Below are 133,705 nucleotides of genomic sequence, written 5' to 3' on the forward strand. Positions count from 1 at the left end.
TCAGAGAGTGTCAGAGAGTGTCAGAGAGTGATAGTGAGTGTCAGAGAGTGTCAGAGTGTGTCAAAGAGTGACAAAGAGTGAGATAGAGTGTCTGAGAGTGTCAGAGAGTGATAGTGAGTGTCAGAGAGTGTCAGAGAGTGATAGAGAGTGATAGTGAGTGTCTGAGAGTGTCAGAGAGTGTCAGAGAGTGATAGTGAGTGTCAGAGAGTGTCAGAGAGTGATAGAGAGTGACAGTGAGTGTCTGAGAGTGTCAGAGAGTGTCAGAGAGTGATAGTGAGTGTCTGAGAGTGTCAGAGAGTGATAGTGAGTGTCAGAGAGTGTCAGAGAGTGATAGTGAGTGTCAGAGAGTGTCAGAGTGTGTCAAAGAGTGATAAAGAGTGAGAGAGAGTGATAGAGAGAGTCTGAGAGTGTCAGAGATTGTCAGAGTGTGTCAGAGAGTTTCAGAGAGTGATAGGGAGTGATAGAGAGTGTCAGAGAGTGTCAGAGAGTGGTTGTGAGTGTCTGGGAGTGATAGTAAGTGTCAGAGAGTGATAGTGATTGTCAGAGAGTGTCAGAGAGTGATAGTGAGTGTCAGAGAGTGTCAGAATGTGTAAAAGAGTGATAAAGAGTGAGAGAGAGTGTCTGAGAGTGTCAGAGAGTGATAGTGAGTGTCAGAGAGTGTCAGAGAGTGTCAGAGAGTGATAGTGAGTGTCAGAGAGTGTCAGAGAGTGATAGTGAGTGTCAGAGAGTGTCAGAGTGTGTCAAAGAGTGATAAAGAGTGAGAGAGAGTGATAGAGAGTGTCTGAGAGTGTCAGAGAGTGTCAGAGCGTGTCAGAGAGTTTCAGAGAGTGATAGGCAGTGATAGAGAGTGTCAGAGAGTGTCAGTGAGTGGTAGTGAGTGTCTGAGAGTGTCAGAGAGTGATAGTGAGTGTCAGAGAGTGTCAGAGAGTGTCAGAGAGTGATAGTGAGTGTCAGAGAGTGTCAGAGAGTGATCGAGTGTGATAGAGAGTGTCAGAGAGTGTCACTGAGTGTCAGAGAGTGTCAGAGAGTGATGGAGAGTGTCAGAGAGTGATACAGATTTTCAGAGAGTGACAGAGAGTGATACAGAATGATAGAGAGTGTCACAGAGTGTTAGAGAGTGAGAGAGTGTCTGAGACTGCCTGCAAGAATCTTAGTGTGTCAGAGACTGTCAGAGTGTGTCAGAGAGTGATAGAGAGTGTCAGAGAGTGTCAGAGATTGTTAGAGTGTGACAGAGAGTGATAGAGAGTGTCAGAGAGTGTCAGAGAGTGTCAGAGTGTGTCAGAGAGTGATAGAGAATGATAGAGAGTGTCACAGAGTGTCAGAGAGTGAGAGAGTGTCTGCGAGTGTCTGCAAGAGTCTTAGTGTGTCAGAGACTGCCAGAGTGTGTCAGAGAGTGACAGAGAGTGATAGAGATTGTCTGAGAGTGTCAGAGAGTGTTAGAGTGTGTCAGAGAGTGTCAGAGAGTGTTAGAGTGTGTCAGAGAGTGATAGTGTCAGAGATTGTCTGAGAGTGTCTGAGAGTGTCAGAGAGTGTCAGAGAGTGATTCGTGTGTTTGAGAGTGTCAGAGGGTGTCAGAGAGTGTCAGAGAGCGATAGAGAGTGTCTGAGAGAGTCTGAGATTGTCAGAGATTGTCAGAGTGTGTCAGAGTATGTCAGAGAGTGTCAGAGAGTGATAGAGTGTCAGAGAGTGTCAGAGATTGTCAGACACTGATAGAAAGTGTCAGAGATTGTCTGAGAGTGTCAGAGAGTGTCAGAGAGTGATAATAAGTGATAGAGAGTGTTTGAGAGTGTCAGAGATTGTCAGAGTGTGTCAGAGAGTGATAGAGAGTGATAGAGAGTGATAGAGAGTGTCTGAGACTGTCAGAAACTGACCGAGTGTGTCAGAGTGTGTCTGAGAGTGTCAGATAGTGTCAGAGAGTGATAGAGAGTTTCAGAGAGTGTCAGAGTGTCTGAGAGAGTCAGAGAGTGTCAGAGTGTGTCAAAGAGTGATAAAGAGTGAGAGAGAGTGATAGAGAGTGATAGAGAGTGTCTGAGGGTGTCAGAGAGTGTCAGAGTGAGTCAGAGAGTTTCAGAGAGTGATAGGCAGTGATAGAGTGAGTCAGAGAGTGTCAGAGAGTGGTAGTGAGTGTCTGAGAGTGTCAGAGAGTGATAGTGAGTGTCTGAGAGTGCCAGAGAGTGATAGTGAGTGTCTGAGAGTGTCAGAGAGTGATAGTGAGTGTCTGAGAGTGTCAGAGAGTGATAGTGAGTGTCTGAGAGTGTCAGAGAGTGTCAGAGAGTGATAGTGAGTGTCAGAGAGTGTTAGTGAGTGTCAGAGAATGTCAGAGAGTGATAGTGAGTGTCTGGGAGTGTCAGAGAGTGATAGAGAGTGATAGTGAGTGTCAGAGAGTGTCAGAGAGTGTCAGAGAGTGATAGTGAGTGTCTGAGAGTGTCAGTGAGTGATAGTGAGTGTCAGAGAATGTCAGAGAGTGATAGTGAGTGTCTGGGAGTGTCAGAGAGTGATAGAGAGTGATAGTGAGTGTCTGAGAATGTCAGAGAGTGATAGTGAGTGTCTGAGAGTGTCTGAGAGTGTCAGAGAGCGATAGTGAGTGTCAGAGAGTGTCAGAGAGTGATAGAGAGTGATAGTGAGTGTCAGAGAATGTCAGAGAGTGATAGTGAGTGTCTGGGAGTGTCTGAGTGTGTCAGAGAGTGACAGTGAGTGTCTGAGTGTGTCAGAGAGTGTCAGAGAGTGATAGTGAGTGTCTGAGAGTGTCTGAGAGTGTCAGAGAGTGTCAGAGAGTGATAGTGAGTGTCAGAGAGTGTCAGAGAGTGTCAGAGAGTGATAGTGAGTGTCAGAGAGTGTCAGAGAGTGATAGAGAGTGATAGTGAGTGTCTGAGAGTGTCAGAGAGTGTCAGAGAGTGATAGTGAGTGTCAGAGAGTGTCAGAGAGTGTTAGAGAGTGATAGTGAGTGTCTGATAGTGTCTGAGAGTGTCTGAGAGTGTCTGCGAGTGTCAGAGAGTGATAGTGAGTGTCAGAGAGTGTTAGTGAGTGTCAGAGAATGTCAGAGAGTGATAGTGAGTGTCAGAGAGTGTCAGAGAGTGATAGTGAGTGTCAGAGAGTGTCAGAGAGTGATAGAGAGTGATAGTGAGTGTCTGAGAGTGTCAGAGAGTGTCAGAGAGTGATAGTGAGTGTCAGAGAGTGTTAGAGAGTGATAGTGAGTGTCTGATAGTGTCTGAGAGTGTCTGAGAGTGTCTGCGAGTGTCAGAGAGTGATAGTGAGTGTCAGAGAGTGTTAGTGAGTGTCAGAGAATGTCAGAGAGTGATAGTGAGTGTCTGGGAGTGTCAGAGAGTGATAGTGAGTGTCAGAGAGTGTCAGAGAGTGATAGTGAGTGTCTGAGAGTGTCAGTGAGTGATAGTGAGTGTCAGAGAAAGTCAGAGAGTGATAGTGAGTGTCTGGGAGTGTCAGAGAGTGATAGAGAGTGATAGTGAGTGTCTGAGAATGTCAGAGAGTGATAGTGAGTGTCTGAGAGTGTCTGGGAGTGTCAGAGAGCGATAGTGAGTGTCAGAGAGTGTCAGAGAGTGATAGAGAGTGATAGTGAGTGTCAGAGAATGTCAGAGAGTGATAGTGAGTGTCTGGGAGTGTCTAAGTGTGTCAGAGAGTGACAGTGAGTGTCTGAGTGTGTCAGAGAGTGTCAGAGAGTGATAGTGAGTGTCTGAGAGTGTCTGAGAGTGTCTGAGAGTGTCTGAGAGTGTCAGAGAGTGATAGTGAGTGTCAGAGAGTGTCAGAGAGTGATAGAGAGTGATAGTGAGTGTCTGAGAGTGTCAGAGAGTGTCAGAGAGTGATAGTGAGTGTCTGAGAGTGTCTGAGAGTGTCTGAGAGTGTCAGAGAGTGATAGTGAGTGTCAGAGAGTGTCAGAGAGTGATAGAGAGTGATAGTGAGTGTCTGAGAGTGTCAGAGAGTGATAGTGAGTGTCTGAGAGTGCCTGAGAGTGTCAGAGAGTGATAGTGAGTGTCAGAGAGTGTCAGAGAGTGATAGAGAGTGATAGTGAGTGTCAGAGAGTGATAGTGAGAGTCAGAGAGTGTCAGAGAGTGATAGAGAGTGATAGTGAGTGTCAGAGAGTGTCAGAGAGTGATAGAGAGTGATAGTGAGTGTCTGAGAGTGTCAGAGAGTGTCAGAGAGTGATAGTGAGTGTCTGAGAGTGCCTGAGAGTGTCAGAGAGTGATAGTGAGTGTCAGAGAGTGTCAGAGAGTGTCAGAGAGTGATAGTGAGTGTCTGATAGTGTCTGAGAGTGTCTGAGAGTGTCTGCGAGTGTCAGAGAGTGATAGTGAGTGTCAGAGAGTGTTAGTGAGTGTCAGAGAATGTCAGAGAGTGATAGTGAGTGTCTGGGAGTGTCAGAGAGTGATAGTGAGTGTCAGAGAGTGTCAGAGAGTGTCAGAGAGTGATAGTGAGTGTCTGAGAGTGTCAGTGAGTGATAGTGAGTGTCAGAGAATGTCAGAGAGTGATTGTGAGTGTCTGGGAGTGTCAGAGAGTGATAGAGAGTGATAGTGAGTGTCTGAGAATGTCAGAGAGTGATAGTGAGTGTCTGAGAGTGTCTGAGAGTGTCAGAGAGCGATAGTGAGTGTCAGAGAGTGTCAGAGAGTGATAGAGAGTGATAGTGAGTGTCAGAGAATGTCAGAGAGTGATAGTGAGTGTCTGGGAGTGTCTGAGTGTGTCAGAGAGTGACAGTGAGTGTCTGAGTGTGTCAGAGAGTGTCAGAGAGTGATAGTGAGTGTCTGAGAGTGTCTGAGAGTGTCTGAGAGTGTCTGAGAGTGTCAGAGAGTGATAGTGAGTGTCAGAGAGTGTCAGAGAGTGATAGAGAGTGATAGTGAGTGTCTGAGAGTGTCAGAGAGTGTCAGAGAGTGATAGTGAGTGTCTGAGAGTGTCTGAGAGTGTCTGAGAGTGTCAGAGAGTGATAGTGAGTGTCAGAGAGTGTCAGAGAGTGATAGAGAGTGATAGTGAGTGTCTGAGAGTGTCAGAGAGTGATAGTGAGTGTCTGAGAGTGCCTGAGAGTGTCAGAGAGTGATAGTGAGTGTCAGAGAGTGTCAGAGAGTGATAGAGAGTGATAGTGAGTGTCAGAGAGTGATAGTGAGTGTCAGAGAGTGTCAGAGAATGATAGAGAGTGATAGTGAGTGTCTGAGAGTGTCAGAGAGTGTCAGAGAGTGATAGTGAGTGTCTGAGAGTGTCTGAGAGTGTCTGAGAGTGTCAGAGAGTGATAGTGAGTGTCAGAGAGTGTCAGAGAGTGATAGAGAGTGATAGTGAGTGTCTGAGAGTGTCAGAGAGTGATAGTGAGTGTCTGAGAGTGCCTGAGAGTGTCAGAGAGTGATAGTGAGTGTCAGAGAGTGTCAGAGAGTGATAGAGAGTGATAGTGAGTGTCTGAGAGTGTCAGAGAGTGTCAGAGAGTGATAGTGAGTGTCTGAGAGTGCCTGCGAGTGTCAGAGAGTGATAGTGAGTGTCAGAGAGTGTCAGAGAGTGATAGAGAGTGATAGTGAGTGTCTGAGAGTGTCAGAGAGTGTCAGAGAGTGATAGTGAGTGTCTGAGAGTGCCTGAGAGTGTCAGAGAGTGATAGTGAGTGTCAGAGAGTGTCAGAGAGTGTCAGAGAGTGATAGTGAGTGTCTGAGAGTGTCTGAGAGTGTCTGAGAGTGTCAGAGAGTGATAGTGAGTGTCAGAGAGTGTCAGAGAGTGATAGAGAGTGATAGTGAGTGTCTGAGAGTGTCAGAGAGTGTCAGAGAGTGATAGTGAGTGTCTGAGAGTGCCTGAGAGTGTCAGAGAGTGATAGTGAGTGTCAGACAGTGTCAGAGAGTGATAGAGAGTGATAGTGCGTGTCTGAGAGTGTCAGAGAGTGTCAGAGAGTGATAGTGAGTGTCTGAGAGTGCCTGAGAGTGTCAGAGAGTGATAGTGAGTGTCAGAGAGTGTCAGAGAGTGATAGTCAGTGTCAGAGATTGTCAGAGAGTGTCAGAGAGTGATAGTGAGTGTCTGAGAGTGTCTGAGAGTGTCAGAGAGTGATAGTGAGTGTCAGAGAGTGTCAGAGAGTGATAGTCAGTGTCAGAGAGTGTCAGAGAGTGTCAGAGAGTGATAGTGAGTGTCTGAGAGTGCCTGAGAATGTCAGAGAGTGATAGTGAGTGTCAGAGAGTGTCAGAGAGTGATAGTCAGTGTCAGAGAGTGTCAGAGAGTGATAGTGAGTGTCAGAGAGTGTCAGAGAGTGATAGAGAGTGTCTGAGAGTGTCAGAGAGTGATGGTGAGTGTCTGAGAGTGTCTGAGAGTGTCAGAGAGTGATAGTGAGTGTCAGAGAGTGTCAGATTGATAGAGAGTGATAGTGAGTGTCTGAGAGTGTCAGAGAGTGTCAGAGAGTGATAGTGAGTGTCTGAGAGTGTCAGAGAGTGATAGTGAGTGTCAGAGAGTGTCAGAGTGTGTCAAAGAGTGATAAAGAGTGAGAGAGAGTGATAGAGAGTGTCTGAGAGTGTCAGAGTGTGTCAGAGAGTTTCAGAGAGTGATAGGCAGTGATAGAGAGTGTCAGAGAGTGTCAGAGAGTGATAGTGAGTGTCAGAGAGTGTCAGAGAGTGTCAGAGATTGATAGTGAGTGTCAGAGAGTGTCAGAGTGTGTCAAAGAGTGATAAAGAGTGAGAGAGAGTGTCTGAGAGTGTCAGAGAGTGATAGTGAGTGTCAGAGAGTGTCAGAGTGATAGAGAGTGATAGTGAGTGTCTGAGAGTGTCAGAGTGATAGAGAGTGATAGTGAGTGTCTGAGAGTGTCAGAGAGTGACAGTGAGTGTCTGAGTGTGTCAGAGAGTGTCAGAGAGTGATAGTGAGTGTCTGATAGTGTCTGAGAGTGTCTGAGAGTGTCTGCGAGTGTCAGAGAGTGATAGTGAGTGTCAGAGAGTGTTAGTGAGTGTCAGAGAATGTCAGAGAGTGATAGTGAGTGTCTGGGAGTGTCAGAGAGTGATAGTGAGTGTCAGAGAGTGTCAGAGAGTGTCAGAGAGTGATAGTGAGTGTCTGAGAGTGTCAGTGAGTGATAGTGAGTGTCAGAGAATGTCAGAGAGTGATTGTGAGTGTCTGGGAGTGTCAGAGAGTGATAGAGAGTGATAGTGAGTGTCTGAGAATGTCAGAGAGTGATAGTGAGTGTCTGAGAGTGTCTGAGAGTGTCAGAGAGCGATAGTGAGTGTCAGAGAGTGTCAGAGAGTGATAGAGAGTGATAGTGAGTGTCAGAGAATGTCAGAGAGTGATAGTGAGTGTCTGGGAGTGTCTGAGTGTGTCAGAGAGTGACAGTGAGTGTCTGAGTGTGTCAGAGAGTGTCAGAGAGTGATAGTGAGTGTCTGAGAGTGTCTGAGAGTGTCTGAGAGTGTCTGAGAGTGTCAGAGAGTGATAGTGAGTGTCAGAGAGTGTCAGAGAGTGATAGAGAGTGATAGTGAGTGTCTGAGAGTGTCAGAGAGTGTCAGAGAGTGATAGTGAGTGTCTGAGAGTGTCTGAGAGTGTCTGAGAGTGTCAGAGAGTGATAGTGAGTGTCAGAGAGTGTCAGAGAGTGATAGAGAGTGATAGTGAGTGTCTGAGAGTGTCAGAGAGTGATAGTGAGTGTCTGAGAGTGCCTGAGAGTGTCAGAGAGTGATAGTGAGTGTCAGAGAGTGTCAGAGAGTGATAGAGAGTGATAGTGAGTGTCAGAGAGTGATAGTGAGTGTCAGAGAGTGTCAGAGAATGATAGAGAGTGATAGTGAGTGTCTGAGAGTGTCAGAGAGTGTCAGAGAGTGATAGTGAGTGTCTGAGAGTGTCTGAGAGTGTCTGAGAGTGTCAGAGAGTGATAGTGAGTGTCAGAGAGTGTCAGAGAGTGATAGAGAGTGATAGTGAGTGTCTGAGAGTGTCAGAGAGTGATAGTGAGTGTCTGAGAGTGCCTGAGAGTGTCAGAGAGTGATAGTGAGTGTCAGAGAGTGTCAGAGAGTGATAGAGAGTGATAGTGAGTGTCTGAGAGTGTCAGAGAGTGTCAGAGAGTGATAGTGAGTGTCTGAGAGTGCCTGCGAGTGTCAGAGAGTGATAGTGAGTGTCAGAGAGTGTCAGAGAGTGATAGAGAGTGATAGTGAGTGTCTGAGAGTGTCAGAGAGTGTCAGAGAGTGATAGTGAGTGTCTGAGAGTGCCTGAGAGTGTCAGAGAGTGATAGTGAGTGTCAGAGAGTGTCAGAGAGTGTCAGAGAGTGATAGTGAGTGTCTGAGAGTGTCTGAGAGTGTCTGAGAGTGTCAGAGAGTGATAGTGAGTGTCAGAGAGTGTCAGAGAGTGATAGAGAGTGATAGTGAGTGTCTGAGAGTGTCAGAGAGTGTCAGAGAGTGATAGTGAGTGTCTGAGAGTGCCTGAGAGTGTCAGAGAGTGATAGTGAGTGTCAGACAGTGTCAGAGAGTGATAGAGAGTGATAGTGCGTGTCTGAGAGTGTCAGAGAGTGTCAGAGAGTGATAGTGAGTGTCTGAGAGTGCCTGAGAGTGTCAGAGAGTGATAGTGAGTGTCAGAGAGTGTCAGAGAGTGATAGTCAGTGTCAGAGATTGTCAGAGAGTGTCAGAGAGTGATAGTGAGTGTCTGAGAGTGTCTGAGAGTGTCAGAGAGTGATAGTGAGTGTCAGAGAGTGTCAGAGAGTGATAGTCAGTGTCAGAGAGTGTCAGAGAGTGTCAGAGAGTGATAGTGAGTGTCTGAGAGTGCCTGAGAATGTCAGAGAGTGATAGTGAGTGTCAGAGAGTGTCAGAGAGTGATAGTCAGTGTCAGAGAGTGTCAGAGAGTGATAGTGAGTGTCAGAGAGTGTCAGAGAGTGATAGAGAGTGTCTGAGAGTGTCAGAGAGTGATGGTGAGTGTCTGAGAGTGTCTGAGAGTGTCAGAGAGTGATAGTGAGTGTCAGAGAGTGTCAGATTGATAGAGAGTGATAGTGAGTGTCTGAGAGTGTCAGAGTGATAGAGAGTGATAGTGAGTGTCTGAGAGTGTCAGAGAGTGTCAGAGAGTGATAGTGAGTGTCTGAGAGTGTCAGAGAGTGATAGTGAGTGTCAGAGAGTGTCAGAGTGTGTCAAAGAGTGATAAAGAGTGAGAGAGAGTGATAGAGAGTGTCTGAGAGTGTCAGAGTGTGTCAGAGAGTTTCAGAGAGTGATAGGCAGTGATAGAGAGTGTCAGAGAGTGTCAGAGAGTGATAGTGAGTGTCAGAGAGTGTCAGAGAGTGTCAGAGATTGATAGTGAGTGTCAGAGAGTGTCAGAGTGTGTCAAAGAGTGATAAAGAGTGAGAGAGAGTGTCTGAGAGTGTCAGAGAGTGATAGTGAGTGTCAGAGAGTGTCAGAGTGATAGAGAGTGATAGTGAGTGTCTGAGAGTGTCAGAGTGATAGAGAGTGATAGTGAGTGTCTGAGAGTGTCAGAGAGTGTCAGAGAGTGATAGTGAGTGTCAGAGAGTGTCAGAGTGATAGAGAGTGATAGTGAGTGTCAGAGAGTGTCAGAGAGTGATAGTGAGTGTCAGAGAGTGTCAGAGTGTGTCAAAGAGTGATAAAGAGTGAGAGAGAGTGATAGAGAGTGTCTGAGAGTGTCAGAGAGTGTCAGAGTGTGTCAGAGAGTTTCAGAGAGTGATAGGCAGTGATAGAGAGTGTCAGAGAGTGTCAGAGAGTGGTAGTGAGTGTCTGAGTGTGTCAGAGAGTGATAGTGAGTGTCTGAGATTGTCAGAGAGTGATAGTGAGTGTCTGAGAGTTTCAGAGAGTGATAAGCAGTGATAGAGAGTGTCAGAGAGTGTCAGAGGGTGGTAGTGAGTGTCTGAGTGTGTCAGAGAGTGATAGTGAGTGTCTGAGAGTGTCAGAGAGTGATAGTGAGTGTCTGAGAGTGTCAGAGTGTGTCAAAGAGTGATAAAGAGTGTCAGAGAGTGATAGTGAGTGTCTGAGAGTGTCAGAGAGTGTCAGAGAGTGATAGTGAGTGTCAGAGAGTGTCAGAATGTGTCAAAGAGTGATAAAGAGTGAGAGAGAGTGTCTGAGAGTGTCAGAGAGTGATAGTGAGTGTCAGAGAGTGTCAGAGAGTGATAGTGAGTGTCAGAGAGTGTCAGAGTGTGTCAAAGAGTGATAAAGAGTGAGAGAGAGTGATAGAGAGTGTCTGAGAGTGTCAGAGAGTGTCAGAGTGTGTCAGAGAGTTTCAGAGAGTGATAGGCAGTGATAGAGAGTGTCAGAGAGTGTCAGAGAGTGATAGTGAGTGTCAGAGAGTGTCAGAGAGTGTCAGAGAGTGTCAGAGAGTGTCAGAGAGTGATAGTGAGTGTCAGAGAGTGTCAGAGTGTGTCAAAGAGTGATAAAGAGTGAGATAGAGTGTCTGAGAGTGTCAGAGAGTGATAGTGAGTGTCAGAGAGTGTCAGAGAGTGTCAGAGAGTGATAGTGAGTGTCAGAGAGTGTCAGAGTGTGTCAAAGAGTGATAAAGAGTGAGAGAGAGTGATAGAGAGTGTCTGAGAGTGTCAGAGTGTGTCAGAGAGTTTCAGAGAGTGATAGGCAGTGATAGAGAGTGTCAGAGAGTGTCAGAGAGTGATAGTGAGTGTCAGAGAGTGTCAGAGAGTGTCAGAGAGTGATAGTGAGTGTCAGAGAGTGTCAGAGTGTGTCAAAGAGTGACAAAGAGTGAGATAGAGTGTCTGAGAGTGTCAGAGAGTGATAGTGAGTGTCAGAGAGTGTCAGAGAGTGATAGAGAGTGATAGTGAGTGTCTGAGAGTGTCAGAGAGTGTCAGAGAGTGATAGTGAGTGTCAGAGAGTGTCAGAGAGTGATAGAGAGTGACAGTGAGTGTCTGAGAGTGTCAGAGAGTGTCAGAGAGTGATAGTGAGTGTCTGAGAGTGTCAGAGAGTGATAGTGAGTGTCAGAGAGTGTCAGAGAGTGATAGTGAGTGTCAGAGAGTGTCAGAGTGTGTCAAAGAGTGATAAAGAGTGAGAGAGAGTGATAGAGAGTGTCTGAGAGTGTCAGAGATTGTCAGAGTGTGTCAGAGAGTTTCAGAGAGTGATAGGGAGTGATAGAGAGTGTCAGAGAGTGTCAGAGAGTGGTTGTGAGTGTCTGGGAGTGATAGTAAGTGTCAGAGAGTGATAGTGATTGTCAGAGAGTGTCAGAGAGTGATAGTGAGTGTCAGAGAGTGTCAGAATGTGTAAAAGAGTGATAAAGAGTGAGAGAGAGTGTCTGAGAGTGTCAGAGAGTGATAGTGAGTGTCAGAGAGTGTCAGAGAGTGTCAGAGAGTGATAGTGAGTGTCAGAGAGTGTCAGAGAGTGATAGTGAGTGTCAGAGAGTGTCAGAGTGTGTCAAAGAGTGATAAAGAGTGAGAGAGAGTGATAGAGAGTGTCTGAGAGTGTCAGAGAGTGTCAGAGCGTGTCAGAGAGTTTCAGAGAGTGATAGGCAGTGATAGAGAGTGTCAGAGAGTGTCAGTGAGTGGTAGTGAGTGTCTGAGAGTGTCAGAGAGTGATAGTGAGTGTCAGAGAGTGTCAGAGAGTGTCAGAGAGTGATAGTGAGTGTCAGAGAGTGTCAGAGAGTGATAGTGAGTGTCAGAGAGTGTCAGAGTGTGTCAAAGTGTGAGAGAGAGTGATAGAGAGTGTCTGAGAGTGATAGAGAGTGTCTGAGAGTGTCAGAGAGTGTCAGAGTGTGTCAGAGAGTTTCAGAGAGTGATAGGCAGTGATAGAGAGTGTCAGAGAGTGTCAGAGAGTGGTAGTGAGTGTCTGAGAGTGTCAGAGAGTGATAGTGAGTGTCTGAGAGTGTCAGAGAGTGATAGTGAGTGTCTGAGAGTGTCAGAGAGTGATAGTGAGTGTCTGAGAGTGTCAGAGAGTGTCAGAGAGTGTCAGAGAGTGATAGTGAGTGTCAGAGAGTGTCAGAGAGTGGTAGTGAGTGTCTGAGAGTGTCAGAGAGTGATAGTGAGTGTCTGAGAGTGTCAGAGAGTGATAGTGAGTGTCTGAGAGTGTCAGAGAGTGATAGTGAGTGTCTGAGAGTGTCAGAGAGTGTCAGAGAGTGATAGTGAGTGTCAGAGAGTGTCAGAATGTGTCAAAGAGTGAAAAAGAGTGAGAGAGAGTGTCTGAGAGTGTCAGAGAGTGATAGTGAGTGTCAGAGAGTGTCAGAGAGTGATAGAGAGTGATAGTGAGTGTCTGAGAGTGTCAGAGAGTGTCAGAGAGTGATAGTGAGTGTCAGAGAGTGTCAGAGAGTGATAGTGAGTGTCAGAGAGTGTCAGAGAGTGATAGTGAGTGTCAGAGAATGTCAGAGTGTGTCAAATAGTGATAAAGAGTGAGAGAGAGTGATAGAGAGTGTCTGAGAGTGTCAGAGAGTGTCAGAGTGTGTCAGAGAGTTTCAGAGAGTGATAGGCAGTGATAGAGAGTGTCAGAGAGTGGTAGTGAGTGTCTGAGAGTGTCAGAGAGTGATAGTGAGTGTCTGAGAGTGTCAGAGAGTGATAGTGAGTGTCTGAGAGTGTCAGAGAGTGATAGTGAGTGTCTGAGAGTGTCTGAGAGTGTCAGAGAGTGATAGTGAGTGTCAGAGAGTGATAGTGAGTGTCTGAGAGTGTCAGAGAGTGATAGTGAGTGTCTGAGAGTGTCAGAGAGTGATAGTGAGTGTCTGAGAGTGTCTGAGAGTGTCAGAGAGTGATAGTGAGTGTCAGAGAGTGATAGTGAGTGTCTGAGAGTGTCAGAGAGTGATAGTGAGTGTCTGAGAGTGTCAGAGAGTGATAGTGAGTGTCTGAGAGTGTCAGAGAGTGATAGTGAGTGTCTGAGAGTGTCAGAGAGTGATAGTGAGTGTCTGAGAGTGTCAGAGAGTGTCAGAGAGTGTCAGAGAGTGATAGTGAGTGTCAGAGAGTGTCAGAGAGTGGTAGTGAGTGTCTGAGAGTGTCAGAGAGTGATAGTGAGTGTCTGAGAGTGTCAGAGAGTGATAGTGAGTGTCTGAGAGTGTCAGAGAGTGATAGTGAGTGTCTGAGAGTGTCAGAGAGTGTCAGAGAGTGATAGTGAGTGTCAGAGAGTGTCAGAATGTGTCAAAGAGTGAAAAAGAGTGAGAGAGAGTGTCTGAGAGTGTCAGAGAGTGATAGTGAGTGTCAGAGAGTGTCAGAGAGTGATAGAGAGTGATAGTGAGTGTCTGAGAGTGTCAGAGAGTGTCAGAGAGTGATAGTGAGTGTCAGAGAGTGTCAGAGAGTGATAGTGAGTGTCAGAGAGTGTCAGAGAGTGATAGTGAGTGTCAGAGAATGTCAGAGTGTGTCAAATAGTGATAAAGAGTGAGAGAGAGTGATAGAGAGTGTCTGAGAGTGTCAGAGAGTGTCAGAGTGTGTCAGAGAGTTTCAGAGAGTGATAGGCAGTGATAGAGAGTGTCAGAGAGTGGTAGTGAGTGTCTGAGAGTGTCAGAGAGTGATAGTGAGTGTCTGAGAGTGTCAGAGAGTGATAGTGAGTGTCTGAGAGTGTCAGAGAGTGATAGTGAGTGTCTGAGAGTGTCTGAGAGTGTCAGAGAGTGATAGTGAGTGTCAGAGAGTGATAGTGAGTGTCTGAGAGTGTCAGAGAGTGATAGTGAGTGTCTGAGAGTGTCTGAGAGTGTCAGAGAGTGATAGTGAGTGTCAGAGAGTGATAGTGAGTGTCAGAGAGTGTCAGAGAGTGATAGTGAGTGTCTGAGAGTGTCAGAGAGTGATAGTGAGTGTCTGAGAGTGATAGTGAGTGTCTGAGAGTGTCAGAGAGTGATAGTGAGTGTCTGAGAGTGTCAGAGAGTGATAGTGAGTGTCTGAGAGTGTCAGAGAGTGATAGTGAGTGTCTGAGAGTGTCAGAGAGTGTCAGAGAGTGATAGTGAGTGTCAGAGAGTGATAGTGAGTGTCAGAGAGTGTCAGAGAGTGTCAGAGAGTGATAGTGAGTGTCAGAGAGTGTCAGAGAGTGATAGTGAGTGTCAGAGAGTGTCAGAGTGTGTCAAAGTGTGAGAGAGAGTGATAGAGAGTGTCTGAGAGTGATAGAGAGTGTCTGAGAGTGTCAGAGAGTGTCAGAGTGTGTCAGAGAGTTTCAGAGAGTGATAGGCAGTGATAGAGAGTGTCAGAGAGTGTCAGAGAGTGGTAGAGAGTGTCTGAGAGTGTCAGAGAGTGATAGTGAGTGTCAGAGAGTGATAGAGAGTGATAGTGAGTGTCTGAGTGTGTCAGAGAGTGTCAGAGAGTGATAGTGAGTGTCAGAGAGTGTCAGAGAGTGATAGTGAGTGTCAGAGTGTGTCAGAGAGTGATAGTGAGTGTCTGAGAGTGTCTGAGAGTGTCTGAGAGTGTCAGAGAGTGATAGTGAGTGTCAGAGAGTGTCAGAGAGTGATAGAGAGTGATAGTGAGTGTCTGAGTGTGTCAGAGAGTGTCAGAGAGTGATAGTGAGTGTCAGAGAGTGATAGTGAGTGTCAGAGAGTGTCAGAGAGTGATAGTGAGTGTCTGAGAGTGTCTGAGAGTGTCAGAGAATGTCAGAGAGTGATAGTGAGTGTCAGAGAGTGCCAGAGAGTGATAGAGAGTGATAGTGAGTGTCTGAGTGTGTCAGAGAGTGTCAGAGAGTGATAGTGAGTGTCAGAGAGTGTCAGAGAGTGATAGTGAGTGTCAGAGAGTGTCAGAGAGTGATAGAGAGTGATAGTGAGTGTCTGAGTGTGTCAGAGAGTGTCAGAGAGTGATAGTGAGTGTCAGAGAGTGTCAGAGAGTGATAGTGAGTGTCAGAGAGTGTCAGAGAGTGATAGTGAGTGTCTGAGAGTGTCTGAGAGTGTCTGAGAATGTCAGAAAGTGATAGTGAGTGCAGAGAGTGTCAGAGAGTGATAGAGAGTGATAGTGAGTGTCTGAGTGTGTCAGAGAGTGTCAGAGAGTGATAGTGACTGTCAGAGAGTGTCAGAGAGTGATAGTGAGTGTCTGAGAGTGTCAGAGAGTGTCAGAGAGTGATAGTGAGTGTCAGAGAGTGTCAGAGAGTGATAGTGACTGTCAGAGAGTGATAGTGAGTGTCAGAGAGTGTCAGGGAGTGATAGTGAGTGTCTGAGAGTGTCTGAGAGTGTCTGAGAGTGTCTGAGAGTGTCAGAGAGTGATAGTGAGTGTCAGAGAGTGTCAGAGAGTGATAGAGAGTGATAGTGAGTGTCTGAGTGTGTCAGAGAGTGTCAAAGAGTGATAGCGAGTGTCAGAGAGTGTCAGAGAGTGATAGTGAGTGTCAGAGAGTGTCAGAGAGTGATAGTGAGTGTCTGAGAGTGTCTGAGAGTGTCTGAGAGTGTCAGAGAGTGATAGTGAGTGTCAGAGAGTGTCAGAGAGTGATAGAGAGTGATAGTGAGTGTCTGAGTGTGTCAGAGAGTGTCAGAGAGTGTCAGAGAGTGATAGTGAGTGTCAGAGAGTGTCAGAGAGTGTCAGAGAGTGATAGTGAGTGTCTGAGTGTGTCAGAGAGTGTCAGAGAGTGATAGTGAGTGTCTGAGAGTGTCAGAGAGTGATAGTGAGTGTCAGAGAGTGTCAGAGAGTGATAGAGAGTGATAGTGAGTGTCTGAGTGTGTCAGAGAGTGTCAGAGAGTGATAGTGAGTGTCAGAGAGTGTCAGAGAGTGATAGTGAGTGTCAGAGAGTGTCAGAGAGTGATAGTGAGTGTCTGAGAGTGTCTGAGAGTGTCTGAGAGTGTCAGAGAGTGATAGTGAGTGTCAGAGAGTGTCAGAGAGTGATAGAGAGTGATAGTGAGTGTCTGAGTGTGTCAGAGAGTGTCAGAGAGTGATAGTGAGTGTCAGAGAGTGTCAGAGAGTGATAGTGAGTGTCTGAGAGTGTCTGAGAGTGTCAGAGAGTGATAGTGAGTGTCAGAGAGTGTCAGAGAGTGATAGAGAGTGATATTGAGTGTCTGAGAGTGTCAGAGAGTGTCAGAGAGTGATAGTGAGTGTCAGAGAGTGTCAGAGAGTGATAGTGAGTGTCAGAGAGTGATAGTGAGTGTCAGAGAGTGATAGTGAGTGTCAGAGAGTGTCAAAGAGTGAAAAAGAGTGAGAGAGAGTGATAGTGAGTGTCTGAGAGTGTCAGAGAGTGTCAGAGAGTGTCAGAGAGTGATAGTGAGTGTCAGAGAGTGTCAGAGAGTGATAGTGAGTGTCAGAGAGTGTCAGAGAGTGATAGTGAATGTCAGAGTGTGTCAAATAGTGATAAAGAGTGAGAGAGTCTGATAGAGAGTGTCTGAGAGTGTCAGAGAGTGTCAGAGTGTGTCAGAGAGTTTCAGAGAGTGATAGGCAGTGATAGAGAGTGTCAGAGAGTGGTAGTGAGTGTCTGAGAGTGTCAGAGAGTGATAGTGAGTGTCTGAGAGTGTCGGAGAGTGATAGTGAGTGTCTGAGAGTGTCAGAGAGTGATAGTGAGTGTCTGAGAGTGTCAGAGAGTGATAGTGAGTGTCTGAGAGTGTCGGAGAGTGATAGTGAGTGTCTGAGAGTGTCAGAGAGTGATAGTGAGTGTCTGAGAGTGTCTGAGAGTGTCAGAGAGTGATAGTGAGTGTCAGAGAGTGATAGTGAGTGTCTGAGAGTGTCAGAGAGTGATAGTGAGTGTCTGAGAGTGTCAGAGAGTGATAGTGAGTGTCTGAGAGTGTCAGAGAGTTTCAGAGAGTGATAGTGAGTGTCTGAGAGTGTCAGAGAGTGATAGTGAGTGTCAGAGAGTGTCAGAGAGTGTCAAAGAGTGATAGTGAGTGTCAGAGAGTGATAGTGAGTGTCAGAGAATGTCAGAGAGTGATAGTGAGTGTCTGGGAGTGTCAGAGAGTGATAGAGAGTGATAGTGAGTGTCTGAGAGTGTCAGAGAGTGTCAGAGAGTGATAGTGAGTGTCTGAGAGTGTCAGTGAGTGATAGTGAGTGTCAGAGAATGTCAGAGAGTGATAGTGAGTGTCTGGGAGTGTCAGAGAGTGATAGAGAGTGATAGTGAGTGTCTGAGAGTGTCAGAGAGTGTCAGAGAGTGATAGTGAGTGTCTGAGAGTGTCTGAGATTGTCAGAGAGTGATAGTGAGTGTCAGAGAATGTCAGAGAGTGATAGTGAGTGTCTGAGAGTGTCAGAGAGTGTCAGAGAGTGATAGTGAGTTTCTGAGAGTGTCTGAGAGTGTCAGAGAGTGATAGAGAGTGATAGTGAGTGTCAGAGAATGTCAGAGAGTGATAGTGAGTGTCTGGGAGTGTCAGAGAGTGATAGAGAGTGATAGTGAGTGTCTGAGAGTGTCAGAGAGTGTCAGAGAGTGATAGTGAGTGTCTGAGTGTGTCTGAGAGTGTCAGAGAGTGTCAGAGAGTGATAGTGAGTGTCAGAGAGTGTCAGAGAGTGATAGTGAGTGTCTGAGAGTGTCAGAGAGTGATAGTGAGTTTCTGAGAGTGTCTGAGAGTGTCAGAGAGTGATAGTGAGTGTCAGAGAGTGTCAGAGAGTGTCAGAGAGTGATAGTGAGTGTCAGAGAGTGTCAGAGAGTGATAGAGAGTGATAGTGAGTGTCAGAGAATGTCAGAGAGTGATAGTGAGTGTCTGGGAGTGTCAGAGAGTGATAGAGAGTGATAGTGAGTGTCTGAGAGTATCAGAGAGTGATAGTGAGTGTCTGAGAGTGTCTGAGAGTGTCAGAGAGTGATAGTGAGTGTCAGAGAGTGTCAGAGAGTGATAGTGAGTGTCAGAGAGTGTCTGAGAGTGATAGAGAGTGATAGTGAGTGTCAGAGAATGTCAGAGAGTGATAGTGAGTGTCTGGGAGTGTCAGAGAGTGATAGAGAGTGATAGTGAGTGTCTGAGAGTGTCAGAGAGTGATAGTGAGTGTCAGAGAGTGATAGTGAGTGTCAGAGAGTGTCAGAGAGTGATAGTGAGTGTCAGAGAGTGTCTGAGAGTGATAGAGAGTGATAGTGAGTGTCAGAGAATGTCAGAGAGTGATAGTGAGTGTCTGGGAGAGTCAGAGAGTGATAGAGAGTGATAGTGAGTGGCTGAGAGTGTCAGAGAGTGTCAGAGAGTGATAGTGAGTGTCTGAGAGTGTCTGAGAGTGTCAGAGAGTGATAGTGAGTGTCAGAGAGTGTCAGAGAGTGTCAGAGAGTGATAGTGTGTGTCAGAGAGTGTCAGAGAGTGATAGAGAGTGATAGTGAGTGTCTGAGAGTGTCAGAGAGTGTCAGAGAGTGATAGTGAGTGTCTGAGAGTGTCAGAGAGTGTCAGAGAGTGATAGTGAGTGTCAGAGAGTGTCAGAGAGTGTCAGAGAGTGATAGTGAGTGTCAGAGAGTGTCAGAGAGTGATAGAGAGTGATAGTGTGGGTCAGAGAATGTCAGAGAGTGATAGTGAGTGTCTGGGAGTGTCAGAGAGTGATAGAGAGTGATAGTGAGTGTCTGAGAGTGTCAGAGAGTGATAGTGAGTGTCAGAGAGTGTCAGAGAGTGATAGAAAGTGATAGTGAGTGTCTGAGAGTGTCTGAGAGTGTCAGAGAGTGATAGTGAGTGTCAGAGAGTGTCAGAGAGTGTCAGAGAGTGATAGTGAGTGTCAGAGAGTGTCAGAGAGTGATAGAGAGTGATAGTGAGTGTCAGAGAATGTCAGAGAGTGATAGTGAGTGTCTGGGAGAGTCAGAGAGTGATAGAGATTGATAGTGAGTGTCAGAGAGTGATCGTGAGTGTCAGAGAGTGTCAGAGAGTGTCAGAGAGTGATAGTGAGTGTCAGAGAGTGTCAGAGAGTGATAGAGAGTGATAGTGAGTGTCAGAGAATGTCAGAGAGCGATAGTGAGTGTCAGAGAGTGTCAGAGAGTGATAGTGAGTGTCAGAGAGTGTCAGAGAGTGATAGAGAGTGATAGTGAGTGTCTGAGAGTGTCAGAGAGTGTCAGAGAGTGATAGTGAGTGTCTGAGAGTGTCTGAGAGTGTCAGAGAGTGATAGTGAGTGTCAGAGAGTGTCAGAGAGTGATAGTGAGTGTCTGAGAGTGTCAGAGAGTGATAGAGAGTGATAGTGAGTGTCAGAGAATGTTAGAGATTGATAGTGAGTGTCTGGGAGTCTCAGAGAGTGTCAGAGAGTGATAGTGAGTGTCAGAGAGTGTCAGAGAGTGATAGTGAGTGTCTGAGAGTGTCTGAGAGTGATAGAGAGTGATAGTGAGTGTCTAAATGTGTCAGAGAGTGTCAGAGAGTGATAGTGAGTGTCTGAGAGTGTCAGAGAGTGTCAGAGAGTGATAGTGAGTGTCAGAGAGTGTCAGAGAGTGATAGTGAGTGTCAGAGAGTGTCAGAGAGTGATAGAGAGTGATAGTGAGTGTCAGAGAATGTCAGAGAGTGATAGTGAGTGTCTGGGAGTCTCAGAGAGTGTCAGAGAGTGATAGTGAGTGTCAGAGAGTGTCAGAGAGTGATAGTGAGTGTCTGAGAGTGTCTGAGAGTGATAGAGAGTGATAGTGAGTGTCTAAGTGTGTCAGAGAGTGTCAGAGAGTGATAGTGAGTGTCTGAGAGTGTCAGAGAGTGTCAGAGAGTGATAGTGAGTGTCTGAGAGTGTCAGAGCGTGTCAGAGAGTGATTGTGAGTGTCAGAGAGTGTCAGAGAATGTCAGAGAGTGATTGTGAGTGTAAGAGAGTGTCAGAGAGTGTCAGAGAGTGATTGTGAGTGTCAGAGAGTGTCAGAGAATGTCAGAGAGTGATAGTGAGTGTCTGGGAGTGTCAGAGAGTGATAGAGAGTGATAGTGAGTGTCTGAGAGTGTCAGAGAGTGTCAGAGAGTGATTGTGAGTGTCAGAGAGTGTCAGAGAGTGTCAGAGAGTGATAGTGAGTGTCTGAGAGTGCCAGAGTGTGTCAGAGAGTGATTGTGAGTGTCAGAGAGTGTCAGAGAATGATAGAGAGTGATAGTGAGTGTCAGAGAATGTCAGAGAGTGATAGTGAGTGTCTGGGAGTGTCAGAGAGTGATAGAGAGTGATCGTGAGTGTCTGAGAGTGTCAGAGAGTGTCAGAGAGTGATAGTGAGTGTCTGAGAGTGCCAGAGTGTGTCAGAGAGTGATTGTGAGTGTCAGAGAGTGTCAGAGAATGATAGAGAGTGATAGTGAGTGTCAGAGAATGTCAGAGAGTGATAGTGAGTGTCTGGGAGTGTCAGAGAGTGATAGAGAGTGATAGTGAGTGTCTGAGAGTGTCAGAGAGTGATAGTGAGTGTCAGAGAGTGTCAGAGAGTGATAGAGAGTGATAGTGAGTGTCTGAGAGTGTCAGAGAGTGATAGTGAGTGTCAGAGAGTGTCAGAGAGTGATAGAAAGTGATAGTGAGTGTCTGAGAGTGTCTGAGAGTGTCAGAGAGTGATAGTGAGTGTCAGAGAGTGTCAGAGAGTGTCAGAGAGTGATAGTGAGTGTCAGAGAGTGTCAGAGAGTGATAGAGAGTGATCGTGAGTGTCAGAGAATGTCAGAGAGTGATAGTGAGTGTCTGGGAGTGTCAGAGAGTGATAGAGAGTGATAGTGAGTTTCAGAGAGTGTCAGAGAGTGTCAGAGAGTGATAGTGAGTGTCAGAGAGTGTCAGAGAGTGATAGAGAGTGATAGTGAGTGTCAGAGAATGTCAGAGAGTGATAGTGAGTGTCTGAGAGTGTCAGAGAGTGATAGTGAGTGTCAGAGAGTGTCAGAGAGTGATAGAAAGTGATAGTGAGTGTCTGAGAGTGTCTGAGAGTGTCAGAGAGTGATAGTGAGTGTCAGAGAGTGTCAGAGAGTGTCAGAGAGTGATAGTGAGTGTCAGATAGTGTCAGAGAGTGATAGAGAGTGATAGTGAGTGTCAGAGAATGTCAGAGAGTGATAGTGAGTGTCTGGGAGTGTCAGAGAGTGATAGAGACTGATAGTGTCTGTCAGAGAGTGATAGTGAGTGTCAGAGAGTGTCAGAGAGTGTCAGAGAGTGATAGTGAGTGTCAGAGAGTGTCAGAGAGTGATAGAGAGTGATAGTGAGTGTCAGAGAATGTCAGAGAGTGATAGTGAGTGTCAGAGAGTGTCAGAGAGTGATAGTGAGTGTCAGAGAGTGTCAGAGAGTGATAGAGAGTGATAGTGAGTGTCTGAGAGTGTCAGAGAGTGTCAGAGAGTGATTGTGAGTGTCTGAGAGTGTCTGAGAGTGTCAGAGAGTGATAGTGAGTGTCTGGGAGTGTCAGAGAGTGATAGAGAGTGATAGTGAGTGTCTGAGAGTGTCAGAGAGTGTCAGAGAGTGATAGTGAGTGTCTGAGAGTGTCTGAGAGTGTCAGAGAGTGATAGTGAGTGTCTGGGAGTGTCAGAGAGTGATAGAGAGTGATAGTGAGTGTCTGAGAGTGTCAGAGAGTGATAGTGAGTGTCTGAGCGTGTCTGAGAGTGTCAGAGAGTGATAGTGAGTGTCAGAGAGTGTCAGAGAGTGATAGAGAGTGATAGTGAGTGTCTGAGAGTGTCAGAGAGTGCCAGAGAGTGATAGTGAGTGTCTGAGAGTGTCTGGGAGTGTCAGAGAGTGATAGTGAGTGTCAGAGAGTGATAGTGAGTGTCAGAGAGTGTCAGAGAATGTCAGAGAGTGATAGTGAGTGTCTGGGAGTGTCAGAGAGTGATAGAGAGTGATAGTGAGTGTCTGAGAGTGTCAGAGAGTGTCAGAGAGTGATAGTGAGTGTCTGAGAGTGTCTGAGAGTGTCAGAGAGTGATAGTGAGTGTCTGGGAGTGTCAGAGAGTGATAGAGAGTGATAGTGAGTGTCTGAGAGTGTCAGAGAGTGATAGTGAGTGTCTGAGCGTGTCTGAGAGTGTCAGAGAGTGATAGTGAGTGTCAGAGAGTGTCAGAGAGTGATAGAGAGTGATAGTGAGTGTCTGAGAGTGTCAGAGAGTGCCAGAGAGTGATAGTGAGTGTCTGAGAGTGTCTGAGAGTGTCAGAGAGTGATAGTTAGTGTCAGAGAGTGATAGTGAGTGTCAGAGAGTGTCAGAGAGTGTCAGAGAGTGATAGTGAGTGTCTGAGAGTGTCTGAGAGTGTCAGAGAGTGATAGTGAGTGTCAGAGCGTGTCAGAGAGTGATAGTGAGTGGCTGAGAGTGTCTGAGAGTGTCAGAGAGTGATAGTGAGTGTCAGAGAGTGTCAGAGAGTGATAGAGAGTGATAGTGAGTGTCTGAGAGTGTCAGAGAGTGTCAGAGAGTGATAGTGAGTGTCTGAGAGTGTCTGGGAGTGTCAGAGAGTGATAGTGAGTGTCAGAGAGTGATAGTGAGTGTCAGAGAGTGTCAGAGAGTGATAGTGAGTGTCTGAGAGTGTCAGAGAGTGATAGTGAGTGTCAGAGAGTGTCAGAGAGTGATAGTGAGTGTCAGAGAGTGTCAGAGAGTGATAGAGAGTGATAGTGAGTGTCTGAGAGTGTCAGAGAGTGTCAGAGAGTGATAGTGAGTGTCTGAGAGTGTCTGAGAGTGTCAGAGAGTGATAGTGAGTGTCAGAGAGTGTCAGAGAGTGATAGTGAGTGTCAGAGAGTGTCAGAGAGTGTTAGAGAGTGATAGTGAGTGTCAGAGAATGTCAGAGAGTGATAGTGAGTGTCTGGGAGTGTCAGAGAGTGTCAGAGAGTGATAGTGAGTGTCAGAGAGTGTCAGAGAGTGATAGTGAGTGTCTGAGAGTGTCTGAGAGTGTCTGAGAGTGTTAGAGAGTGATAGTGAGTGTCTAAGTGTGTCAGAGAGTGTCAGAGAGTGATAGTGAGTGTCTGAGAGTGTCAGAGAGTGTCAGAGAGTGATAGTGAGTGTCTGAGAGTGTCAGAGCGTGTCAGAGAGTGATTGTGAGTGTCAGAGAGTGTCAGAGAATGTCAGAGAGTGATTGTGAGTGTAAGAGAGTGTCAGAGAGTGTCAGAGAGTGATTGTGAGTGTCAGAGAGTGTCAGAGAATGTCAGAGAGTGATAGTGAGTGTCTGGGAGTGTCAGAGAGTGATAGAGAGTGATAGTGAGTGTCTGAGAGTGTCAGAGAGTGTCAGAGAGTGATAGTGAGTGTCTGAGAGTGTCAGAGCGTGTCAGAGAGTGATTGTGAGTGTCAGAGAGTGTCAGAGCGTGTCAGAGAGTGATTGTGAGTGTCAGAGAGTGTCAGAGAATGTCAGAGAGTGATTGTGAGTGTAAGAGAGTGTCAGAGAATGTCAGAGAGTGATAGTGAGTGTCTGGGAGTGTCAGAGAGTGATAGAGAGTGATAGTGAGTGTCTGAGAGTGTCAGAGAGTGTCAGAGAGTGATTGTGAGTGTCAGAGAGTGTCAGAGAATGTCAGAGAGTGATAGTGAGTGTCTGGGAGTGTCAGAGAGTGATAGAGAGTGATAGTGAGTGTCTGAGAGTGTCAGAGAGTGTCAGAGAGTGATAGTGAGTGTCTGAGAGTGTCTGAGAGTGTCAGAGAGTGATAGTGAGTGTCTGGGAGTGTCAGAGAGTGATAGAGAGTGATAGTGAGTGTCTGAGAGTGTCAGAGAGTGATAGTGAGTGTCTGAGCGTGTCTGAGAGTGTCAGAGAGTGATAGTGAGTGTCAGAGAGTGTCAGAGAGTGATAGAGAGTGATAGTGAGTGTCTGAGAGTGTCAGAGAGTGCCAGAGGGTGATAGTGAGTGTCTGAGAGTGTCTGGGAGTGTCAGAGCGTGATAGTTAGTGTCAGAGAGTGATAGTGAGTGTCAGAGAGTGTCAGAGAGTGATAGTGAGTGTCTGAGAGTGTCTGAGAGTGTCTGAGAGTGTCAGAGAGTGATAGTGAGTGTCGGAGCGTGTCAGAGAGTGATAGTGAGTGGCTGAGAGTGTCTGAGAGTGTCAGAGAGTGATAGTGAGTGTCAGAGAGTGTCAGAGAGTGATAGAGAGTGATAGTGAGTGTCTGAGAGTGTCAGAGAGTGTCAGAGAGTGATAGTGAGTGTCTGAGAGTGTCTGGGAGTGTCAGAGAGTGATAGTGAGTGTCAGAGAGTGATAGTGAGTGTCAGAGAGTGTCAGAGAGTGATAGTGAGTGTCTGAGAGTGTCAGAGAGTGATAGTGAGTGTCAGAGAGTGTCAGAGAGTGATAGTGAGTGGCTGAGAGTGTCTGAGAGTGTCAGAGAGTGACAGTGAGTGTCAGAGAGTTTCAGAGAGTGTCAGAGAGTGATAGTGAGTGTCAGAGAGTGATAGTGAGTGTCAGAGCGTGTCAGAGAGTGATAGTGAGTGGCTGAGAGTGTCTGAGAGTGTCAGAGAGTGATAGTGAGTGTCAGAGAGTGTCAGAGAGTGATAGAGAGTGATAGTGAGTGTCTGAGAGTGTCAGAGAGTGTCAGAGAGTGATAGTGAGTGTCTGAGAGTGTCTGGGAGTGTCAGAGAGTGATAGTGAGTGTCAGAGAGTGATAGTGAGTGTCAGAGAGTGTCAGAGAGTGATAGTGAGTGTCTGAGAGTGTCAGAGAGTGATAGTGAGTGTCAGAGAGTGTCAGAGAGTGATAGTGAGTGGCTGAGAGTGTCTGAGAGTGTCAGAGAGTGACAGTGAGTGTCAGAGAGTTTCAGAGAGTGATAGAGAGTGATAGTGAGTGTCTGAGAGTGTCAGAGAGTGTCAGAGAGTGACAGTGAGTTTCTGAGAGTTTCTGGGAGTGTCAGAGAGTGATAGTGAGTGTCAGAGAGTGTCAGAGAGTGTCAGAGAGTGAGAGTGAGTGTCTGAGAGTGTCTGAGAGTGTCAGAGAGTGATAGTGAGTGTCAGAGAGTGTCAGAGAGTGATGGAGAGTGATAGTGAGTATCTGAGTGTGTCAGAGAGTGTCAGAGAGTGATAGTGAGTGTCAGAGAGAGTCAGAGAGTGATAGTGAGTGTCAGAGAGTGTCAGAGAGTGATGGAGAGTGATAGTGAGTGTCAGAGAGTGTCAGAGAGTGTTAGTGAGTGTCAGAGAGTGTCAGAGAGTGATGGAGAGTGATAGTGAGTGTCCGAGTGTGTCAGAGAGTGTCAGAGAGTGATAGTGAGTGTCTGAGAGTGTCAGAGAGTGTCAGAGAGTGATAGTGAGTGTCAGAGAGTGTCAGAGAGTGTCAGAGGGTGATAATGAGTGTCTGAGAGTGTCTGAGAGTGTCAGAGAGTGATAGTGAGTGTCAGAGAGTGTCAGAGAGTGATAGTGAGTGTCAGAGAGTGATAGTGAGTGTCTGAGAGTGTCTGAGAGTGTCAGAGAGTGATAGTGAGTGTCAGAGAGTGTCTGAGAGTGTCTGAGAGTGTCAGAGCGTGATAGTGAGTGTCAGAGAGTGTCAGAGAGTGATAGAGAGTGATAGTGAGTGTCTAAGTGTGTCAGAGATTGTCAGAGAGTGATAGTGAGTGTCTGAGAGTGTCAGAGAGTGTCAGAGAGTGATAGTGAGTGTCTGAGAGTGTCAGAGCGTGTCAGAGAGTGATTGGGAGTGTCAGAGAGTGTCAGAGAATGTCAGAGAGTGATTGTGAGTGTCAGAGAGTGTCAGAGAGTGTCAGAGAGTGATTGTGAGTGTCAGAGAGTGTCAGAGAATGTCAGAGAGTGATAGTGAGTGTCTGGGAGTGTCAGAGAGTGATAGAGAGTGATAGTGAGTGTCTGAGAGTGTCAGAGAGTGTCAGAGAGTGATTGTGAGTGTCAGAGAGTGTCAGAGAGTGTCAGATAGTGATTGTGAGTGTCAGAGAGTGTCAGAGAATGTCAGAGAGTGATAGTGAGTGTCAGAGAGTGTCAGAGAGTGTCAGAGAGTGATAGTGAGTGTCTGAGAGTGCCAGAGTGCGTCAGAGAGTGATTGTGTGTGTCAGAGAGTGTCAGAGAATGTCAGAGAGTGATAGTGAGTGTCTGGGAGTGTCAGAGAGTGATAGAGAGTGATAGTGAGTGTCTGAGAGTGTCAGAGAGTGTCAGAGAGTGATAGTGAGTGTCAGAGAGTGTCAGAGAGTGTCAGAGAGTGATAGTGAGTGTCTGAGAGTGCCAGAGTGCGTCAGAGAGTGATTGTGTGTGTCAGAGAGTGTCAGAGAATGTCAGAGAGTGATAGTGAGTGTCTGGGAGTGTCAGAGAGTGATAGAGAGTGATAGTGAGTGTCTGAGAGTGTCAGAGAGTGTCAGAGAGTGATAGTGAGTGTCTGATAGTGTCTGAGAGTGTCAGAGAGTGATAGAGAGTGATAGTGAGTGTCTGAGAGTGTCAGAGAGTGATAGTGAGTGTCAGAGAGTGTCAGAGAGTGATAGAGAGTGATATTGAGTGTCTGAGAGTGTCTGAGAGTGTTAGAGAGTGATAGTGAGTGTCAGAGAGTGTCAGAGAGTGATAGAGAGTGATAGTGAGTGTCTGAGAGTGTCAGAGAGTGTCAGAGAGTGATAGTGAGTGTCTGAGAGTGTCTGGGAGTGTCAGAGAGTGATAGTGAGTGTCAGAGAGTGATAGTGAGTGTCAGAGAGTGTCAGAGAGTGTCAGAGAGTGATAGTGAGTGTCTGAGAGTGTCTGAGAGTGTCAGAGAGTGATAGTGAGTGTCAGAGAGTGTCTGAGAGTGATAGTGAGTGGCTGAGAGTGTCTGAGAGTGTCAGAGAGTGATAGTGAGTGTCAGAGAGTGTCAGAGAGTGATAGAGAGTGATAGTGAGTGTCAGAGAGTGTCAGAGAGTGATAGAGAGTGATAGTGAGTGTCTGAGAGTGTCAGAGAGTGATAGTGAGTGTCTGAGCGTGTCTGAGAGTGTCAGAGAGTGATAGTGAGTGTCAGAGAGTGTCAGAGAGTGATAGAGAGTGATAGTGAGTGTCTGAGAGTGTCTGGAGTGTCAGAGAGTGATAGTGAGTGTCAGAGAGTGATAGTGAGTGTCAGAGAGTGTCAGAGAGTGTCAGAGAGTGATAGTGAGTGTCTGAGAGTGTCTGAGAGTGTCAGAGAGTGATAGTGAGTGTCAGAGAGTGTCAGAGAGTGATAGTGAGTGGCTGAGAGTGTCTGAGAGTGTCAGAGAGTGATAGTGAGTGTCAGAGAGTGTCAGAGAGTGATAGAGAGTGATAGTGAGTGTCAGAGAGTGTCAGAGAGTGATAGAGAGTAATAGTGAGTGTCTGAGAGTGTCTGAGAGTGTCTGAGAGTGTCAGAGAGTGATAGTGAGTGTCAGAGAGTGTCAGAGAGTGATAGTGAGTGGCTGAGAGTGTCTGAGAGTGTCAGAGAGTGATAGTGAGTGTCAGAGAGTGTCAGAGAGTGATAGAGAGTGATAGTGAGTGTCAGAGAGTGTCAGAGAGTGATAGAGAGTGATAGTGAGTGTCTGAGAGTGTCAGAGAGTGATAGTGAGTGTCTGAGCGTGTCTGAGAGTGTCAGAGAGTGATAGTGAGTGTCAGAGAGTGTCAGAGAGTGATAGAGAGTGATAGTGAGTGTCTGAGAGTGTCTGGGAGTGTCAGAGAGTGATAGTGAGTGTCAGAGAGTGATAGTGAGTGTCAGAGAGTGTCAGAGAGTGTCAGAGAGTGATAGTGAGTGTCTGAGAGTGTCTGAGAGTGTCAGAGAGTGATAGTGAGTGTCAGAGAGTGTCAGAGAGTGATAGTGAGTGGCTGAGATTGTCTGAGAGTGTCAGAGAGTGATAGTGAGTGTCAGAGAGTGTCAGAGAGTGATAGAGAGTGATAGTGAGTGTCAGAGAGTGTCAGAGAGTGATAGAGTGTAATAGTGAGTGTCTGAAAGTGTCTGAGAGTGTCTGAGAGTGTCAGAGAGTGATAGTGAGTGTCAGAGAGTGTCAGAGAGTGATAGTGAGTGGCTGAGAGTGTCTGAGAGTGTCAGAGAGTGATAGTGAGTGTCAGAGAGTGTCAGAGAGTGATAGAGAGTGATAGTGAGTGTCAGAGAGTGTCAGAGAGTGATAGAGAGTAATAGTGAGTGTCTGAGAGTGTCAGAGAGTGATAGTGAGTGTCTGGGAGTGTCAGAGAGTGATAGTGAGTGATAGTGAGTGTCTGAGAGTGTCAGAGAGTGATAGTGAGTGTCAGAGAGTGTCAGAGAGTGATAGAGAGTGATAGTGAGTGTCAGAGAGTGTCAGAGAGTGATAGAGAGTAATAGTGAGTGTCTGAGAGTGTCTGAGAGTGTCTGAGAGTGTCAGAGAGTGATAGTGAGTGTCAGAGAGTGTCAGAGAGTGATAGTGAGTGGCTGAGAGTGTCTGAGAGTGTCAGAGAGTGATAGTGAGTGTCAGAGAGTGTCAGAGAGTGATAGAGAGTGATAGTGAGTGTCAGAGAGTGTCAGAGAGTGATAGAGAGTAATAGTGAGAGTCTGAGAGTGTCAGAGAGTGATAGTGAGTGTCTGGGAGTGTCAGAGAGTGATAGAGAGTGATAGTGAGTGTCTGAGAGTGTCAGAGAGTGATAGTGAGCGTCTGAGCGTGTCTGAGAGTGTCAGAGAGTGATAGTGAGTGTCAGAGAGTGTCAGAGAGTGATAGTGAGTGATAGTGAGTGACTGAGAGTTGCAGAGAGTGTCAGAGAGTGATAGTGAGTGTCTGAGAGTGTCTGGGATTGTCAGAGAGTGATAGTGAGTGTCAGAGAGTGATAGTGAGTGTCAGAGAGTGTCAGAGAGTGTCAGAGAGTGATAGTGAGTGTCTGAGAGTGTCAGAGAGTGATAGTGAGTGTCAGAGAGGGTCAGAGAGTGATAGTGAGTGGCTGAGAGTGTCTGAGAGTGTCAGAGACTGATAGTGAGTGTCAGAGAGTGTCAGAGAGTGATAGAGAGTGATAGTGAGTGTCAGAGAGTGTCAGAGAGTGATAGAGAGTAATAGTGAGTGTCTGAGAGTGTCAGAGAGTGATAGTGAGTGTCAGAGAGTGTCAGAGAGTGATAGAGAGTGATAGTGAGTGTCAGAGAGTGTCAGAGAGTGATAGTGAGTGTCAGAGAGTGTCAGAGAGTGATAGAGAGTGATAGTGAGTGTCAGAGAGTGTCAGAGAGTGATAGAGAGTAATAGTGAGTGTCTGAGAGTGTCAGAGAGTGATAGTGAGTGTCTGGGAGTGTCAGAGAGTGATAGAGAGTGATAGTGAGTGTCTGAGAGTGTCAGAGAGTGATAGAGAGTGATAGTGAGTGTCTGAGAGTGTCAGAGAGTGATAGTGAGTGTCTGAGCGTGTCTGAGAGTGTCAGAGAGTGATAGTGAGTGTCAGAGAGTGTCAGAGAGTGATAGAGAGTGATAGTGAGTGTCTGAGAGTGTCTGGGAGTGTCAGAGAGTGATAGTGAGTGTCAGAGAGTGATAGTGAGTGTCAGAGAGTGTCAGAGAGTGTCAGAGAGTGATAGTGAGTGTCTGAGAGTGTCTGAGAGTGTCAGAGAGTGATAGTGAGTGTCAGAGAGTGATAGTGAGTGGCTGAGAGTGTCTGAGAGTGTCAGAGAGTGATAGTGAGTGTCAGAGAGTGTCAGAGAGTGATAGAGAGTGATAGTGAGTGTCAGAGAGTGTCAGAGAGTGATAGAGAGTAATAGTGAGTGTCAGAGAGTGTCAGAGAGTGATAGTGAGTGTCTGAGAGTGTCTGAGAGTGTCAGAGAGTGATAGTGAGTGTCTGAGAGTGTCTGAGAGTGTCAGAGAGTGATAGAGAGTGATAGTGAGTGTCTGAGAGTGTCAGAGAGTGATAGTGAGTGTCTGAGCGTGTCTGAGAGTGTCAGAGAGTGATAGTGAGTGTCAGAGAGTGTCAGAGAGTGATAGAGAGTGATAGTGAGTGTCTGAGAGTGTCAGAGAGTGTCAGAGAGTGATAGTGAGTGTCTGAGAGTGTCTGGGAGTGTCAGAGAGTGATAGTGAGTGTCAGAGAGTGATAGTGAGTGTCAGAGAGTGTCAGAGAGTGTCAGAGAGTGTCAGAGAGTGATAGTGAGTGTCTGAGCGTGTCTGAGAGTGTCAGAGAGTGATAGTGAGTGTCAGAGAGTGTCTGAGAGTTATAGTGAGTGGCTGAGAGTGTCTGAGAGTGTCAGAGAGTGACAGTGAGTGTCAGAGAGTGTCAGAGAGTGATAGAGAGTGATAGTGAGTGTCAGAGAGTGTCAGAGAGTGATAGAGAGTAATAGTGAGTGTCTGAGAGTGTCAGAGAGTGATAGTGAGTGTCTGGGAGTGTCAGAGAGTGATAGAGAGTGATAGTGAGTGTCTGAGAGTTTCAGAGAGTGTCAGAGAGTGATAGTGAGTGTCAGAGAGTGTCAGAATGTGTCAAAGAGTGAAAAAGAGTGAGAGAGAGTGTCTGAGAGTGTCAGAGAGTGATAGTGAGTGTCAGAGAGTGTCAGAGAGTGATAGAGAGTGATAGTGAGTGTCTGAGAGTGTCAGAGAGTGTCAGAGAGTGTCAGAGAGTGATAGTGAGTGTCAGAGAGTGTCAGAGAGTGATAGTGAGTGTCAGAGAGTGTCAGAGAGTGATAGTGAGTGTCAGAGAATGTCAGAGTGTGTCAAATAGTGATAAAGAGTGAGAGAGAGTGATAGAGAGTGTCTGAGAGTGTCAGAGAGTGTCAGAGTGTGTCAGAGAGTTTCAGAGAGTGATAGGCAGTGATAGAGAGTGTCAGAGAGTGATAGTGAGTGTCTGAGAGTGTCTGAGAGTGTCAGAGAGTGATAGAGAGTGATAGTGAGTGTCTGAGAGTGTCAGAGAGTGATAGTGAGTGTCTGAGCGTGTCTGAGAGTGTCAGAGAGTGATAGTGAGTGTCAGAGAGTGTCAGAGAGTGATAGAGAGTGATAGTGAGTGTCTGAGAGTGTCAGAGAGTGTCAGAGAGTGATAGTGAGTGTCTGAGAGTGTCTGGGAGTGTCAGAGAGTGATAGTGAGTGTCAGAGAGTGATAGTGAGTGTCAGAGAGTGTCAGAGAGTGTCAGAGAGTGTCAGAGAGTGATAGTGAGTGTCTGAGCGTGTCTGAGAGTGTCAAAGAGTGATAGTGAGTGTCAGAGAGTGTCTGAGAGTGATAGTGAGTGGCTGAGAGTGTCTGAGAGTGTCAGAGAGTGACAGTGAGTGTCAGAGAGTGTCAGAGAGTGATAGAGAGTGATAGTGAGTGTCAGAGAGTGTCAGAGAGTGATAGAGAGTAATAGTGAGTGTCTGAGAGTGTCAGAGAGTGATAGTGAGTGTCTGGGAGTGTCAGAGAGTGATAGAGAGTGATAGTGAGTGTCTGAGAGTTTCAGAGAGTGTCAGAGAGTGATAGTGAGTGTCAGAGAGTGTCAGAATGTGTCAAAGAGTGAAAAAGAGTGAGAGAGAGTGTCTGAGAGTGTCAGAGAGTGATAGTGAGTGTCAGAGAGTGTCAGAGAGTGATAGAGAGTGATAGTGAGTGTCTGAGAGTGTCAGAGAGTGTCAGAGAGTGTCAGAGAGTGATAGTGAGTGTCAGAGAGTGTCAGAGAGTGATAGTGAGTGTCAGAGAGTGTCAGAGAGTGATAGTGAGTGTCAGAGAATGTCAGAGTGTGTCAAATAGTGATAAAGAGTGAGAGAGAGTGATAGAGAGTGTCTGAGAGTGTCAGAGAGTGTCAGAGTGTGTCAGAGAGTTTCAGAGAGTGATAGGCAGTGATAGAGAGTGTCAGAGAGTGGTAGTGAGTGTCTGAGAGTGTCAGAGAGTGATAGTGAGTGTCTGAGAGTGTCAGAGAGTGATAGTGAGTGTCTGAGAGTGTCAGAGAGTGATAGTGAGTGTCTGAGAGTGTCTGAGAGTGTCAGAGAGTGATAGTGAGTGTCAGAGAGTGATAGTGAGTGTCTGAGAGTGTCAGAGAGTGATAGTGGGTGTCTGAGAGTGTCAGAGAGTGATAGTGAGTGTCTGAGAGTGTCAGAGAGTGTCAGAGAGTGATAGTGAGTGTCTGAGAGTGTCAGACAGTGATAGTGAGTGTCTGAGAGTGTCAGAGAGTGATAGTGAGTGTCTGAGAGTGTCTGAGGGTGTCAGAGAGTGATAGTGAGTGTCAGAGAGTGATAGTGAGTGTCTGAGAGTGTCAGAGAGTGATAGTGAGTGTCTGAGAGTGTCAGAGAGTGATAGTGAGTGTCTGAGAGTGTCAGTGAGTGTCAGAGAGTGATAGTGAGTGTCTGAGAGTGTCAGAGAGTGATAGTGAGTGTCTGAGAGTGTCAGAGAGTGATAGTGAGTGTCTGAGAGTGTCTGAGAGTGTCAGAGAGTGATAGTGAGTGTCAGAGAGTGATAGTGAGTGTCTGAGAGTGTCAGAGAGTGATAGTGAGTGTCTGAGAGTGTCAGAGAGTGATAGTGAGTGTCTGAGAGTGTCAGAGAGTGTCAGAGAGTGATAGTGAGTGTCTGAGAGTGTCAGAGAGTGATAGTGAGTGTCTGAGAGTGTCAGAGAGTGATAGTGAGTGTCTGAGAGTGTCTGAGAGTGTCAGAGAGTGATAGTGAGTGTCAGAGAGTGATAGTGAGTGTCTGAGAGTGTCAGAGAGTGATAGTGAGTGTCTGAGAGTGTCAGAGAGTGATAGTGAGTGTCTGAGAGTGTCAGAGAGTGTCAGAGAGTGATAGTGAGTGTCTGAGAGTGTCAGAGAGTGATAGTGAGTGTCTGAGAGTGTCAGAGAGTGATAGTGAGTGTCTGAGAGTGTCAGAGAGTGATAGTGAGTGTCTGAGAGTGTCAGAGAGTGTCAGAGAGTGATAGTGAGTGTCTGAGAGTGTCAGAGAGTGATAGTGAGTGTCTGAGAGTGTCAGAGAGTGATAGTGAGTGTCTGAGAGTGTCAGAGAGTGATAGTGAGTGTCAGAGAGTGATAGTGAGTGTCTGAGAGTGTCAGAGAGTGATAGTGAGTGTCTGAGAGTGTCAGAGAGTGATAGTGAGTGTCTGAGAGTGTCAGAGAGTGTCAGAGAGTGATAGTGAGTGTCTGAGAGTGTCAGAGAGTGATAGTGAGTGTCTGAGAGTGTCAGAGAGTGATAGTGAGTGTCTGAGAGTGTCAGAGAGTGATAGTGAGTGTCTGAGAGTGTCAGAGAGTGTCAGAGAGTGATAGTGAGTGTCTGAGAGTGTCAGAGAGTGATAGTGAGTGTCTGAGAGTGTCAGAGAGTGATAGTGAGTGTCTGAGAGTGTCAGAGAGTGATAGTGAGTGTCAGAGAGTGATAGTGAGTGTCTGAGAGTGTCAGAGAGTGATAGTGAGTGTCTGAGAGTGTCAGAGAGTGATAGTGAGTGTCTGAGAGTGTCAGAGAGTGTCAGAGAGTGATAGTGAGTGTCTGAGAGTGTCAGAGAGTGATAGTGAGTGTCTGAGAGTGTCAGAGAGTGATAGTGAGTGTCTGAGAGTGTCTGAGAGTGTCAGAGAGTGATAGTGAGTGTCAGAGAGTGATAGTGAGTGTCTGAGAGTGTCAGAGAGTGATAGTGAGTGTCTGAGAGTGTCAGAGAGTGATAGTGAGTGTCTGAGAGTGTCAGAGAGTGTCAGAGAGTGATAGTGAGTGTCTGAGAGTGTCAGAGAGTGATAGTGAGTGTCTGAGAGTGTCAGAGAGTGATAGTGAGTGTCTGAGAGTGTCAGAGAGTGTCAGAGAGTGATAGTGAGTGTCAGAGAGTGTCAGAATGTGTCAAAGAGTGAAAAAGAGTGAGAGAGAGTGTCTGAGAGTGTCAGAGAGTGATAGTGAGTGTCAGAGAGTGTCAGAGAGTGATAGAGAGTGATAGTGAGTGTCTGAGAGTGTCTGAGAGTGTCAGAGAGTGATAGTGAGTGTCAGAGAGTGTCAGAGAGTGATAGTGAGTGTCAGAGAGTGTCAGAGAGTGATAGTGAGTGTCAGAGAATGTCAGAGTGTGTCAAATAGTGATAAAGAGTGAGAGAGAGTGATAGAGAGTGTCTGAGAGTGTCAGAGAGTGTCAGAGTGTGTCAGAGAGTTTCAGAGAGTGATAGGCAGTGATAGAGAGTGTCAGAGAGTGGTAGTGAGTGTCTGAGAGTGTCAGAGAGTGATAGTGAGTGTCTGAGAGTGATAGAGAGTGATAGTGAGTGTCTGAGAGTGTCTGAGAGTGTCAGAGAGTGATAGTGAGTGTCAGAGAGTGTCAGAGAGTGATAGTGAGTGTCAGAGAGTGTCAGAGAGTGATAGTGAGTGTCAGAGAATGTCAGAGTGTGTCAAATAGTGATAAAGAGTGAGAGAGAGTGATAGAGAGTGTCTGAGAGTGTCAGAGAGTGTCAGAGTGTGTCAGAGAGTTTCAGAGAGTGATAGGCAGTGATAGAGAGTGTCAGAGAGTGGTAGTGAGTGTCTGAGAGTGTCAGAGAGTGATAGTGAGTGTCTGAGAGTGTCAGAGAGTGATAGTGAGTGTCTGAGAGTGTCAGAGAGTGATAGTGAGTGTCTGAGAGTGTCTGAGAGTGTCAGAGAGTCATAGTGAGTGTCAGAGAGTGATAGTGAGTGTCTGAGAGTGTCAGAGAGTGATAGTGAGTGTCTGAGAGTGTCAGAGAGTGATAGTGAGTGTCTGAGAGCGTCAGAGAGTTTCAGAGAGTGATAGTGAGTGTCTGAGAGTGTCAGAGAGTGATAGTGAGTGTCAGAGAGTGTCAAAGAGTGATAGTGAGTGTCAGAGAGTGATAGTGAGTGTCAGAGAATGTCAGAGAGTGATAGTGAGTGTCTGGGAGTGTCAGAGAGTGATAGAGAGTGATAGTGAGTGTCTGAGAGTGTCAGAGAGTGTCAGAGAGTGATAGTGAGTGTCTGAGAGTGTCAGTGAGTGATAGTGAGTGTCTGAGAATGTCAGAGAGTGATAGTGAGTGTCTGGGAGTGTCAGAGAGTGATAGAGAGTGATAGTGAGTGTCTGAGAGTGTCAGAGAGTGTCAGAGAGTGATAGTGAGTGTCTGAGAGTGTCTGAGATTGTCAGAGAGTGATAGTGAGTGTCAGAGAATGTCAGAGAGTGATAGTGAGTGTCTGAGAGTGTCAGAGAGTGTCAGAGAGTGATAGTGAGTTTCTGAGAGTGTCTGAGAGTGTCAGAGAGTGATAGAGAGTGATAGTGAGTGTCAGAGAATGTCAGAGAGTGATAGTGAGTGTCTGGGAGTGTCAGAGAGTGATAGAGAGTGATAGTGATTGTCTGAGAGTGTCAGAGAGTGTCAGAGAGTGATAGTGAGTGTCTGAGTGTGTCTGAGAGTGTCAGAGAGTGTCAGAGAGTGATAGTGAGTGTCAGAGAGTGTCAGAGAGTGATAGTGACTGTCTGAGAGTGTCAGAGAGTGATAGTGAGTTTCTGAGAGTGTCTGAGAGTGTCAGAGAGTGATAGTGAGTGTCAGAGAGTGTCAGAGAGTGTCAGAGAGTGATAGTGAGTGTCAGAGAGTGTCAGAGAGTGATAGAGAGTGATAGTGAGTGTCAGAGAATGTCAGAGAGTGATAGTGAGTGTCTGGGAGTGTCAGAGAGTGATAGAGAGTGATAGTGAGTGTCTGAGAGTATCAGAGAGTGATAGTGAGTGTCTGAGAGTGTCTGAGAGTGTCAGAGAGTGATAGTGAGTGTCAGAGAGTGTCAGAGAGTGATAGTGAGTGTCAGAGAGTGTCTGAGAGTGATAGAGAGTGATAGTGAGTGTCAGAGAATGTCAGAGAGTGATAGTGAGTGTCTGGGAGTGTCAGAGAGTGATAGAGAGTGATAGTGAGTGTCTGAGAGTGTCAGAGAGTGATAGTGAGTGTCAGAGAGTGATAGTGAGTGTCAGAGAGTGTCAGAGAGTGATAGTGAGTGTCAGAGAGTGTCTGAGAGTGATAGAGAGTGATAGTGAGTGTCAGAGAATGTCAGAGAGTGATAGTGAGTGTCTGGGAGTGTCAGAGAGTGATAGAGAGTGATAGTGAGTGTCTGAGAGTGTCAGAGAGTGTCAGAGAGTGATAGTGAGTGTCTGAGAGTGTCTGAGAGTGTCAGAGAGTGATAGTGAGTGTCAGAGAGTGTCAGAGAGTGATAGAGAGTGATAGTGAGTGTCTGAGAGTGTCAGAGAGTGTCAGAGAGTGATAGTGAGTGTCTGAGAGTGTCAGAGAGTTTCAGAGAGTGATAGTGAGTGTCTGAGAGTGTCTGAGAGTGTCAGAGAGTGATAGTGAGTGTCAGAGAGTGATAGTGAGTGTCTGAGAGTGTCAGAGAGTGATAGTGAGTGTCTGAGAGTGTCTGAGAGTGTCTGAGAGTGTCAGAGAGTGATAGTGAGTGTCAGAGAGTGTCAGAGAGTGATAGAGAGTGATAGTGAGTGTCTGAGAGTGTCAGAGAGTGTCAGAGAGTGATAGTGAGTGTCTGAGAGTGTCAGAGAGTTTCAGAGAGTGATAGTGAGTGTCTGAGAGTGTCTGAGAGTGTCAGAGAGTGATAGTGAGTGTCAGAGAGTGATAGTGAGTGTCTGAGAGTGTCAGAGAGTGATAGTGAGTGTCTGAGAGTGTCAGAGAGTGATAGTGAGTGTCTGAGAGTGTCAGAGAGTTTCAGAGAGTGATAGTGAGTGTCTGAGAGTGTCAGAGAGTGATAGTGAGTGTCAGAGAGTGTCAGAGAGTGTCAAAGAGTGATAGTGAGTGTCAGAGAGTGATAGTGAGTGTCAGAGAATGTCAGAGAGTGATAGTGAGTGTCTGGGAGTGTCAGAGAGTGATAGAGAGTGATAGTGAGTGTCTGAGAGTGTCAGAGAGTGTCAGAGAGTGATAGTGAGTGTCTGAGAGTGTCAGTGAGTGATAGTGAGTGTCAGAGAATGTCAGAGAGTGATAGTGAGTGTCTGGGAGTGTCAGAGAGTGATAGAGAGTGATAGTGAGTGTCTGAGAGTGTCAGAGAGTGTCAGAGAGTGATAGTGAGTGTCTGAGAGTGTCTGAGATTGTCAGAGAGTGATAGTGAGTGTCAGAGAATGTCAGAGAGTGATAGTGAGTGTCAGAGAATGTCAGAGAGTGATAGAGAGTGATAGTGAGTGTCTGAGAGTGTCAGAGAGTGATAGTGAGTGTCAGAGAGTGATAGTGAGTGTCAGAGAGTGTCAGAGAGTGATAGTGAGTGTCAGAGAGTGTCTGAGAGTGATAGAGAGTGATAGTGAGTGTCAGAGAATGTCAGAGAGTGATAGTGAGTGTCTGGGAGTGTCAGAGAGTGATAGAGAGTGATAGTGAGTGTCTGAGAGTGTCAGAGAGTGTCAGAGAGTGATAGTGAGTGTCTGAGAGTGTCTGAGAGTGTCAGAGAGTGATAGTGAGTGTCAGAGAGTGTCAGAGAGTGATAGAGAGTGATAGTGAGTGTCTGAGAGTGTCAGAGAGTGTCAGAGAGTGATAGTGAGTGTCTGAGAGTGTCAGAGAGTTTCATAGAGTGATAGTGAGTGTCTGAGAGTGTCTGAGAGTGTCAGAGAGTGATAGTGAGTGTCAGAGAGTGATAGTGAGTGTCTGAGAGTGTCAGAGAGTGATAGTGAGTGTCTGAGAGTGTCAGAGAGTGATAGTGAGTGTCTGAGAGTGTCAGAGAGTTTCAGAGAGTGATAGTGAGTGTCTGAGAGTGTCAGAGAGTGATAGTGAGTGTCAGAGAGTGTCAGAGAGTGTCAAAGAGTGATAGTGAGTGTCAGAGAGTGATAGTGAGTGTCAGAGAATGTCAGAGAGTGATAGTGAGTGTCTGGGAGTGTCAGAGAGTGATAGAGAGTGATAGTGAGTGTCTGAGAGTGTCAGAGAGTGTCAGAGAGTGATAGTGAGTGTCTGAGAGTGTCAGTGAGTGATAGTGAGTGTCAGAGAATGTCAGAGAGTGATAGTGAGTGTCTGGGAGTGTCAGAGAGTGATAGAGAGTGATAGTGAGTGTCTGAGAGTGTCAGAGAGTGTCAGAGAGTGATAGTGAGTGTCTGAGAGTGTCTGAGATTGTCAGAGAGTGATAGTGAGTGTCAGAGAATGTCAGAGAGTGATAGTGAGTGTCTGAGAGTGTCAGAGAGTGTCAGAGAGTGATAGTGAGTTTCTGAGAGTGTCTGAGAGTGTCAGAGAGTGATAGAGAGTGATAGTGAGTGTCAGAGAATGTCAGAGAGTGATAGTGAGTGTCTGGGAGTGTCAGAGAGTGATAGAGAGTGATAGTGAGTGTCTGAGAGTGTCAGAGAGTGTCAGAGAGTGATAGTGAGTGTCTGAGTGTGTCTGAGAGTGTCAGAGAGTGTCAGAGAGTGATAGTGAGTGTCAGAGAGTGTCAGAGAGTGATAGTGACTGTCTGAGAGTGTCAGAGAGTGATAGTGAGTTTCTGAGAGTGTCTGAGAGTGTCAGAGAGTGATAGTGAGTGTCAGAGAGTGTCAGAGAGTGTCAGAGAGTGATAGTGAGTGTCAGAGAGTGTCAGAGAGTGATAGAGAGTGTCTGGGAGTGTCAGAGAGTGATAGAGAGTGATAGTGAGTGTCTGAGAGTGTCAGAGAGTGTCAGAGAGTGATAGTGAGTGTCTGAGTGTGTCTGAGAGTGTCAGAGAGTGTCAGAGAGTGATAGAGAGTGATAGTGAGTGTCAGAGAATGTCAGAGAGTGATAGTGAGTGTCTGGGAGTGTCAGAGAGTGATAGAGAGTGATAGTGAGTGTCTGAGAGTGTCAGAGAGTGTCAGAGAGTGATAGTGAGTGTCTGAGTGTGTCTGAGAGTGTCAGAGAGTGTCAGAGAGCGATAGTGAGTGTCAGAGAGTGTCAGAGAGTGATAGTGACTGTCTGAGAGTGTCAGAGAGTGATAGTGAGTTTCTGAGAGTGTCTGAGAGTGTCAGAGAGTGATAGTGAGTGTCAGAGAGTGTCAGAGAGTGTCAGAGAGTGATAGTGAGTGTCACAGAGTGTCAGAGAGTGATAGAGAGTGATAGTGAGTGTCAGAGAATGTCAGAGAGTGATAGTGAGTGTCTGGGAGTGTCAGAGAGTGATAGAGAGTGATAGTGAGTGTCTGAGAGTATCAGAGAGTGATAGTGAGTGTCTGAGAGTGTCTGAGAGTGTCAGAGAGTGATAGTGAGTGTCAGAGAGTGTCAGAGAGTGATAGTGAGTGTCAGAGAGTGTCTGAGAGTGATAGAGAGTGATAGTGAGTGTCAGAGAATGTCAGGGAGTGATAGTGAGTGTCTGGGAGTGTCAGAGAGTGATAGAGAGTGATAGTGAGTGTCTGAGAGTGTCAGAGAGTGATAGTGAGTGTCAGAGAGTGATAGTGAGTGTCAGAGAGTGTCAGAGAGTGATAGTGAGTGTCAGAGAGTGTCTGAGAGTGATAGAGAGTGATAGTGAGTGTCAGAGAATGTCAGAGAGTGATAGTGAGTGTCTGGGAGTGTCAGAGAGTGATAGAGAGTGATAGTGAGTGTCTGAGAGTGTCAGAGAGTGTCAGAGAGTGATAGTGAGTGTCTGAGAGTGTCTGAGAGTGTCAGAGAGTGATAGTGAGTGTCAGAGAGTGTCAGAGAGTGATAGAGAGTGATAGTGAGTGTCTGAGAGTGTCAGAGAGTGTCAGAGAGTGATAGTGAGTGTCAGAGAGTGTCTGAGAGTGATAGAGAGTGATAGTGAGTGTCAGAGAATGTCAGAGAGTGATAGTGAGTGTCTGGGAGTGTCAGAGAGTGATAGAGAGTGATAGTGAGTGTATGAGAGTGTCAGAGAGTGATAGTGAGTGTCAGAGAGTGATAGTGAGTGTCAGAGAGTGTCAGAGAGTGATAGTGAGTGTCAGAGAGTGTCTGAGAGTGATAGAGAGTGATAGTGAGTGTCAGAGAATGTCAGAGAGTGATAGTGAGTGTCTGGGAGTGTCAGAGAGTGATAGAGAGTGATAGTGAGTGTCTGAGAGTGTCAGAGAGTGATAGAGAGTGATAGTGAGTGTCTGAGAGTGTCTGAGAGTGTCAGAGAGTGATAGTGAGTGTCAGAGAGTGTCAGAGAGTGATAGAGAGTGATAGTGAGTGTCTGAGAGTGTCAGAGAGTGTCAGAGAGTGATAGTGAGTGTCTGAGAGTGTCAGAGAGTGTCAGAGAGTGATAGTGAGTGTCAGAGAGTGTCAGAGTGTGTCAGAGAGTGATAGTGAATGTCAGAGAGTGTCAGAGAGTGATAGAGAGTGATAGTGAGGGTCAGAGAATGTCAGAGAGTGATAGAGAGTGTCTGGGAGTGTCAGAGAGTGATAGAGAGTGATAGTGAGTGTCTGAGAGTGTCAGAGAGTGATAGTGAGTGTCAGAGAGTGTCAGAGAGTGATAGAAAGTGATAGTGAGTGTCTGAGAGTGTCTGAGAGTGTCAGAGAGTGATAGTGAGTGTCAGAGAGTGTCAGAGAGTGTCAGAGAGTGATAGTGAGTGTCAGAGAGTGTCAGAGAGTGATAGAGAGTGATAGTGAGTGTCAGAGAGTGATAGTGAGTGTCTGGGAGTGTCAGAGAGTGATAGAGAGTGATAGTGAGTGTCAGAGAGTGATCGTGAGTGTCAGAGAGTGTCAGAGAGTGTCAGAGAGTGATAGTGAGTGTCAGAGAGTGTCAGAGAGTGATAGAGAGTGATAGTGAGTGTCAGAGAATGTCAGAGAGTGATAGTGAGTGTCAGAGAGTGTCAGAGAGTGATAGTGAGTGTCAGAGAGTGTCAGAGAGTGTCAGAGAGTGATAGTGAGTGTCTGAGAGTGTCAGAGAGTGATAGAAAGTGATAGTGAGTGTCTGAGAGTGTCTGAGAGTGTCAGAGAGTGATAGTGAGTGTCAGAGAGTGTCAGAGAGTGTCAGAGAGTGATAGTGAGTGTCAGAGAGTGTTAGAGAGTGATAGAGAGTGATAGTGAGTGTCAGAGAGTGATAGTGAGTGTCTGGGAGTGTCAGAGAGTGATAGAGAGTGATAGTGAGTGTCAGAGAGTGATCGTGAGTGTCAGAGAGTGTCAGAGAGTGTCAGAGAGTGATAGTGAGTGTCAGAGAGTGTCTGAGAGTGATAGTGAGTGGCTGAGAGTGTCTGAGAGTGTCAGAGAGTGACAGTGAGTGTCAGAGAGTGTCAGAGAGTGATAGAGAGTGATAGTGAGTGTCAGAGAGTGTCAGAGAGTGATAGAGAGTAATAGTGAGTGTCTGAGAGTGTCAGTGAGTGATAGTGAGTGTCAGAGAATGTCAGAGAGTGATAGTGAGTGTCTGGGAGTGTCAGAGAGTGATAGAGAGTGATAGTGAGTGTCTGAGAGTGTCAGAGAGTGTCAGAGAGTGATAGTGAGTGTCTGAGAGTGTCTGAGATTGTCAGAGAGTGATAGTGAGTGTCAGAGAATGTCAGAGAGTGATAGTGAGTGTCTGAGAGTGTCAGAGAGTGTCAGAGAGTGATAGTGAGTTTCTGAGAGTGTCTGAGAGTGTCAGAGAGTGATAGAGAGTGATAGTGAGTGTCAGAGAATGTCAGAGAGTGATAGTGAGTGTCTGGGAGTGTCAGAGAGTGATAGAGAGTGATAGTGAGTGTCTGAGAGTGTCAGAGAGTGTCAGAGAGTGATAGTGAGTGTCTGAGTGTGTCTGAGAGTGTCAGAGAGTGTCAGAGAGTGATAGTGAGTGTCAGAGAGTGTCAGAGAGTGATAGTGACTGTCTGAGAGTGTCAGAGAGTGATAGTGAGTTTCTGAGAGTGTCTGAGAGTGTCAGAGAGTGATAGTGAGTGTCAGAGAGTGTCAGAGAGTGTCAGAGAGTGATAGTGAGTGTCAGAGAGTGTCAGAGAGTGATAGAGAGTGATAGTGAGTGTCATAGAATGTCAGAGAGTGATAGTGAGTGTCTGGGAGTGTCAGAGAGTGATAGAGAGTGATAGTGAGTGTCTGAGAGTATCAGAGAGTGATAGTGAGTGTCTGAGAGTGTCTGAGAGTGTCAGAGAGTGATAGTGAGTGTCAGAGAGTGTCAGAGAGTGATAGTGAGTGTCAGAGAGTGTCTGAGAGTGATAGAGAGTGATAGTGAGTGTCAGAGAATGTCAGAGAGTGATAGTGAGTGTCTGGGAGTGTCAGAGAGTGATAGAGAGTGATAGTGAGTGTATGAGAGTGTCAGAGAGTGATAGTGAGTGTCAGAGAGTGATAGTGAGTGTCAGAGAGTGTCAGAGAGTGATAGTGAGTGTCAGAGAGTGTCTGAGAGTGATAGAGAGTGATAGTGAGTGTCAGAGAATGTCAGAGAGTGATAGTGAGTGTCTGGGAGTGTCAGAGAGTGATAGAGAGTGATAGTGAGTGTCTGAGAGTGTCAGAGAGTGTCAGAGAGTGATAGTGAGTGTCTGAGAGTGTCTGAGAGTGTCAGAGAGTGATAGTGAGTGTCAGAGAGTGTCAGAGAGTGATAGAGAGTGATAGTGAGTGTCTGAGAGTGTCAGAGAGTGTCAGAGAGTGATAGTGAGTGTCTGAGAGTGTCAGAGAGTGTCAGAGAGTGATAGTGAGTGTCAGAGAGTGTCAGAGAGTGTCAGAGAGTGATAGTGAATGTCAGAGAGTGTCAGAGAGTGATAGAGAGTGATAGTGAGGGTCAGAGAATGTCAGAGAGTGATAGAGAGTGTCTGGGAGTGTCAGAGAGTGATAGAGAGTGATAGTGAGTGTCTGAGAGTGTCAGAGAGTGATAGTGAGTGTCAGAGAGTGTCAGAGAGTGATAGAAAGTGATAGTGAGTGTCTGAGAGTGTCTGAGAGTGTCAGAGAGTGATAGTGAGTGTCAGAGAGTGTCAGAGAGTGTCAGAGAGTGATAGTGAGTGTCAGAGAGTGTCAGAGAGTGATAGAGAGTGATAGTGAGTGTCAGAGAGTGATAGTGAGTGTCTGGGAGTGTCAGAGAGTGATAGAGAGTGATAGTGAGTGTCAGAGAGTGATCGTGAGTGTCAGAGAGTGTCAGAGAGTGTCAGAGAGTGATAGTGAGTGTCAGAGAGTGTCAGAGAGTGATAGAGAGTGATAGTGAGTGTCAGAGAATGTCAGAGAGTGATAGTGAGTGTCAGAGATTGTCAGAGAGTGATAGTGAGTGTCAGAGAGTGTCAGAGAGTGTCAGAGAGTGATAGTGAGTGTCTGAGAGTGTCAGAGAGTGATAGAAAGTGATAGTGAGTGTCTGAGAGTGTCTGAGAGTGTCAGAGAGTGATAGTGAGTGTCAGAGAGTGTCAGAGAGTGTCAGAGAGTGATAGTGAGTGTCAGAGAGTGTTAGAGAGTGATAGAGAGTGATAGTGAGTGTCAGAGAGTGATAGTGAGTGTCTGGGAGTGTCAGAGAGTGATAGAGAGTGATAGTGAGTGTCAGAGAGTGATCGTGAGTGTCAGAGAGTGTCAGAGAGTGTCAGAGAGTGATAGTGAGTGTCAGAGAGTGTCTGAGAGTGATAGTGAGTGGCTGAGAGTGTCTGAGAGTGTCAGAGAGTGACAGTGAGTGTCAGAGAGTGTCAGAGAGTGATAGAGAGTGATAGTGACTGTCAGAGAGTGTCAGAGAGTGATAGAGAGTAATAGTGAGTGTCTGAGAGTGTCAGAGAGTGATAGTGAGTGTCTGGGAGTGTCAGAGAGTGATATAGAGTGATAGTGAGTGTCTGAGAGTGTCAGAGAGTGTCAGAGAGTGATAGTGAGTGTCAGAGAGTGTCAGAATGTGTCAAAGAGTGAAAAAGAGTGAGAGAGAGTGTCTGAGAGTGTCAGAGAGTGAGAGTGAGTGTCAGAGAGTGTCAGAGAGTGATAGAGAGTGATAGTGAGTGTCTGAGAGTGTCAGAGAGTGTCAGAGAGTGTCAGAGAGTGATAGTGAGTGTCAGAGAGTGTCAGAGAGTGATAGTGAGTGTCAGAGAGTGTCAGAGAGTGATAGTGAGTGTCAGAGAATGTCAGAGTGTGTCAAATAGTGATAAAGAGTGAGAGAGAGTGATAGAGAGTGTCTGAGAGTGTCAGAGAGTGTCAGAGTGTGTCAGAGAGTTTCAGAGAGTGATAGGCAGTGATAGAGAGTGTCAGAGAGTGGTAGTGAGTGTCTGAGAGTGTCAGAGAGTGATAGTGAGTGTCTGAGAGTGTCAGAGAGTGATAGTGAGTGTCTGAGAGTGTCAGAGAGTGATAGTGAGTGTCTGAGAGTGTCTGAGAGTGTCAGAGAGTGATAGTGAGTGTCAGAGAGTGATAGTGAGTGTCTGAGAGTGTCTGAGAGTGTCAGAGAGTGATAGTGAGTGTCAGAGAGTGATAGTGAGTGTCTGAGAGTGTCAGAGAGTGATAGTGAGTGTCTGAGAGTGTCAGAGAGTGATAGTGAGTGTCTGAGAGTGTCAGAGAGTGTCAGAGAGTGATAGTGAGTGTCTGAGAGTGTCAGAGAGTGATAGTGAGTGTCTGAGAGTGTCTGAGAGTGTCAGAGAGTGATAGTGAGTGTCAGAGAGTGATAGTGAGTGTCTGAGAGTGTCAGAGAGTGATAGTGAGTGTCTGAGAGTGTCAGAGAGTGATAGTGAGTGTCTGAGAGTGTCAGAGAGTGTCAGAGAGTGATAGTGAGTGTCTGAGAGTGTCAGAGAGTGATAGTGAGTGTCTGAGAGTGTCAGAGAGTGATAGTGAGTGTCTGAGAGTGTCAGAGAGTGTCAGAGAGTGATAGTGAGTGTCAGAGAGTGTCAGAATGTGTCAAAGAGTGAAAAAGAGTGAGAGAGAGTGTCTGAGAGTGTCAGAGAGTGATAGTGAGTGTCAGAGAGTGTCAGAGAGTGATAGAGAGTGATAGTGAGTGTCTGAGAGTGTCAGAGAGTGTCAGAGAGTGTCAGAGAGTGATAGTGAGTGTCAGAGAGTGTCAGAGAGTGATAGTGAGTGTCAGAGAGTGTCAGAGAGTGATAGTGAGTGTCAGAGAATGTCAGAGTGTGTCAAATAGTGATAAAGAGTGAGAGAGAGTGATAGAGAGTGTCTGAGAGTGTCAGAGAGTGTCAGAGTGTGTCAGAGAGTTTCAGAGAGTGATAGGCAGTGATAGAGAGTGTCAGAGAGTGGTAGTGAGTGTCTGAGAGTGTCAGAGAGTGATAGTGAGTGTCTGAGAGTGTCAGAGAGTGATAGTGAGTGTCTGAGAGTGTCAGAGAGTGATAGTGAGTGTCTGAGAGTGTCTGAGAGTGTCAGAGAGTGATAGTGAGTGTCAGAGAGTGATAGTGAGTGTCTGAGAGTGTCAGAGAGTGATAGTGAGTGTCTGAGAGTGTCAGAGAGTGATAGTGAGTGTCTGAGAGCGTCAGAGAGTTTCAGAGAGTGATAGTGAGTGTCTGAGAGTGTCAGAGAGTGATAGTGAGTGTCAGAGAGTGTCAGAGAGTGTCAAAGAGTGATAGTGAGTGTCAGAGAGTGATAGTGAGTGTCAGAGAATGTCAGAGAGTGATAGTGAGTGTCTGGGAGTGTCAGAGAGTGATAGAGAGTGATAGTGAGTGTCTGAGAGTGTCAGAGAGTGTCAGAGAGTGATAGTGAGTGTCTGAGAGTGTCAGTGAGTGATAGTGAGTGTCAGAGAATGTCAGAGAGTGATAGTGAGTGTCTGGGAGTGTCAGAGAGTGATAGAGAGTGATAGTGAGTGTCTGAGAGTGTCAGAGAGTGTCAGAGAGTGATAGTGAGTGTCTGAGAGTGTCTGAGATTGTCAGAGAGTGATAGTGAGTGTCAGAGAATGTCAGAGAGTGATAGTGAGTGTCTGAGAGTGTCAGAGAGTGTCAGAGAGTGATAGTGAGTTTCTGAGAGTGTCTGAGAGTGTCAGAGAGTGATAGAGAGTGATAGTGAGTGTCAGAGAATGTCAGAGAGTGATAGTGAGTGTCTGGGAGTGTCAGAGAGTGATAGAGAGTGATAGTGAGTGTCTGAGAGTGTCAGAGAGTGTCAGAGAGTGATATTGAGTGTCTGAGTGTGTCTGAGAGTGTCAGAGAGTGTCAGAGAGTGATAGTGAGTGTCAGAGAGTGTCAGAGAGTGATAGTGACTGTCTGAGATGTGTCAGAGAGTGATAGTGACTTTCTGAGAGTGTCTGAGAGTGTCAGAGAGTGATAGTGAGTGTCAGAGAGTGTCAGAGAGTGTCAGAGAGTGATAGTGAGTGTCAGAGAGTGTCAGAGAGTGATAGAGAGTGATAGTGAGTGTCAGAGAATGTCAGAGAGTGATAGTGAGTGTCTGGGAGTGTCAGAGAGTGATAGAGAGTGATAGTGAGTGTCTGAGAGTATCAGAGAGTGATAGTGAGTGTCTGAGAGTGTCTGAGAGTGTCAGAGAGTGATAGTGAGTGTCAGAGAGTGTCAGAGAGTGATAGTGAGTGTCAGAGAGTGTCTGAGAGTGATAGAGAGTGATAGTGAGTGTCAGAGAATGTCAGAGAGTGATAGTGAGTGTCTGGGAGTGTCAGAGAGTGATAGAGAGTGATAGTGAGTGTCTGAGAGTGTCAGAGAGTGATAGTGAGTGTCAGAGAGTGATAGTGAGTGTCAGAGAGTGTCAGAGAGTGATAGTGAGTGTCAGAGAGTGTCTGAGAGTGATAGAGAGTGATAGTGAGTGTCAGAGAATGTCAGAGAGTGATAGTGAGTGTCTGGGAGTGTCAGAGAGTGATAGAGAGTGATAGTGAGTGTCTGAGAGTGTCAGTGAGTGTCAGAGAGTGATAGTGAGTGTCTGAGAGTGTCTGAGAGTGTCAGAGAGTGATAGTGAGTGTCAGAGAGTGTCAGAGAGTGATAGAGAGTGATAGTGAGTGTCTGAGAGTGTCAGAGAGTGTCAGAGAGTGATAGTGAGTGTCTGAGAGTGTCAGAGAGTGTCAGAGAGTGATAGTGAGTGTCTGAGAGTGTCTGAGAGTGTCAGAGAGTGATAGTGAGTGTCAGAGAGTGATAGTGAGTGTCTGAGAGTGTCAGAGAGTGATAGTGAGTGTCTGAGAGTGTCAGAGAGTGATAGTGAGTGTCTGAGAGTGTCAGAGAGTTTCAGAGAGTGATAGTGAGTGTCTGAGAGTGTCAGAGAGTGATAGTGAGTGTCAGAGAGTGTCAGAGAGTGTCAGAGAGTGATAGTGAGTGTCAGAGAGTGATAGTGAGTGTCAGAGAATGTCAGAGAGTGATAGTGAGTGTCTGGGAGTGTCAGAGAGTGATAGAGAGTGATAGTGAGTGTCTGAGAGTGTCAGAGAGTGTCAGAGAGTGATAGTGAGTGTCTGAGAGTGTCAGTGAGTGATAGTGAGTGTCAGAGAATGTCAGAGAGTGATAGTGAGTGTCTGGGATTGTCAGAGAGTGATAGAGAGTGATAGTGAGTGTCTGAGAGTGTCAGAGAGTGTCAGAGAGTGATAGTGAGTGTCTGAGAGTGTCTGAGATTGTCAGAGAGTGATAGTGAGTGTCAGAGAATGTCAGAGAGTGATAGTGAGTGTCTGAGAGTGTCAGAGAGTGTCAGAGAGTGATAGTGAGTTTCTGAGAGTGTCTGAGAGTGTCAGAGAGTGATAGAGAGTGATAGTGAGTGTCAGAGAATGTCAGAGAGTGATAGTGAGTGTCTGGGAGTGTCAGAGAGTGATAGAGAGTGATAGTGAGTGTCTGAGAGTGTCAGAGAGTGTCAGAGAGTGATAGTGAGTGTCTGAGTGTGTCTGAGAGTGTCAGAGAGTGTCAGAGAGTGATAGTGAGTGTCAGAGAGTGTCAGAGAGTGATAGTGACTCTCTGAGAGTGTCAGAGAGTGATAGTGAGTTTCTGAGAGTGTCTGAGAGTGTCAGAGAGTGATAGTGAGTGTCAGAGAGTGTCAGAGAGTGTCAGAGAGTGATAGTGAGTGTCAGAGAGTGTCAGAGAGTGATAGAGAGTGATAGTGAGTGCCAGAGAATGTCAGAGAGTGATAGTGAGTGTCTGGGAGTGTCAGAGAGTGATAGAGAGTGATAGTGAGTGTCTGAGAGTATCAGAGAGTGATAGTGAGTGTCTGAGAGTGTCTGAGAGTGTCAGAGAGTGATAGTGAGTGTCAGAGAGTGTCAGAGAGTGATAGTGAGTGTCAGAGAGTGTCTGAGAGTGATAGAGAGTGATAGTGAGTGTCAGAGAATGTCAGAGAGTGATAGTGAGTGTCTGGGAGTGTCAGAGAGTGATAGAGAGTGATAGTGAGTGTCAGAGAGTGTCAGAGAGTGTCAGAGAGTGATAGTGAGTGTCTGAGAGTGTCTGAGAGTGTCAGAGAGTGATAGTGAGTGTCAGAGAGTGTCAGAGAGTGATAGAGAGTGATAGTGAGTGGCTGAGAGTGTCAGAGAGTGTCAGAGAGTGATAGTGAGTGTCTGAGAGTGTCAGAGAGTGTCAGAGAGTGATAGTGAGTGTCAGAGAGTGTCAGAGAGTGTCAGAGAGTGATAGTGAGTGTCAGAGAGTGTCAGAGAGTGATAGAGAGTGATAGTGAGGGTCAGAGAATGTCAGAGAGTGATAGTGAGTGTCTGGGAGTGTCAGAGAGTGATAGAGAGTGATAGTGAGTGTCTGAGAGTGTCAGAGAGTGATAGTGAGTGTCAGAGAGTGTCAGAGAGTGATAGAAAGTGATAGTGAGTGTCAGAGAGTGTCAGAGAGTGTCAGAGAGTGATAGTGAGTGTCAGAGAGTGTCAGAGAGTGATAGAGAGTGATAGTGAGGGTCAGAGAATGTCAGAGAGTGATAGTGAGTGTCTGGGAGTGTCAGAGAGTGATAGAGAGTGATAGTGAGTGTCTGAGAGTGTCAGAGAGTGATAGTGAGTGTCAGAGAGTGTCAGAGAGTGATAGAAAGTGATAGTGAGTGTCTGAGAGTGTCTGAGAGTGTCAGAGAGTGATAGTGAGTGTCAGAGAGTGTCAGAGAGTGTCAGAGAGTGATAGTGAGTGTCAGAGAGTGTCAGAGAGTGATAGAGAGTGATAGTGAGTGTCAGAGAGTGATAGTGAGTGTCTGGGAGTGTCAGAGAGTGATAGAGAGTGATAGTGAGTGTCAGAGAGTGATCGTGAGTGTCAGAGAGTGTCAGAGAGTGATAGTGAGTGTCAGAGAGTGTCAGAGAGTGATAGAGAGTGATAGTGAGTGTCAGAGAATGTCAGAGAGTGATAGTGAGTGTCAGAGAGTGTCAGAGAGTGATAGTGAGTGTCAGAGAGTGTCAGAGAGTGATAGAGAGTGATAGTGAGTGTCAGAGAGTGTCAGAGAGTGATAGTGAGTGTCAGAGAGTGTCAGAGAGTGATAGAGAGTGATAGTGAGTGTCTGAGAGTGTCAGAGAGTGTCAGAGAGTGATAGTGAGTGTCTGAGAGTGTCTGAGAGTGTCAGAGAGTGATAGTGAGTGTCAGAGAGTGTCAGAGAGTGATAGTGAGTGTCAGAGAGTGTCAGAGAGTGATAGAGAGTGATAGTGAGTGTCAGAGAATGTCAGAGAGTGATAGTGAGTGTCTGGGAGTCTCAGAGAGTGTCAGAGAGTGATAGTAAGTGTCAGAGAGTGTCAGATAGTGATAGTGAGTGTCTGAGAGTGTCTGAGAGTGATAGAGAGTGATAGTGAGTGTCTAAGTGTGTCAGAGAGTGTCAGAGAGTGATAGTGAGTGTCTGAGAGTGTCAGAGAGTGTCAGAGAGTGATAGTGAGTGTCTGAGAGTGTCAGAGCGTGTCAGAGAGTGATTGTGAGTGTAAGAGAGTGTCAGAGAGTGTCAGAGAGTGATTGTGAGTGTCAGAGAGTGTCAGAGAATGTCAGAGAGTGATAGTGAGTGTCTGGGAGTGTCAGAGAGTGATAGAGAGTGATAGTGAGTGTCTGAGAGTGTCAGAGAGTGTCAGAGAGTGATTGTGAGTGTCAGAGAGTGTCAGAGAGTGTCAGAGAGTGATAGTGAGTGTCTGAGAGTGCCAGAGTGTGTCAGAGATTGATTGTGAGTGTCAGAGAGTGTCAGAGAATGATAGAGAGTGATAGTGAGTGTCAGAGAATGTCAGAGAGTGATAGTGAGTGTCTGGGAGTGTCAGAGAGTGATAGAGAGTGATAGTGAGTGTCTGAGAGTATCAGAGAGTGATAGTGAGTGTCTGAGAGTGTCTGAGAGTGTCAGAGAGTGATAGTGAGTGTCAGAGAGTGTCAGAGAGTGATAGTGAGTGTCAGAGAGTGTCTGAGAGTGATAGAGAGTGATAGTGAGTGTCAGAGAATGTCAGAGAGTGATAGTGAGTGTCTGGGAGTGTCAGAGAGTGATAGAGAGTGATAGTGAGTGTCTGAGAGTGTCAGAGAGTGATAGTGAGTGTCAGAGAGTGATAGTGAGTGTCAGAGAGTGTCAGAGAGTGATAGTGAGTGTCAGAGAGTGTCTGAGAGTGATAGAGAGTGATAGTGAGTGTCAGAGAATGTCAGAGAGTGATAGTGAGTGTCTGGGAGTGTCAGAGAGTGATAGAGAGTGATAGTGAGTGTCTGAGAGTGTCAGTGAGTGTCAGAGAGTGATAGTGAGTGTCTGAGAGTGTCTGAGAGTGTCAGAGAGTGATAGTGAGTGTCAGAGAGTGTCAGAGAGTGATAGAGAGTGATAGTGAGTGTCTGAGAGTGTCAGAGAGTGTCAGAGAGTGATAGTGAGTGTCTGAGAGTGTCAGAGAGTGTCAGAGAGTGATAGTGAGTGTCTGAGAGTGTCTGAGAGTGTCAGAGAGTGATAGTGAGTGTCAGAGAGTGATAGTGAGTGTCTGAGAGTGTCAGAGAGTGATAGTGAGTGTCTGAGAGTGTCAGAGAGTGATAGTGAGTGTCTGAGAGTGTCAGAGAGTTTCAGAGAGTGATAGTGAGTGTCTGAGAGTGTCAGAGAGTGATAGTGAGTGTCAGAGAGTGTCAGAGAGTATCAAAGAGTGATAGTGAGTGTCAGAGAGTGATAGTGAGTGTCAGAGAATGTCAGAGAGTGATAGTGAGTGTCTGGGAGTGTCAGAGAGTGATAGAGAGTGATAGTGAGTGTCTGAGAGTGTCAGAGAGTGTCAGAGAGTGATAGTGAGTGTCTGAGAGTGTCAGTGAGTGATAGTGAGTGTCAGAGAATGTCAGAGAGTGATAGTGAGTGTCTGGGATTGTCAGAGAGTGATAGAGAGTGATAGTGAGTGTCTGAGAGTGTCAGAGAGTGTCAGAGAGTGATAGTGAGTGTCTGAGAGTGTCTGAGATTGTCAGAGAGTGATAGTGAGTGTCAGAGAATGTCAGAGAGTGATAGTGAGTGTCTGAGAGTGTCAGAGAGTGTCAGAGAGTGATAGTGAGTTTCTGAGAGTGTCTGAGAGTGTCAGAGAGTGATAGAGAGTGATAGTGAGTGTCAGAGAATGTCAGAGAGTGATAGTGAGTGTCTGGGAGTGTCAGAGAGTGATAGAGAGTGATAGTGAGTGTCTGAGAGTGTCAGAGAGTGTCAGAGAGTGATAGTGAGTGTCTGAGTGTGTCTGAGAGTGTCAGAGAGTGTCAGAGAGTGATAGTGAGTGTCAGAGAGTGTCAGAGAGTGATAGTGACTCTCTGAGAGTGTCAGAGAGTGATAGTGAGTTTCTGAGAGTGTCTGAGAGTGTCAGAGAGTGATAGTGAGTGTCAGAGAGTGTCAGAGAGTGTCAGAGAGTGATAGTGAGTGTCAGAGAGTGTCAGAGAGTGATAGAGAGTGATAGTGAGTGCCAGAGAATGTCAGAGAGTGATAGTGAGTGTCTGGGAGTGTCAGAGAGTGATAGAGAGTGATAGTGAGTGTCTGAGAGTATCAGAGAGTGATAGTGAGTGTCTGAGAGTGTCTGAGAGTGTCAGAGAGTGATAGTGAGTGTCAGAGAGTGTCAGAGAGTGATAGTGAGTGTCAGAGAGTGTCTGAGAGTGATAGAGAGTGATAGTGAGTGTCAGAGAATGTCAGAGAGTGATAGTGAGTGTCTGGGAGTGTCAGAGAGTGATAGAGAGTGATAGTGAGTGTCTGAGAGTGTCAGAGAGTGTCAGAGAGTGATAGTGAGTGTCTGAGAGTGTCTGAGAGTGTCAGAGAGTGATAGTGAGTGTCAGAGAGTGTCAGAGAGTGATAGAGAGTGATAGTGAGTGGCTGAGAGTGTCAGAGAGTGTCAGAGAGTGATAGTGAGTGTCTGAGAGTGTCAGAGAGTGTCAGAGAGTGATAGTGAGTGTCAGAGAGTGTCAGAGAGTGTCAGAGAGTGATAGTGAGTGTCAGAGAGTGTCAGAGAGTGATAGAGAGTGATAGTGAGGGTCAGAGAATGTCAGAGAGTGATAGTGAGTGTCTGGGAGTGTCAGAGAGTGATAGAGAGTGATAGTGAGTGTCTGAGAGTGTCAGAGAGTGATAGTGAGTGTCAGAGAGTGTCAGAGAGTGATAGAAAGTGATAGTGAGTGTCTGAGAGTGTCTGAGAGTGTCAGAGAGTGATAGTGAGTGTCAGAGAGTGTCAGAGAGTGTCAGAGAGTGATAGTGAGTGTCAGAGAGTGTCAGAGAGTGATAGAGAGTGATAGTGAGTGTCAGAGAGTGATAGTGAGTGTCTGGGAGTGTCAGAGAGTGATAGAGAGTGATAGTGAGTGTCAGAGAGTGATCGTGAGTGTCAGAGAGTGTCAGAGAGTGATAGTGAGTGTCAGAGAGTGTCAGAGAGTGATAGAGAGTGATAGTGAGTGTCAGAGAATGTCAGAGAGTGATAGTGAGTGTCAGAGAGTGTCAGAGAGTGATAGTGAGTGTCAGAGAGTGTCAGAGAGTGATAGAGAGTGATAGTGAGTGTCAGAGAGTGTCAGAGAGTGATAGTGAGTGTCAGAGAGTGTCAGAGAATGTCAGAGAGTGATAGTGAGTGTCTGGGAGTGTCAGAGAGTGATAGAGAGTGATAGTGAGTGTCTGAGAGTGTCAGAGAGTGTCAGAGAGTGATTGTGAGTGTCAGAGAGTGTCAGAGAGTGTCAGAGAGTGATAGTGAGTGTCTGAGAGTGCCAGAGTGTGTCAGAGATTGATTGTGAGTGTCAGAGAGTGTCAGAGAATGATAGAGAGTGATAGTGAGTGTCAGAGAATGTCAGAGAGTGATAGTGAGTGTCTGGGAGTGTCAGAGAGTGATAGTGAGTGTCTGAGAGTATCAGAGAGTGATAGTGAGTGTCTGAGAGTGTCTGAGAGTGTCAGAGAGTGATAGTGAGTGTCAGAGAGTGTCAGAGAGTGATAGTGAGTGTCAGAGAGTGTCTGAGAGTGATAGAGAGTGATAGTGAGTGTCAGAGAATGTCAGAGAGTGATAGTGAGTGTCTGGGAGTGTCAGAGAGTGATAGAGAGTGATAGTGAGTGTCTGAGAGTGTCAGAGAGTGATAGTGAGTGTCAGAGAGTGATAGTGAGTGTCATAGATTGTCAGAGAGTGATAGTGAGTGTCAGAGAGTGTCTGAGAGTGATAGAGAGTGATAGTGAGTGTCAGAGAATGTCAGAGAGTGATAGTGAGTGTCTGGGAGAGTCAGAGAGTGATAGAGAGTGATAGTGAGTGTCTGAGAGTGTCAGTGAGTGTCAGAGAGTGATAGTGAGTGTCTGAGAGTGTCTGAGAGTGTCAGAGAGTGATAGTGAGTGTCAGAGAGTGTCAGAGAGTGATAGAGAGTGATAGTGAGTGTCTGAGAGTGTCAGAGAGTGTCAGAGAGTGATAGTGAGTGTCTGAGAGTGTCAGAGAGTGTCAGAGAGTGATAGTGAGTGTCTGAGAGTGTCTGAGAGTGTCAGAGAGTGATAGTGAGTGTCAGAGAGTGATAGTGAGTGTCTGAGAGTGTCAGAGAGTGATAGTGAGTGTCTGAGAGTGTCAGAGAGTGATAGTGAGTGTCAGAGAGTGATAGTGAGTGTCTGAGAGTGTCAGAGAGTGATAGTGAGTGTCTGAGAGTGTCAGAGAGTGATAGTGAGTGTCTGAGAGTGTCAGAGAGTTTCAGAGAGTGATAGTGAGTGTCTGAGAGTGTCAGAGAGTGATAGTGAGTGTCAGAGAGTGTCAGAGAGTGTCAAAGAGTGATAGTGAGTGTCAGAGAGTGATAGTGAGTGTCAGAGAATGTCAGAGAGTGATAGTGAGTGTCTGGGAGTGTCAGAGAGTGATAGAGAGTGATAGTGAGTGTCTGAGAGTGTCAGAGAGTGTCAGAGAGTGATAGTGAGTGTCTGAGAGTGTCAGTGAGTGATAGTGAGTGTCAGAGAATGTCAGAGAGTGATAGTGAGTGTCTGGGATTGTCAGAGAGTGATAGAGAGTGATAGTGAGTGTCTGAGAGTGTCAGAGAGTGTCAGAGAGTGATAGTGAGTGTCTGAGAGTGTCTGAGATTGTCAGAGAGTGATAGTGAGTGTCAGAGAATGTCAGAGAGTGATAGTGAGTGTCTGAGAGTGTCAGAGAGTGTCAGAGAGTGATAGTGAGTTTCTGAGAGTGTCTGAGAGTGTCAGAGAGTGATAGAGAGTGATAGTGAGTGTCAGAGAATGTCAGAGAGTGATAGTGAGTGTCTGGGAGTGTCAGAGAGTGATAGAGAGTGATAGTGAGTGTCTGAGAGTGTCAGAGAGTGTCAGAGAGTGATAGTGAGTGTCTGAGTGTGTCTGAGAGTGTCAGAGAGTGTCAGAGAGTGATAGTGAGTGTCAGAGAGTGTCAGAGAGTGATAGTGACTCTCTGAGAGTGTCAGAGAGTGATAGTGAGTTTCTGAGAGTGTCTGAGAGTGTCAGAGAGTGATAGTGAGTGTCAGAGAGTGTCAGAGAGTGTCAGAGAGTGATAGTGAGTGTCAGAGAGTGTCAGAGAGTGATAGAGAGTGATAGTGAGTGCCAGAGAATGTCAGAGAGTGATAGTGAGTGTCTGGGAGTGTCAGAGAGTGATAGAGAGTGATAGTGAGTGTCTGAGAGTATCAGAGAGTGATAGTGAGTGTCTGAGAGTGTCTGAGAGTGTCAGAGAGTGATAGTGAGTGTCAGAGAGTGTCAGAGAGTGATAGTGAGTGTCAGAGAGTGTCTGAGAGTGATAGAGAGTGATAGTGAGTGTCAGAGAATGTCAGAGAGTGATAGTGAGTGTCTGGGAGTGTCAGAGAGTGATAGAGAGTGATAGTGAGTGTCTGAGAGTGTCAGAGAGTGTCAGAGAGTGATAGTGAGTGTCTGAGAGTGTCTGAGAGTGTCAGAGAGTGATAGTGAGTGTCAGAGAGTGTCAGAGAGTGATAGAGAGTGATAGTGAGTGGCTGAGAGTGTCAGAGAGTGTCAGAGAGTGATAGTGAGTGTCAGAGAGTGTCAGAGAGTGTCAGAGAGTGATAGTGAGTGTCAGAGAGTGTCAGAGAGTGATAGAGAGTGATAGTGAGTGGCTGAGAGTGTCAGAGAGTGTCAGAGAGTGATAGTGAGTGTCTGAGAGTGTCAGAGAGTGTCAGAGAGTGATAGTGAGTGTCAGAGAGTGTCAGAGAGTGTCAGAGAGTGATAGTGAGTGTCAGAGAGTGTCAGAGAGTGATAGAGAGTGATAGTGAGGGTCAGAGAGTGATAGTGAGTGTCTGGGAGTGTCAGAGAGTGATAGAGAGTGATAGTGAGTGTCAGAGAGTGATCGTGAGTGTCAGAGAGTGTCAGAGAGTGATAGTGAGTGTCAGAGAGTGTCAGAGAGTGATAGAGAGTGATAGTGAGTGTCAGAGAATGTCAGAGAGTGATAGTGAGTGTCAGAGAGTGTCAGAGAGTGATAGTGAGTGTCAGAGAGTGTCAGAGAGTGATAGAGAGTGATAGTGAGTGTCAGAGAGTGTCAGAGAGTGATAGTGAGTGTCAGAGAGTGTCAGAGAGTGATAGAGAGTGATAGTGAGTGTCTGAGAGTGTCAGAGAGTGTCAGAGAGTGATAGTGAGTGTCTGAGAGTGTCTGAGAGTGTCAGAGAGTGATAGTGAGTGTCAGAGAGTGTCAGAGAGTGATAGTGAGTGTCAGAGAGTGTCAGAGAGTGATAGAGAGTGATAGTGAGTGTCAGAGAATGTCAGAGAGTGATAGTGAGTGTCTGGGAGTCTCAGAGAGTGTCAGAGAGTGATAGTAAGTGTCAGAGAGTGTCAGATAGTGATAGTGAGTGTCTGAGAGTGTCTGAGAGTGATAGAGAGTGATAGTGAGTGTCTAAGTGTGTCAGAGAGTGTCAGAGAGTGATAGTGAGTGTCTGAGAGTGTCAGAGAGTGTCAGAGAGTGATAGTGAGTGTCTGAGAGTGTCAGAGCGTGTCAGAGAGTGATTGTGAGTGTAAGAGAGTGTCAGAGAGTGTCAGAGAGTGATTGTGAGTGTCAGAGAGTGTCAGAGAATGTCAGAGAGTGATAGTGAGTGTCTGGGAGTGTCAGAGAGTGATAGAGAGTGATAGTGAGTGTCTGAGAGTGTCAGAGAGTGTCAGAGAGTGATTGTGAGTGTCAGAGAGTGTCAGAGAGTGTCAGAGAGTGATAGTGAGTGTCTGAGAGTGCCAGAGTGTGTCAGAGAGTGATTGTGAGTGTCAGAGAGTGTCAGAGAATGATAGAGAGTGATAGTGAGTGTCAGAGAATGTCAGAGAGTGATAGTGAGTGTCTGGGAGTGTCAGAGAGTGATAGAGAGTGATAGTGAGTGTCTGAGAGTGTCAGAGAGTGATAGTGAGTGTCAGAGAGTGTCAGAGAGTGATAGAGAGTGATAGTGAGTGTCTGAGAGTGTCAGAGAGTGATAGTGAGTGTCAGAGAGTGTCAGAGAGTGATAGAAAGTGATAGTGAGTGTCTGAGAGTGTCAGAGAGTGATAGTGAGTGTCAGAGAGTGTCAGAGAGTGTCAGAGAGTGTCAGAGAGTGATAGAGAGTGATAGTGAGTGTCTGGGAGTGTCAGAGAGTGATAGAGAGTGATAGTGAGTGTCAGAGAGTGTCAGAGAGTGTCAGAGAGTGATAGTGAGTGTCAGAGAGTGTCAGAGAGTGATGGAGAGTGATATTGAGTGTCAGAGAATGTCAGAGAGTGATAGTGAGTGTCTGAGAGTGTCAGAGAGTGATAGTGAGTGTCAGAGAGTGATAGAGAGTGATAGTGAGTGTCTGAGAGTGTCAGAGAGTGATAGTGAGTGTCAGAGAGTGTCAGAGAGTGATAGAAAGTGATAGTGAGTGTCTGAGAGTGTCTGAGAGTGTCAGAGAGTGATAGTGAGTGTCAGAGAGTGTCAGAGAGTGTCAGAGAGTGATAGTGAGTGTCAGAGAGTGTCAGAGAGTGATAGAGAGTGATAGTGAGTGTCAGAGAATGTCAGAGAGTGATAGTGAGTGTCTGGGAGTGTCAGAGAGTGATAGAGAGTGATAGTGAGTGTCAGAGAGTGTCAGAGAGTGTCAGAGAGTGATAGTGAGTGTCAGAGAGTGTCAGAGAGTGATAGAGAGTGATAGTGAGTGTCAGAGAATGTCAGAGAGTGATAGTGAGTGTCTGAGAGTGTCAGAGAGTGATAGTGAGTGTCAGAGAGTGATAGAGAGTGATAGTGAGTGTCTGAGAGTGTCAGAGAGTGATAGTGAGTGTCAGAGAGTGTCAGAGAGTGATAGAAAGTGATAGTGAGTGTCTGAGAGTGTCTGAGAGTGTCAGAGAGTGATAGTGAGTGTCAGAGAGTGTCAGAGAGTGTCAGAGAGTGATAGTGAGTGTCAGAGAGTGTCAGAGAGTGATAGAGAGTGATAGTGAGTGTCAGAGAATGTCAGAGAGTGATAGTGAGTGTCTGGGAGTGTCAGAGAGTGATAGAGAGTGATAGTGAGTGTCAGAGAGTGTCAGAGAGTGTCAGAGAGTGATAGTGAGTGTCAGAGAGTGTCAGAGAGTGATAGAGAGTGATAGTGAGTGTCAGAGAATGTCAGAGAGTGATAGTGAGTGTCTGAGAGTGTCAGAGAGTGATAGTGAGTGTCAGAGAGTGTCAGAGAGTGATAGAAAGTGATAGTGAGTGTCTGAGAGTGTCTGAGAGTGTCAGAGAGTGATAGTGAGTGTCAGAGAGTGTCAGAGAGTGTCAGAGAGTGATAGTGAATGTCAGAGAGTGTCAGAGAGTGATAGAGAGTGATAGTGAGTGTCAGAGAATGTCAGTGAGTGATAGTGAGTGTCTGGGAGTGTCAGAGAGTGATAGTGAGTGACTGAGAGTGTCTGAGAGTGTCAGAGAGTGATAGTGAGTGTCAGAGAGTGTCAGAGAGTGATAGTGAGTGTCAGAGAGTGTCTGAGAGTGATAGAGAGTGATAGTGAGTGTCAGAGAATGTCAGAGAGTGATAGTGAGTGTCTGGGAGTGTCAGAGAGTGATAGAGAGTGATAGTGAGTGTCTGAGAGTGTCAGAGAGTGTCAGAGAGTGATAGTGAGTGTCTGAGAGTGTCTGAGAGTGTCAGAGAGTGATAGTGAGTGTCAGAGAGTGTCAGAGAGTGTCAGAGAGTGATAGTGAGTGTCAGAGAGTGTCAGAGAGTGATAGAGAGTGATAGTGAGTGTCAGAGAATGTCAGAGAGTGATAGTGAGTGTCTGGGAGTGTCAGAGAGTGATAGAGAGTGATAGTGAGTGTCAGAGAGTGTCAGAGAGTGTCAGAGAGTGATAGTGAGTGTCAGAGAGTGTCAGAGAGTGATGGAGAGTGATATTGAGTGTCAGAGAATGTCAGAGAGTGATAGTGAGTGTCTGAGAGTGTCAGAGAGTGATAGTGAGTGTCAGAGAGTGATAGAGAGTGATAGTGAGTGTCTGAGAGTGTCAGAGAGTGATAGTGAGTGTCAGAGAGTGTCAGAGAGTGATAGAAAGTGATAGTGAGTGTCTGAGAGTGTCTGAGAGTGTCAGAGAGTGATAGTGAGTGTCAGAGAGTGTCAGAGAGTGTCAGAGAGTGATAGTGAGTGTCAGAGAGTGTCAGAGAGTGATAGAGAGTGATAGTGAGTGTCAGAGAATGTCAGAGAGTGATAGTGAGTGTCTGGGAGTGTCAGAGAGTGATAGAGAGTGATAGTGAGTGTCAGAGAGTGTCAGAGAGTGTCAGAGAGTGATAGTGAGTGTCAGAGAGTGTCAGAGAGTGATAGAGAGTGATAGTGAGTGTCAGAGAATGTCAGAGAGTGATAGTGAGTGTCTGAGAGTGTCAGAGAGTGATAGTGAGTGTCAGAGAGTGTCAGAGAGTGATAGAAAGTGATAGTGAGTGTCTGAGAGTGTCAGAGAGTGATAGTGAGTGTCAGAGAGTGTCAGAGAGTGATAGTGAATGTCAGAGAGTGTCAGAGAGTGATAGAGAGTGATAGTGAGTGTCAGAGAATGTCAGTGAGTGATAGTGAGTGTCTGGGAGTGTCAGAGAGTGATAGAGAGTGATAGTGAGTGTCAGAGAGTGATAGTGAGTGTCAGAGAGTGTCAGAGAGTGTCAGAGAGTGATAGTGAGTGTCAGAGAGTGTCAGAGAGTGATAGAGAGTGATAGTGAGTGTCAGAGAATGTCAGAGAGTGATAGTGAGTGTCAGAGAGTGTCAGAGAGTGATAGTGAGTGTCAGAGAGTGTCAGAGAGTGATAGAGAGTGATAGTGAGTGTCTGAGAGTGTCAGAGAGTGTCAGAGAGTGATTGTGAGTGTCTGAGAGTGTCTGAGAGTGTGAGAGAGTGATAGTGAGTGTCAGAGAGTGTCAGAGAGTGATAGTGAGTGTCAGAGAGTGTCAGAGAGTGATAGAGAGTGATAGTGAGTGTCAGAGAGTGTCAGAGAGTGATAGTGAGTGTCAGAGAGTGTCAGAGAGTGTCAGAGAGTGATAGTGAGTGTCAGAGAGTGTCAGAGAGTGATAGAGAGTGATAGTGAGTGTCAGAGAATGTCAGAGAGTGATAGTGAGTGTCTGGGAGTGTCAGAGAGTGATAGAGAGTGATAGTGAGTGTCAGAGAGTGTCAGAGAGTGTCAGAGAGTGATAGTGAGTGTCAGAGAGTGTCAGAGAGTGATAGAGAGTGATAGTGAGTGTCAGAGAATGTCAGAGAGTGATAGTGAGTGTCTGAGAGTGTCAGAGAGTGATAGTGAGTGTCAGAGAGTGTCAGAGAGTGATAGAAAGTGATAGTGAGTGTCTGAGAGTGTCAGAGAGTGATAGTGAGTGTCAGAGAGTGTCAGAGAGTGATAGTGAATGTCAGAGAGTGTCAGAGAGTGATAGAGAGTGATAGTGAGTGTCAGAGAATGTCAGTGAGTGATAGTGAGTGTCTGGGAGTGTCAGAGAGTGATAGAGAGTGATAGTGAGTGTCAGAGAGTGATAGTGAGTGTCAGAGAGTGTCAGAGAGTGTCAGAGAGTGATAGTGAGTGTCAGAGAGTGTCAGAGAGTGATAGAGAGTGATAGTGAGTGTCAGAGAATGTCAGAGAGTGATAGTGAGTGTCAGAGAGTGTCAGAGAGTGATAGTGAGTGTCAGAGAGTGTCAGAGAGTGATAGAGAGTGATAGTGAGTGTCTGAGAGTGTCAGAGAGTGTCAGAGAGTGATTGTGAGTGTCTGAGAGTGTCTGAGAGTGTGAGAGAGTGATAGTGAGTGTCAGAGAGTGTCAGAGAGTGATAGTGAGTGTCAGAGAGTGTCAGAGAGTGATAGAGAGTGATAGTGAGTGTCAGAGAATGTCAGAGAGTGATAGTGAGTGTCTGGGAGTGTCAGAGAGTGTCAGAGAGTGATAGTGAGTGTCAGAGAGTGTCAGAGAGTGTCAGAGAGTGATAGTGAGTGTCTGAGAGTGTCTGAGAGTGATAGAGAGTGATAGTGAGTGTCTAAGTGTGTCAGAGAGTGTCAGAGAGTGATAGTGAGTGTCTGAGAGTGTCAGAGAGTGTCAGAGAGTGATAGTGAGTGTCTGAGAGTGTCAGAGCGTGTCAGAGAGTGATTGTGAGTGTCAGAGAGTGTCAGAGAATGTCAGAGAGTGATTGTGAGTGTAAGAGAGTGTCAGAGAGTGTCAGAGAGTGATAGTGAGTGTCAGAGAGTGTCAGAGAATGTCAGAGAGTGATAGTGAGTGTCTGGGAGTGTCAGAGAGTGATAGAGAGTGATAGTGAGTGTCTGAGAGTGTCAGAGAGTGTCAGAGAGTGATTGTGAGTGTCAGAGAGTGTCAGAGAGTGTCAGAGAGTGATAGTGAGTGTCAGAGAGTGTCAGAGAATGTCAGAGAGTGATAGTGAGTGTCAGAGAGTGCCAGAGTGCGTCAGAGAGTGATTGTGAGTGTCAGAGAGTGTCAGAGAATGTCAGAGAGTGATAGTGAGTGTCTGGGAGTGTCAGAGAGTGATAGAGAGTGATAGTGAGTGTCTGAGAGTGTCAGAGAGTGTCAGAGAGTGATAGTGAGTGTCTGAGAGTGTCTGAGAGTGTCAGAGAGTGATAGTGAGTGTCTGGGAGTGTCTGAGAGTGATAGAGAGTGATAGTGAGTGTCTGAGAGTGTCAGAGAGTGATAGTGAGTGTCTGAGCGTGTCTGAGAGTGTCAGAGAGTGATAGTGAGTGTCAGAGAGTGTCAGAGAGTGATAGTGAGTGTCAGAGAGTGTCTGAGAGTGATAGAGAGTGATAGTGAGTGTCAGAGAATGTCAGAGAGTGATAGTGAGTGTCTGGGAGTGTCAGAGAGTGATAGAGAGTGTCAGAGAGTGTCAGAGAGTGATAGAGAGTGATAGTGAGTGTCTGAGAGTGTCAGAGAGTGCCAGAGAGTGATAGTGAGTGTCTGAGAGTGTCTGGGAGTGTCAGAGAGTGATAGTTAGTGTCAGAGACTGATAGTGAGTGTCAGAGAGTGTCAGAGAGTGATAGTGAGTGTCTGAGAGTGTCTGAGAGTGTCTGAGAGTGTCAGAGAGTGATAGTGAGTGTCAGAGCGTGTCAGAGAGTGATAGTGAGTGGCTGAGAGTGTCTGAGAGTGTCAGAGAGTGATAGTGAGTGTCAGAGAGTGTCAGAGAGTGATAGAGAGTGATAGTGAGTGTCTGAGAGTGTCAGAGAGTGTCAGAGAGTGATAGTGAGTGTCTGAGATTGTCTGGGAGTGTCAGAGAGTGATAGTGAGTGTCAGAGAGTGATAGTGAGTGTCAGAGAGTGTCAGAGAGTGATAGTGAGTGTCTGAGAGTGTCAGAGAGTGATAGTGAGTGTCAGAGAGTGTCAGAGAGTGATAGTGAGTGTCTGAGAGTGTCTGAGAGTGTCAGAGAGTGATAGTGAGTGTCAGAGAGTTTCAGAGAGTGATAGAGAGTGATAGTGAGTGTCTGAGTGTGGCAGAGAGTGTCAGAGAGTGACAGTGAGTTTCTGAGAGTTTCTGGGAGTTTCAGAGAGTGATAGTGAGTGTCAGAGAGTGTCAGAGAGTGTCAGAGAGTGATAGTGAGTGTCTGAGAGTGTCTGAGAGTGTCAGAGAGTGATAGTGAGTGTCAGAGAGTGTCAGAGAGTGATGGAGAGTGATAGTGAGTGTCTGAGTGTGTCAGAGAGTGTCAGAGAGTGATAGTGAGTGTCAGAGAGAGTCAGAGAGTGATAGTGAGTGTCAGAGAGTGTCAGAGAGTGATGGAGAGTGATAGTGAGTGTCAGAGAGTGTCAGAGAGTGATAGTGAGTGTCAGAGAGTGTCAGAGAGTGTCAGAGAGTGATAGTGAGTGTCAGAGAGTGTCAGAGAGTGATGGAGAGTGATAGTGAGTGTCTGAGTGTGTCAGAGAGTGTCAGAGAGTGATAGTGAGTGTCAGAGAGAGTCAGAGAGTGATAGTGAGTGTCAGAGAGTGTCAGAGAGTGATGGAGAGTGATAGTGAGTGTCAGAGAGTGTCAGAGAGTGATAGTGAGTGTCAGAGAGTGTCAGAGAGTGATGGAGAGTGATAGTGAGTGTCTGAGTGTGTCAGAGAGTGTCAGAGAGTGATAGTGAGTGTCTGAGAGTGTCAGAGAGTGTCAGAGAGTGATAGTGAGTGTCAGAGAGTGTCAGAGAGTGTCAGAGAGTGATAATGAGTGTCAGAGAGTGTCTGAGAGTGTCAGAGAGTGATAGTGAGTGTCAGAGAGTGTCAGAGAGTGATAGTGAGTGTCAGAGAGTGATAGTGAGTGTCTGAGAGTGTCTGAGAGTGTCAGAGAGTGATAGTGAGTGTCAGAGAGTGTCTGAGAGTGTCTGAGAGTGTCAGAGCGTGATAGTGAGTGTCAGAGAGTGTCAGAGAGTGATAGAGAGTGATAGTGAGTGTCTAAGTGTGTCAGAGATTGTCAGAGAGTGATAGTGAGTGTCTGAGTGTGTCAGAGAGTGTCAGAGAGTGATAGTGAGTGTCTGAGAGTGTCAGAGCGTGTCAGAGAGTGATTGTGAGTGTCAGAGAGTGTCAGAGAATGTCAGAGAGTGATTGTGAGTGTCAGAGAGTGTCAGAGAGTGTCAGAGAGTGATTGTGAGTGTCAGAGAGTGTCAGAGAATGTCAGAGAGTGATAGTGAGTGTCTGGGAGTGTCAGAGAGTGATAGAGAGTGATAGTGAGTGTCTGAGAGTGTCAGAGAGTGTCAGAGAGTGATTGTGAGTGTCAGAGAGTGTCAGAGAGTGTCAGATAGTGATTGTGAATGTCAGAGAGTGTCAGAGAATGTCAGAGAGTGATAGTGAGTGTCAGAGAGTGTCAGAGAGTGTCAGAGAGTGATAGTGAGTGTCTGAGAGTGCCAGAGTGCGTCAGAGAGTGATTGTGTGTGTCAGAGAGTGTCAGAGAATGTCAGAGAGTGATAGTGAGTGTCTGGGAGTGTCAGAGAGTGATAGAGAGTGATAGTGAGTGTCTGAGAGTGTCAGAGAGTGTCAGAGAGTGATAGTGAGTGTCAGAGAGTGTCAGAGAGTTTCAGAGAGTGATAGTGAGTGTCTGAGAGTGCCAGAGTGCGTCAGAGAGTGATTGTGTGTGTCAGAGAGTGTCAGAGAATGTCAGAGAGTGATAGTGAGTGTCTGGGAGTGTCAGAGAGTGATAGAGAGTGATAGTGAGTGTCTGAGAGTGTCAGAGAGTGTCAGAGAGTGATAGTGAGTGTCTGAGAGTGTCTGAGAGTGTCAGAGAGTGATAGAGAGTGATAGTGAGTGTCTGAGAGTGTCAGAGAGTGATAGTGAGTGTCTGAGCGTGTCTGAGAGTGTCAGAGAGTGATAGTGAGTGTCAGAGAGTGTCAGAGAGTGATAGAGAGTGATAGTGAGTGTCTGAGAGTGTCAGAGAGTGTCAGAGAGTGATAGTGAGTGTCTGAGAGTGTCTGGGAGTGTCAGAGAGTGATAGTGAGTGTCAGAGAGTGATAGTGAGTGTCAGAGAGTGTCAGAGAGTGTCAGAGAGTGATAGTGAGTGTCTGAGAGTGTCTGAGAGTGTCAGAGAGTGATAGTGAGTGTCAGAGAGTGTCTGAGAGTGATAGAGAGTGATAGTGAGTGTCAGAGAGTGTCAGAGAGTGATAGAGAGTGATAGTGAGTGTCTGAGAGTGTCAGAGAGTGATAGTGAGTGTCTGAGCGTGTCTGAGAGTGTCAGAGAGTGATAGTGAGTGTCAGAGAGTGTCAGAGAGTGATAGAGAGTGATGGTGAGTGTCTGAGAGTGTCTGGGAGTGTCAGAGTGTGATAGTGAGTGTCAGAGAGTGATAGTGAGTGTCAGAGAGTGTCAGAGAGTGTCAGAGAGTGATAGTGAGTGTCTGAGAGTGTCTGAGAGTGTCAGAGAGTGATAGTGAGTGTCAGAGAGTGTCAGAGAGTGATAGTGAGTGGCTGAGAGTGTCTGAGAGTGTCAGAGAGTGATAGTGAGTGTCAGAGAGTGTCAGAGAGTGATAGAGAGTGATAGTGAGTGTCAGAGAGTGTCAGAGAGTGATAGAGAGTAATAGTGAGTGTCTGAGAGTGTCTGAGAGTGTCTGAGAGTGTCAGAGAGTGATAGTGAGTGTCAGAGAGTGTCAGAGAGTGATAGTGAGTGGCTGAGAGTGTCTGAGAGTGTCAGAGAGTGATAGTGAGTGTCAGAGAGTGTCAGAGAGTGATAGAGAGTGATAGTGAGTGTCAGAGAGTGTCAGAGAGTGATAGAGAGTAATAGTGAGTGTCTGAGAGTGTCAGAGAGTGATAGTGAGTGTCTGGGAGTGTCAGAGAGTGATAGTGAGTGATAGTGAGTGTCTGAGAGTGTCAGAGAGTGATAGTGAGTGTCAGAGAGTGTCAGAGAGTGATAGAGAGTGATAGTGAGTGTCAGAGAGTGTCAGAGAGTGATAGAGAGTAATAGTGAGTGTCTGAGAGTGTCTGAGAGTGTCTGAGAGTGTCAGAGAGTGATAGTGAGTGTCAGAGAGTGTCAGAGAGTGATAGTGAGTGGCTGAGAGTGTCTGAGAGTGTCAGAGAGTGATAGTGAGTGTCAGAGAGTGTCAGAGAGTGATAGAGAGTGATAGTGAGTGTCAGAGAGTGTCAGAGAGTGTCAGAGAGTGATAGTGAGTGTCAGAGAGTGTCAGAGAGTGATAGAGAGTGATAGTGAGTGTCAGAGAGTGTCAGAGAGTGATAGAGAGTAATAGTGAGTGTCTGAGAGTGTCAGAGAGTGATAGTGAGTGTCTGGGAGTGTCAGAGAGTGATAGAGAGTGATAGTGAGTGTCAGAGAGTGTCAGAGAGTGATAGTGAGTGATAGTGAGTGTCTGAGAGTGTCAGAGAGTGTCAGAGAGTGATAGTGAGTGTCTGAGAGTGTCTGGGATTGTCAGAGAGTGATAGTGAGTGTCAGAGAGTGATAGTGAGTGTCAGAGAGTGTCAGAGAGTGTCAGAGAGTGATAGTGAGTGTCTGAGAGTGTCAGAGAGTGATAGTGAGTGTCAGAGAGTGTCAGAGAGTGATAGTGAGTGGCTGAGAGTGTCTGAAAGTGTCAGAGACTGATAGTGAGTGTCAGAGAGTGTCAGAGAGTGATAGAGAGTGATAGTGAGTGTCAGAGAGTGTCAGAGAGTGATAGAGAGTAATAGTGAGTGTCTGAGAGTGTCAGAGAGTGATAGTGAGTGTCAGAGAGTGTCAGAGAGTGATAGAGAGTGATAGTGAATGTCAGACAGTGTCAGAGAGTGTTAGTGAGTGTCAGAGAGTGTCAGAGAGTGATAGAGAGTGATAGAGAGTAATAGTGAGTGTCTGAGAGTGTCAGAGAGTGATAGTGAGTGTCTGGGAGTGTCAGAGAGTGATAGAGAGTGATAGTGAATGTCTGAGAGTGTCAGAGAGTGATAGTGAGTGTCTGAGCGTGTCTGAGAGTGTCAGAGAGTGATAGTGAGTGTCAGAGAGTGTCAGAGAGTGATAGAGAGTGATAGTGAGTGTCTGAGAGTGTCTGGGAGTGTCAGAGAGTGATAGTGAGTGTCAGAGAGTGATAGTGAGTGTCAGAGAGTGTCAGAGAGTGTCAGAGAGTGATAGTGAGTGTCTGAGAGTGTCTGAGAGTGTCAGAGAGTGATAGTGAGTGTCAGAGAGTGATAGTGAGTGGCTGAGAGTGTCTGAGAGTGTCAGAGAGTGATAGTGAGTGTCAGAGAGTGTCAGAGAGTGATAGAGAGTGATAGTGAGTGTCAGAGAGTGTCAGAGAGTGATAGAGAGTAATAGTGAGTGTCAGAGAGTGTCAGAGAGTGATAGTGAGTGGCTGAGAGTGTCTGAGAGTGTCAGAGAGTGATAGTGAGTGTCTGAGAGTGTCTGAGAGTGTCAGAGAGTGATAGAGAGTGATAGTGAGTGTCTGAGAGTGTCAGAGAGTGATAGTGAGTGTCTGAGCGTGTCTGAGAGTGTCAGAGAGTGATAGTGAGTGTCAGAGAGTGTCAGAGAGTGATAGAGAGTGTCTGAGAGTGTCAGAGAGTGTCAGAGAGTGATAGTGAGTGTCTGAGAGTGTCTGGGAGTGTCAGAGAGTGATAGTGAGTGTCAGAGAGTGATAGTGAGTGTCAGAGAGTGTCAGAGAGTGTCAGAGAGTGATAGTGAGTGTCTGAGAGTGTCAGAGAGTGATAGTGAGTGTCTGGGAGTGTCAGAGAGTGATAGAGAGTGATAGTGAATGTCTGAGAGTGTCAGAGAGTGATAGTGAGTGTCTGAGCGTGTCTGAGAGTGTCAGAGAGTGATAGTGAGTGTCAGAGAGTGTCAGAGAGTGATAGAGAGTGATAGTGAGTGTCTGAGAGTGTCTGGGAGTGTCAGAGAGTGATAGTGAGTGTCAGAGAGTGATAGTGAGTGTCAGAGAGTGTCAGAGAGTGTCAGAGAGTGATAGAGAGTAATAGTGAGTGTCTGAGAGTGTCAGAGAGTGATAGAGAGTGATAGTGAGTGTCTGAGAGTGTCTGGGAGTGTCAGAGAGTGATAGTGAGTGTCAGAGAGTGTTAGTGAGTGTCAGAGAGTGTCAGAGAGTGATAGAGAGTGATAGTGAGTGTCAGAGAGTGTCAGAGAGTGATAGAGAGTAATAGTGAGTGTCTGAGAGTGTCAGAGAGTGATAGTGAGTGTCTGGGAGTGTCAGAGAGTGATAGAGAGTGATAGTGAATGTCTGAGAGTGTCAGAGAGTGATAGTGAGTGTCTGAGCGTGTCTGAGAGTGTCAGAGAGTGATAGTGAGTGTCAGAGAGTGTCAGAGAGTGATAGAGAGTGATAGTGAGTGTCTGAGAGTGTCTGGGAGTGTCAGAGAGTGATAGTGAGTGTCAGAGAGTGATAGTGAGTGTCAGAGAGTGTCAGAGAGTGTCAGAGAGTGATAGTGAGTGTCTGAGAGTGTCTGAGAGTGTCAGAGAGTGATAGTGAGTGTCAGAGAGTGATAGTGAGTGGCTGAGAGTGTCTGAGAGTGTCAGAGAGTGATAGTGAGTGTCAGAGAGTGTCAGAGAGTGATAGAGAGTGATAGTGAGTGTCAGAGAGTGTCAGAGAGTGATAGAGAGTAATAGTGAGTGTCAGAGAGTGTCAGAGAGTGATAGTGAGTGGCTGAGAGTGTCTGAGAGTGTCAGAGAGTGATAGTGAGTGTCTGAGAGTGTCTGAGAGTGTCAGAGAGTGATAGAGAGTGATAGTGAGTGTCTGAGAGTGTCAGAGAGTGATAGTGAGTGTCTGAGCGTGTCTGAGAGTGTCAGAGAGTGATAGTGAGTGTCAGAGAGTGTCAGAGAGTGATAGAGAGTGTCTGAGAGTGTCAGAGAGTGTCAGAGAGTGATAGTGAGTGTCTGAGAGTGTCTGGGAGTGTCAGAGAGTGATAGTGAGTGTCAGAGAGTGATAGTGAGTGTCAGAGAGTGTCAGAGAGTGTCAGAGAGTGATAGTGAGTGTCTGAGAGTGTCTGAGAGTGTCAGAGAGTGATAGTGAGTGTCAGAGAGTGTCTGAGAGTGATAGTGAGTGGCTGAGAGTGTCTGAGAGTGTCAGAGAGTGATAGTGAGTGTCAGAGAGTGTCAGAGAGTGATAGAGAGTGATAGTGAGTGTCAGAGAGTGTCTGAGAGTGTCAGAGAGTGATAGTGAGTGTCTGGGAGTGTCAGAGAGTGATAGAGAGTGATAGTGAGTGTCTGAGAGTGTCAGAGAGTGATAGTGAGTGTCTGAGCGTGTCTGAGAGTGTCAGAGAGTGATAGTGAGTGTCAGAGAGTGTCAGAGAGTGATAGAGAGTGATAGTGAGTGTCTGAGAGTGTCTGGGAGTGTCAGAGAGTGATAGTGAGTGTCAGAGAGTGATAGTGAGTGTCAGAGAGTGTCAGAGAGTGTCAGAGAGTGATAGTGAGTGTCTGAGAGTGTCTGAGAGTGTCAGAGAGTGATAGTGAGTGTCAGAGAGTGTCAGAGAGTGATAGTGAGTGGCTGAGAGTGTCTGAGAGTGTCAGAGATTGATAGTGAGTGTCAGAGAGTGTCAGAGAGTGATAGAGAGTGATAGTGAGTGTCAGAGAGCGTCAGGGAGTGATAGAGAGTAATAGTGAGTGTCTGAGAGTGTCTGAGAGTGTCTGAGAGTGTCAGAGAGTGATAGTGAGTGTCAGAGAGTGTCAGAGAGTGATAGTGAGTGGCTGAGAGTGTCTGAGAGTGTCAGAGAGTGATAGTGAGTGTCAGAGAGTGTCAGAGAGTGATAGAGAGTGATAGTGAGTGTCAGAGAATGTCAGAGAGTGATAGAGAGTAATAGTGAGTGTCTGAGAGTGTCAGAGAGTGATAGTGAGTGTCTGGGAGTGTCAGAGAGTGATAGAGAGTGATAGTGAGTGTCTGAGAGTGTCAGAGAGTGATAGTGAGCGGCTGAGCGTGTCTGAGAGTGTCAGAGAGTGATAGTGAGTGTCAGAGAGTGTCAGAGAGTGATAGTGAGTGATAGTGAGTGTCTGAGAGTGTCAGAGAGTGTCAGAGAGTGATAGTGAGTGTCTGAGAGTGTCTGGGATTGTCAGAGAGTGATAGTGAGTGTCAGAGAGTGATAGTGAGTGTCAGAGAGTGTCAGAGAGTGTCAGAGAGTGATAGTGAGTGTCTGAGAGTGTCAGAGAGTGATAGTGAGTGTCAGAGAGTGTCAGAGAGTGATAGTGAGTGGCTGAGAGTGTCTGAGAGTGTCAGAGACTGATAGTGAGTGTCAGAGAGTGTCAGAGAGTGATAGAGAGTGATAGTGAGTGTCAGAGAGTGTCAGAGAGTGATAGAGAGTAAGAGTGAGTGTCTGAGAGTGTCAGAGAGTGATAGTGAGTGTCAGAGAGTGTCAGAGAGTGATAGAGAGTGATAGTGAGTGTCAGAGAGTGTCAGAGAGTGATAGTGAGTGTCAGAGAGTGTCAGAGAGTGATAGAGAGTGATAGTGAGTGTCAGAGAGTGTCAGAGAGTGATAGAGAGTGATAGTGAGTGTCTGAGAGTGTCAGAGAGTGATAGTGAGTGTCTGGGAGTGTCAGAGAGTGATAGAGAGTGATAGTGAGTGTCTGAGAGTGTCAGAGAGTGATAGAGAGTAATAGTGAGTGTCTGAGAGTGTCAGAGAGTGATAGTGAGTGTCTGGGAGTGTCAGAGAGTGATAGAGAGTGATAGTGAGTGTCTGAGAGTGTCAGAGAGTGATAGTGAGCGTCTGAGCGTGTCTGAGTGTGTCAGAGAGTGATAGTGAGTGTCAGAGAGTGTCAGAGAGTGATAGTGAGTGATAGTGAGTGTCTGAGAGTGTCAGAGAGTGTCAGAGAGTGATAGTGAGTGTCTGAGAGTGTCTGGGAGTGTCAGAGAGTGATAGTGAGTGTCAGAGAGTGTCAGAGAGTGTCAGAGAGTGATAGTGAGTGTCTGAGAGTGTCAGAGATTGATAGTGAGTGTCAGAGAGTGTCAGAGAGTGATAGTGAGTGGCTGAGAGTGTCTGAGAGTGTCAGAGAGTGATAGTGAGTGTCAGAGAGTGTCAGAGAGTGATAGAGAGTGATAGTGAGTGTCAGAGAGTGTCAGAGAGTGATAGAGAGTAATAGTGAGTGTCTGAGAGTGTCAGAGAGTGTCAGAGAGTGATAGTGAGTGTCTGAGAGTGTCAGAGAGTGATAGTGAGTGTCAGAGAGTGTCAGAGAGTGATAGTGAGTGGCTGAGAGTGTCTGAGAGTGTCAGAGACTGATAGTGAGTGTCAGAGAGTGTCAGAGAGTGATAGAGAGTGATAGTGAGTGTCAGAGAGTGTCAGAGAGTGATAGAGAGTAATAGTGAGTGTCTGAGAGTGTCAGAGAGTGATAGTGAGTGTCAGAGAGTGTCAGAGAGTGATAGAGAGTGATAGTGAGTGTCAGAGAGTGTCAGAGAGTGATAGTGAGTGTCAGAGAGTGTCAGAGAGTGATAGAGAGTGATAGTGAGTGTCAGAGAGTGTCAGAGAGTGATAGAGAGTAATAGTGAGTGTCTGAGAGTGTCAGAGAGTGATAGTGAGTGTCTGGGAGTGTCAGAGAGTGATAGAGAGTGATAGTGAGTGTCTGAGAGTGTCAGAGAGTGATAGTGAGTGTCTGAGCGTGTCTGAGAGTGTCAGAGAGTGATAGTGAGTGTCAGAGAGTGTCAGAGAGTGATAGAGAGTGATAGTGAGTGTCTGAGAGTGTCTGGGAGTGTCAGAGAGTGATAGTGAGTGTCAGAGAGTGATAGTGAGTGTCAGAGAGTGTCAGAGAGTGATAGTGAGTGTCTGAGAGTGTCTGAGAGTGTCAGAGAGTGATAGTGAGTGTCAGAGAGTGTCAGAGAGTGATAGTGAGTGGCTGAGAGTGTCTGAGAGTGTCAGAGAGTGATAGTGAGTGTCAGAGAGTGTCAGAGAGTGATAGAGAGTGATAGTGAGTGTCAGAGAGTGTCAGAGAGTGATAGAGAGTAATAGTGAGTGTCAGAGAGTGTCAGAGAGTGATAGTGAGTGGCTGAGAGTGTCTGAGAGTGTCAGAGAGTGATAGTGAGTGTCAGAGAGTGTCAGAGAGTGATAGAGAGTGATAGTGAGTGTCAGAGAGTGTCAGAGAGTGATAGAGAGTAATAGTGAGTGTCTGAGAGTGTCAGAGAGTGATAGTGAGTGTCTGGGAGTGTCAGAGAGTGATAGAGAGTGATAGTGAGTGTCTGAGAGTGTCAGAGAGTGATAGTGAGTGTCAGAGAGTGTCAGAGAGTGATAGTGAGTGATAGTGAGTGTCTGAGAGTGTCAGAGAGTGTCAGAGAGTGATAGTGAGTGTCTGAGAGTGTCTGGGAGTGTCAGAGAGTGATAGTGAGTGTCAGAGAGTGTCAGAGAGTGTCAGAGAGTGATAGTGAGTGTCTGAGAGTGTCAGAGATTGATAGTGAGTGTCAGAGAGTGTCAGAGAGTGATAGTGAGTGGCTGAGAGTGTCTGAGAGTGTCAGAGAGTGATAGTGAGTGTCAGAGAGTGTCAGAGAGTGATAGAGAGTGATAGTGAGTGTCAGAGAGTGTCAGAGAGTGATAGAGAGTAATAGTGAGTGTCTGAGAGTGTCAGAGAGTGTCAGAGAGTGATAGTGAGTGTCTGAGAGTGTCTGGGAGTGTCAGAGAGTGATAGTGAGTGTCAGAGAGTGATAGTGAGTGTCTGAGAGTGTCTGAGAGTGTCAGAGAGTGATAGTGAGTGTCTGAGAGTGTCTGAGAGTGTCAGAGAGTGATAGTGAGTGTCAGAGAGTGATAGTGAGTGGCTGAGAGTGTCTGAGAGTGTCAGAGAGTGATAGTGAGTGTCAGAGAGTTTCAGAGAGTGTCAGAGAGTGATAGTGAGTGTCAGAGAGTGTCAGAGAGTGATAGTGAGTGGCTGAGAGTGATAGTGAGTGTCAGAGAGTGTCAGAGAGTGATAGAGAGTGATAGTGAGTGTCTGAGAGTGTCAGAGAGTGTCAGAGAGTGATAGTGAGTGTCTGAGAGTGTCTGGGAGTGTCAGAGAGTGATAGTGAGTGTCAGAGAGTGATAGTGAGTGTCAGAGAGTGTCAGAGAGTGTCAGAGAGTGATAGTGAGTGTCTGAGAGTGTCTGAGAGTGTCAGAGAGTGATAGTGAGTGTCAGAGAGTGTCAGAGAGTGATAGTGAGTGGCTGAGAGTGTCTGAGAGTGTCAGAGAGTGATAGTGAGTGTCAGAGAGTGTCAGAGAGTGATAGAGAGTGATAGTGAGTGTCAGAGAGTGTCAGAGAGTGATAGAGAGTGATAGTGAGTGTCTGAGAGTGTCAGAGAGTGATAGTGAGTGTCTGAGAGTGTCTGGGAGTGTCAGAGAGTGATAGTGAGTGTCAGAGAGTGATAGTGAGTGTCAGAGAGTGTCAGAGAGTGTCAGAGAGTGATAGTGAGTGTATGAGAGTGTCTGAGAGTGTCAGAGAGTGATAGTGAGTGTCAGAGAGTGTCAGAGAGTGATAGTGAGTGGCTGAGAGTGTCTGAGAGTGTCAGAGAGTGATAGTGAGTGTCAGAGAGTTTCAGAGAGTGTCAGAGAGTGATAGTGAGTGTCAGAGAGTGTCAGAGAGTGGTAGTGAGTGGCTGAGAGTGTCTGAGAGTGTCAGAGAGTGATAGTGAGTGTCAGAGTGTTTCAGAGAGTGTCAGAGAGTGATAGTGAGTGTCAGAGAGTGATAGTGAGTGTCAGAGTGTTTCAGAGAGTGATAGAGAGTGATAGTGAGTGTCTGAGAGTGTCAGAGAGTGTCAGAGAGTGATAGTGAGTGTCAGAGAGTGTCAGAGAGTGATAGAGAGTGATAGTGAGTGTCAGAGAGTGTTAGTGAGTGATAGAGAGTGATAGTGAGTGTCTGAGATGTCAGAGAGTGTCAGAGAGTGATAGTGAGTGTCTGAGAGTGTCTGAGAGTGTCAGAGAGTGATAGTGAGTGTCAGAGAGTGTCAGAGAGTGATAGTGAGTGTCAGAGATTGTCAGAGAGTGATAGTGAGTGTCAGAGAATGTCAGAGAGTGATAGTGAGTGTCTGGGAGTGTCAGAGAGTGTCAGAGAGTGATAGTGAGTGTCAGAGAGTGTCAGAGAGTGATAGTGAGTGTCTGAGAGTGTCTGAGAGTGATAGAGAGTGATAGTGAGTGTCTAAGTGTGTCAGAGAGTGTCAGAGAGTGATAGTGAGTGTCAGAGAGTGTCAGAGAGTGATAGTGATTGGCTGAGAGTGTCTGAGAGTGTCAGAGAGTGATAGTGAGTGTCAGAGAGTGTCAGAGAGTGATAGAGAGTGATAGTGAGTGTCAGAGAGTGTCAGAGAGTGATAGAGAGTGATAGTGAGTGTCTGAGAGTGTCAGAGAGTGATAGTGAGTGTCTGAGAGTGTCTGGGAGTGTCAGAGAGTGATAGTGAGTGTCAGAGAGTGATAGTGAGTGTCAGAGAGTGTCAGAGAGTGTCAGAGAGTGATAGTGAGTGTATGAGAGTGTCTGAGAGTGTCAGAGAGTGATAGTGAGTGTCAGAGAGTGTCAGAGAGTGATAGTGAGTGGCTGAGAGTGTCTGAGACTGTCAGAGAGTGATAGTGAGTGTATGAGAGTGTCTGAGAGTGTCAGAGAGTGATAGTGAGTGTCAGAGAGTGCCAGAGAGTGATAGTGAGTGGCTGAGAGTGTCTGAGAGTGTCAGAGAGTGGTAGTGAGTGGCTGAGAGTGTCTGAGAGTGTCAGAGAGTGATAGTGAGTGTCAGAGTGTTTCAGAGAGTGTCAGAGAGTGATAGTGAGTGTCAGAGAGTGATAGTGAGTGTCAGAGTGTTTCAGAGAGTGATAGAGAGCTATAGTGAGTGTCTGAGAGTGTCAGAGAGTGTCAGAGAGTGATAGTGAGTGTCAGAGAGTGTCAGAGAGTGATAGAGAGTGATAGTGAGTGTCAGAGAGTGTCAGTGAGTGATAGAGAGTGATAGTGAGTGTCTGAGAGTGTCAGAGAGTGTCAGAGAGTGATAGTGAGTGTCTGAGAGTGTCTGAGAGTGTCAGAGAGTGATAGTGAGTGTCAGAGAGTGTCAGAGAGTGATAGTGAGTGTCAGAGAGTGTCAGAGAGTGATAGAGAGTGATAGTGAGTGTCAGAGAATGTCAGAGAGTGATAGTGAGTGTCTGGGAGTGTCAGAGAGTGTCAGAGAGTGATAGTGAGTGTCAGAGAGTGTCAGAGTGTGATAGTGAGTGTCTGAGAGTGTCTGAGAGTGATAGAGAGTGATAGTGAGTGTCTAAGTGTGTCAGAGAGTGTCAGGGAGTGATAGTGAGTGTCAGAGAGTGTCAGAGAGTGATAGTGAGTGTCAGAGAGTGTCAGAGAGTGATAGAGAGTGATAGTGAGTGTCAGAGAATGTCAGAGAGTGATAGTGAGTGTCTGGGAGTGTCAGAGAGTGTCAGAGAGTGATAGTGAGTGTCAGAGAGTGTCAGAGAGTGATAGTGAGTGTCTGAGAGTGTCTGAGAGTGATAGAGAGTGATAGTGAGTGTCTAAGTGTGTCAGAGAGTGTCAGAGAGTGATAGTGAATGTCTGAGAGTGTCAGAGAGTGTCAGAGAGTGATAGTGAGTGTCTGAGAGTGTCAGAGCGTGTCAGAGAGTGATTGTGAGTGTCAGAGAGTGTCAGAGAATGTCAGAGAGTGATTGTGAGTGTAAGAGATTGTCAGAGAGTGTCAGAGAGTGATTGTGAGTGTCAGAGAGTGTCAGAGAATGTCAGAGAGTGATAGTGAGTGTCTGGGAGTGTCAGAGAGTGATAGAGAGTGATAGTGAGTGTCTGAGAGTGTCAGAGAGTGTCAGAGAGTGATTGTGAGTGTCAGAGAGTGTCAGAGAGTGTCAGAGAGTGATAGTGAGTGTCTGAGAGTGCCAGAGTGTGTCAGAGAGTGATTGTGAGTGTCAGAGAGTGTCAGAGAATGATAGAGAGTGATAGTGAGTGTCAGAGAATGTCAGAGAGTGATAGTGAGTGTCTGGGAGTGTCAGAGAGTGATAGAGAGTGATCGTGAGTGTCTGAGAGTGTCAGAGAGTGATAGTGAGTGTCAGAGAGTGTCAGAGAGTGATAGAGAGTGATAGTGAGTGTCTGAGAGTGTCAGAGAGTGATAGTGAGTGTCAGAGAGTGTCAGAGAGTGATAGAAAGTGATAGTGAGTGTCTGAGAGTGTCTGAGTGTGTCAGAGAGTGATAGTGAGTGTCAGAGAGTGTCAGAGAGTGTCAGAGAGTGATAGAGAGTGATAGTGAGTGTCAGAGAATGTCAGAGAGTGATAGTGAGTGTCTGGGAGTGTCAGAGAGTGATAGAGAGTGATAGTGAGTGTCAGAGAGTGATAGTGAGTGTCAGAGAGTGTCAGAGAGTGTCAGAGAGTGATAGTGAGTGTCAGAGAGTGTCAGAGAGTGATAGAGAGTGATAGTGAGTGTCAGAGAATGTCAGAGAGTGATAGTGAGTGTCTGAGAGTGTCAGAGAGAGATAGTGAGTGTCAGAGAGTGTCAGAGAGTGATGGAAAGGGATAGTGAGTGTCTGAGAGTGTCAGAGAGTGTCAGAGAGTGATAGTGAGTGTCAGAGAGTGTCAGAGAGTGATAGTGAGTGTCTGAGAGTGTCTGAGAGTGTCAGAGAGTGATAGTGAGTGTCAGAGAGTGTCAGAGAGTGATAGAGAGTGATAGTGAGTGTCAGAGAATGTCAGAGAGTGATAGTGAGTGTCTGGGAGTGTCAGAGAGTGATAGAGAGTGATAGTGAGTGTCTGAGAGTGTCAGAGAGTGATAGTGAGCGTCTGAGCGTGTCTGAGAGTGTCAGAGAGTGATAGTGAGTGTCAGAGAGTGTCAGAGAGTGTCAGAGAGTGATAGTGAGTGTCAGAGAGTGTCAGAGAGTGATAGTGAGTGATAGTGAGTGTCTGAGAGTGTCAGAGAGTGTCAGAGAGTGATAGTGAGTGTCTGAGAGTGTCTGGGAGTGTCAGAGAGTGATAGTGAGTGTCAGAGAGTGATAGTGAGTGTCAGAGTGTTTCAGAGAGTGATAGAGAGCGATAGTGAGTGTCTGAGAGTGTCAGAGAGTGTCAGAGAGTGATAGTGAGTGTCAGAGAGTGTCAGAGAGTGATAGAGAGTGATAGTGAGTGTCAGAGAGTGTCAGTGAGTGATAGAGAGTGATAGTGAGTGTCTGAGAGTGTCAGAGAGTGTCAGAGAGTGATAGTGAGTGTCTGAGAGTGTCTGAGAGTGTCAGAGAGTGATAGTGAGTGTCAGAGAGTGTCAGAGAGTGATAGTGAGTGTCAGAGAGTGTCAGAGAGTGATAGAGAGTGATAGTGAGTGTCAGAGAATGTCAGAGAGTGATAGTGAGTGTCTGGGAGTGTCAGAGAGTGTCAGAGAGTGATAGTGAGTGTCAGAGAGTGTCAGAGAGTGATAGTGAGTGTCTGAGAGTGTCTGAGAGTGATAGAGAGTGATAGTGAGTGTCTAAGTGTGTCAGAGAGTGTCAGAGAGTGATAGTGAGTGTCAGAGAGTGTCAGAGAGTGATAGTGAGTGTCAGAGAGTGTCAGAGAGTGATAGAGAGTGATAGTGAGTGTCAGAGAATGTCAGAGAGTGATAGTGAGTGTCTGGGAGTGTCAGAGAGTGTCAGAGAGTGATAGTGAGTGTCAGAGAGTGTCAGAGAGTGATAGTGAGTGTCTGAGAGTGTCTGAGAGTGATAGAGAGTGATAGTGAGTGTCTAAGTGTGTCAGAGAGTGTCAGAGAGTGATAGTGAGTGTCTGAGAGTGTCAGAGAGTGTCAGAGAGTGATAGTGAGTGTCTGAGAGTGTCAGAGCGTGTCAGAGAGTGATTGTGAGTGTCAGAGAGTGTCAGAGAATGTCAGAGAGTGATTGTGAGTGTAAGAGAGTGTCAGAGAGTGTCAGAGAGTGATTGTGAGTGTCAGAGAGTGTCAGAGAATGTCAGAGAGTGATAGTGAGTGTCTGGGAGTGTCAGAGAGTGTCAGAGAGTGATAGTGAGTGTCAGAGAGTGTCAGAGAGTGATAGTGAGTGTCAGAGAGTGTCAGAGAGTGATAGAGAGTGATAGTGAGTGTCAGAGAATGTCAGAAAGTGATAGTGAGTGTCTGGGAGTGTCAGAGAGTGTCAGAGAGTGATAGTGAGTGTCAGAGAGTGTCAGAGAGTGATAGTGAGTGTCTGAGAGTGTCTGAGAGTGATAGAGAGTGATAGTGAGTGTCTAAGTGTGTCAGAGTGTGTCAGAGAGTGATAGTGAGTGTCTGAGAGTGTCAGAGAGTGTCAGAGAGTGATAGTGAGTGTCTGAGAGTGTCAGAGCGTGTCAGAGAGTGATTGTGAGTGTCAGAGAGTGTCAGAGAATGTCAGAGAGTGATTGTGAGTGTAAGAGAGTGTCAGAGAGTGTCAGAGAGTGATTGTGAGTGTCAGAGAGTGTCAGAGAATGTCAGAGAGTGATAGTGAGTGTCTGGGAGTGTCAGAGAGTGATAGAGAGTGATAGTGAGTGTCTGAGAGTGTCAGAGAGTGTCAGAGAGTGATTGTGAGTGTCAGAGAGTGTCAGAGAGTGTCAGAGAGTGATAGTGAGTGTCTGAGAGGGCCAGAGTGTGTCAGAGAGTGATTGTGAGTGTCAGAGAGTGTCAGAGAATGATAGAGAGTGATAGTGAGTGTCAGAGAATGTCAGAGAGTGATAGTGAGTGTCTGGGAGTGTCAGAGAGTGATAGAGAGTGATCGTGAGTGTCTGAGAGTGTCAGAGAGTGATAGTGAGTGTCAGAGAGTGTCAGAGAGTGATAGAGAGTGATAGTGAGTGTCTGAGAGTGTCAGAGAGTGATAGTGAGTGTCAGAGAGTGTCAGAGAGTGATAGAAAGTGATAGTGAGTGTCTGAGAGTGTCTGAGTGTGTCAGAGAGTGATAGTGAGTGTCAGAGAGTGTCAGAGAGTGTCAGAGAGTGATAGAGAGTGATAGTGAGTGTCAGAGAATGTCAGAGAGTGATAGTGAGTGTCTGGGAGTGTCAGAGAGTGATAGAGAGTGATAGTGAGTGTCAGAGAGTGATAGTGAGTGTCAGAGAGTGTCAGAGAGTGTCAGAGAGTGATAGTGAGTGTCAGAGAGTGTCAGAGAGTGATAGAGAGTGATAGTGAGTGTCAGAGAATGTCAGAGAGTGATAGTGAGTGTCTGGGAGTGTCAGAGAGTGTCAGAGAGTGATAGTGAGTGTCAGAGAGTGTCAGAGTGTGATAGTGAGTGTCTGAGAGTGTCTGAGAGTGATAGAGAGTGATAGTGAGTGTCTAAGTGTGTCAGAGAGTGTCAGAGAGTGATAGTGAGTGTCAGAGAGTGTCAGAGAGTGATAGTGAGTGTCAGAGAGTGTCAGAGAGTGATAGAGAGTGATAGTGAGTGTCAGAGAATGTCAGAGAGTGATAGTGAGTGTCTGGGAGTGTCAGAGAGTGTCAGAGAGTGATAGTGAGTGTCAGAGAGTGTCAGAGAGTGATAGTGAGTGTCTGAGAGTGTCTGAGAGTGATAGAGAGTGATAGTGAGTGTCTAAGTGTGTCAGAGAGTGTCAGAGAGTGATAGTGAATGTCTGAGAGTGTCAGAGAGTGTCAGAGAGTGATAGTGAGTGTCTGAGAGTGTCAGAGCGTGTCAGAGAGTGATTGTGAGTGTCAGAGAGTGTCAGAGAATGTCAGAGAGTGATTGTGAGTGTAAGAGAGTGTCAGAGAGTGTCAGAGAGTGATTGTGAGTGTCAGAGAGTGTCAGAGAATGTCAGAGAGTGATAGTGAGTGTCTGGGAGTGTCAGAGAGTGATAGAGAGTGATAGTGAGTGTCTGAGAGTGTCAGAGAGTGTCAGAGAGTGATTGTGAGTGTCAGAGAGTGTCAGAGAGTGTCAGAGAGTGATAGTGAGTGTCTGAGAGTGCCAGAGTGTGTCAGAGAGTGATTGTGAGTGTCAGAGAGTGTCAGAGAATGATAGAGAGTGATAGTGAGTGTCAGAGAATGTCAGAGAGTGATAGTGATTGTCTGGGAGTGTCAGAGAGTGATAGAGAGTGATCGTGAGTGTCTGAGAGTATCAGAGAGTGATAGTGAGTGTCAGAGAGTGTCAGAGAGTGATAGAGAGTGATAGTGAGTGTCTGAGAGTGTCAGAGAGTGATAGTGAGTGTCAGAGAGTGTCAGAGAGTGATAGAAAGTGATAGTGAGTGTCTGAGAGTGTCTGAGTGTGTCAGAGAGTGATAGTGAGTGTCAGAGAGTGTCAGAGAGTGTCAGAGAGTGATAGAGAGTGATAGTGAGTGTCAGAGAATGTCAGAGAGTGATAGTGAGTGTCTGGGAGTGTCAGAGAGTGATAGAGAGTGATAGTGAGTGTCAGAGAGTGATAGTGAGTGTCAGAGAGTGTCAGAGAGTGTCAGAGAGTGATAGTGAGTGTCAGAGAGTGTCAGAGAGTGATAGAGAGTGATAGTGAGTGTCAGAGAATGTCAGAGAGTGATAGTGAGTGTCTGAGAGTGTCAGAGAGAGATAGTGAGTGTCAGAGAGTGTCAGAGAGTGATAGAAAGGGATAGTGAGTGTCTGAGAGTGTCAGAGAGTGTCAGAGAGTGATAGTGAGTGTCAGAGAGTGTCAGAGAGTGATAGTGAGTGTCTGAGAGTGTCTGAGAGTGTCAGAGAGTGATAGTGAGTGTCAGAGAGTGTCAGAGAGTGATAGAGAGTGATAGTGAGTGTCAGAGAATGTCAGAGAGTGATAGTGAGTGTCTGGGAGTGTCAGAGAGTGATAGAGAGTGATAGTGAGTGTCTGAGAGTGTCAGAGAGTGATAGTGAGCGTCTGAGCGTGTCTGAGAGTGTCAGAGAGTGATAGTGAGTGTCAGAGAGTGTCAGAGAGTGTCAGAGAGTGATAGTGAGTGTCAGAGAGTGTCAGAGAGTGATAGTGAGTGATAGTGAGTGTCTGAGAGTGTCAGAGAGTGTCAGAGAGTGATAGTGAGTGTCTGAGAGTGTCTGGGAGTGTCAGAGAGTGATAGTGAGTGTCAGAGAGTGATAGTGAGTGTCAGAGTGTTTCAGAGAGTGATAGAGAGCGATAGTGAGTGTCTGAGAGTGTCAAAGAGTGTCAGAGAGTGATAGTGAGTGTCAGAGAGTGTCAGAGAGTGATAGAGAGTGATAGTGAGTGTCAGAGAGTGTCAGTGAGTGATAGAGAGTGATAGTGAGTGTCTGAGAGTGTCAGAGAGTGTCAGAGAGTGATAGTGAGTGTCTGAGAGTGTCTGAGAGTGTCAGAGAGTGATAGTGAGTGTCAGAGAGTGTCAGAGAGTGATAGTGAGTGTCAGAGAGTGTCAGAGAGTGATAGAGAGTGATAGTGAGTGTCAGAGAATGTCAGAGAGTGATAGTGAGTGTCTGGGAGTGTCAGAGAGTGTCAGAGAGTGATAGTGAGTGTCAGAGAGTGTCAGAGAGTGATAGTGAGTGTCTGAGAGTGTCTGAGAGTGATAGAGAGTGATAGTGAGTGTCTAAGTGTGTCAGAGAGTGTCAGAGAGTGATAGTGAGTGTCTGAGAGTGTCAGAGAGTGTCAGAGAGTGATAGTGAGTGTCTGAGAGTGTCAGAGCGTGTCAGAGAGTGATTGTGAGTGTCAGAGAGTGTCAGAGAATGTCAGAGAGTGATTGTGAGTGTAAGAGAGTGTCAGAGAGTGTCAGAGAGTGATTGTGAGTGTCAGAGAGTGTCAGAGAATGTCAGAGAGTGATAGTGAGTGTCTGGGAGTGTCAGAGAGTGTCAGAGAGTGATAGTGAGTGTCAGAGAGTGTCAGAGAGTGATAGTGAGTGTCAGAGAGTGTCAGAGAGTGATAGAGAGTGATAGTGAGTGTCAGAGAATGTCAGAAAGTGATAGTGAGTGTCTGGGAGTGTCAGAGAGTGTCAGAGAGTGATAGTGAGTGTCAGAGAGTGTCAGAGAGTGATAGTGAGTGTCTGAGAGTGTCTGAGAGTGATAGAGAGTGATAGTGAGTGTCTAAGTGTGTCAGAGAGTGTCAGAGAGTGATAGTGAGTGTCTGAGAGTGTCAGAGAGTGTCAGAGAGTGATAGTGAGTGTCTGAGAGTGTCAGAGCGTGTCAGAGAGTGATTGTGAGTGTCAGAGAGTGTCAGAGAATGTCAGAGAGTGATTGTGAGTGTAAGAGAGTGTCAGAGAGTGTCAGAGAGTGATTGTGAGTGTCAGAGAGTGTCAGAGAATGTCAGAGAGTGATAGTGAGTGTCTGGGAGTGTCAGAGAGTGATAGAGAGTGATAGTGAGTGTCTGAGAGTGTCAGAGAGTGTCAGAGAGTGATTGTGAGTGTCAGAGAGTGTCAGAGAGTGTCAGAGAGTGATAGTGAGTGTCTGAGAGTGCCAGAGTGTGTCAGAGAGTGATTGTGAGTGTCAGAGAGTGTCAGAGAATGATAGAGAGTGATAGTGAGTGTCAGAGAATGTCAGAGAGTGATAGTGAGTGTCTGGGAGTGTCAGAGAGTGATAGAGAGTGATCGTGAGTGTCTGAGAGTGTCAGAGAGTGATAGTGAGTGTCAGAGAGTGTCAGAGAGTGATAGAGAGTGATAGTGAGTGTCTGAGAGTGTCAGAGAGTGATAGTGAGTGTCAGAGAGTGTCAGAGAGTGATAGAAAGTGATAGTGAGTGTCTGAGAGTGTCTGAGTGTGTCAGAGAGTGATAGTGAGTGTCAGAGAGTGTCAGAGAGTGTCAGAGAGTGATAGAGAGTGATAGTGAGTGTCAGAGAATGTCAGAGAGTGATAGTGAGTGTATGGGAGTGTCAGAGAGTGATAGAGAGTGATAGTGAGTGTCAGAGAGTGATAGTGAGTGTCAGAGAGTGTCAGAGAGTGTCAGAGAGTGATAGTGAGTGTCAGAGAGTGTCAGAGAGTGATAGAGAGTGATAGTGAGTGTCAGAGAATGTCAGAGAGTGATAGTGAGTGTCTGAGAGTGTCAGAGAGAGATAGTGAGTGTCAGAGAGTGTCAGAGAGTGATAGAAAGGGATAGTGAGTGTCTGAGAGTGTCAGAGAGTGTCAGAGAGTGATAGTGAGTGTCAGAGAGTGTCAGAGAGTGATAGTGAGTGTCTGAGAGTGTCTGAGAGTGTCAGAGAGTGATAGTGAGTGTCAGAGAGTGTCAGAGAGTGTCAGAGAGTGATTGTGAGTGTCAGAGAGTGTCAGAGAATGTCAGAGAGTGATAGTGAGTGTCTGGGAGTGTCAGAGAGTGATAGAGAGTGATAGTGAGTGTCTGAGAGTGTCAGAGAGTGTCAGAGAGTGATTGTGAGTGTCAGAGAGTGTCAGAGAGTGTCAGAGAGTGATAGTGAGTGTCTGAGAGTGCCAGAGTGTGTCAGAGAGTGATTGTGAGTGTCAGAGAGTGTCAGAGAATGATAGAGAGTGATAGTGAGTGTCAGAGAATGTCAGAGAGTGATAGTGAGTGTCTGGGAGTGTCAGAGAGTGATAGAGAGTGATCGTGAGTGTCTGAGAGTGTCAGAGAGTGATAGTGAGTGTCAGAGAGTGTCAGAGAGTGATAGAGAGTGATAGTGAGTGTCTGAGAGTGTCAGAGAGTGATAGTGAGTGTCAGAGAGTGTCAGAGAGTGATAGAAAGTGATAGTGAGTGTCTGAGAGTGTCTGAGTGTGTCAGAGAGTGATAGTGAGTGTCAGAGAGTGTCAGAGAGTGTCAGAGAGTGATAGAGAGTGATAGTGAGTGTCAGAGAATGTCAGAGAGTGATAGTGAGTGTCTGGGAGTGTCAGAGAGTGATAGAGAGTGATAGTGAGTGTCAGAGAGTGATAGTGAGTGTCAGAGAGTGTCAGAGAGTGTCAGAGAGTGATAGTGAGTGTCAGAGAGTGTCAGAGAGTGATAGAGAGTGATAGTGAGTGTCAGAGAATGTCAGAGAGTGATAGTGAGTGTCTGAGAGTGTCAGAGAGAGATAGTGAGTGTCAGAGAGTGTCAGAGAGTGATAGAAAGTGATAGTGAGTGTCTGAGAGTGTCAGAGAGTGTCAGAGAGTGATAGTGAGTGTCAGAGAGTGTCAGAGAGTGATAGTGAGTGTCTGAGAGTGTCTGAGAGTGTCAGAGAGTGATAGTGAGTGTCAGAGAGTGTCAGAGAGTGATAGAGAGTGATAGTGAGTGTCAGAGAATGTCAGAGAGTGATAGTGAGTGTCTGGGAGTGTCAGAGAGTGATAGTGAGTGTCTGAGAGTGTCAGAGAGTGATAGTGAGCGTCTGAGCGTGTCTGAGAGTGTCAGAGAGTGATAGTGAGTGTCAGAGAGTGTCAGAGAGTGATAGTGAGTGATAGTGAGTGTCTGAGAGTGTCAGAGAGTGTCAGAGAGTGATAGTGAGTGTCTGAGAGTGTCTGGGAGTGTCAGAGAGTGATAGTGAGTGTCAGAGAGTGATAGTGAGTGTCAGAGAGTGTCAGAGAGTGTCAGAGAGTGATAGTGAGTGTCTGAGAGTGTCAGAGAGTGATAGTGAGTGTCAGAGAGTGTCAGAGAGTGATAGTGAGTGGCTGAGAGTGTCTGAGAGTGTCAGAGAGTGATAGTGAGTGTCAGAGAGTGTCAGAGAGTGATAGAGAGTGATAGTGAGTGTCAGAGAGTGTCAGAGAGTGATAGAGAGTAATAGTGAGTGTATGAGAGTGTCAGAGAGTGTCAGAGAGTGATAGTGAGTGTCTGAGAGTGTCTGGGAGTGTCAGAGAGTGATAGTGAGTGTCAGAGAGTGATAGTGAGTGTCTGAGAGTGTCTGAGAGTGTCAGAGAGTGATAGTGAGTGTCTGAGAGTGTCTGAGAGTGTCAGAGAGTGATAGTGAGTGTCAGAGAGTGATAGTGAGTGGCTGAGAGTGTCTGAGAGTGTCAGAGAGTGATAGTGAGTGTCAGAGAGTTTCAGAGAGTGTCAGAGAGTGATAGTGAGTGTCAGAGAGTGTCAGAGAGTGATAGTGAGTGGCTGAGAGTGTCTGAGAGTGTCAGAGAGTGTCAGAGAGTGATAGTGAGTGTCAGAGAGTGTCAGAGAGTGATAGTGAGTGGCTGAGAGTGTCTGAGAGTGTCAGAGAGTGATAGTGAGTGTCAGAGAGTGTCAGAGAGTGATAGAGAGTGATAGTGAGTGTCAGAGAGTGTCAGAGAGTGATAGAGAGTGATAGTGAGTGTCAGAGAGTGATAGTGAGTGTCAGAGAGTGTCAGAGAGTGATAGTGAGTGTCAGAGAGTGTCAGAGAGTGATAGAGAGTGATAGTGAGTGTCAGAGAATGTCAGAGAGTGATAGTGAGTGTCTGAGAGTGTCTGAGAGTGTCAGAGAGTGATAGTGAGTGTCAGAGAGTGATAGTGAGTGGCTGAGAGTGTCTGAGAGTGTCAGAGAGTGATAGTGAGTGTCAGAGAGTTTCAGAGAGTGTCAGAGAGTGATAGTGAGTGTCAGAGAGTGTCAGAGAGTGATAGTGAGTGGCTGAGAGTGTCTGAGAGTGTCAGAGAGTGTCAGAGAGTGATAGTGAGTGTCAGAGAGTGTCAGAGAGTGATAGTGAGTGGCTGAGAGTGTCTGAGAGTGTCAGAGAGTGATAGTGAGTGTCAGAGAGTGTCAGAGAGTGATAGAGAGTGATAGTGAGTGTCAGAGAGTGTCAGAGAGTGATAGAGAGTGATAGTGAGTGTCAGAGAGTGATAGTGAGTGTCAGAGAGTGTCAGAGAGTGATAGTGAGTGTCAGAGAGTGTCAGAGAGTGATAGAGAGTGATAGTGAGTGTCAGAGAATGTCAGAGAGTGATAGTGAGTGTCTGAGAGTGTCAGAGAGTGATAGTGAGTGCTTGAGAGTGTCTGAGAGTGTCAGAGAGTGATAGTGAGTGTCTGAGAGTGTCTGTGAGTGTCAGAGAGTGATAGTGAGTGTCAGAGAGTGATAGTGAGTGTCAGAGAGTGTCAGAGAGTGTCAGAGAGTGATAGTGAGTGTCTGAGAGTGTCAGAGAGTGATAGTGAGTGTCAGAGAGTGTCAGAGAGTGATAGTGAGTGGCTGAGAGTGTCTGAGAGTGTCAGAGAGTGATAGTGAGTGTCAGAGAGTGTCAGAGAGTGATAGAGAGTGATAGTGAGTGTCAGAGAGTGTCAGAGAGTGTCAGAGAGTGATAGTGAGTGTCTGAGAGTGTCTGAGAGTGTCAGAGAGTGATAGTGAGTGTCTGAGAGTGTCTGAGAGTGTCAGAGAGTGATAGTGATTGTCAGAGAGTGATAGTGAGTGGCTGAGAGTGTCTGAGAGTGTCAGAGAGTGATAGTGAGTGTCAGAGAGTTTCAGAGAGTGTCAGAGAGTGATAGTGAGTGTCAGAGAGTGTCAGAGAGTGATAGTGAGTGGCTGAGAGTGTCTGAGAGTGTCAGAGAGTGTCAGAGAGTGATAGTGAGTGTCAGAGAGTGTCAGAGAGTGATAGTGAGTGGCTGAGAGTGTCTGAGAGTGTCAGAGAGTGATAGTGAGTGTCAGAGAGTGTCAGAGAGTGATAGAGAGTGATAGTGAGTGTCAGAGAGTGTCAGAGAGTGATAGAGAGTGATAGTGAGTGTCAGAGAGTGATAGTGAGTGTCAGAGAGTGTCAGAGAGTGTCAGAGAGTGATAGTGAGTGTCAGAGAGTGTCAGAGAGTGATAGAGAGTGATAGTGAGTGTCAGAGAATGTCAGAGAGTGATAGTGAGTGTCTGAGAGTGTCAGAGAGTGATAGTGAGTGTTTGAGAGTGTCTGAGAGTGTCAGAGAGTGATAGTGAGTGTCTGAGAGTGTCTGTGAGTGTCAGAGAGTGATAGTGAGTGTCAGAGAGTGATAGTGAGTGTCAGAGAGTGTCAGAGAGTGTCAGAGAGTGATAGTGAGTGTCTGAGAGTGTCAGAGAGTGATAGTGAGTGTCAGAGAGTGTCAGAGAGTGATAGTGAGTGGCTGAGAGTGTCTGAGAGTGTCAGAGAGTGATAGTGAGTGTCAGAGAGTGTCAGAGAGTGATAGAGAGTGATAGTGAGTGTCAGAGAGTGTCAGAGAGTGATAGAGAGTAATAGTGAGTGTCTGAGAGTGTCAGAGAGTGTCAGAGAGTGATAGTGAGTGTCTGAGAGTGTCTGGGAGTGTCAGAGAGTGATAGTGAGTGTCAGAGAGTGATAGTGAGTGTCTGAGAGTGTCTGAGAGTGTCAGAGAGTGATAGTGAGTGTCTGAGAGTGTCTGAGAGTGTCAGAGAGTGATAGTGAGTGTCAGAGAGTGATAGTGAGTGGCTGAGAGTGTCTGAGAGTGTCAGAGAGTGATAGTGAGAGTCAGAGAGTTTCAGAGAGTGTCAGAGAGTGATAGTGAGTGTCAGAGAGTGTCAGAGAGTGATAGTGAGTGGCTGAGAGTGTCTGAGAGTGTCAAAGAGTGTCAGAGAGTGATAGTGAGTGTCAGAGAGTGTCAGAGAGTGATAATGAGTGGCTGAGAGTGTCTGAGAGTGTCAGAGAGTGATAGTGAGTGTCAGAGAGTGTCAGAGAGTGATAGAGAGTAATAGTGAGTGTCTGAGAGTGTCAGAGAGTGTCAGAGAGTGATAGTGAGTGTCTGAGAGTGTCTGGGAGTGTCAGAGAGTGATAGTGAGTGTCAGAGAGTGATAGTGAGTGTCTGAGAGTGTCTGAGAGTGTCAGAGAGTGATAGTGAGTGTCTGAGAGTGTCTGAGAGTGTCAGAGAGTGATAGTGAGTGTCAGAGAGTGATAGTGAGTGGCTGAGAGTGTCTGAGAGTGTCAGAGAGTGATAGTGAGTGTCAGAGAGTTTCAGAGAGTGTCAGAGAGTGATAGTGAGTGTCAGAGAGTGTCAGAGAGTGATAGTGAGTGGCTGAGAGTGTCTGAGAGTGTCAGAGAGTGATAGTGAGTGTCAGAGAGTTTCAGAGAGTGTCAGAGAGTGATAGTGAGTGTCAGAGAGTGTCAGAGAGTGATAGTGAGTGGCTGAGAGTGTCTGAGAGTGTCAGAGAGTGATAGTGAGTGTCAGAGTGTTTCAGAGAGTGTCAGAGAGTGATAGTGAGTGTCAGAGAGTGATAGTGAGTGTCAGAGTGTTTCAGAGAGTGTCAGAGAGTGATAGTGAGTGTCAGAGAGTGTCAGAGAGTGATAGTGAGTGGCTGAGAGTGTCTGAGAGTGTCAGAGAGTGATAGTGAGTGTCAGAGAGTTTCAGAGAGTGTCAGAGAGTGATAGTGAGTGTCAGAGAGTGTCAGAGAGTGATAGTGAGTGGCTGAGAGTGTCTGAGAGTGTCAGAGAGTGATAGTGAGTGTCAGAGTGTTTCAGAGAGTGTCAGAGAGTGATAGTGAGTGTCAGAGAGTGATAGTGAGTGTCAGAGTGTTTCAGAGAGTGATAGAGAGTGATAGTGAGTGTCTGAGAGTGTCAGAGAGTGTCAGAGAGTGATAGTGAGTGTCAGAGAGTGTCAGAGAGTGATAGAGAGTGATAGTGAGTGTCAGAGAGTGTCAGAGAGTGATAGAGAGTGATAGTGAGTGTCTGAGAGTGTCAGAGAGTGTCAGAGAGTGATAGTGAGTGTCTGAGAGTGTCTGAGAGTGTCAGAGAGTGATAGTGAGTGTCAGAGAGTGTCAGAGAGTGATAGTGAGTGTCAGAGAGTGTCAGAGAGTGATAGAGAGTGATAGTGAGTGTCAGTGAATGTCAGAGAGTGATAGTGAGTGTCTGGGAGTGTCAGAGAGTGTCAGAGAGTGATAGTGAGTGTCAGAGAGTGTCAGAGAGTGATAGTGAGTGTCTGAGAGTGTCTGAGAGTGATAGAGAGTGATAGTGCGTGTCTAAGTGTGTCAGAGAGTGTCAGAGAGTGATAGTGAGTGTCTGAGAGTGTCAGAGAGTGTCAGAGAGTGATAGTGAGTGTCAGAGTGTGTCAGAGAGTGATAGTGAGTGTCAGAGAGTGTCAGAGAGTGATAGAGAGTGATAGTGAGTGTCAGAGAATGTCAGAGAGTGATAGTGAGTGTCTGGGAGTGTCAGAGAGTGTCAGAGAGTGATAGTGAGTGTCAGAGAGTGTCAGAGAGTGATAGTGAGTGTCTGAGAGTGTCTGAGAGTGATAGAGAGTGATAGTGCGTGTCTAAGTGTGTCAGAGAGTGTCAGAGAGTGATAGTGAGTGTCTGAGAGTGTCAGAGAGTGTCCGAGAGTGATAGTGAGTGTCTGAGAGTGTCAGAGCGTGTCAGAGAGTGATTGTGAGTGTCAGAGAGTGTCAGAGAATGTCAGAGAGTGATTGTGAGTGTAAGAGAGTGTCAGAGAGTGTCAGAGAGTGATTGTGAGTGTCAGAGAGTGTCAGAGAATGTCAGAGAGTGATAGTGAGTGTCTGGGAGTGTCAGAGAGTGATAGAGAGTGATAGTGAGTGTCTGAGAGTGTCAGAGAGTGTCAGAGAGTGATTGTGAGTGTCAGAGAGTGTCAGAGAGTGTCAGAGAGTGATAGTGAGTGTCTGAGAGAGCCAGAGTGTGTCAGAGAGTGATTGTGAGTGTCAGAGAGTGTCAGAGAATGATAGAGAGTGATAGTGAGTGTCAGAGAATGTCAGAGAGTGATAGTGAGTGTCTGGGAGTGTCAGAGAGTGACAGAGAGTGATAGTGAGTGTCTGAGAGTGTCAGAGAGTGATAGTGAGTGTCAGAGAGTGTCAGAGAGTGATAGAGAGTGATAGTGAGTGTCTGAGAGTGTCAGAGAGTGATAGTGAGTGTCAGAGAGTGTCAGAGAGTGATAGAAAGTGATAGTGAGTGTCTGAGAGTGTCTGAGAGTGTCAGAGAGTGATAGTGAGTGTCAGAGAGTGTCAGAGAGTGATAGTGAGTGTCAGAGAGTGTCAGAGAGTGATAGAGAGTGATAGTGAGTGTCAGAGAATGTCAGAGAGTGATAGTGAGTGTCTGGGAGTGTCAGAGAGTGATAGAGAGTGAAAGTGAGTGTCAGAGAGTGATAGTGAGTGTCAGAGAGTGTCAGAGAGTGTCAGAGAGTGATAGTGAGTGTCAGAGAGTGTCAGAGAGTGATAGAGAGTGATAGTGAGTGTCAGAGAATGTCAGAGAGTGATAGTGAGTGTCTGAGAGTGTCAGAGAGTGATAGTGAGTGTCAGAGAGTGTCAGAGAGTGATAGAAAGTGATAGTGAGTGTCTGAGAGTGTCTGAGAGTGTCAGAGAGTGATAGTGAGTGTCAGAGAGTGTCAGAGAGTGTCAGAGAGTGATAGTGAGTGTCAGAGAGTGTCAGAGAGTGATAGAGAGTGATAGTGAGTGTCAGAGAATGTCAGAGAGTGATAGTGGGTGTCTGGGAGTGTCAGAGAGTGATAGAGAGTGATAGTGAGTGTCAGAGAGTGATAGTGAGTGTCAGAGAGTGTCAGAGAGTGTCAGAGAGTGATAGTGAGTGTCAGAGAGTGTCAGAGAGTGATAGAGAGTGATAGTGAGTGTCAGAGTATGTCAGAGAGCGATAGTGAGTGTCAGAGAGTGTCAGAGAGTGATAGTGAGTGTCAGAGAGTGTCAGAGAGTGATAGAGAGTGATAGTGAGTGTCTGAGAGTGTCAGAGATTGTCAGAGAGTGATAGTGAGTGTCTGAGAGTGTCTGAGAGTGTCAGAGAGTGATAGTGAGTGTCAGAGAGTGTCAGAGAGTGATAGTGAGTGTCAGAGAGTGTCAGAGAGTGATAGAGTGTGATAGTGAGTGTCAGAGAATGTCAGAGAGTGATAGTGAGTGTCTGGGAGTGTCAGAGAGTGTCAGAGAGTGATAGTGAGTGTCAGAGAGTGTCAGAGAGTGATAGTGAGTGTCTGAGAGTGTCTGAGAGTGATAGAGAGTGATAGTGAGTGACTAAGTGTGTCAGAGAGTGTCAGAGAGTGATAGTGAGTGTCTGAGAGTGTCAGAGAGTGTCAGAGAGTGATAGTGAGTGTCTGAGAGTGTCAGAGCGTGTCAGAGAGTGATTGTGAGTGTCAGAGAGTGTCAGAGAATGTCAGAGAGTGATTGTGAGTGTAAGAGAGAGTCAGAGAGTGTCAGAGAGTGATTGTGAGTGTCAGAGAGTGTCAGAGAATGTCAGAGAGTGATAGTGAGTGTCTGGGAGTGTCAGAGAGTGATAGAGAGTGATAGTGAGTGTTTGAGAGTGTCAGAGAGTGTCAGAGAGTGATTGTGAGTGTCAGAGAGTGTCAGAGAGTGTCAGAGAGTGATAGTGAGTGTCAGAGAGTGTCAGAGAATGTCAGAGAGTGATAGTGAGTGTCAGAGAGTTTCAGAGAGTGTCAGAGAGTGATAGTGAGTGTCAGAGAGTGTCAGAGAGTGATAGTGAGTGGCTGAGAGTGTCTGAGAGTGTCAGAGAGTGATAGTGAGTGTCAGAGAGTTTCAGAGAGTGTCAGAGAGTGATAGTGAGTGTCAGAGAGTGTCAGAGAGTGATAGTGAGTGGCTGAGAGTGTCTGAGAGTGTCAGAGAGTGATAGTGAGTGTCAGAGTGTTTCAGAGAGTGTCAGAGAGTGATAGTGAGTGTCAGAGAGTGATAGTGAGTGTCAGAGTGTTTCAGAGAGTGTCAGAGAGTGATAGTGAGTGTCAGAGAGTGTCAGAGAGTGATAGTGAGTGGCTGAGAGTGTCTGAGAGTGTCAGAGAGTGATAGTGAGTGTCAGAGAGTTTCAGAGAGTGTCAGAGAGTGATAGTGAGTGTCAGAGAGTGTCAGAGAGTGATAGTGAGTGGCTGAGAGTGTCTGAGAGTGTCAGAGAGTGATAGTGAGTGTCAGAGTGTTTCAGAGAGTGTCAGAGAGTGATAGTGAGTGTCAGAGAGTGATAGTGAGTGTCAGAGTGTTTCAGAGAGTGATAGAGAGTGATAGTGAGTGTCTGAGAGTGTCAGAGAGTGTCAGAGAGTGTCAGAGAGTGATAGTGAGTGTCAGAGAGTGTCAGAGAGTGATAGAGAGTGATAGTGAGTGTCAGTGAATGTCAGAGAGTGATAGTGAGTGTCTGGGAGTGTCAGAGAGTGTCAGAGAGTGATAGTGAGTGTCAGAGAGTGTCAGAGAGTGATAGTGAGTGTCTGAGAGTGTCTGAGAGTGATAGAGAGTGATAGTGCGTGTCTAAGTGTGTCAGAGAGTGTCAGAGAGTGATAGTGAGTGTCTGAGAGTGTCAGAGAGTGTCAGAGAGTGATAGTGAGTGTCAGAGTGTGTCAGAGAGTGATAGTGAGTGTCAGAGAGTGTCAGAGAGTGATAGAGAGTGATAGTGAGTGTCAGAGAATGTCAGAGAGTGATAGTGAGTGTCTGGGAGTGTCAGAGAGTGTCAGAGAGTGATAGTGAGTGTCAGAGAGTGTCAGAGAGTGATAGTGAGTGTCTGAGAGTGATAGAGAGTGATAGTGCGTGTCTAAGTGTGTCAGAGAGTGTCAGAGAGTGATAGTGAGTGTCTGAGAGTGTCAGAGAGTGTCCGAGAGTGATAGTGAGTGTCTGAGAGTGTCAGAGCGTGTCAGAGAGTGATTGTGAGTGTCAGAGAGTGTCAGAGAATGTCAGAGAGTGATTGTGAGTGTAAGAGAGTGTCAGAGAGTGTCAGAGAGTGATTGTGAGTGTCAGAGAGTGTCAGAGAATGTCAGAGAGTGATAGTGAGTGTCTGGGAGTGTCAGAGAGTGATAGAGAGTGATAGTGAGTGTCTGAGAGTGTCAGAGAGTGTCAGAGAGTGATTGTGAGTGTCAGAGAGTGTCAGAGAGTGTCAGAGAGTGATAGTGAGTGTCTGAGAGTGCCAGAGTGTGTCAGAGAGTGATTGTGAGTGTCAGAGAGTGTCAGAGAATGATAGAGAGTGATAGTGAGTGTCAGAGAATGTCAGAGAGTGATAGTGAGTGTCTGGGAGTGTCAGAGAGTGACAGAGAGTGATAGTGAGTGTCTGAGAGTGTCAGAGAGTGATAGTGAGTGTCAGAGAGTGTCAGAGAGTGATAGAGAGTGATAGTGAGTGTCTGAGAGTGTCAGAGAGTGATAGTGAGTGTCAGAGAGTGTCAGAGAGTGATAGAAAGTGATAGTGAGTGTCTGAGAGTGTCTGAGAGTGTCAGAGAGTGATAGTGAGTGTCAGAGAGTGTCAGAGAGTGTCAGAGAGTGATAGTGAGTGTCAGAGAGTGTCAGAGAGTGATAGAGAGTGATAGTCAGTGTCAGAGAATGTCAGAGAGTGATAGTGAGTGTCTGGGAGTGTCAGAGAGTGATAGAGAGTGAAAGTGAGTGTCAGAGAGTGATAGTGAGTGTCAGAGAGTGTCAGAGAGTGTCAGAGAGTGATAGTGAGTGTCAGAGAGTGTCAGAGAGTGATAGAGAGTGATAGTGAGTGTCAGAGAATGTCAGAGAGTGATAGTGAGTGTCTGAGAGTGTCAGAGAGTGATAGTGAGTGTCAGAGAGTGTCAGAGAGTGATAGAAAGTGATAGTGAGTGTCTGAGAGTGTCTGAGAGTGTCAGAGAGTGATAGTGAGTGTCAGAGAGTGTCAGAGAGTGTCAGAGAGTGATAGTGAGTGTCAGAGAGTGTCAGAGAGTGATAGAGAGTGATAGTGAGTGTCAGAGAATGTCAGAGAGTGATAGTGGGTGTCTGGGAGTGTCAGAGAGTGATAGAGAGTGATAGTGAGTGTCAGAGAGTGATAGTGAGTGTCAGAGAGTGTCAGAGAGTGTCAGAGAGTGATAGTGAGTGTCAGAGAGTGTCAGAGAGTGATAGAGAGTGATAGTGAGTGTCAGAGTATGTCAGAGAGCGATAGTGAGTGTCAGAGAGTGTCAGAGAGTGATAGTGAGTGTCAGAGAGTGTCAGAGAGTGATAGAGAGTGATAGTGAGTGTCTGAGAGTGTCAGAGATTGTCAGAGAGTGATAGTGAGTGTCTGAGAGTGTCTGAGAGTGTCAGAGAGTGATAGTGAGTGTCAGAGAGTGTCAGAGAGTGATAGTGAGTGTCAGAGAGTGTCAGAGAGTGATAGAGTGTGATAGTGAGTGTCAGAGAATGTCAGAGAGTGATAGTGAGTGTCTGGGAGTGTCAGAGAGTGTCAGAGAGTGATAGTGAGTGTCAGAGAGTGTCAGAGAGTGATAGTGAGTGTCTGAGAGTGTCTGAGAGTGATAGAGAGTGATAGTGAGTGTCTAAGTGTGTCAGAGAGTGTCAGAGAGTGATAGTGAGTGTCTGAGAGTGTCAGAGAGTGTCAGAGAGTGATAGTGAGTGTCTGAGAGTGTCAGAGCGTGTCAGAGAGTGATTGTGAGTGTCAGAGAGTGTCAGAGAATGTCAGAGAGTGATTGTGAGTGTAAGAGAGAGTCAGAGAGTGTCAGAGAGTGATTGTGAGTGTCAGAGAGTGTCAGAGAATGTCAGAGAGTGATAGTGAGTGTCTGGGAGTGTCAGAGAGTGATAGAGAGTGATAGTGAGTGTCTGAGAGTGTCAGAGAGTGTCAGAGAGTGATTGTGAGTGTCTGAGAGTGTCAGAGAGTGTCAGAGAGTGATAGTGAGTGTCAGAGTGTGTCAGAGAGTGATAGTGAGTGTCAGAGAGTGTCAGAGAGTGATAGAGAGTGATAGTGAGTGTCAGAGAATGTCAGAGAGTGATAGTGAGTGTCTGGGAGTGTCAGAGAGTGTCAGAGAGTGATAGTGAGTGTCAGAGAGTGTCAGAGAGTGATAGTGAGTGTCTGAGAGTGTCTGAGAGTGATAGAGAGTGATAGTGCGTGTCTAAGTGTGTCAGAGAGTGTCAGAGAGTGATAGTGAGTGTCTGAGAGTGTCAGAGAGTGTCCGAGAGTGATAGTGAGTGTCTGAGAGTGTCAGAGCGTGTCAGAGAGTGATTGTGAGTGTCAGAGAGTGTCAGAGAATGTCAGAGAGTGATTGTGAGTGTAAGAGAGTGTCAGAGAGTGTCAGAGAGTGATTGTGAGTGTCAGAGAGTGTCAGAGAATGTCAGAGAGTGATAGTGAGTGTCTGGGAGTGTCAGAGAGTGATAGAGAGTGATAGTGAGTGTCTGAGAGTGTCAGAGAGTGTCAGAGAGTGATTGTGAGTGTCAGAGAGTGTCAGAGAGTGTCAGAGAGTGATAGTGAGTGTCTGAGAGTGCCAGAGTGTGTCAGAGAGTGATTGTGAGTGTCAGAGAGTGTCAGAGAATGATAGAGAGTGATAGTGAGTGTCAGAGAATGTCAGAGAGTGATAGTGAGTGTCTGGGAGTGTCAGAGAGTGACAGAGAGTGATAGTGAGTGTCTGAGAGTGTCAGAGAGTGATAGTGAGTGTCAGAGAGTGTCAGAGAGTGATAGAGAGTGATAGTGAGTGTCTGAGAGTGTCAGAGAGTGATAGTGAGTGTCAGAGAGTGTCAGAGAGTGATAGAAAGTGATAGTGAGTGTCTGAGAGTGTCTGAGAGTGTCAGAGAGTGATAGTGAGTGTCAGAGTGTGTCAGAGAGTGTCAGAGAGTGATAGTGAGTGTCAGAGAGTGTCAGAGAGTGATAGAGAGTGATAGTCAGTGTCAGAGAATGTCAGAGAGTGATAGTGAGTGTCTGGGAGTGTCAGAGAGTGATAGAGAGTGAAAGTGAGTGTCAGAGAGTGATAGTGAGTGTCAGAGAGTGTCAGAGAGTGTCAGAGAGTGATAGTGAGTGTCAGAGAGTGTCAGAGAGTGATAGAGAGTGATAGTGAGTGTCAGAGAATGTCAGAGAGTGATAGTGAGTGTCTGAGAGTGTCAGAGAGTGATAGTGAGTGTCAGAGAGTGTCAGAGAGTGATAGAAAGTGATAGTGAGTGTCTGAGAGTGTCTGAGAGTGTCAGAGAGTGATAGTGAGTGTCAGAGAGTGTCAGAGAGTGTCAGAGAGTGATAGTGAGTGTCAGAGAGTGTCAGAGAGTGATAGAGAGTGATAGTGAGTGTCAGAGAATGTCAGAGAGTGATAGTGGGTGTCTGGGAGTGTCAGAGAGTGATAGAGAGTGATAGTGAGTGTCAGAGAGTGATAGTGAGTGTCAGAGAGTGTCAGAGAGTGTCAGAGAGTGATAGTGAGTGTCAGAGAGTGTCAGAGAGTGATAGAGAGTGATAGTGAGTGTCAGAGTATGTCAGAGAGCGATAGTGAGTGTCAGAGAGTGTCAGAGAGTGATAGTGAGTGTCAGAGAGTGTCAGAGAGTGATAGAGAGTGATAGTGAGTGTCTGAGAGTGTCAGAGATTGTCAGAGAGTGATAGTGAGTGTCTGAGAGTGTCTGAGAGTGTCAGAGAGTGATAGTGAGTGTCAGAGAGTGTCAGAGAGTGATAGTGAGTGTCAGAGAGTGTCAGAGAGTGATAGAGTGTGATAGTGAGTGTCAGAGAATGTCAGAGAGTGATAGTGAGTGTCTGGGAGTGTCAGAGAGTGTCAGAGAGTGATAGTGAGTGTCAGAGAGTGTCAGAGAGTGATAGTGAGTGTCTGAGAGTGTCTGAGAGTGATAGAGAGTGATAGTGAGTGTCTAAGTGTGTCAGAGAGTGTCAGAGAGTGATAGTGAGTGTCTGAGAGTGTCAGAGAGTGTCAGAGAGTGATAGTGAGTGTCTGAGAGTGTCAGAGCGTGTCAGAGAGTGATTGTGAGTGTCAGAGAGTGTCAGAGAATGTCAGAGAGTGATTGTGAGTGTAAGAGAGAGTCAGAGAGTGTCAGAGAGTGATTGTGAGTGTCAGAGAGTGTCAGAGAATGTCAGAGAGTGATAGTGAGTGTCTGGGAGTGTCAGAGAGTGATAGAGAGTGATAGTGAGTGTCTGAGAGTGTCAGAGAGTGTCAGAGAGTGATTGTGAGTGTCAGAGAGTGTCAGAGAGTGTCAGAGAGTGATAGTGAGTGTCAGAGAGTGTCAGAGAATGTCAGAGAGTGATAGTGAGTGTCAGAGAGTGTCAGAGAGTGTCAGAGAGTGATAGTGAGTGTCTGAGAGTGCCAGAGTGCGTCAGAGAGTGATTGTGAGTGTCAGAGAGTGTCAGAGAATGTCAGAGAGTGATAGTGAGTGTCTGGGAGTGTCAGAGAGTGATAGAGAGTGATAGTGAGTGTCTGAGAGTGTCAGAGAGTGTCAGAGAGTGATAGTGAGTGTCTGAGAGTGTCAGAGAGTGATAGTGAGTGTCTGGGAGTGTCAGAGAGTGATAGTGAGTGTCTGAGAGTGTCAGAGAGTGATAGTGAGTGTCTGAGCATGTCTGAGAGTGTCAGAGAGTGATAGTGAGTGTCAGAGAGTGTCAGAGAGTGATAGAGAGTGATAGTGAGTGTCTGAGAGTGTCAGAGAGTGCCAGAGAGTGATAGTGTGTGTCTGAGAGTGTCTGGGAGTGTCAGAGAGTGATAGTTAGTGTCAGAGAGTGATAGTGAGTGTCAGAGAGTGTCAGAGAGTGATAGTGAGTGTCTGAGAGTGTCTGAGAGTGTCAGAGAGTGATAGTGAGTGTCAGAGCGTGTCAGAGAGTGATAGTGAGTGGCTGAGAGTGTCTGAGAGTGTCAGAGAGTGATAGTGAGTGTCAGAGTGTGTCAGAGAGTGATAGAGAGTGATAGTGAGTGTCTGAGTGTGTCAGAGAGTGTCAGAGAGTGATAGTGAGTGTCTGAGAGTGTCTGGGAGTGTCAGAGAGTGATAGTGAGTGTCAGAGAGTGATAGTGAGTGTCAGAGAGTGTCAGAGAGTGTCAGAGAGTGATAGTGAGTGTCTGAGAGTGTCAGAGAGTGATAGTGAGTGTCAGAGAGTGTCAGAGAGTGATAGTGAGTGGCTGAGAGTGTCTGAGAGTGTCAGAGAGTGATAGAGAGTGTCAGAGAGTTTCAGAGAGTGATAGAGAGTGATAGTGAGTGTCTGAGAGTGTCAGAGAGTGTCAGAGAGTGACAGTGAGTTTCTGAGATTGTCTGGGAGTGTCAGAGAGTGATAGTGAGTGTCAGAGAGTGTCAGAGAGTGTCAGAGAGTGATAGTGAGTGTCTGAGAGTGTCTGAGAGTGTCAGAGAGTGATAGTGAGTGTCAGAGAGTGTCAGAGAGTGATGGAGAGTGATAGTGAGTGTCAGAGAGTGTCAGAGAGTGATGGAGAGTGATAGTGAGTGTCTGAGTGTGTCAGAGAGTGTCAGAGAGTGATAGTGAGTGTCAGAGAGTGTCAGAGAGTGATAGTGAGTGTCAGAGAGTGTCAGAGAGTGATGGAGAGTGATAGTGAGTGTCTGAGTGTGTCAGAGAGTGTCAGAGAGTGATAGTGAGTGTCTGAGAGTGTCAGAGAGTGTCAGAGAGTGATAGTGATTGTCAGAGAGTGTCAGAGAGTGTCAGAGAGTGATAATGAGTGTCTGAGAGTGTCAGAGAGTGATAGTGAGTGTCAGAGAGTGTCAGAGAGTGATAGTGAGTGTCAGAGAGTGATAGTGAGTGTCTGAGAGTGTCTGAGAGTGTCAGAGAGTGATAGTGAGTGTCAGAGAGTGTCTGAGAGTGTCTGAGAGTGTCAGAGCGTGATAGTGAGTGTCAGAGAGTGTCAGAGAGTGATAGAGAGTGATAGTGAGTGTCTAAGTGTGTCAGAGAGTGTCAGAGAGTGATAGTGAGAGTCTGAGAGTGTCAGAGAGAGATAGTGAGTGTCTGAGAGTGTCAGAGCGTGTCAGAGAGTGATTGTGAGTGCCAGAGAGTGTCAGAGAGTGTCAGAGAGTGATAATGAGTGTCTGAGAGTGTCAGAGAGTGATAGTGAGTGTCAGAGAGTGTCAGAGAGTGATAGTGAGTGTCAGAGAGTGATAGTGAGTGTCTGAGAGTGTCTGAGAGTGTCAGAGAGTGATAGTGAGTGTCAGAGAGTGTCTGAGAGTGTCTGAGAGTGTCAGAGCGTGATAGTGAGTGTCAGAGAGTGTCAGAGAGTGATAGAGAGTGATAGTGAGTGTCTAAGTGTGTCAGAGAGTGTCAGAGAGTGATAGTGAGAGTCTGAGAGTGTCAGAGAGTGATAGTGAGTGTCTGAGAGTGTCAGAGCGTGTCAGAGAGTGATTGTGAGTGCCAGAGAGTGTCAGAGAATGTCAGAGAGTGATTGTGAGTGTCAGAGAGTGTCAGAGAGTGTCAGAGAGTGATTGTGAGTGTCAGAGAGTGTCAGAGAATGTCAGAGAGTGATAGTGAGTGTCTGGGAGTGTCAGAGAGTGATAGAGAGTGATAGTGAGTGTCTGAGAGTGTCAGAGAGTGTCAGAGAGTGATTGTGAGTGTCAGAGAGTGTCAGAGAGTGTCAGAGAGTGATTGTGAGTGTCAGAGAGTGTCAGAGAATGTCAGAGAGTGATAGTGAGTGTCAGAGAGTGTCAGAGAGTGTCAGAGAGTGATAGTGAGTGTCTGAGAGTGCCAGAGTGCGTCAGAGAGTGATTGTGTGTGTCAGAGAGTGTCAGAGAATGTCAGAGAGTGATAGTGAGTGTCTGGGAGTGTCAGAGAGTGATAGAGAGTGATAGTGAGTGTCTGAGAGTGTCAGAGAGTGTCAGAGAGTGATAGTGAGTGTCAGAGAGTGTCAGAGAGTGTCAGAGAGTGATAGTGAGTGTCTGAGAGTGCCAGAGTGCATCAGAGAGTGATTGTGTGTGTCAGAGAGTGTCAGAGAATGTCAGAGAGTGATAGTGAGTGTCTGGGAGTGTCAGAGAGTGATAGAGAGTGATAGTGAGTGTCTGAGAGTGTCAGAGAGTGTCAGAGAGTGATAGTGAGTGTCTGAGAGTGTCTGAGAGTGTCAGAGAGTGATAGAGAGTGATAGTGAGTGTCTGAGAGTGTCAGAGAGTGATAGTGAGTGTCTGAGCGTGTCTGAGAGTGTCAGAGAGTGATAGTGAGTGTCAGAGAGTGTCAGAGAGTGTCAGAGAGTGATAGTGTGTGTCTGAGAGTGTCTGGGAGTGTCAGAGAGTGATAGTGAGTGTCAGAGAGTGATAGTGAGTGTCAGAGAGTGTCAGAGAGTGTCAGAGAGCGATAGTGAGTGTCTGAGAGTGTCTGAGAGTGTCAGAGAGTGATAGTGAGTGTCAGAGAGTGTCAGAGAGTGATAGTGAGTGTCAGAGAGTGTCAGAGAGTGATAGTGAGTGGCTGAGAGTGTCTGAGAGTGTCAGAGAGTGATAGTGAGTGTCAGAGAGTGTCAGAGAGTGATAGAGAGTGATAGTGAATGTCAGAGAGTGTCAGAGAGTGATAGTGAGTGTCTGGGAGTGTCAGAGAGTGATAGAGAGTGATAGTGAGTGTCTGAGAGTGCCAGAGAGTGATAGTGAGTGTCTGAGCGTGTCTGAGAGTGTCAGAGAGTGATAGTGAGTGTCAGAGAGTGTCAGAGAATGATAGAGAGTGATAGTGAGTGTCTGAGAGTGTCTGGGAGTGTCAGAGAGTGATAGTGAGTGTCAGAGAGTGATAGTGAGTGTCAGAGAGTGTCAGAGAGTGTCAGAGAGTGATAGTGAGTGTCTGAGAGTGTCTGAGAGTGTCAGAGAGTGATAGTGAGTGTCAGAGAGTGTCAGAGAGTGATAGTGAGTGGCTGAGAGTGTCTGAGAGTGTCAGAGAGTGATAGTGAGTGTCAGAGAGTGTCAGAGAGTGATAGAGAGTGATAGTGCGTGCCAGAGAGTGTCAGAGAGTGATAGAGAGTAATAGTGAGTGTCTGAGAGTGTCTGGGAGTGTCAGAGAGTGATAGTGAGTGTCAGAGAGTGATAGTGAGTGTCAGAGAGTGTCAGAGAGTGTCAGAGAGTGATAGTGAGTGTCTGAGAGTGTCTGAGAGTGTCAGAGAGTGATAGTGAGTGTCAGAGAGTGTCAGAGAGTGATAGTGAGTGGCTGAGAGTGTCTGAGAGTGTCAGAGAGTGATAGTGAGTGTCAGAGAGTGTCAGAGAGTGATAGAGAGTGATAGTGAGTGTCAGAGAGTGTCAGAGAGTGATAGAGAGTAATAGTGAGTGTCTGAGAGTGTCAGAGAGTGATAGTGAGTGTCTGGGAGTGTCAGAGAGTGATAGAGAGTGATAGTGAGTGTCTGAGAGTTTCAGAGAGTGATAGTGAGCGTCTGAGCGTGTCTGAGAGTGTCAGAGAGTGATAGTGAGTGTCAGAGAGTGTCAGAGAGTGATAGTGAGTGATAGTGAGTGTCTGAGAGTGTCAGAGAGTGTCAGAGAGTGATAGTGAGTGTCTGAGAGTGTCTGGGAGTGTCAGAGAGTGATAGTGAGTGTCAGAGAGTGATAGTGAGTGTCAGAGAGTGTCAGAGAGTGTCAGAGAGTGATAGTGAGTGTCTGAGAGCGTCAGAGAGTGATAGTGAGTGTCAGAGAGTGTCAGAGAGTGATAGTGAGTGGCTGAGAGTGTCTGGGAGTGTCAGAGAGTGATAGTGAGTGTCAGAGAGTGATAGTGAGTGTCTGAGAGTGTCTGAGAGTGTCAGAGAGTGATAGTGAGTGTCTGAGAGTGTCTGAGAATGTCAGAGAGTGATAGTGAGTGTCAGACGGTGTCAGAGAGTGATAGTGAGTGGCTGAGAGTGTCTGAGAGTGTCAGAGAGTGATAGTGAGTGTCAGAGAGTGTCAGAGAGTGATAGAGAGTGATAGTGAGTGTCAGAGAGTGTCAGAGAGTGATAGAGAGTAATAGTGAGTGTCTGAGAGTGTCAGAGAGTGTCAGAGAGTGATAGTGAGTGTCTGAGAGGGTCTGGGAGTGTCAGAGAGTGATAGTGAGTGTCAGAGAGTGATAGTGAGTGTCTGAGAGTGTCTGAGAGTGTCAGAGAGTGATAGTGAGTGTCTGAGAGTGTCTGAGAGTGTCAGAGAGTGATAGTGAGTGTCAGACGGTGTCAGAGAGTGATAGTGAGTGGCTGAGAGTGTCTGAGAGTGTCAGAGAGTGATAGTGAGTGTCAGAGAGTTTCAGAGAGTGTCAGAGAGTGATAGTGAGTGTCAGAGAGTGTCAGAGAGTGATAGTGAGTGGCTGAGAGTGTCTGAGAGTGTCTGAGAGTGATAGTGAGTGTCAGAGAGTGTCAGAGAGTGATAGAGAGTGATATTGAGTGTCAGAGAGTGATAGTGAGTGTCAGAGAGTTTCAGAGAGTGTCAGAGAGTGATAGTGAGTGTCAGAGAGTGTCAGAGAGTGATAGTGAGTGGCTGAGAGTGTCTGAGAGTGTCTGAGAGTGATAGTGAGTGTCAGAGAGTGTCAGAGAGTGATAGAGAGTGATATTGAGTGTCTGAGAGTGTCAGAGAGTGTCAGAGAGTGATAGTGAGTGTCTGAGAGTGTCTGGTAGTGTCAGAGAGTGATAGTGAGTGTCAGAGAGTGATAGTGAGTGTCAGAGAGTGTCAGAGAGTGTCAGAGAGTGATAGTGAGTGTCTGAGAGCGTCTGAGAGTGTCAGAGAGTGATAGTGAGTGTCAGAGAGTGTCAGACAGTGATTGTGAGTGGCTGAGAGTGTCTGAGAGTGTCAGAGAGTGATAGTGAGTGTCAGAGAGTGTCAGAGAGTGATAGAGAGTGATAGTGAGTGTCAGAGAGTGTCAGAGAGTGATAGAGAGTGATAGTGAGTGTCTGAGAGTGTCAGAGAGTGTCAGAGAGTGATAGTGAGTGTCTGAGAGTGTCTGGGAGTGTCAGAGAGTGATAGTGAGTGTCAGAGAGTGATAGTGAGTGTCAGAGAGTGTCAGAGAGTGTCAGAGAGTGATAGTGAGTGTATGAGAGTGTCTGAGAGTGTCAGAGAGTGACAGTGAGTGTCAGAGAGTGTCAGAGTGTGATAGTGAGTGGCTGAGAGTGTCTGAGAGTGTCAGAGAGTGATAGTGAGTGTCAGAGAGTTTCAGAGAGTGTCAGAGAGTGATAGTGAGTGTCAGAGAGTGTCAGAGAGTGATAGTGAGTGGCTGAGAGTGTCTGAGAGTGTCAGAGAGTGATAGTGAGTGTCAGAGTGTTTCAGAGAGTGATAGAGAGTGATAGTGAGTGTCTGAGAGTGTCAGAGAGTGTCAGAGAGTGATAGTGAGTGTCAGAGAGTGTCAGAGAGTGATAGAGAGTGATAGTGAGTGTCAGAGAGTGTCAGAGAGTGATAGAGAGTGATAGTGAGTGCCTGAGAGTGTCAGAGAGTGTCAGAGAGTGATAGTGAGTGTCTGAGAGTGTCTGGGAGTGTCAGAGAGTGATAGTGAGTGTCAGAGAGTGATAGTGAGTGTCAGAGAGTGTCAGAGAGTGTCAGAGAGTGATAGTGAGTGTCTGAGAGTGTCTGAGAGTGTCAGAGAGTGATAGTGAGTGGCTGAGAGTGTCTGAGAGTGTCAGAGAGTGATAGTGAGTGTCAGAGAGTTTCAGAGAGTGTCAGAGAGTGATAGTGAGTGTCAGAGAGTGTCAGAGAGTGATAGTGAGTGGCTGAGATTGTCTGAGAGTGTCAGAGAGTGATAGTGAGTGTCAGAGAGTTTCAGAGAGTGTCAGAGAGTGATAGTGAGTGTCAGAGAGTGTCAGAGAGTGATAGTGAGTGGCTGAGAGTGTCTGAGAGTGTCAGAGAGTGATAGTGAGTGTCAGAGAGTGATAGTGAGTGTCTGAGAGTGTCTGAGAGTGTCAGAGAGTGATAGTGAGTGTCAGAGAGTGTCAGAGAGTGATAGTGAGTGGCTGAGAGTGTCTGAGAGTGTCAGAGAGTGATAGTGAGTGTCAGAGAGTGTCAGAGAGTGATAGAGAGTGATAGTGAGTGTAAGAGAGTGTCAGAGAGTGATAGAGGGTAATAGTGAGTGTCTGAGAGTGTCAGAGAGTGATAGTGAGTGTCTGGGAGTGTCAGAGAGTGATAGAGAGTGATAGTGAGTGTCTGAGAGTTTCAGAGAGTGATAGTGAGCGTCTGAGCGTGTCTGAGAGTGTCAGAGAGTGATAGTGAGTGTCAGAGAGTGTCAGAGAGTGATAGTGAGTGATAGTGAGTGTCTGAGAGTGTCAGAGAGTGTCAGAGAGTGATAGTGAGTGTCTGAGAGTGTCTGGGAGTGTCAGAGAGTGATAGTGAGTGTCAGAGAGTGATAGTGAGTGTCAGAGAGTGTCAGAGAGTGTCAGAGAGTGATAGTGAGTGTCTGAGAGTGTCAGAGAGTGATAGTGAGTGTCAGAGAGTGTCAGAGAGTGATAGTGAGTGGCTGAGAGTGTCTGAGAGTGTCAGAGAGTGATAGTGAGTGTCAGAGAGTGTCAGAGAGTGATAGAGAGTGATAGTGAGTGTCAGAGAGTGTCAGAGAGTGTCAGAGAGTGATAGTGAGTGTCTGAGAGTGTCTGGGAGTGTCAGAGAGTGATAGTGAGTGTCAGAGAGTGATAGTGAGTGTCAGAGAGTGTCAGAGAGTGTCAGAGAGTGATAGTGAGTGTCTGAGAGTGTCAGAGAGTGATAGTGAGTGTCAGAGAGTGTCAGAGAGTGATAGTGAGTGGCTGAGAGTGTCTGAGAGTGTCAGAGAGTGATAGTGAGTGTCAGAGAGTGTCAGAGAGTGATAGAGAGTGATAGTGAGTGTCAGAGAGTGTCAGAGAGTGATAGAGAGTAATAGTGAGTGTCTGAGAGTGTCAGAGAGTGTCAGAGAGTGATAGTGAGTGTCTGAGAGTGTCTGGGAGTGTCAGAGAGTGATAGTGAGTGTCAGAGAGTGATAGTGAGTGTCTGAGAGTGTCTGAGAGTGTCAGAGAGTGATAGTGAGTGTCTGAGAGTGTCTGAGAGTGTCAGAGAGTGATAGTGAGTGTCAGACGGTGTCAGAGAGTGATAGTGAGTGGCTGAGAGTGTCTGAGAGTGTCAGAGAGTGATAGTGAGTGTCAGAGAGTTTCAGAGAGTGTCAGAGAGTGATAGTGAGTGTCAGAGAGTGTCAGAGAGTGATAGTGAGTGTCTGAGAGTGTCTGGGAGTGTCAGAGAGTGATAGTGAGTGTCAGAGAGTGATAGTGAGTGTCTGAGAGTGTCTGAGAGTGTCAGAGAGTGATAGTGAGTGTCTGAGAGTGTCTGAGAGTGTCAGAGAGTGATAGTGAGTGTCAGACGGTGTCAGAGAGTGATAGTGAGTGGCTGAGAGTGTCTGAGAGTGTCAGAGAGTGATAGTGAGTGTCAGAGAGTTTCAGAGAGTGTCAGAGAGTGATAGTGAGTGTCAGAGAGTGTCAGAGAGTGATAGTGAGTGGCTGAGAGTGTCTGAGAGTGTCAGAGAGTGATAGTGAGTGTCAGAGAGTGTCAGAGAGTGATAGAGAGTGATAGTGATTGTCTGAGAGTGTCAGAGAGTGTCAGAGAGTGATAGTGAGTGTCTGAGAGTGTCTGGGAGTGTCAGAGAGTGATAGTGAGTGTCAGAGAGTGATAGTGAGTGTCAGAGAGTGTCAGAGAGTGTCAGAGAGTGATAGTGAGTGGCTGAGAGTGTCTGAGAGTGTCAGAGAGTGATAGTGAGTGTCAGAGAGTGTCAGAGAGTGAAAGAGAGTGATAGTGAGTGTCAGAGAGTGTCAGAGAGTGATAGAGAGTGATAGTGACTGTCTGAGAGTGTCAGAGAGTGTCAGAGAGTGATAGTGAGTGTCTGAGAGTGTCTGGGAGTGTCAGAGAGTGATAGTGAGTGTCAGAGAGTGATAGTGAGTGTCAGAGAGTGTCAGAGAGTGTCAGAGAGTGATAGTGAGTGTCAGAGAGTTTCAGAGAGTGTCAGAGAGTGATAGTGAGTGTCAGAGAGTGTCAGAGAGTGATAGTGAGTGGCTGAGAGTGTCTGAGAGTGTCAGAGAGTGATAGTGAGTGTCAGAGTGTTTCAGAGAGTGATAGAGAGTGATAGTGAGTGTCTGAGAGTGTCAGAGAGTGTCAGAGAGTGATAGTGAGTGTCAGAGAGTGTCAGAGAGTGATAGAGAGTGATAGTGAGTGTCAGAGAGTGTCAGAGAGTGATAGAGAGTGATAGTGAGTGCCTGAGAGTGTCAGAGAGTGTCAGAGAGTGATAGTGAGTGTCTGCGAGTGTCTGGGAGTGTCAGAGAGTGATAGTGAGTGTCAGAGAGTGATAGTGAGTGTCAGAGAGTGTCAGAGAGTGTCAGAGAGTGATAGTGAGTGTCTGAGAGTGTCTGAGAGTGTCAGAGAGTGATAGTGAGTGGCTGAGAGAGTCTGAGAGTGTCAGAGAGTGATAGTGAGTGTCAGAGAGTTTCAGAGAGTGTCAGAGAGTGATAGTGAGTGTCAGAGAGTGTCAGAGAGTGATAGTGAGTGGCTGAGAGTGTCTGAGAGTGTCAGAGAGTGATAGTGAGTGTCAGAGAGTTTCAGAGAGTGTCAGAGAGTGATAGTGAGTGTCAGAGAGTGTCAGAGAGTGATAGTGAGTGGCTGAGAGTGTCTGAGAGTGTCAGAGAGTGATAGTGAGTGTCAGAGAGTGATAGTGAGTGTCTGAGAGTGTCTGAGAGTGTCAGAGTGTGATAGTGAGTGTCAGAGAGTGTCAGAGAGTGATAGAGAGTGATAGTGAGTGTCTGAGTGTGTCAGAGAGTGTCAGAGAGTGATAGTGAGTGTCTGAGAGTGTCAGAGGGTGTCAGAGAGTGATAGTGAGTGTCAGAGAGTGTCAGAGAGTGTCAGAGAGTGATAGTGAGTGTCTGAGAGTGTCTGAGAGTGTCAGAGAGTGATAGTGAGTGTCAGAGAGTGTCAGAGAGTGATAGTGAGTGTCTGAGAGTGTCTGAGAGTGTCAGAGAGTGATAGTGAGTGTCAGAGAGTGTCAGAGAGTGTCAGAGAGTGAAAGAGAGTGATAGTGAGTGTCGGAGAGTGTCAGAGAGTGTCAGAGAGTGATAGTGAGTGTCAGAGAGTGTCAGAGAGTGTCAGAGAGTGATAGAGAGTGATAGTGAGTGTCGGAGAGTGTCAGAGAGTGTCAGAGAGTGATACTGAGTGTCTGAGAGTGTCAGAGAGTGTCAGAGAGTGATAGTGAATGTCAGAGAGTGTCAGAGAGTGATAGTGAGTGTCTGAGAGTGTCTGAGAGTGTCAGAGAGTGATAGTGAGTGTCAGAGAGTGTCAGAGAGTGTCAGAGAGTGATAGAGAGTGATAGTGAGTGTCGGAGAGTGTCAGAGAGTGTCAGAGAGTGATAGTGAGTGTCTGAGAGTGTCTGAGAGTGTCAGAGAGTGATAGAGAGTGATAGAGAGTGATAGAGAGTGATAGTGAGTGTCGGAGAGTGTCAGAGAGTGTCAGAGAGTGATAGTGAGTGTCTGAGAGTGTCTGAGAGTGTCAGAGAGTGATAGTGAGTGTCAGAGAGTGATAGTGAGTGTCAGAGAGTGTCAGAGAGTGTCAGAGAGTGATAGTGAGTGTCTGAGAGTGTCTGAGAGTGTCAGAGAGTGATAGAGAGTGATAGTGAGCGTCTGAGTGTGTCAGAGAGTGTCAGAGAGTGATAGTGAGTGTCTGAGAGTGTCTGAGAGTGTCAGAGAGTGTCAGAGAGTGTCAGAGAGTGTCAGAGAGTGTCAGAGAGTGATAGAGAGTGATAGTGAGTGTCGGAGAGTGTCAGAGAGTGTCAGAGAGTGATACTGAGTGTCGGAGAGTGTCTGAGAGTGTCAGAGAGTGATAGTGAGTGTCAGAGAGTGATAGTGAGTGTCAGAGAGTGATAGTGAGTGTCAGAGAGTGCCAGAGAGTGATAGAGAGTGATAGTGAGTGTCAGAGAGTGATAGAGAGTGATAGTGAGCGTCTGAGTTTGTCAGAGAGTGTCAGAGAGTGATAGTGAGTGTCTGAGAGTGTCAGAGAGTGTCAGAGAGTGATAGTGAGTGTCTGAGAGTGTCAGAGAGTGATAGTGAGTGTCTGAGAGTGTCTGAGAGAGTCAGAGAGTGATAGTGAGTGTCAGAGAGTGTCAGAGAGTGATAGAGAGTGATACTGAGCGTCTGAATGTGTCAGAGAGTGTCAGAGAGTGATAGTGAGTGTCTGAGCGTGTCAGAGAGTGTCAGAGAGTGATAGTGAGTGTATGAGAGTGTCAGTGCGTGTCAGAGAGTGATAGTGAGTGTTTGAGAGTGTCAGAGAAAGTCAGAGAGTGATAGTGAGTGTCTGAGAGTGCCAGAGAGTGTCAGAGAGTGATTGTGAGTGTCAGAGAGTGTCAGAGAGTGATTGTGAGTGTCAGAGAGTTTCAGAGAGTGTCAGAGAGTGATAGTGAGTGTCAGAGAGTGTCAGAGAGTGATAGTGAGTGGCTGAGAGTGTCTGAGAGTGTCAGAGAGTGATAGTGAGTGTCAGAGTGTTTCAGAGAGTGATAGAGAGTGATAGTGAGTGTCTGAGAGTGTCAGAGAGTGTCAGAGAGTGATAGTGAGTGTCAGAGAGTGTCAGAGAGTGATAGAGAGTGATAGTGAGTGTCAGAGAGTGTCAGAGAGTGATAGAGAGTGATAGTGAGTGCCTGAGAGTGTCAGAGAGTGTCAGAGAGTGATACTGAGTGTCTGAGAGTGTCTGGGAGTGTCAGAGAGTGATAGTGAGTGTCAGAGAGTGATAGTGAGTGTCAGAGAGTGTCAGAGAGTGTCAGAGAGTGATAGTGAGTGTCTGAGAGTGTCTGAGAGTGTCAGAGAGTGATAGTGAGTGGCTGAGAGAGTCTGAGAGTGTCAGAGAGTGATAGTGAGTGTCAGAGAGTTTCAGAGAGTGTCAGAGAGTGATAGTGAGTGTCAGAGAGTGTCAGAGAGTGATAGTGAGTGGCTGAGAGTGTCTGAGAGTGTCAGAGAGTGATAGTGAGTGTCAGAGAGTGTCAGAGAGTGTCAGAGAGTGATAGTGAGTGTCAGAGAGTGTCAGAGAGTGATAGTGAGTGGCTGAGAGTGTCTGAGAGTGTCAGAGAGTGATAGTGAGTGTCAGAGAGTGATAGTGAGTGTCTGAGAGTGTCTGAGAGTGTCAGAGTGTGATAGTGAGTGTCAGAGAGTGTCAGAGAGTGATAGAGAGTGATAGTGAGTGTCTGAGTGTGTCAGAGAATGTCAGAGAGTGATAGTGAGTGTCTGAGAGTGTCAGAGGGTGTCAGAGAGTGATAGTGAGTGTCAGAGAGTGTCAGAGAGTGTCAGAGAGTGATAGTGAGTGTCTGAGAGTGTCTGAGAGTGTCAGAGAGTGATAGTGAGTGTCAGAGAGTGTCAGAGAGTGATAGTGAGTGTCTGAGAGTGTCTGAGAGTGTCAGAGATTGATAGTGAGTGTCAGAGAGTGTCAGAGAGTGTCAGAGAGTGATAGAGAGTGATAGTGAGTGTCGGAGAGTGTCAGAGAGTGTCAGAGAGTGATACTGAGTGTCTGAGAGTGTCAGAGAGTGTCAGAGAGTGATAGTGAATGTCAGAGAGTGTCAGAGAGTGATAGTGAGTGTCTGAGAGTGTCTGAGAGTGTCAGAGAGTGATAGTGAGTGTCAGAGAGTGTCAGAGAGTGTCAGAGAGTGATAGAGAGTGATAGTGAGTGTCGGAGAGTGTCAGAGAGTGTCAGAGAGTGATAGTGAGTGTCTGAGAGTGTCTGAGAGTGTCAGAGAGTGATAGAGAGTGATAGTGAGTGTCGGAGAGTGTCAGAGAGTGTCAGAGAGTGATAGTGAGTGTCTGAGAGTGTCTGAGAGTGTCAGAGAGTGATAGTGAGTGTCAGAGAGTGATAGTGAGTGTCAGAGAGTGTCAGAGAGTGTCAGAGAGTGATAGTGAGTGTCTGAGAGTGTCTGAGAGTGTCAGAGAGTGATAGAGAGTGATAGTGAGCGTCTGAGTGTGTCAGAGAGTGTCAGAGAGTGATAGTGAGTGTCTGAGAGTGTCTGAGAGTGTCAGAGAGTGATAGTGAATGTCTGAGAGTGTCTGAGAGTGTCAGAGAGTGTCAGAGAGTGTCAGAGAGTGATAGAGAGTGATAGTGAGTGTCGGAGAGTGTCAGAGAGTGTCAGAGAGTGATACTGAGTGTCGGAGAGTGTCTGAGAGTGTCAGAGAGTGATAGTGAGTGTCAGAGAGTGATAGTGAGTGTCAGAGAGTGATAGTGAGTGTCAGAGAGTGTCAGAGAGTGATAGAGAGTGATAGTGAGTGTCAGAGAGTGATAGAGAGTGATAGTGAGCGTCTGAGTGTGTCAGAGAGTGATAGTGAGTGTCTGAGAGTGTCAGAGAGTGTCAGAGAGTGATAGTGAGTGTCTGAGAGTGTCAGAGAGTGATAGTGAGTGTCTGAGAGTGTCTGAGAGTGTCAGAGAGTGATAGTGAGTGTCAGAGAGTGTCAGAGAGTGATAGAGAGTGATACTGAGCGTCTGAATGTGTCAGAGAGTGTCAGAGAGTGATAGTGAGTGTCTGAGCGTGTCAGAGAGTGTCAGAGAGTGATAGTGAGTGTATGAGAGTGTCAGTGCGTGTCAGAGAGTGATAGTGAGTGTTTGAGAGTGTCAGAGAAAGTCAGAGAGTGATAGTGAGTGTCTGAGAGTGCCAGAGAGTGTCAGAGAGTGATTGTGAGTGTCAGAGAGTGTCAGAGAGTGATTGTGAGTGTCAGAGAGTGTCAGAGAATGTCAGAGAGAGATAGTAAGTGTCAGAGAGTGTCAGAGAGTGATAGTGAGTGTCTGAGAGTGTCAGAGAGTGTCAGAGAGTGATTGTGAGTGTCAGAGAGTGTCAGAGAGTGATTGTGAGTGTCAGAGAGTGTCAGAGAATGTCAGAGAGTGATAGTAAGTGTCAGAGAGTGTCAGAGAGTGATAGTGAGTGTCTGCGAGTGCCAGAGAGTGTCAGAGAGTGATCGTGAGTGTCAGAGAGTGTCAGAGAATGTCAGAGAGTGATAGTGAGTGTCTGGGAGTGTCAGAGAGTGATAGAGAGTGATAGTGAGTGTCTGAGAGTGTCAGAGAGTGTCAGAGAGTGACAGTGAGTGTCTGAGAGTGTCTGAGAGTGTCAGAGAGTGATAGTGAGTGTCAAAGAGTGTCAGAGAGTGATAGAGAGTGATAGTGAGTGTCTGAGTGTGTCAGAGAGTGTCAGTGAGTGTCAGAGAGTGTCAGAGAGTGATAGAGAGTGATAGTGAGTGTCTGAGTGTGTCAGAGAGTGTCAGAGAGTGTCAGAGAGTGATAGTGAGTGTCTGAGAGTGTCAGAGAGTTTCAGAGATTGATAGTGAGTGTCAGAGAGTGTCAGAGAGTGTCAGAGAGTGATAGCGAGTGTCTGAGAGTGCCAGAGAGTGTCAGAGAGTGATTGTGAGTGTCAGAGAGTGTCAGAGAATGTCAGAGAGTGATAGTGAGTGTCTGGGAGTGTCAGAGAGTGTCAGAGAGTGATAGTGAGTGTCTGAGAGTGTCAGAGAGCGTCAGAGAGTGATAGTGAGTGTCTGAGAGTGTCTGAGAGTGTCAGAGAGTGATAGTGAGTTTCAGAGAGTGTCAGAGAGTGATAGAGAGTGATAGTGAGTGTCTGAGTGTGTCAGAGAGTGTCAGAGAGTGATACTGAGTGTCAGAGAGTGTCAGAGAGTGATAGAGAGTGATAGTGAGTGTCAGAGAGTGATAGTGAGAGTCAGAGAGTGTCAGAGAGTGATAGTGAGTGTCAGAGAGTGTCAGAGAGTGTCAGAGAGTGATAGTGAGTGTCAGAGAGTGTCAGAGAGTGATAGAGAGTGATAGTGAGTGTCTGAGTGTGTCAGAGAGTGTCAGAGAGTGATAGTGAGTGTCTGAGAGTGTCAGAGAGTGTCAGAGAGTGATAGTGAGTGTCAGAGAGTGTCAGAGAGTGTCAGAGAGTGATAGTGAGTGTCTGAGAGTGTCTGAGAGTGTCAGAGAGTGATAGTGAGTGTCTGAGAGTGCCTGAGAGTGTCAGAGAGTGATAGTGAGTGTCAGAGAGTGTCAGAGAGTGTCAGAGAGTGATACAGAGGGATAGTGAGTGTCGGAGAGTGTCAGAGAGTGTCAGAGAGTGATAGTGAGTGTCTGAGAGTGACTGAGAGTGTCAGAGAGTGTCAGAGAGTGATACAGAGGGATAGTGAGTGTCAGAGAGTGTCAGAGAGTGATAGTGAGTGTCTGAGAGTGTCTGAGAGTGTCAGAGAGTGATAGTGAGTGTTTGAGAGTGCCTGAGAGTGTCAGAGAGTGATAGTGAGTGTCAGAGAGTGTCAGAGAGTGTCAGAGAGTGATACAGAGGGATAGTGAGTGTCGGAGAGTGTCAGAGAGTGTCAGAGAGTGATAGTGAGTGTCTGAGAGTGACTGAGAGTGTCAGAGAGTGATAGTGAGTGTCAGAGAGTGATAGTGAGTGTCAGAGAGTGTCAGAGAGTGTCAGAGAGTGACTGAGAGTGTCTGAGAGTGACTGAGAGTGTCAGAGAGTGATAGTGAGTGTCAGAGAGTGATAGTGAGTGTCAGAGAGTGTCAGAGAGTGTCAGAGAGTGATAGTGAGTGTCTGAGAGTGTCTGAGAGTGTCAGAGAGTGATAGAGAGTGATAGTGAGCGTCTGAGTGTGTCAGAGAGTGTCAGAGAGTGATAGTGAGTGTCTGAGAGTGTCTGAGAGTGTCAGAGAGTGATAGTGAGTGTCTGAGAGTGTCTGAGAGTGTCAGAGAGTGTCAGAGAATGTCAGAGAGTGTCAGAGAGTGATAGAGAGTGATAGTGAGTGTCTGAGAGTGTCAGAGAGTGATAGTGAGTGTCAGAGAGTGATAGTGAGTGTCTGAGAGTGTCTGAGAGTGTCAGAGAGTGATAGTGAGTGTCAGAGAGTGATAGTGAGTGTCTGAGAGTGTCAGAGAGTGTCAGAGAGTGATAGTGAGTGTCTGAGAGTGTCTGAGAGTGTCAGAGAGTAATAGAGAGTGATAGTGAGCGTCTGAGTGTGTCAGAGAGTGTCAGAGAGTGATAGTGAGTGTCTGAGAGTGTCTGAGAGTGTCAGAGAGTGATAGTGAGTGTCTGAGAGTATCTGAGAGTGTCAGAGAGTGTCAGAGAGTGTCAGAGAGTGATAGTGAGTGTCGGAGAGTGTCAGAGAGTGTCAGAGAGTGATAGTGAGTGTCAGAGAGTGTCTGAGAGTGTCAGAGAGTGATAGTGAGTGTCAGAGAGTGATAGTGAGTGTCAGAGAGTGATAGTGAGTGTCAGAGAGTGTCAGAGAGTGATAGAGAGTGATAGTGAGTGTCAGAGAGTGATAGAGAGTGATAGTGAGCGTCTGAGTGTGTCAGAGAGTGTCAGAGAGTGATAGTGAGTGTCTGAGAGTGTCAGAGAGTGATAGTGAGTGTCAGAGAGTGATAGTGAGTGTCTGAGAGTGTCTGAGAGTGTCAGAGAGTGTCAGAGAGTGTCAGAGAGTGTCAGAGAGTGATAGAGAGTGATAGTGAGTGTCTGAGAGTGTCAGAGAGTGATAGTGAGTGTCAGAGAGTGATAGTGAGTGTCTGAGAGTGTCAGAGAGTGTCAGAGAGTGATAGTGAGTGTCTGAGAGTGTCTGAGAGTGTCAGAGAGTGATAGAGAGTGATAGTGAGCGTCTGAGTGTGTCAGAGAGTGTCAGAGAGTGATAGTGAGTGTCTGAGAGTGTCTGAGAGTGTCAGAGAGTGATAGTGAGTGTCTGAGAGTGTCTGAGAGTGTCAGAGAGTGTCAGAGAGTGTCAGAGAGTGATAGAGAGTGATAGTGAGTGTCGGAGAGTGTCAGAGAGTGTCAGAGAGTGATAGTGAGTGTCAGAGAGTGTCTGAGAGTGTCAGAGAGTGATAGTGAGTGTCAGAGAGTGATAGTGAGTGTCAGAGAGTGATAGTGAGTGTCAGAGAGTGTCAGAGAGTGATAGAGAGTGATAGTGAGTGTCAGAGAGTGATAGAGAGTGATAGTGAGCGTCTGAGTGTGTCAGAGAGTGTCAGAGAGTGATAGTGAGTGTCTGAGAGTGTCAGAGAGTGATAGTGAGTGTCTGAGAGTGTCAGAGAGTGATAGTGAGTGTCTGAGAGTGTCTGAGAGTGTCAGAGAGTGATAGTGAGTGTCAGAGAGTGTCAGAGAGTGATAGAGAGTGATACTGAGCGTCTGAATGTGTCAGAGAGTGTCAGAGAGTGATAGTGAGTGTCTGAGTGTGTCAGAGAGTGTCAGAGAGTGATAGTGAGTGTCTGAGAGTGTCAGAGCGTGTCAGAGAGTGATAGTGAGTGTTTGAGAGTGTCAGAGAAAGTCAGAGAGTGATAGTGAGTGTCTGAGAGTGCCAGAGAGTGTCAGAGAGTGATTGTGAGTGTCGGAGAGTGTCAGAGAGTGATTGTGAGTGTCAGAGAGTGTCAGAGAATGTCAGAGAGTGATAGTAAGTGTCAGAGAGTGTCAGAGAGTGATATTGAGTGTCTGAGAGTGTCAGAGAGTGTCAGAGAGTGATTGTGAGTGTCAGAGAGTGTCAGAGAGTGATTGTGAGTGTCAGAGAGTGTCAGAGAATGTCAGAGAGTGATAGTAAGTGTCAGAGAGTGTCAGAGAGTGATAGTGAGTGTCTGAGGGTGCCAGAGAGTGTCAGAGAGTGATTGTGAGTGTCAGAGAGTGTCAGAGAATGTCAGAGAGTGATAGTGAGTGTCTGGGAGTGTCAGAGAGTGATAGAGAGTGATAGTGAGTGTCTGAGAGTGTCAGAGAGTGTCAGAGAGTGACAGTGAGTGTCTGAGAGTGTCTGAGAGTGTCAGAGAGTTATAGTGAGTGTCAGAGAGTGTCAGAGAGTGATAGAGAGTGATAGTGAGTGTCTGAGTGTGTCAGAGAGTGTCAGTGAGTGTCAGAGAGTGTCAGAGAGTGATAGAGAGTGATAGTGAGTGTCTGAGTGTGTCAGAGAGTGTCAGAGAGTGATAGTGAGTGTCTGAGAGTGCCAGAGAGTTTCAGAGATTGATAGTGAGTGTCAGAGAGTGTCAGAGAGTGTCAGAGAGTGATAGTGAGTGTCTGAGAGTGCCAGAGAGTGTCAGAGAGTGATTGTGAGTGTCAGAGAGTGTCAGAGAGTGATAGAGAGTGATAGTGAGTGTCTGAGTGTGTCAGAGAGTGTCAGAGAGTGATAGTGAGTGTCAGAGAGTGTCAGAGAGTGATAGAGAGTGATAGTGAGTGTCTGAGTGTGTCAGAGAGTGTCAGAGAGTGATAGTGAGTGTCTGAGAGTGTCAGAGAGTGATAGAGAGTGATAGTGAGTGTCTGAGTGTGTCAGAGAGTGTCAGAGAGTGTCAGAGAGTGTCAGAGAGTGATAGTGAGTGTCTGAGAGTGCCAGAGAGTGTAAGAGAGTGATTGTGAGTGTCAGAGAGTGTCAGAGAATGTCAGAGAGTGATAGTGAGTGTCTGGGAGTGTCAGAGAGTGTCAGAGAGTGATAGTGAGTGTCTGAGAGTGTCAGAGAGCGTCAGAGAGTGATAGTGAGTGTCTGAGAGTGTCTGAGAGTGTCAGAGAGTGATAGTGAGTTTCAGAGAGTGTCAGAGAGTGATAGAGAGTGATAGTGAGTGTCTGAGTGTGTCAGAGAGTGTCAGAGAGTGATAGTGAGCGTCAGAGAGTGTCAGAGAGTGATAGAGAGTGATAGTGAGTGTCAGAGAGTGATAGTGAGAGTCAGAGAGTGTCAGAGAGTGTCAGAGAGTGATAGTGAGTGTCTGAGAGTGTCAGAGAGTGATAGTGAGTGTCAGAGAGTGTCAGAGAGTGTCAGAGAGTGATAGTGAGTGTCAGAGAGTGTCAGAGAGTGATAGAGAGTGATAGTGAGTGTCTGAGTGTGTCAGAGAGTGTCAAAGAGTGATAGTGAGTGTCTGAGAGTGTCAGAGAGTGTCAGAGAGTGATAGTGAGTGTCAGAGAGTGTCAGAGAGTGTCAGAGAGTGATAGTGAGTGTCTGAGAGTGTCTGAGAGTGTCAGAGAGTGATAGTGAGTGTCAGAGAGTGTCAGAGAGTGTCAGAGAGTGATACAGAGGGATAGTGAGTGTCGGAGAGTGTCAGAGAGTGTCAGAGAGTGATAGTGAGTGTCTGAGAGTGACTGAGAGTGTCAGAGAGTGATAGTGAGTGTCAGAGAGTGATAGTGAGTGTCAGAGAGTGTCAGAGAGTGTCAGAGAGTGATAGTGAGTGTCTGAGAGTGTCTGAGAGTGTCAGAGAGTGATAGAGAGTGATAGTGAGCGTCTGAGTGTGTCAGAGAGTGTCAGAGAGTGATAGTGAGTGTCTGAGTGTGTCTGAGAGTGTCAGAGAGTGATAGTGAGTGTCTGAGAGTGTCTGAGAGTGTCAGAGCGTGTCAGAGAGTGTCAGAGAGTGTCAGAGAGTGATAGAGAGTGATAGTGAGTGTCTGAGAGTGTCAGAGAGTGATAGTGAGTGTCAGAGAGTGATAGTGAGTGTCTGAGAGTGTCAGAGAGTGTCAGAGAGTGATAGTGAGTGTCTGAGAGTGTCAGAGAGTGATAGTGAGTGTCTGAGAGTGTCTGAGAGTGTCAGAGAGTGATAGTGAGTGTCTGAGAGTGTCTGAGAGTGTCAGAGAGTGATAGTGAGTGTCAGAGAGTGTCTGAGAGTGTCAGAGAGTGTCAGAGAGTGTCAGAGAGTGTCAGAGAGTGATAGTGAGTGTCAGAGAGTGATAGTGAGTGTCTGAGAGTGTCTGAGAGTGTCAGAGAGTGATAGTGAGTGTCTGAGAGTGTCTGAGAGTGTCAGAGAGTGATAGTGAGTGTCAGAGAGTGCCTGAGAGTGTCAGAGAGTGTCAGAGAGTGTCAGAGAGTGTCAGAGAGTGATAGTGAGTGTCAGAGAGTGATAGTGAGTGTCTGAGAGTGTCAGAGAGTGTCAGAGAGTGATAGTGAGTGTCTGAGAGTGTCTGAGAGTGTCAGAGAGTGATAGTGAGTGTCTGAGAGTGTCTGAGAGTGTCAGAGAGTGATAGTGAGTGTCTGAGAGTGTCTGAGAGTGTCAGAGAGTGTCAGAGAGTGTCAGAGAGTGATAGAGAGTGATAGTGAGTGTCGGAGAGTGTCAGAGAGTGTCAGAGAGTGATAGTGAGTGTCAGAGAGTGTCTGAGAGTGTCAGAGAGTGATAGTGAGTGTCAGAGAGTGATAGTGAGTGTCAGAGAGTGATAGTGAGTGTCAGAGAGTGTCAGAGAGTGATAGAGAGTGATAGTGAGTGTCAGAGAGTGATAGAGAGTGATAGTGAGCGTCTGAGTGTGTCAGAGAGTGTCAGAGAGTGATAGTGAGTGTCTGAGAGTGTCAGAGAGTGATAGTGAGTGTCTGAGAGTGTCAGAGAGTGATAGTGAGTGTCTGAGAGTGTCTGAGAGTGTCAGAGAGTGATAGTGAGTGTCAGAGAGTGTCAGAGAGTGATAGAGAGTGATACTGAGCGTCTGAATGTGTCAGAGAGTGTCAGAGAGTGATAGTGAGTGTCTGAGCGTGTCAGAGAGTGTCAGAGAGTGATAGTGAGTGTCTGAGAGTGTCAGAGCGTGTCAGAGAGTGATAGTGAGTGTTTGAGAGTGTCAGAGAAAGTCAGAGAGTGATAGTGAGTGTCTGAGAGAGCCAGAGAGTGTCAAAGAGTGATTGTGAGTGTCAGAGAGTGTCAGAGAGTGATTGTGAATGTCAGAGAGTGTCAGAGAATGTCAGAGAGTGATAGTAAGTGTCAGAGAGTGTCAGAGAGTGATATTGAGTGTCTGAGAGTGTCAGAGAGTGTCAGAGAGTGATTGTGAGTGTCAGAGAGTGTCAGAGAGTGATTGTGAGTGTCAGAGAGTGTCAGAGAATGTCAGAGAGTGATAGTAAGTGTCAGAGAGTGTCAGAGAGTGATAGTGAGTGTCTGAGGGTGCCAGAGAGTGTCAGAGAGTGATTGTGAGTGTCAGAGAGTGTCAGAGAATGTCAGAGAGTGATAGTGAGTGTCTGGGAGTGTCAGAGAGTGATAGAGAGTGATAGTGAGTGTCTGAGAGTGTCAGAGAGTGTCAGAGAGTGACAGTGAGTGTCTGAGTGTGTCTGAGAGTGTCAGAGAGTTATAGTGAGTGTCAGAGAGTGTCAGAGAGTGATAGAGAGTGATAGTGAGTGTCTGAGTGTGTCAGAGAGTGTCAGTGAGTGTCAGAGAGTGTCAGAGAGTGATAGAGAGTGATAGTGAGTGTCTGAGTGTGTCAGAGAGTGTCAGAGAGTGATAGTGAGTGTCTGAGAGTGTCAGAGAGTTTCAGAGATTGATAGTGAGTGTCAGAGAGTGTCAGAGAGTGTCAGAGAGTGATAGTGAGTGTCTGAGAGTGTCTGAGAGTGTCAGAGAGTGATATTGATTGTCTGAGAGTGTCTGAGAGTGTCAGAGAGTGTCAGAGAGTGTCAGAGAGTGATAGAGAGTGATAGTGAGTGTCTGAGAGTGTCAGACAGTGATAGTGAGTGTCAGAGAGTGATAGTGAGTGTCTGAGAGTGTCAGAGAGTGTCAGAGAGTGATAGTGAGTGTCTGAGAGTGTCTGAGAGTGTCAGAGAGTGATAGAGAGTGATAGTGAGCGTCTGAGTGTGTCAGAGAGTGTCAGAGAGTGATAGTGAGTGTCTGAGAGTGTCTGAGAGTGTCAGAGAGTGTCAGAGAGTGTCAGAGAGTGATAGAGAGTGATAGTGAGTGTCTGAGAGTGTCAGAGAGTGATAGTGAGTGTCAGAGAGTGATAGTGAGTGTCTGAGAGTGTCAGAGAGTGTCAGAGAGTGATAGTGAGTGTCTGAGAGTGTCTGAGAGTGTCAGAGAGTGATAGAGAGTGATAGTGAGCATCTGAGTGTGTCAGAGAGTGTCAGAGAGTGATAGTGAGTGTCTGAGAGTGTCTGAGAGTGTCAGAGAGTGATAGTGAGTGTCTGAGAGTGTCTGAGAGTGTCAGAGAGTGTCAGAGAGTGTCAGAGAGTGATAGAGAGTGATAGTGAGTGTCGGAGAGTGTCAGAGAGTGTCAGAGAGTGATAGTGAGTGTCAGAGAGTGTCTGAGAGTGTCAGAGAGTGATAGTGAGTGTCAGAGAGTGATAGTGAGTGTCAGAGAGTGATAGTGAGTGTCAGAGAGTGTCAGAGAGTGATAGAGAGTGATAGTGAGTGTCAGAGAGTGATAGAGAGTGATAGTGAGCGTCTGAGTGTGTCAGAGAGTGTCAGAGAGTGATAGTGAGTGTCTGAGAGTGTCAGAGAGTGATAGTGAGTGTCAGAGAGTGATAGTGAGTGTCTGAGAGTGTCTGAGAGTGTCAGAGAGTGTCAGAGAGTGTCAGAGAGTGATAGAGAGTGATAGTGAGTGTCGGAGAGTGTCAGAGAGTGTCAGAGAGTGATAGTGAGTGTCAGAGAGTGTCTGAGAGTGTCAGAGAGTGATAGTGAGTGTCAGAGAGTGATAGTGAGTGTCAGAGAGTGATAGTGAGTGTCAGAGAGTGTCAGAGAGTGATAGAGAGTGATAGTGAGTGTCAGAGAGTGATAGAGAGTGATAGTGAGCGTCTGAGTGTGTCAGAGAGTGTCAGAGAGTGATAGTGAGTGTCTGAGAGTGTCAGAGAGTGATAGTGAGTGTCTGAGAGTGTCAGAGAGTGTCAGAGAGTGTCAGAGAGTGATAGAGAGTGATAGTGAGTGTCGGAGAGTGTCAGAGAGTGTCAGAGAGTGATAGTGAGTGTCAGAGAGTGTCTGAGAGTGTCAGAGAGTGATAGTGAGTGTCAGAGAGTGATAGTGAGTGTCAGAGAGTGATAGTGAGTGTCAGAGAGTGTCAGAGAGTGATAGAGAGTGATAGTGAGTGTCAGAGAGTGATAGAGAGTGATAGTGAGCGTCTGAGTGTGTCAGAGAGTGTCAGAGAGTGATAGTGAGTGTCTGAGAGTGTCAGAGAGTGATAGTGAGTGTCTGAGAGTGTCAGAGAGTGATAGTGAGTGTCTGAGAGTGTCTGAGAGTGTCAGAGAGTGATAGTGAGTGTCAGTGAGTGTCAGAGAGTGATAGAGAGTGATACTGAGCGTCTGAATGTGTCAGAGAGTGTCAGAGAGTGATAGTGAGTGTCTGAGCGTGTCAGAGAGTGTCAGAGAGTGATAGTGAGTGTCTGAGAGTGTCAGAGCGTGTCAGAGAGTGATAGTGAGTGTTAGAGAGTGTCAGAGAAAGTCAGAGAGTGATAGTGAGTGTCTGAGAGTGCCAGAGAGTGTCAGAGAGTGATTGTGAGTGTCAGAGAGTTTCAGAGAGTGATTGTGAGTGTCAGAGTGTGTCAGAGAATGTCAGAGAGTGATAGTAAGTGTCAGAGAGTGTCAGAGAGTGATATTGAGTGTCTGAGAGTGTCAGAGAGTGTCAGAGAGTGATTGTGAGTGTCAGAGAGTGTCAGAGAGTGATTGTGAGTGTCATAGAGTGTCAGAGAATGTCAGAGAGTGATAGTAAGTGTCAGAGAGTGTCAGAGAGTGATAGTGAGTGTCTGAGGGTGCCAGAGAGTGTCAGAGAGTGATTGTGAGTGTCAGAGAGTGTCAGAGAATGTCAGAGAGTGATAGTGAGTGTCTGGGAGTGTCAGAGAGTGATAGAGAGTGATAGTGAGTGTCTGAGAGTGTCAGAGAGTGTCAGAGAGTGACAGTGAGTGTCTGAGAGTGTCTGAGAGTGTCAGAGAGTTATAGTGAGTGTCAGAGAGTGTCAGAGAGTGATAGAGAGTGATAGTGAGTGTCTGAGTGTGTCAGAGAGTGTCAGTGAGTGTCAGAGAGTGTCAGAGAGTGATAGAGAGTGATAGTGAGTGTCTGAGTGTGTCAGAGAGTGTCAGAGAGTGATAGTGAGTGTCTGAGAGTGTCAGAGAGTTTCAGAGATTGATAGTGAGTGTCAGAGAGTGTCAGAGAGTGTCAGAGAGTGATAGTGAGTGTCTGAGAGTGCCAGAGAGTGTCAGAGAGTGATTGTGAGTGTCAGAGAGTGTCAGAGAGTGATAGAGCGTGATAGTGAGTGTCTGAGTGTGTCAGAGAGTGTCAGAGAGTGATAGTGAGTGTCAGAGAGTGTCAGAGAGTGATAGAGAGTGATAGTGAGTGTCTGAGTGCGTCAGAGAGTGTCAGAGAGTGATAGTGAGTGTCTGAGAGTGTCAGAGAGTGATAGAGAGTGATAGTGAGTGTCTGAGTGTGTCAGAGAGTGTCAGAGAGTGTCAGAGAGTGTCAGAGAGTGATAGTGAGTGTCTGAGAGTGCCAGAGAGTGTCAGAGAGTGATTGTGAGTGTCAGAGAGTGTCAGAGAGTGTCAGAGAGTGATAGTGAGTGTCAGAGAGTGTCTGAGAGTGTCAGAGAGTGATAGTGAGTGTCAGAGAGTGATAGTGAGTGTCAGAGAGTGATAGTGAGTGTCAGAGAGTGATAGAGAGTGATAGTGAGCGTCTGAGTGTGTCAGAGAGTGTCAGAGAGTGATAGTGAGTGTCTGAGAGTGTCAGAGAGTGATAGTGAGTGTCTGAGAGTGATAGTGAGTGTCAGAGAGTGATAGTGAGTGTCAGAGAGTGTCAGAGAGTGATAGAGAGTGATACTGAGTGTCAGAGAGTGATAGAGAGTGATAGTGAGCGTCTGAGTGTGTCAGAGAGTGTCAGAGAGTGATAGTGAGTGTCTGAGAGTGTCAGAGAGTGATAGTGAGTGTCTGAGAATGTCAGAGAGTGATAGTGAGTGTCTGAGAGTGTCTGAGAGTGTCAGAGAGTGATAGTGAGTGTCAGAGAGTGTCAGAGAGTGATAGAGAGTGATACTGAGCGTCTGAAAGTGTCAGAGAGTGTCAGAGAGTGATAGTGAGTGTCTGAGCGTGTCAGAGAGTGTCAGAGAGTGATAGTGAGTGTCTGAGAGTGTCAGAGAGCGTCAGAGAGTGATAGTGAGTGTCTGAGAGTGTCTGAGAGTGTCAGAGAGTGATAGTGAGTTTCAGAGAGTGTCAGAGAGTGATAGAGAGTGATAGTGAGTGTCTGAGTGTGTCAGAGAGTGTCAGAGAGTGATAGTGAGTGTCAGAGAGTGTCAGAGAGTGATAGAGAGTGATAGTGAGTGTCAGAGAGTGATAGTGAGAGTCAGAGCGTGTCAGAGAGTGTCAGAGAGTGATAGTGAGTGTCAGAGAGTGTCAGAGAGTGATAGTGAGTGTCAGAGAGTGTCAGAGAGTGTCAGAGATTGATAGTGAGTGTCAGAGAGTGTCAGAGAGTGATAGAGAGTGATAGTGAGTGTCTGAGTGTGTCAGAGAGTGTCAGAGAGTGATAGTGAGTGTCAGAGAGTGTCAGAGAGTGTCAGAGAGTGATAGTGAGTATCTGAGAGTGTCTGAGAGTGTCAGAGAGTGATAGTGAGTGTCTGAGAGTGTCTGAGAGTGTCAGAGAGTGATAGTGAGTGTCAGAGAGTGTCAGAGAGTGTCAGAGAGTGATACAGAGGGATAGTGAGTGTCGGAGAGTGTCAGAGAGTGTCAGAGAGTGATAGTGAGTGTCTGAGAGTGACTGAGAGTGTCAGAGAGTGATAGTGAGTGTCAGAGAGTGATAGTGAGTGTCAGAGAGTGTCAGAGAGTGTCAGAGAGTGATAGTGAGTGTCTGAGAGTGTCTGAGAGTGTCAGAGAGTGATAGAGAGTGATAGTGAGCGTCTGAGTGTGTCAGAGAGTGTCAGAGAGTGATAGTGAGTGTCAGAGAGTGATAGTGAGTGTCTGAGAGTGTCTGAGAGTGTCAGAGAGTGATAGTGAGTGTCTGAGAGTGTCTGAGAGTGTCAGAGAGTGTCAGAGAGTGTCAGAGAGTGTCAGAGAGTGATAGAGAGTGATAGTGAGTGTCTGAGAGTGTCAGAGAGTGATAGTGAGTGTCTGAGAGTGTCAGAGAGCGTCAGAGAGTGATAGTGAGTGTCTGAGAGTGTCTGAGAGTGTCAGAGAGTGATAGTGAGTTTCAGAGAGTGTCAGAGAGTGATAGAGAGTGATAGTGAGTGTCTGAGTGTGTCAGAGAGTGTCAGAGAGTGATAGTGAGTGTCAGAGAGTGTCAGAGAGTGATAGAGAGTGATAGTGAGTGTCAGAGAGTGATAGTGAGAGTCAGAGAGTGTCAGAGAGTGTCAGAGAGTGATAGTGAGTGTCAGAGAGTGTCAGAGAGTGATAGTGAGTGTCAGAGAGTGTCAGAGAGTGTCAGAGATTGATAGTGAGTGTCAGAGAGTGTCAGAGAGTGATAGAGAGTGATAGTGAGTGTCTGAGTGTGTCAGAGAGTGTCAGAGAGTGATAGTGAGTGTCAGAGAGTGTCAGAGAGTGTCAGAGAGTGATAGTGAGTATCTGAGAGTGTCTGAGAGTGTCAGAGAGTGATAGTGAGTGTCTGAGAGTGTCTGAGAGTGTCAGAGAGTGATAGTGAGTGTCAGAGAGTGTCAGAGAGTGTCAGAGAGTGATACAGAGGGATAGTGAGTGTCGGAGAGTGTCAGAGAGTGTCAGAGAGTGATAGTGAGTGTCTGAGAGTGACTGAGAGTGTCAGAGAGTGATAGTGAGTGTCAGAGAGTGATAGTGAGTGTCAGAGAGTGTCAGAGAGTGTCAGAGAGTGATAGTGAGTGTCTGAGAGTGTCTGAGAGTGTCAGAGAGTGATAGAGAGTGATAGTGAGCGTCTGAGTGTGTCAGAGAGTGTCAGAGAGTGATAGTGAGTGTCTGAGAGTGTCTGAGAGTGTCAGAGAGTGATAGTGAGTGTCTGAGAGTGTCTGAGAGTGTCAGAGAGTGTCAGAGAGTGTCAGAGAGTGTCAGAGAGTGATAGAGAGTGATAGTGAGTGTCTGAGAGTGTCAGAGAGTGATAGTGAGTGTCAGAGCGTGATAGTGAGTGTCTGAGAGTGTCAGAGAGTGTTAGAGAGTGATAGTGAGTGTCTGAGAGTGTCTGAGAGTGTCAGAGAGTGATAGAGAGTGATAGTGAGCGTCTGAGTGTGTCAGAGAGTGTCAGAGAGTGATAGTGAGTGTCTGAGAGTGTCTGAGAGTGTCAGAGAGTGATAGTGAGTGTCTGAGAGTGTCTGAGAGTGTCAGAGATTGTCAGAGAGTGTCAGAGAGTGATAGAGAGTGATAGTGAGTGTCGGAGAGTGTCAGAGAGTGTCAGAGAGTGATAGTGAGTGTCAGAGAGTGTCTGAGAGTGTCAGAGAGTGATAGTGAGTGTCAGAGAGTGATAGTGAGTGTCAGAGAGTGATAGTGAGTGTCAGAGAGTGTCAGAGAGTGATAGAGAGTGATAGTGAGTGTCAGAGAGTGATAGAGAGTGATAGTGAGCGTCTGAGTGTGTCAGAGAGTGTCAGAGAGTGATAGTGAGTGTCTGAGAGTGTCAGAGAGTGATAGTGAGTGTCTGAGAGTGTCAGAGAGTGATAGTGAGTGTCTGAGAGTGTCTGAGAGTGTCAGAGAGTGATAGTGAGTGTCAGAGAGTGTCAGAGAGTGATAGAGAGTGATACTGAGCGTCTGAATGTGTCAGAGAGTGTCAGAGAGTGATAGTGAGTGTCTGAGCGTGTCAGAGAGTGTCAGAGAGTGATAGTGAGTGTCTGAGAGTGTCAGAGCGTGTCAGAGAGTGATAGTGAGTGTTTGAGAGTGTCAGAGAAAGTCAGAGAGTGATAGTGAGTGTCTGAGAGTGCCAGAGAGTGTCAGAGAGTGATTGTGAGTGTCAGAGAGTGTTAGAGAGTGATTGTGAGTGTCAGAGAGTGTCAGAGAATGTCAGAGAGTGATAGTAAGTGTCAGAGGGTGTCAGAGAGTGATTGTGAGTGTCAGAGAGTGTCAGAGAATGTCAGAGAGTGATAGTAAGTGTCAGAGAGTGTCAGAGAGTGATAGTGAGTGTCTGAGGGTGCCAGAGAGTGTCAGAGAGTGATTGTGAGTGTCAGAGAGTGTCAGAGAATGTCAGAGAGTGATAGTGAGTGTCTGGGAGTGTCAGAGAGTGATAGAGAGTGATAGTGAGTGTCTGAGAGTGTCAGAGAGTGTCAGAGAGTGATTGTGAGTGTCTGAGAGTGTCTGAGAGTGTCAGAGAGTTATAGTGAGTGTCAGAGAGTGTCAGAGAGTGATAGAGAGTGATAGTGAGTGTCTGAGTGTGTCAGAGAGTGTCAGTGAGTGTCAGAGAGTGTCAGAGAGTGATAGAGAGTGATAGTGAGTGTCTGAGTGTGTCAGAGAGTGTCAGAGAGTGATAGTGAGTGTCTGAGAGTGTCAGAGAGTTTCAGAGATTGATAGTGAGTGTCAGAGAGTGTCAGAGAGTGTCAGAGAGTGATAGTGAATGTCTGAGAGTGCCAGAGAGTGTCAGAGAGTGATTGTGAGTGTCAGAGAGTGTCAGAGAGTGATAGAGAGTGATAGTGAGTGTCTGAGTGTGTCAGAGAGTGTCAGAGAGTGATAGTGAGTGTCAGAGAGTGTCAGAGAGTGATAGAGAGTGATAATGAGTGTCTGAGTGTGTCAGAGAGTGTCAGAGAGTGATAGTGAGTGTCTGAGAGTGTCAGAGAGTGATAGAGAGTGATAGTGAGTGTCTGAGTGTGTCAGAGAGTGATAGTGAGTGTCAGAGAGTGTCAGAGAGTGATAGTGAGTGTCTGAGAGTGCCAGAGAGTGTCAGAGAGTGATTGTGAGTGCCAGAGAGTGTCAGAGAATGTCAGAGAGTGATAGTGAGTGTCTGGGAGTGTCAGAGAGTGTCAGAGAGTGACAGTGAGTGTCTGAGAGTGTCAGAGAGCGTCAGAGAGTGATAGTGAGTGTTTGAGAGTGTCAGAGAATGTCAGAGCGTGATAGTGAGTGTCTGAGAGTGCCAGAGAGTGTCAGAGAGTGATTGTGAGTGTCAGAGAGTGTCTGAGAGTGTCAGAGAGTGATAGTGAGTGTCTGAGAGTGTCAGAGAGTGATAGTGAGTGTCTGAGAGTGTCTGAGAGTGTCAGAGAGTGATAGAGAGTGATAGTGAGCGTCTGAGTGTGTCAGAGAGTGTCAGAGAGTGATAGTGAGTGTCTGAGAGTGTCTGAGAGTGTCAGAGAGTGATAGTGAGTGTCTGAGAGTGTCTGAGAGTGTCAGAGAGTGTCAGAGAGTGTCAGAGAGTGTCAGAGAGTGATAGAGAGTGATAGTGAGTGTCTGAGAGTGTCAGAGAGTGATAGTGAGTGTCTGAGAGTGTCAGAGAGCGTCAGAGAGTGATAGTGAGTGTCTGAGAGTGTCTGAGAGTGTCAGAGAGTGATAGTGAGTTTCAGAGAGTGTCAGAGAGTGATAGAGAGTGATAGTGAGTGTCTGAGTGTGTCAGAGAGTGTCAGAGAGTGATAGTGAGTGTCAGAGAGTGTCAGAGAGTGATAGAGAGTGATAGTGAGTGTCAGAGAGTGATAGTGAGAGTCAGAGAGTGTCAGAGAGTGTCAGAGAGTGATAGTGAGTGTCAGAGAGTGTCAGAGAGTGATAGTGAGTGTCAGAGAGTGTCAGAGAGTGTCAGAGATTGATAGTGAGTGTCAGAGAGTGTCAGAGAGTGATAGAGAGTGATAGTGAGTGTCTGAGTGTGTCAGAGAGTGTCAGAGAGTGATAGTGAGTGTCAGAGAGTGTCAGAGAGTGTCAGAGAGTGATAGTGAGTATCTGAGAGTGTCTGAGAGTGTCAGAGAGTGATAGTGAGTGTCTGAGAGTGTCTGAGAGTGTCAGAGAGTGATAGTGAGTGTCAGAGAGTGTCAGAGAGTGTCAGAGAGTGATACAGAGGGATAGTGAGTGTCGGAGAGTGTCAGAGAGTGTCAGAGAGTGATAGTGAGTGTCTGAGAGTGACTGAGAGTGTCAGAGAGTGATAGTGAGTGTCAGAGAGTGATAGTGAGTGTCAGAGAGTGTCAGAGAGTGTCAGAGAGTGATAGTGAGTGTCTGAGAGTGTCTGAGAGTGTCAGAGAGTGATAGAGAGTGATAGTGAGCGTCTGAGTGTGTCAGAGAGTGTCAGAGAGTGATAGTGAGTGTCTGAGAGTGTCTGAGAGTGTCAGAGAGTGATAGTGAGTGTCTGAGAGTGTCTGAGAGTGTCAGAGAGTGTCAGAGAGTGTCAGAGAGTGTCAGAGAGTGATAGAGAGTGATAGTGAGTGTCTGAGAGTGTCAGAGAGTGATAGTGAGTGTCAGAGCGTGATAGTGAGTGTCTGAGAGTGTCAGAGAGTGTTAGAGAGTGATAGTGAGTGTCTGAGAGTGTCTGAGAGTGTCAGAGAGTGATAGAGAGTGATAGTGAGCGTCTGAGTGTGTCAGAGAGTGTCAGAGAGTGATAGTGAGTGTCTGAGAGTGTCTGAGAGTGTCAGAGAGTGATAGTGAGTGTCTGAGAGTGTCTGAGAGTGTCAGAGATTGTCAGAGAGTGTCAGAGAGTGATAGAGAGTGATAGTGAGTGTCGGAGAGTGTCAGAGAGTGTCAGAGAGTGATAGTGAGTGTCAGAGAGTGTCTGAGAGTGTCAGAGAGTGATAGTGAGTGTCAGAGAGTGATAGTGAGTGTCAGAGAGTGATAGTGAGTGTCAGAGAGTGTCAGAGAGTGATAGAGAGTGATAGTGAGTGTCAGAGAGTGATAGAGAGTGATAGTGAGCGTCTGAGTGTGTCAGAGAGTGTCAGAGAGTGATAGTGAGTGTCTGAGAGTGTCAGAGAGTGATAGTGAGTGTCTGAGAGTGTCAGAGAGTGATAGTGAGTGTCTGAGAGTGTCTGAGAGTGTCAGAGAGTGATAGTGAGTGTCAGAGAGTGTCAGAGAGTGATAGAGAGTGATACTGAGCGTCTGAATGTGTCAGAGAGTGTCAGAGAGTGATAGTGAGTGTCTGAGCGTGTCAGAGAGTGTCAGAGAGTGATAGTGAGTGTCTGAGAGTGTCAGAGCGTGTCAGAGAGTGATAGTGAGTGTTTGAGAGTGTCAGAGAAAGTCAGAGAGTGATAGTGAGTGTCTGAGAGTGCCAGAGAGTGTCAGAGAGTGATTGTGAGTGTCAGAGAGTGTCAGAGAGTGATTGTGAGTGTCAGAGAGTGTCAGAGAATGTCAGAGAGTGATAGTAAGTGTCAGAGGGTGTCAGAGAGTGATTGTGAGTGTCAGAGAGTGTCAGAGAATGTCAGAGAGTGATAGTAAGTGTCAGAGAGTGTCAGAGAGTGATAGTGAGTGTCTGAGGGTGCCAGAGAGTGTCAGAGAGTGATTGTGAGTGTCAGAGAGTGTCAGAGAATGTCAGAGAGTGATAGTGAGTGTCTGGGAGTGTCAGAGAGTGATAGAGAGTGATAGTGAGTGTCTGAGAGTGTCAGAGAGTGTCAGAGAGTGATTGTGAGTGTCTGAGAGTGTCTGAGAGTGTCAGAGAGTTATAGTGAGTGTCAGAGAGTGTCAGAGAGTGATAGAGAGTGATAGTGAGTGTCTGAGAGTGTCAGAGAGCGTCAGAGAGTGATAGTGAGTGTCTGAGAGTGTCTGAGAGTGTCAGAGAGTGATAGTGAGTTTCAGAGAGTGTCAGAGAGTGATAGAGAGTGATAGTGAGTGTCTGAGTGTGTCAGAGAGTGTCAGAGAGTGATAGTGAGTGTCAGAGAGTGTCAGAGAGTGATAGAGAGTGATAGTGAGTGTCAGAGAGTGATAGTGAGAGTCAGAGAGTGTCAGAGAGTGTCAGAGAGTGATAGTGAGTGTCAGAGAGTGTCAGAGAGTGATAGTGAGTGTCAGAGAGTGTCAGAGAGTGTCAGAGATTGATAGTGAGTGTCAGAGAGTGTCAGAGAGTGATAGAGAGTGATAGTGAGTGTCTGAGTGTGTCAGAGAGTGTCAGAGAGTGATAGTGAGTGTCAGAGAGTGTCAGAGAGTGTCAGAGAGTGATAGTGAGTATCTGAGAGTGTCTGAGAGTGTCAGAGAGTGATAGTGAGTGTCTGAGAGTGTCTGAGAGTGTCAGAGAGTGATAGTGAGTGTCAGAGAGTGTCAGAGAGTGTCAGAGAGTGATACAGAGGGATAGTGAGTGTCGGAGAGTGTCAGAGAGTGTCAGAGAGTGATAGTGAGTGTCTGAGAGTGACTGAGAGTGTCTGAGAGTGATAGTGAGTGTCAGAGAGTGATAGTGAGTGTCAGAGAGTGTCAGAGAGTGTCAGAGAGTGATAGTGAGTGTCTGAGAGTGTCTGAGAGTGTCAGAGAGTGATAGAGAGTGATAGTGAGCGTCTGAGTGTGTCAGAGAGTGTCAGAGAGTGATAGTGAGTGTCTGAGAGTGTCTGAGAGTGTCAGAGAGTGATAGTGAGTGTCTGAGAGTGTCTGAGAGTGTCAGAGAGTGTCAGAGAGTGTCAGAGAGTGTCAGAGAGTGATAGAGGGTGATAGTGAGTGTCTGAGAGTGTCAGAGAGTGATAGTGAGTGTCAGAGAGTGATAGTGAGTGTCAGAGAGTGTCAGAGAGTGTCAGAGAGTGATACAGAGGGATAGTGAGTGTCGGAGAGTGTCAGAGAGTGTCAGAGAGTGATAGTGAGTGTCTGAGAGTGACTGAGAGTGTCAGAGAGTGATAGTGAGTGTCAGAGAGTGATAGTGAGTGTCAGAGAGTGTCAGAGAGTGTCAGAGAGTGATAGTGAGTGTCTGAGAGTGTCTGAGAGTGTCAGAGAGTGATAGAGAGTGATAGTGAGCGTCTGAGTGTGTCAGAGAGTGTCAGAGAGTGATAGTGAGTGTCTGAGAGTGTCTGAGAGTGTCAGAGAGTGATAGTGAGTGTCTGAGAGTGTCTGAGAGTGTCAGAGAGTGTCAGAGAGTGTCAGAGAGTGTCAGAGAGTGATAGAGGGTGATAGTGAGTGTCTGAGAGTGTCAGAGAGTGATAGTGAGTGTCAGAGCGTGATAGTGAGTGTCTGAGAGTGTCAGAGAGTGTTAGAGAGTGATAGTGAGTGTCTGAGAGTGTCTGAGAGTGTCAGAGAGTGATAGAGAGTGATAGTGAGCGTCTGAGTGTGTCAGAGAGTGTCAGAGAGTGATAGTGAGTGTCTGAGAGTGTCTGAGAGTGTCAGAGAGTGATAGTGAGTGTCTGAGAGTGTCTGAGAGTGTCAGAGATTGTCAGAGAGTGTCAGAGAGTGATAGAGAGTGATAGTGAGTGTCGGAGAGTGTCAGAGAGTGTCAGAGAGTGATAGTGAGTGTCAGAGAGTGTCTGAGAGTGTCAGAGAGTGATAGTGAGTGTCAGAGAGTGATAGTGAGTGTCAGAGAGTGATAGTGAGTGTCAGAGAGTGTCAGAGAGTGATAGAGAGTGATAGTGAGTGTCAGAGAGTGATAGAGAGTGATAGTGAGCGTCTGAGTGTGTCAGAGAGTGTCAGAGAGTGATAGTGAGTGTCTGAGAGTGTCAGAGAGTGATAGTGAGTGTCTGAGAGTGTCAGAGAGTGATAGTGAGTGTCTGAGAGTGTCTGAGAGTGTCAGAGAGTGATAGTGAGTGTCAGAGAGTGTCAGAGAGTGATAGAGAGTGATACTGAGCGTCTGAATGTGTCAGAGAGTGTCAGAGAGTGATAGTGAGTGTCTGAGCGTGTCAGAGAGTGTCAGAGAGTGATAGTGAGTGTCTGAGAGTGTCAGAGCGTGTCAGAGAGTGATAGTGAGTGTTTGAGAGTGTCAGAGAAAGTCAGAGAGTGATAGTGAGTGTCTGAGAGTGCCAGAGAGTGTCAGAGAGTGATTGTGAGTGTCAGAGAGTGTCAGAGAGTGATTGTGAGTGTCAGAGAGTGTCAGAGAATGTCAGAGAGTGATAGTAAGTGTCAGAGGGTGTCAGAGAGTGATTGTGAGTGTCAGAGAATGTCAGAGAGTGATAGTAAGTGTCAGAGAGTGTCAGAGAGTGATAGTGAGTGTCTGAGGGTGCCAGAGAGTGTCAGAGAGTGATTGTGAGTGTCAGAGAGTGTCAGAGAATGTCAGAGAGTGATAGTGAGTGTCTGGGAGTGTCAGAGAGTGATAGAGAGTGATAGTGAGTGTCTGAGAGTGTCAGAGAGTGTCAGAGAGTGATTGTGAGTGTCTGAGAGTGTCTGAGAGTGTCAGAGAGTTATAGTGAGTGTCAGAGAGTGTCAGAGAGTGATAGAGAGTGATAGTGAGTGTCTGAGTGTGTCAGAGAGTGTCAGTGAGTGTCAGAGAGTGTCAGAGAGTGATAGAGAGTGATAGTGAGTGTCTGAGTGTGTCAGAGAGTGTCAGAGAGTGATAGTGAGTGTCTGAGAGTGTCAGAGAGTTTCAGAGATTGATAGTGAGTGTCAGAGAGTGTCAGAGAGTGTCAGAGAGTGATAGTGAATGTCTGAGAGTGCCAGAGAGTGTCAGAGAGTGATTGTGAGTGTCAGAGAGTGTCAGAGAGTGATAGAGAGTGATAGTGAGTGTCTGAGTGTGTCAGAGAGTGTCAGAGAGTGATAGTGAGTGTCAGAGAGTGTCAGAGAGTGATAGAGAGTGATAATGAGTGTCTGAGTGTGTCAGAGAGTGTCAGAGAGTGATAGTGAGTGTCTGAGAGTGTCAGAGAGTGATAGAGAGTGATAGTGAGTGTCTGAGTGTGTCAGAGAGTGATAGTGAGTGTCAGAGAGTGTCAGAGAGTGATAGTGAGTGTCTGAGAGTGCCAGAGAGTGTCAGAGAGTGATTGTGAGTGCCAGAGAGTGTCAGAGAATGTCAGAGAGTGATAGTGAGTGTCTGGGAGTGTCAGAGAGTGTCAGAGAGTGACAGTGAGTGTCTGAGAGTGTCAGAGAGCGTCAGAGAGTGATAGTGAGTGTCTGAGAGTGTCAGAGAGTGTCAGAGAGTGATAGTGAGTGTTTGAGAGTGTCAGAGAATGTCAGAGCGTGATAGTGAGTGTCTGAGAGTGCCAGAGAGTGTCAGAGAGTGATTGTGAGTGTCAGAGAGTGTCTGAGAGTGTCAGAGAGTGATAGTGAGTGTCTGAGAGTGTCAGAGAGTGATAGTGAGTGTCTGAGAGTGTCTGAGAGTGTCAGAGAGTGATAGAGAGTGATAGTGAGCGTCTGAGTGTGTCAGAGAGTGTCAGAGAGTGATAGTGAGTGTCTGAGAGTGTCTGAGAGTGTCAGAGAGTGATAGTGAGTGTCTGAGAGTGTCTGAGAGTGTCAGAGAGTGTCAGAGAGTGTCAGAGAGTGTCAGAGAGTGATAGAGAGTGATAGTGAGTGTCTGAGAGTGTCAGAGAGTGATAGTGAGTGTCTGAGAGTGTCAGAGAGCGTCAGAGAGTGATAGTGAGTGTCTGAGAGTGTCTGAGAGTGTCAGAGAGTGATAGTGAGTTTCAGAGAGTGTCAGAGAGTGATAGAGAGTGATAGTGAGTGTCTGAGTGTGTCAGAGAGTGTCAGAGAGTGATAGTGAGTGTCAGAGAGTGTCAGAGAGTGATAGAGAGTGATAGTGAGTGTCAGAGAGTGATAGTGAGAGTCAGAGAGTGTCAGAGAGTGTCAGAGAGTGATAGTGAGTGTCAGAGAGTGTCAGAGAGTGATAGTGAGTGTCAGAGAGTGTCAGAGAGTGTCAGAGATTGATAGTGAGTGTCAGAGAGTGTCAGAGAGTGATAGAGAGTGATAGTGAGTGTCTGAGTGTGTCAGAGAGTGTCAGAGAGTGATAGTGAGTGTCAGAGAGTGTCAGAGAGTGTCAGAGAGTGATAGTGAGTATCTGAGAGTGTCTGAGAGTGTCAGAGAGTGATAGTGAGTGTCTGAGAGTGTCTGAGAGTGTCAGAGAGTGATAGTGAGTGTCAGAGAGTGTCAGAGAGTGTCAGAGAGTGATACAGAGGGATAGTGAGTGTCGGAGAGTGTCAGAGAGTGTCAGAGAGTGATAGTGAGTGTCTGAGAGTGACTGAGAGTGTCAGAGAGTGATAGTGAGTGTCAGAGAGTGATAGTGAGTGTCAGAGAGTGTCAGAGAGTGTCAGAGAGTGATAGTGAGTGTCTGAGAGTGTCTGAGAGTGTCAGAGAGTGATAGAGAGTGATAGTGAGCGTCTGAGTGTGTCAGAGAGTGTCAGAGAGTGATAGTGAGTGTCTGAGAGTGTCTGAGAGTGTCAGAGAGTGATAGTGAGTGTCTGAGAGTGTCTGAGAGTGTCAGAGAGTGTCAGAGAGTGTCAGAGAGTGTCAGAGAGTGATAGAGAGTGATAGTGAGTGTCTGAGAGTGTCAGAGAGTGATAGTGAGTGTCAGAGCGTGATAGTGAGTGTCTGAGAGTGTCAGAGAGTGTTAGAGAGTGATAGTGAGTGTCTGAGAGTGTCTGAGAGTGTCAGAGAGTGATAGAGAGTGATAGTGAGCGTCTGAGTGTGTCAGAGAGTGTCAGAGAGTGATAGTGAGTGTCTGAGAGTGTCTGAGAGTGTCAGAGAGTGATAGTGAGTGTCTGAGAGTGTCTGAGAGTGTCAGAGATTGTCAGAGAGTGTCAGAGAGTGATAGAGAGTGATAGTGAGTGTCGGAGAGTGTCAGAGAGTGTCAGAGAGTGATAGTGAGTGTCAGAGAGTGTCTGAGAGTGTCAGAGAGTGATAGTGAGTGTCAGAGAGTGATAGTGAGTGTCAGAGAGTGATAGTGAGTGTCAGAGAGTGTCAGAGAGTGATAGAGAGTGATAGTGAGTGTCAGAGAGTGATAGAGAGTGATAGTGAGCGTCTGAGTGTGTCAGAGAGTGTCAGAGAGTGATAGTGAGTGTCTGAGAGTGTCAGAGAGTGATAGTGAGTGTCTGAGAGTGTCAGAGAGTGATAGTGAGTGTCTGAGAGTGTCTGAGAGTGTCAGAGAGTGATAGTGAGTGTCAGAGAGTGTCAGAGAGTGATAGAGAGTGATACTGAGCGTCTGAATGTGTCAGAGAGTGTCAGAGAGTGATAGTGAGTGTCTGAGCGTGTCAGAGAGTGTCAGAGAGTGATAGTGAGTGTCTGAGAGTGTCAGAGCGTGTCAGAGAGTGATAGTGAGTGTTTGAGAGTGTCAGAGAAAGTCAGAGAGTGATAGTGAGTGTCTGAGAGTGCCAGAGAGTGTCAGAGAGTGATTGTGAGTGTCAGAGAGTGTCAGAGAGTGATTGTGAGTGTCAGAGAGTGTCAGAGAATGTCAGAGAGTGATAGTAAGTGTCAGAGGGTGTCAGAGAGTGATTGTGAGTGTCAGAGAGTGTCAGAGAATGTCAGAGAGTGATAGTAAGTGTCAGAGAGTGTCAGAGAGTGATAGTGAGTGTCTGAGGGTGCCAGAGAGTGTCAGAGAGTGATTGTGAGTGTCAGAGAGTGTCAGAGAATGTCAGAGAGTGATAGTGAGTGTCTGGGAGTGTCAGAGAGTGATAGAGAGTGATAGTGAGTGTCTGAGAGTGTCAGAGAGTGTCAGAGAGTGATTGTGAGTGTCTGAGAGTGTCTGAGAGTGTCAGAGAGTTATAGTGAGTGTCAGAGAGTGTCAGAGAGTGATAGAGAGTGATAGTGAGTGTCTGAGTGTGTCAGAGAGTGTCAGTGAGTGTCAGAGAGTGTCAGAGAGTGATAGAGAGTGATAGTGAGTGTCTGAGTGTGTCAGAGAGTGTCAGAGAGTGATAGTGAGTGTCTGAGAGTGTCAGAGAGTTTCAGAGATTGATAGTGAGTGTCAGAGAGTGTCAGAGAGTGTCAGAGAGTGTCAGAGAGTGATAGTGAATGTCTGAGAGTGCCAGAGAGTGTCAGAGAGTGATTGTGAGTGTCAGAGAGTGTCAGAGAGTGATAGAGAGTGATAGTGAGTGTCTGAGTGTGTCAGAGAGTGTCAGAGAGTGATAGTGAGTGTCAGAGAGTGTCAGAGAGTGATAGAGAGTGATAATGAGTGTCTGAGTGTGTCAGAGAGTGTCAGAGAGTGATAGTGAGTGTCTGAGAGTGTCAGAGAGTGATAGTGAGTGTCAGAGAGTGTCAGAGAGTGATAGTGAGTGTCTGAGAGTGCCAGAGAGTGTCAGAGAGTGATTGTGAGTGCCAGAGAGTGTCAGAGAATGTCAGAGAGTGATAGTGAGTGTCTGGGAGTGTCAGAGAGTGTCAGAGAGTGACAGTGAGTGTCTGAGAGTGTCAGAGAGCGTCAGAGAGTGATAGTGAGTGTCTGAGAGTGTCAGAGAGTGTCAGAGAGTGATAGTGAGTGTTTGAGAGTGTCAGAGAATGTCAGAGCGTGATAGTGAGTGTCTGAGAGTGCCAGAGAGTGTCAGAGAGTGATTGTGAGTGTCAGAGAGTGTCTGAGAGTGTCAGAGAGTGATAGTGAGTGTCTGAGAGTGTCAGAGAGTGATAGTGAGTGTCTGAGAGTGTCAGATAGTGTCAGAGAGTCATAGTGAGTGTCTGAGAGTGTCAGAGAGTGATAGTGAGTGTCTGAGAGTGTCAGAGTGTGATAGTGGGTGTCTGAGAGTGCCAGAGAGTGTCAGAGAGTGATTGTGAGTGTCAGAGAGTGTCAGAGAGTGTCAGAGAGTGATAGTGAGTGTCTGAGAGTGCCAGAGAGTGTCAGAGAGTGATTGTGAGTGTCAGAGAGTGTCAGAGAGTGCCAGAGAGTGTCAGAGAGTGATTGTGAGTGTCAGAGAGTGTCTGAGAGTGTCAGAGAGTGTCAGAGAGTGTCAGAGAGTGATAGTGAGTGTCTGAGAGTGCCAGAGAGTGTCAGAGAGTGATTGTGAGTGTCAGAGAGTGTCAGAGAGTGTCAGAGAGTGATAGTGAGTGTCTGAGAGTGTCAGAGAGTGATAGAGAGTGATAGTGAGAGTCTGAGTGTGTCAGAGAGTGATAGTGAGTGTCAGAGAGTGTCAGAGAGTGATAGTGAGTGTCTGAGAGTGCCAGAGAGTGTCAGAGAGTGATTGTGAGTGCCAGAGAGTGTCAGAGAATGTCAGAGAGTGATAGTGAGTGTCTGGGAGTGTCAGAGAGTGTCAGAGAGTGACAGTGAGTGTCTGAGAGTGTCAGAGAGCGTCAGAGAGTGATAGTGAGTGTCAGAGAGTGTCAGAGAGTGTCAGAGAGTGATAGTGAGTGTTTGAGAGTGTCAGAGAATGTCAGAGCGTGATAGTGAGTGTCTGAGAGTGCCAGAGAGTGTCAGAGAGTGATTGTGAGTGTCAGAGAGTGTCTGAGAGTGTCAGAGAGTGATAGTGAGTGTCTGAGAGTGTCAGAGAGTGATAGTGAGTGTCTGAGAGTGTCAGAGAGTGTCAGAGAGTCATAGTGAGTGTCTGAGAGTGTCAGAGAGTGATAGTGAGTGTCTGAGAGTGTCAGAGTGTGATGGTGGGTGTCTGAGAGTGTCAGAGAGTGACAGTGAGTGTCAGAGAGTGTCAGAGAGTGTCAGAGAGTGATAGTGAGTGTCTGAGAGTGCCAGAGAGTGTCAGAGAGTGTCAGAGAATGTCAGAGAGTGATAGTGAGTGTCAGAGAGTGTCAGAGAGTGATAGTGAGTGTCTGAGAGTGTCAGAGAGCGTCAGAGAGTGATAGTGATTGTCTGAGAGTGTCAGAGAGTGTCAGAGAGTGATAGTGAGTGTTTGAGAGTGTCAGAGAATGTCAGAGAGTGATAGTGAGTGTCTGAGAGTGCCAGAGAGTGTCAGAGAGTGATTGTGAGTGTCAGAGAGTGTCTGATAGTGTCAGAGAGTGTCAGAGAGTGATAGTGAGTGTCTGAGAGTGTCAGAGAGTGATAGTGAGTGTCTGAGAGTGTCAGAGAGTGTCAGAGAGTCATAGTGAGTGTCTGAGAGTGTCAGAGAGTGATAGTGATTGTCTGAGAGTGTCAGAGTGTGATAGTGGGTGTCTGAGAGTGTCAGAGAGTGTCAGAGAGTGACAGTGAGTGTCTGAGAGTGTCAGAGAGTGTCAGAGAATGATAGTGAGTGTTTGAGAGTGTCAGAGAATGTCAGAGAGTGATAGTGAGTGTCAGAGAGTGTCAGAGAGTGATAGAGAGTGATAGTGAGTGTCTGAGTGTGTCAGAGAGTGTCAGTGAGTGTCAGAGAGTGTCAGAGACTGATAGTGAGTGCCTGAGAGTGCCAGAGAGTGTCAGAGAGTGATTGTGAGTGTCAGAGAGTGTCAGAGAGTGATAGTGAGTGTCTGAGAGTGTCAGAGAGTGATAGAGAGTGATAGTGAGAGTCTGAGTGTGTCAGAGAGTGATAGTGAGTGTCAGAGAGTGTCAGAGAGTGATAGTGAGTGTCTGAGAGTGCCAGAGAGTGTCAGAGAGTGATTGTGAGTGCCAGAG

Source organism: Heterodontus francisci, chromosome 3 (assembly GCF_036365525.1).
Source record: "Heterodontus francisci isolate sHetFra1 chromosome 3, sHetFra1.hap1, whole genome shotgun sequence".
NCBI classification, from domain to species: domain Eukaryota; kingdom Metazoa; phylum Chordata; class Chondrichthyes; order Heterodontiformes; family Heterodontidae; genus Heterodontus; species Heterodontus francisci.